Source organism: Rhinolophus sinicus, chromosome 7 (genome assembly GCF_057876585.1).
Source record: "Rhinolophus sinicus isolate RSI-liver-muscle chromosome 7, RSI-T2T, whole genome shotgun sequence".
NCBI lineage: Eukaryota > Metazoa > Chordata > Mammalia > Chiroptera > Rhinolophidae > Rhinolophus > Rhinolophus sinicus.
In genome coordinates, this window is record NC_142507.1 from 50,610,716 (window position 1) to 50,754,498 (window position 143,783).

General features: G+C 42.2%; 6 protein-coding genes and 1 long non-coding RNA gene across 8 annotated transcripts in view; 4 read left to right on the forward strand and 3 right to left on the reverse strand.

The window, feature by feature from the left end:
• Positions 1 to 8,356: 8,356 nt before the first annotated feature.
• On the reverse strand, positions 8,357 to 17,673 carry LOC148757798 (flavin-containing monooxygenase 5-like). Its single transcript, XM_088799558.1, has 4 exons — positions 17,071 to 17,673; positions 15,389 to 15,579; positions 12,855 to 13,017; positions 8,357 to 9,404 (listed from the first exon to the last, which is right to left on the reverse strand). Exons 2-4 carry the CDS (start codon positions 15,512 to 15,514, stop codon positions 9,391 to 9,393), a joined length of 303 nt encoding a protein of 100 aa, XP_088655684.1. The 5' UTR covers positions 15,515 to 15,579; positions 17,071 to 17,673; the 3' UTR covers positions 8,357 to 9,390.
• On the forward strand, positions 11,711 to 12,321 carry LOC148757799 (uncharacterized). The gene is made up of 2 exons (XR_016021768.1): positions 11,711 to 11,788; positions 11,888 to 12,321. It is a non-coding gene; the product is annotated as an uncharacterized LOC148757799 (long non-coding RNA).
• On the forward strand, positions 16,604 to 26,702 carry LOC148757800 (uncharacterized). Its single transcript, XM_088799318.1, has 4 exons — positions 16,604 to 16,625; positions 18,220 to 18,600; positions 20,793 to 20,905; positions 26,395 to 26,702. The coding sequence occupies exons 1-4, from the start codon at positions 16,604 to 16,606 to the stop codon at positions 26,608 to 26,610; spliced, it is 732 nt and encodes a 243-aa protein (XP_088655444.1). The 3' UTR covers positions 26,611 to 26,702.
• PRKAB2 (protein kinase AMP-activated non-catalytic subunit beta 2) lies at positions 24,744 to 26,356 on the reverse strand. The gene is made up of 2 exons (XM_088799548.1): positions 25,426 to 26,356; positions 24,744 to 25,137 (listed from the first exon to the last, which is right to left on the reverse strand). Exons 1-2 carry the CDS (start codon positions 25,873 to 25,875, stop codon positions 25,111 to 25,113), a joined length of 477 nt encoding a protein of 158 aa, XP_088655674.1. The 5' UTR covers positions 25,876 to 26,356; the 3' UTR covers positions 24,744 to 25,110.
• A 2,318-nt stretch (positions 26,703 to 29,020) lies between the features above and the next one.
• On the reverse strand, positions 29,021 to 49,100 carry LOC148757802 (flavin-containing monooxygenase 5-like). Of its 2 annotated transcripts, none has more exons than XM_088799546.1 (9): positions 48,951 to 49,100; positions 48,310 to 48,486; positions 44,027 to 44,215; positions 42,473 to 42,635; positions 41,579 to 41,721; positions 39,444 to 39,643; positions 36,694 to 37,046; positions 33,632 to 33,704; positions 29,021 to 31,427 (listed from the first exon to the last, which is right to left on the reverse strand). In XM_088799546.1, exons 2-9 carry the CDS (start codon positions 48,442 to 48,444, stop codon positions 31,082 to 31,084), a joined length of 1,602 nt encoding a protein of 533 aa, XP_088655672.1. In that variant the 5' UTR covers positions 48,445 to 48,486; positions 48,951 to 49,100; the 3' UTR covers positions 29,021 to 31,081. The 2 variants fall into 2 exon arrangements, with proteins under 2 accessions (XP_088655672.1, XP_088655673.1); XM_088799547.1 differs by lacking the exon at positions 48,951 to 49,100 and adding an exon at positions 48,741 to 48,887.
• Positions 49,101 to 57,921: 8,821 nt separating this feature from the next.
• Positions 57,922 to 102,943, forward strand: CHD1L (chromodomain helicase DNA binding protein 1 like). Its single transcript, XM_074319243.2, has 23 exons — positions 57,922 to 58,110; positions 60,308 to 60,420; positions 63,158 to 63,264; positions 64,760 to 64,874; positions 65,515 to 65,546; positions 68,914 to 68,995; positions 71,409 to 71,571; positions 72,842 to 72,997; positions 73,680 to 73,772; positions 75,374 to 75,470; positions 77,143 to 77,216; positions 78,412 to 78,522; positions 81,126 to 81,240; positions 81,865 to 82,018; positions 85,373 to 85,538; positions 89,431 to 89,579; positions 90,410 to 90,573; positions 91,101 to 91,306; positions 92,431 to 92,529; positions 97,370 to 97,440; positions 99,043 to 99,157; positions 99,881 to 99,989; positions 100,888 to 102,943. The coding sequence occupies exons 1-23, from the start codon at positions 58,014 to 58,016 to the stop codon at positions 100,961 to 100,963; spliced, it is 2,664 nt and encodes an 887-aa protein (XP_074175344.1). The 5' UTR covers positions 57,922 to 58,013; the 3' UTR covers positions 100,964 to 102,943.
• A 40,300-nt stretch (positions 102,944 to 143,243) lies between these two features.
• LOC109451532 (olfactory receptor 5V1-like) overlaps positions 143,244 to 143,783 on the forward strand; it is a 960-nt gene continuing 420 nt past the window's right edge. The window contains exon 1 of the mRNA XM_019739841.3: positions 143,244 to 143,783. This exon is cut by the window's right edge and continues 420 nt beyond it. Within this exon, the coding sequence (XP_019595400.3) occupies positions 143,244 to 143,783 (540 nt within the window).

A 143,783-nucleotide genomic window follows, 5' to 3' on the forward strand; every position in this document is an offset into this window, starting at 1 on the left:
TTAGGACTGATGGTCCCGGCTAGGTCTTATGTTCAGGGAAACACAGTGTCAACCTCAAAGCAAGCCTTGCGCCAAAAGTTTAAGTGGGAATCCCCCTCCACCGTTCAGGAGATCTGTTAAAACAGGTCCCGGCCCCTCGACCACCCCCACCCTAACCCCCACCTCATAGATTGGATCTTTGGTTCTACGCTACTGATAGAATTTGCTTTAAAACACCCATGCAGTGAGTGGGCGCTGCTATTTCCTACTTGGACTTAGAGTTTAATGGAGAAGACCAAAATGCAGACAATTTCAATAAAATAAAAATTCTTTTTATTTTATTTTTTAAATTTTTTATTAGTTTCAGGTGTACAAAACAATGTAATAGTTAGACATTTATCATTTACATCCCTCACACAGTGATAACCCCCCTCCCGTCATCTACTATCCCTCTGACATCGCACACAGCCATTACATTTCCAATGTCTCTATTCCTAATGCTGTACTCCGCTTCTTGTGTGTATATGTGTGTATGTGTATATATATATATAAAATTATACTTGACATTATTGTTCAGCTTCAGGTGTACAGTGCAGTGATCAGGCATCTACATCATCCCTGAGGTGGTCTCCCTAATGGGACACGTGTCCATCGGATACCCTACAAAATCTTTACAACATTATTGATTACATTCCCCAAATTGACTTTCGTATCCCCGTGGCAATCTTGTGGTTACCGATTATGCTTTCTAATCCCCTCACCCTCCCCCAACCCCCACCCTCCCTCCCATCTAGCAACCCTCAGTTTTTCCTGTATGTCTCTGAGACTGTTTCTGATTAGTTCATTCATTTATTCTTTTCTTTAGATTCCACATATAAGTGAGAACACATGGTATTTGCCTTTCTCTGTCTGACTTATTTCACTTAGCATAATGTTCTCTAGGTTCATCCATATTGTTGCAAATGGTAAGATTTCATTCTTCTTTATGGCTGCCTAATACTCCATTGTATAAATGTACCATAGTTTCTTAATGCAGTCGTCTACTGATGGACATTTCGGTTGTTTCCATGTCTTGGCTATTGTGTATAGTGCTGCAATAAACATAGTAAAAATACTTTTTAAAACTGCTTTCACACAGGTACATGTGCAATTAAAAACATAAAATATCCACTTTTGAAATGTAACTTACATTTTTCAACTATAAAATCATGCAGCAAAGGCCAATATGATGGATATAGGATTTCAGTGAGTGAGTCAGAATCAGGGCCCATCTGATCCAGGAATCCATTTTGACAGATGTCAGGGGTTGTTGGAGAGGTATATTGTGGCTGATGCCATCTGTCTTTGTTCCATCAGTCAACTTTGCTCCAGATGATTACATGCCAATCATAGCAGCCCTGAGGTTTGACTGACTGGTTTCACCCTAAAAGTATCACTCGTGGGTTAATAGTTAGTTTTCAAGGGCTTACGTTATATGTTTCAAAAGCCTTGATGGGAATGGACACACAATCCTCTAAGCGACTCTATGAGGCAGATACTTAACATCACCCCATTTTGCAAGTAAGTAGAAAGGCAGGGATGCAAACCAGGCAGTGACTTCAAGCCTGGGCTTCCAATCACTGTCCCTACTGCTCCTTTATGAGGATGTTTTTACTTCTTATTTAGCCACAAGTCCTGCCCCTGTTTTCCATCTCTGTATTGCATCCCCCTTTTTGCCTAACTCCTGCCTATACAACACTTTACTTGAACTGCTTTTAGCTGAGCTATATCTTGCCTTATTTCAGAAACTTTGAAATACGTTTAAAAATAGATCTTTGGTTTTATATCATAAAAATGGCTGTGTGAGGTAAGCCTCTTGAAATCTCCCCTGGAATTTACAACAAATTAAACAATTATAATTCTACAAAGGAATTCCTGTGCAGCAGACAGGCAAGACTAAGAGGTGAGCAACTGAAATCATCTAAAGGTGGGCAAATTGGGCGAGTGGGGGAGGAGGGAAGTGGAAAGTGCAGAGACGTGGGACCGCGCTGGCGCTGGATGTAGACTGAAGCATACCCTAAGGAGAAGAAAGGGAGAAGGGAAAGGAGAGTTATAGTCAAACAAAATAGTTGAGGAGAGCTTCCCAAACTTGTGGAAAGCACTGGATCCTCGAATACAAGAAGAAAATAGAACACGTGATTACCTCAATGCCAACAGGCCTTCTCCAAGGAACATTGTATTGAAGCTGTCTAAAATTAACGACAAAGAGTCCTCAGGGGAGCCAGGGAAAAGAAGACGGTAGCCCACAGAGGAAAGCCCATTAGATTATCATCAGGTTTTTCAGCAGAAACTCTACAAGCCAGAAGGGAGTGAAATCAAATATTCAAACTATCGAAAGAGAAATTATGAGCCCAAAATAATATATCCAGCAAAGATATCCTTTAGCTATGAAGGAGGAATAAGTCCCATACAGAAGCTGAGGGACTTTTCTAACACATGACCTGCACTACAAGAAATACTGAAGGAGGCTATTTGACCAGCATAAATAAGGATAATTTGTGACAACAAAAACATAAAAGGGCAAAGAGTAAAGGCCTGACCGGACTACAGGAATGGAGAAAGTAAGCAAGCTAAAGAAAATGGAATACTCTAAATATCAAACTTTCTTTTACATAAACTTAATGGTAACCACTCAAAAAAGAAAATCCAGAACTGAAATATATAACATAATAAAAGAAGAAACAGAAAAGAAAATCATAGAATACCACCACACTGAAATAATAGACAGCAACAAAAAGGCAAAGAAACAATGGAGACACAGTCTTACCAGAAAACCAAAGATAGAATGGTAGGAAATCCTCACTTATCAATAATCACCCTAAATGTAAATGGACAGAACTCAGCTATAAAAAGGCACAGAGTAGCAGATTAGATTAAAAAAAAACTAAACCCAACCAAATGTTGCCTCCAAGAGACACAGCTCAGCTAAAAAGACAAATATGGACTCAAAGTTAAAGGGTGGAAATGGACTCTCCAAGCAAATGGTATCCAGAGAAAACCAGGTGTAGCCATTCTGATATTAGATGACAGACTTCAGGATAAAAAACGTAACAAGAGACAAAGATGGACATTTCATATTAATAAAGGGGACTATCCAACAAGAAGACGTAACAGTCATCAATATTTATGCCCCCAATCAAGGAGCACTGAAATATAGCAAGCAACTACAACAAATCTAAAGGGAGAAATCGACCAAAACACATTTATAGCAGGAGACCTAAATACATCATTGACAGCTATGGATAGAGCATCCAAACAGAAAATAAATAAAGATCAGCCCTAAATGACTCATTAGATGAAAGGGACATAATTGACATTGATAGAGCACTTCATCCTAGAACATGAGACTATATATTCTTTTCTAGTGTACATGGAACATTCTCAATGATAAACCATATATTGGGACATAAAACTAGCCTCAGCAAATTTAAGAAGATTGAAATCATACCAAGCATATTCTCTGATCACAAAGCTTTGAAATTGGATATCAACTGCAAAAAGAAAGCAGGAAACACCACAAACATGTGGAGATTAAACAACATACTTTTAAAGAACAACTGGGTCAAACAAGAAGAGAGATCAAAAGATACATAGAAACAAATGAGAATGAAAATACAGCCTACAAAAATTTTTGGCATGCAGTGAAAGCAGTTTTAAGAGGGAAATTTATATCATTACAAGGCTATCTCAAGAAACAAGAAACATCCCAAATAAATAACTTCACGTTACACCTTAAAGAACTAGAAAAAAGAAGAACAAATGAAACTCAATGTCAGCAGAGGGAAGGAAATAATAAAAATCGGAGCAGAACTAGAAATAGAGAACAAAACGAAAATAGAACAAATTAGTGCAACAAAGAGCAGGTTCTTTGAAAAGAGTAATAAAATTGACAAACCCTTGGCTAGACTCACTAAGATAAAAAGAGAAAAGAGATAAATAAACAAAATCAGGGGCTGGCCCATTGGCTCAGGTGGTTGGAGCTCCGTGTTCCTAACACCGAAGGCTGCCGTTTCAATTCCCACATGGGCCAGTGGGCTCTCAACCACAAGATTGCCGGTTCTACTCCTCAACTCCCACAAGGCATGGTGGGCTCCGCCCCCTGCAACTAACAACTGCAACAGAACCTGAAGCTGAGCAGCACCCTCCACAACTAAGATTGAAAGGACAACAACTTCACTTGGAAAAAGTCCTGGGAGTACACACTGTTCCTCAATAAAAGTCCTGTTCCCCTTCCCCAATAAAATCTTTAAAACAACAACAACAAAAGCAAAAACAGAAATGAAAGAGGGGAAGTTATCACAGATGCCACAGAAATACAAAGGATCATCCAAGAATACTATGAAGGACTATATGTCACCAAATTCAATAACTTAGAAGAAATGGACAAGTTCTTAGAAGCATATAGCCTTCCTAAGCTGAATCATGAAGAATTGGAAAATCTAAATAGACCGATCACCAGTAAGGAAATTGAATTAGTCATTCGAAACCTTCCCAAAAGCAAAAGTCCGGGACCAGATGGCTTCACGAGTGAATTCTACCAAACATTCAAAGAGGATCTAATACCTATCCTACTCAAACTCTTCCAAAAAATTGAAGAAGAGACAATACTCCCTAACTCATTTTATATGGCGAACATTACCCTGATACCAAAACCTGGTAAGGATAACACACAAAAAGAACATTACAGACCAGTATCTCTGATGAATACAGATGCAAAAATCCTAAACAAAATTCTAGCATATCAAATGCAAGAATGCATTAAAAATGTATATATCACGAACAAGTGGGGTTCACCCCAGGGGGACAAAGATGGTTCAACATATGCAAATCCATCAATGTAATACACCATATAAACAAAATAAAGGACAAAGATCATATGATTATATCAATAGATGCAGAAAAGGCGTTTGACAAGATACGACATACATTTATGTTTAAAACACTTAATGAAATAGGTATAGAAGGAAAATACCTTAACATAATAAAGACCACATGAGAAACCCTCAGCGATATCATACTTAACAGTGAAAAACTGAAGCCCTTTGCTCTACGTTCAGAAACACAACGGGGCTGTCCCCTATCACCTCTGCTTTTCAACATAGTATTGGAAGTCCTAACCAGAGCAATCAGGCAAGAGAAAGAAATAAAAGGCATCCAAGTTGGGAATGAAGAAGTTAAATTGTCACTCTTGCAGATGACATGATGGTATATATAGAAAACCCTAACGACTCCACCAAAAAACTATTAAAAACAATAAACGAATACAGTAAAGTTGCCGGCTACAAGAACAACGTACAAAAGTCCATTGCATTCCTATATACTAACAATGAAATCTCAGAAAAATAAATAAAAAACAATTCCTTTTGCAATTGCAACAAAAAGAATAAAATACCTAGGAATAAACTTAACCGAGGATGTGAAAGACCTATATACTGACAACTATAAGGCATTTTTAAAACAAACTGAAGAAGACACAAAGAGATGGAAAGGCATTCCATGTTCATGGATTGGAAGAATCAACGTACCGTGGTTAAAATGGCCATATTACCCAAAGCAATATACAGATTTAATGCAATCCCCATCAAAATCCCAATGGTATTTTTTAATGAAATTGAACAAAAAGTCATCAGATTTGTATGGAACCACAAAAGACCCCGAAGAGCCAAAGCAATCCTAAGAAAAAAGAGCCATGCTGGAGGTATCACACTCCCTGACTTCAGCTTGTACTACAGGGCAACAATAATCAAAACAGCATGGTATTGGCAGAAAAACAGACACACAGACCAATGGAATAGAATTGAGAACCCAGAAATAAACTCACATACATGTGGACAGATAATGTTTGACAAAGACGCCAAAAACATACAATGGAGAAAAGACAACCTCTTCAATAAATTGTGCTGAGAGACTTGGAAAGCCACATGCAAAAGAATGAAACAAGACTGCTATCTGTCACCATGTACCAAAATAAATTCAAAATGGATCAAAGACCTAAACATAAGACGTGAATCAATAAACTGCATAGAAGAAAACATAGGTATTAAATGTATGAGCCTTCGGTTCAAAGAGCATTTTATGAATTTGACTCCAAAGGCAAGGGAAGTAAAAACTAAAATAAATGAATGGGACTATATCAAACTAAAAAGCTTCTGTACAGCAAAAGAAACCATTGACAAAATAAAGAGGCAACCAACCGGCTGGGAGAAGATTTTTGCAAACAACATCTCTAATAAGGGGCTAATATCCAAAATATATAAGAAACTCATAAAACTCAACAAAAACAAACAAACAATCCAATTAAAAAATGGACAGAGGACCTGAAGAGACATTTCTCCAAAGAGGACATACAGATGGCCAATAGACATATGAAAAAGTGCTCAACATCACTAGTCATCAGAGAAATGCAAATAAAAACCACAATGAGATATCACCTCACCCCAGTTAGAATGGCTATCATCAACAAGACAAATAGTAAAAAGTGTTGGAGAGACTGTGGAGAAACAGGAACCCTTATACATTGCTGGTGGGAATGCAGATTGGTGCAGCTGCTATGGAAGGCAGTGTGGAGGTTTCTCAAAAAACTAAGAATAGAATTACTATATGACCCAGCAATCGCTTTCCTGGATATCTACCCAAAAACTCTGAAAACATTTATCCATAAAGACATACGTGCTCCAATGTTATTGCAGTTTTATTTATGGTGGCCAAGACATGCAATCAACCAAAGTGTCCTTCGATAGATGAATGGATAAAGAAGTTGTGGTATATATACACAGTGGAATGCTATTCGGCCATAAGAAAACATGAAATAGTACCATTTGTGACAACATGGAGGGACCTCGAGATTATAATGCTAAGCGAAATAAGTCAGACAGAAAAAGTAGAGAACCATAAGATTTCACTGATACGTGGTATATAAAACTGAAATCGACAAAAGAGCAAGACAAACAAATGAAGAAACAAAACCTCATAGACACAGACAATAGTTTAGTGGTTACCAGAGGGTCAAGGAGGAGGATGGTTGTAGAAGAGGGTAAACAGGGTCAAATATGTGGTGATGGAAGGAGAACTGACTCTGGGTGGTGAACACACAATGTGAGATATAGATGATGTATTACAGAATTGTATACCTGAAATCTATGTAACTTTACTAGCAGCTGTCACCCCAATAAACTTTACTTTTAAAAAAAAATGGATCTTTGGTTTGGAGAATCAGTTGGCTCCATCAGGAAGATTCCTGCTCAATATAGTCTGAATTTATGAAACTATAGTAAACACACACACACACACACACACACACACACACACAGTGGGGAACACTTGACACCAACACAACCTAATGGGAGAATGAGGGGGAAGAGCCTCAAAGATGGAGTTTTACATATTTTCTTAGTAATTAAAAAACATGATTGGGGCCGGCCCAGTGGCTCAGGCAGTTGGAGCTCCATGCTTCTGACTCCAAGGGCTGCAGGTTCGATTCCCACATGGGCCAGTGGGCTCTCAACCACAAGGTTGTCAGTTCAATTCCTCGAGTCCCGCAAGGGATGGTGGGCAGTGCCCCCTGCAACTAAGATTGAACATGGTACCTTGAGCTGAGTTGCCACTGAGCTCACGATGGCTCAGTTGGTTGGAGAGCGTCCTCTCAACCACAAGGTTGCCGGTTTCGACTCCCGCAAGGGATGGTGGGCTGCGCCCCCTGCAACTAGCAACAGCAACTGGACCTGGAGCTGAGCTGCGCCCTCCACAACTAAGACTGAAAGGACAACAACTTGAAGCTGAAGGGCACCCTCCACAACTAAGATTGAAAGGACAACAACTTGACTTGGAAAAAAAAGTCCTGGAAGCACACTGTTCCCCAATAATGTCCTGTTCCCCTTCCCCAATAAAAAAACAAAACAAAACAAAACAAAACGAAAAAACATGATTTTGCTTTCTGATGTGGTTCTGTCCTTTGGATGTGGTTCCTATTTATCAAAATGTCATGAATTTTTCAGTGGTCACATCAAGATGACCTAATCTAACAGTTCTTGTTTAAAACAAAAAAAATAACCTGATGATTACTTTGTCTTTTGAGTTGAGTTGAGTTGTGTTTATTTAGTGTAGAAAACAACAAACCGCCTACAAATGATCCAATCTGAAACACATTATATAATCTTTGAAATCTGAGTTCCTGAACATAAATTCCCCAACTATGACTCCCTTTATTGAAATGAATTTTTTAAATTAAAGTTTATTGGGGTGACAATTGTTAGTAAAGTTACATAGATTTCAGGTGTACAATTCTGTAATACATCATCTATAAATCACATTGTGTGTTCACCACCCAGAGTCAGTTCTCCTTCCATCACCACATATTTGATCCTGATGTTTACTTTTGTTCTGGATTCTCTTCTCCCTTTGCTCCAGAAATCCTTTATTTAACTATTGTCTTCGCACAGGTTACCACCAAATAGAATGCCTCTTGTCCAAAAACATCTTTATTTCTATCTAATGCTACTTTCTCCCTGAAAAAAGCATTTCTTTCTTTCTTTTTTTCTCACTTACCGAAATGTATCTTCCTTGAGATTTCAGGAAAATTAGCTTCTCATTCTATTGCTCCCCAAGATTTATGGTAGTGGAAGGGCCAAGGAACATCTCGCCCAATCACTCTGTTTCTTTTAAACTGTGGTTTATTGGGTGTTGGAGAAGGCAGCTATGTTATAAATTGTACCAAAGGGCTGGGATTATTAGAGAATGATCTAAAGTGAACCAGAATTCAAAAAAAAGGAAAGAACAAGGTTAGGGAATATTGAACAGGGGGATTCCTGGAAGGAGTTGTATCAGGTAGTCTAGATCAGTTTCCTACTAACGCAGACCAGGAGCAACCACTCGAAATTTTTAAATCATTTTACATTTTCTAATGTTTCTTATTTAGTTGCCCTTCCGTACCACATTCTGGATAGCAGGAAAACTCTTTAAATGAAAACAATCTCGGTACCATTTTCCTAAACATCAGTAAAGGATAAACAAGTAACACCTATGTCCCTATTTGCAGCCAGCCCCGGTAAAGAGGAACCTGCAGAGAGGTGACAGCTGCTGAGAAGAGGTCAGCAGGCTGACTTCTAGCAGATTTAATCACTGTCAAGGCCATCATATTTCCTGACACGAGATAAAACAACTCATGCACCTGCTTGCAGTGAGGGTTCCAAGTATTAAAGAACCAGATTTCCCTGGAACCTCCAGAGCCCTCCGATGTCATCAGTCCTTTCAAAGCAGACAGGCTCCAAGCCTTCTTCCAGGCAGCACTTGATGGATACCAGCCCGCTCACGCCTCCCCCAATGATGGCAATTCTTTTCTTGGTCATTGTCTCCAGGGATCTTCACAGGGCTGGGTCAAGTAACTTGTCCTAAAGAAAGGATGACAAATGACAATTAACACCTTTCAAGGAAGACCTTGCCTGTAGCATCTGAATAAATCCTGCAACAACAGGTGCCTTTGGGGAAGCCAGATTCCGCTGTCTTCTTAGCGGGAGGGAATTGCTCAGAATTGGATAGGGGAGCCCGGGCCTGCAAGACCCAGAGGAGGGTCAGAGCTGAGAGCTCTGTGGTCAAACCGCATCTCACTGCCTTTCCTGCCTGCAGCACCGGGCGGACCCCTCATCTGCAATCCGTAGGCTGCTCTGCACTGTTGGCCATTTTCGATGAAATATAAAGCAGCAAAGTGCAAACAGCAACATCTAATGGGGAGGGGCTGTTCCCGCACCTCCTCTTTCAGCCAACATCCCGCCCACTCAGCGGCACCCATTCCCTCCCTCAGCGGGAATAAACATGGGTAGAACCTGCTTTGGGTCAAAAATATTAATCTTACAATCTCTGGGTTTTTTTCAGCTGCTGTTTTCTGTACTGTCAACTGCTCACTCTGGGGTGGGAGCTGCTGTGTATCCCCATTGCTCCCCTCCCCTTTGTTACCACTTTCAACTTTTGGGTATTTGCCTTAAAGTGACAAACTCCTGCTGAAATGAAACTGTCAACAACCTCAAAGCAAGCCTTGCGCCAAAAGTTTAAGTGGGAATTCCTACCGTTCAGGAGATAGGTTAAAACAGGTCCTGGCCCCTCAGCCACACCCACCCTAACCCCCACCTCATAGATTGGATCTTTGGTTGTTTGCTTCTGATAGAATTTGCTTTAAAACACCCGTGCACTGAGTGGGCACTGCTATTTCCTACTTAGAGGGACTTAGAGTTTAAGGCAGAAAACCAAAACGCAGACCTTTTCAATAACATAAATATACTTTTTAAAAGCGCTTTCTCTCATGCAGGTACATGTGCAATTACAAACATAAAATATCTACTTTTGAAATGTAACTTAAGTTTTTCAACTATAAAGTCACGCAGCAAAGGCCAATAGGATGGATGTAGGATTTCACTCAGTGGGTCAGAATCAGGGCCCATCCGACCCAGGAATCCGTTTTGACAGATGTCAGGGGTTTGGAGTGATAGGTATGGATGATGCCATCTGTCTTTGTTCCCTGAGTCAACTTTGCTTCAGATGGTTGCATGCCAATCACAGCAGCCCTGGGGTTTGACTTGCTGTTGTCGCCCTAAAAGTATCGCTTGTGAGTTAATAGTTATTACTCAAGGGCTTACCTAATATGGTTCAAAAGTGTGCACGGGAGTGGATACAAACAAAATTGAGACAGCAACTCTATGAGGCAAATACTTATCATCACCCCGTTTTGCAAGTAAGTAGAAAAGTTGGGGTGCAAACCAGGCAGTGCCTTCAAGCCTGGGCTTCCAATCACTGTCCCTACTGCTCCTTTATGAGAATGTTTTTACTTCTTATTTAGCCACAAGTCCTGCCCCTGTTTCTCGTCTCTGTATTGCACCCCCTTTTGCCTAATCCTGCCTTTACAACTCTACTTGAACTGCTTTTCGCTGAGCTATAGCTTGCCACATTTCAGCTACTTTGAAATATGTTTAAAAATAAATCTTTGGTTTGGGGAATCACTTGGCTCCATCAGAAAGATTCCTGCTCAATATATAGTATGAATTATATGAAAATATAGTAAACACACGCACACACACACACACACACACACACACACACACACAGGAGAACGCTTGACATCAATATAGGGTTAATAGAATGAGAGGGAAAAGCCTCAGATGGAGTTTTACATATATTCTTAGTGATTAAAAAACAATATTTCTGCTTTCTGATGTGGTTCTGTCTTTCGGATGTGGTTCTTATTTATCAAAATGTCGTGAATCTTTCAGTAGTCACATCAAGATGACCTAATCTAAAAGTTCTTATTTGAAAAATAAAAAAAAAAAAGCTGGTGTTTACTTTTGTCCTGAATTGTCTTCTCCCTTTCCTCCAGAAATCGTTTATTTCACTATTCTCTTCCCACAGATTACCAGCAAATAGAATGCCTTTTGTCCCCAAACATCTTTCCTTCTGTCTAACGCTACTTTCTCTCTGAAAGAAAAAAGCGTGTTGTTTTCTTTCTTTTTTTCTGTTACCTAAATGTATCTTCCTTGAGATTTCAGGAAAATTAGCTTCTCACCCTATTGCTCCCCAAGATTTATGGTAGTGGAAGGGCCAAGGAGCATCTCGCTCAATCACTGTTTCTATCAGACCGTGGTTTATTGGGTGTTGGAGAAGGAACGTGACTTCCGTTCAGTTAACGAGATGCTTCACCTCAGGAGCCACATCTGAATCCAAGGCAGAGGATTGCTAGTCCCCAGAGGTCCCAGCACTGGAGCTGGTGTAGTAACTGGACGGGGAGGGGGTGAGTATATCAGGAGAAGGATGAACACAGAATTTTCGTGACTAGAGGAGAGGCAGACGCTGCCAGCTGTTCATCACAATCTGTCTCCTCCTCTTCCAGACACCAGGGCTGTAGCTGGGGACGGGGCTGCCGAAATAGGAACTGCATTTCCCAGTGGCCCTTGCAGCTCTGTGCCCATGTGACTAAGTTCTCACTAAGGAATAAGAAATGGGGACATAGGCAAGTTTACAAGGCCACGGTTTACGCTCGCTGTTGTTTTCTTTGCTATAATTATAACCTATTTTTAGCAGTTCCAGTGTCGTTGCCCCGGTTTTCTTTGGGGAGCTGGATCGAGAGATGCCCCCAGGACAACTCTCAGCTTCACATTGCCCAGAAATCTGTTTTTATTTCTCTTTCCAAAGCATTAATCCTCTTTTCTCCTTTCCCTACAATGAAATCCCAGCTTTTCATTCAAAATGGATTAAAGACTTGAACCTAAGACCTGAAAGCATAAAACTCCTAGAAGAAAACATTGGGGATAAATTCCTTGACATCGGTCTTGGTGATGATTTTTTGGATTTGACACAAAAAGCAAAGGCCAACAAAAGTAAAAATAAACAAGTGGGACTACATTAAACTAAAAAGCTTCTGCACAGCAAAGGAAACCATTATACGGTATTGGTTAAGAGATCTTGCTTTTTTGCCTAGACACTCCTGTGTGTAAGGAAAAAAAACGAAAAACTCGGTAGGTAGTAAGGAGAAGCAATTAATCCTTCATACAGAATCAAATTACTTGTGTCCTATGTCTAAAACATGCAACATGCACAGTTTACTGTGGACTGACTTCCAAGTGCTATTAGAATACAACAGTGTCATCGACCATCCTATTACATTAGAAAAAGAACATTCTGAGAAGTCCTAAATTAAATTATAGCAGGCCGGAGGGCAGTAACACAGTTACCCCACCGTGTTGCTGGAGGATAAGCAGAATCAGGATAAGTAATCACTCAGATGGAAACCCCCCCATTTCTCGGGGATCAGGTCACAGGCACGGTTCAAGGGTCTCCCTGCCCGGTAGGCTACTCACCAGGGAAGCTTTCCAAGGGCAAGTGAGCATTGGTGTGGTGGCCAGTGCAAACCATGACCCCATCGAAGACAATCACCTCCTTTTTCCCTTCAGATTCCGTGACCACCTCCCATTGGCCTGAAGTGGGGAAATCAGGCTGCTGCTTCACACTGCACACAGTGGTCTGCAAAGAAAAGCGATGGCCACAGGGGCTGTACCCGTGGCCTGTACAGTGGGCATCGTCCCCGACACCAGTTTCCTTACAGAGCGTCACACAAAGGGCTGGATTCACATGATAGGGCTCACGCAGGGATATTTGATTTTCGTACTCCACAGATAAGAACTTTTTGGGGGGCTGTGCTCAGAGTGAGAAAACTTCCATGAGGCAGGCTAAATAAAACACAGTTGGCAGGCTAACGTTGCACTCTCCTCTGCTTCTAGAAACGTGCAAACTACCACTTCTCTTGGACGAGGCCCTAAGGCAATGTGACACTTCATTATAACTTGGGTTTCTGTGCTTCTGAGACACTAAGGGACTCCATGCGCTCAATGCCTTTTCCTCCCCTGACCCCCAGACATCGTGAGACCCTCTGATGTCTTCTTACTCCCAAGTCCTGTTCTCACTGTTTATCCTTAAACGTGTAGCTGAGCTGTAGGGCTCCCTTCCTAGTGGAGGAGAAAAGCATCTCAGTGGCTCATTTACGTAAAATAATATTTACGTAAATGAGCCTCTCTTTGGCTCCGATAAATGCCTATGTTGTTTGTAACTAAGAAGAAAAAGGCTGTGAGATGGATAGTCAGTGGTGTAATTTTTAACTTAAGTTAAAAAATAAATAAACCTGGGTTAGTCTGCCCAGCCCGAGGAAACATTCAGAACGGATTCCTATGTGCTTCTCTGGTCTACAACTATAATGTCTTGTGGAGAAACAGACACACCGCACCTGTGGACCCCAGCCATCCTGCGTTACTCTGAGTTCTTTTCATTCATGTTCTTGCCTTTACACAGGCTGGTGCCTCTGACTGGATCATCCCTTTATCCTCCTTTATCTGGCTGATTCCTACTGACCCTTCAACCTGTAGATAGCACATCCTCTAAGAAAACGTCCCTGGTGCCTGATGCCTCACGCCCAGATGGCGTAAGCAGCCGTCCCCTGAGCTGCAGTCTAGAAAGCTCTATAGCATATCACCCTGTAACTCTTGTAAAACAACGTTCAACAGAAACCTCCTTGAAAATGAAGTAGGGAGGGAAGAAGAGGGAGTGTGCATGTCCCATGTCAATCTCCAAGCACAGCAGGGAGAACTCTTTGGTCCCGCCCACCCACCTTCCTCTTCCCCTCCATAAAAAGAGTCCCCTCTCCTTTGTTTTAGGGGACTTGCATGTGGCCTCCATGGTCGCATGGATTGCAGTTCTTTGTTCCTGAATAAACCCATTTTGCTGGAGACTATCTGGCTGACGTTATCTAAGGTCACCACTCTTTATTTTTATCATTTATAATAAAATTTACTTCACTTTTCTATCTCCTTCCCTGGAGTATGAAATCACGGACTTATTTATATTTCGTCTTTACATTGTTATTGTTTAAACAAGCAAAGGGAAGTACCACTGGGCTGAAAGTGACCTACTTTGGAAGTTGTCACTGTATATTACCATTTCATTATTGTTGTTAAACGAAAAGGCATGATTTAGCAGAATGATGGGAAATTAGAAGGAGGCTAGGGGAGGGGAATTGAATGAAGGTGGTCAAAAGTAGAAACTTCTAGTTATGAGATAACTAATGCCTGGGTGTAGTGTACAATATGGTGATGACAGTTAACACTGCTGTGTGGCATATTTAAAAGTTATTAAGAGTGTAAATCTTAAGAGTTCTTATCACTAGGAAAGAAAACGTAGATTTGTGCTTTTTCCAGCTGTCAAAAATATATTATTTTTTCATGGCTGTGAATGAAAATGATTGACAAATCATGGAAGACTTGACAGAAGGAAGAAACGACTAAAGTGATGGAGTACAGTCATCTTATTTTACTAACAAGAAAATGAGGACACATCAAAGCTGAGGGACTTACTTGTCTAAGTCACAAGATGTTAACAGGAGAACAAAGACTACAATGCAAGATTTTCTTCCCCAATTCAGTGTTCTTCCCCTTTCATCAGTTAACTTCTTTGCTTGCTCTATAACTACTCCATTGGGAGGTTATGATCACATAAAATCATGTATTGGAGAATACTTCGGAAAGTATAAAAGGGCCAAGAAATAACGGACAAGTTGTGGAACCAGAAGTCCCCAAGCCTGTCAGTCCCCTTGTCTAACTGGGACAACAGTTCCCCTCATTTGTTTTATTGCACTTAAATAGTATCACACTAAGGGATTGGAAACATTCTGACAGGTGGTTTACTGGATCTGGGGCCAAAATATAAAAATGGGGACCTATCCATGAACATTTTTTTCTGATGGGATAGAAACAGGTGCATATCAAAGCCATCTTTACATGTAACCACATTATTCATGTAATTAACGGACAACTTGAAGCCCAAAGATACCTACAAAATCCCCTACCTTGAATCGAATATACTTTAGAAGGTCAAATTCTTTGGCGTACATCCGGAAATACTCCAGCACTTGGGAGTTGTGCATGAAGTTCGGAAAATGAGCGGGGATCGGATAGTCGCTGAAGCACATCATCTCATTTGAAGTGTTGATGATCACTGATTTTTGTAGATACTGGCCCTTCCTTCTTCAGGATTTTCCTGCAGTAAATTAGAAGCATTCATAGCAACTTGAGAATTAACTTCCTGGTTTAGAAGCAGCCAATAAACATTTCAAAAAGTTTTCTGAAAGAAATGCCATTTAAATAAAGTTATATTCACACATATATACACACACACACACACACACACTCACTCACCCTCCACATCTCCCAGTATTTGTGCCCTCCTGTATGTAGTCTCTCCACCTTGAATGAGTTGTCTTTATGACTTGCTTTTGACCAACAGCATGCAGTTGGAAGGATACTGAATGGCTTCAGTGATGTGTCGTAAGTAGTCTGGCAGCTTCTGCCTGGGGCTCTTAGAAAGCTGGCTCTGGTGGAAGTCAGCAGCCCCAGAAGAAGTCCAGATACCCTGAGGCCACCGTACTGCGAGGAAGCCCAAGGGAGCCCCCTGAAGAGACTGTCTGGGATGGAGAGATGTGCAGCCTGCCCCAGAAATTCTAGTTGTCCCAGCTGCAGTTCTAAGCACGTGAGCAAAGAGACCATAGCAGATGTCCAGTTTCAGCTGTAACTGGATTGCAGCAACATGAGATTCCAAGTGAGAACTGCCCATCTAAGTAATAGTCTTAAATATTTTATATATTTCAAAGCCTAGGTAAGTTCAAAGGTTTACATATAGTTGTAAGATTGCTCTCTAGGAATCAATGTACTAACTTAGATTCTGTCTAGTAGGTGTTCCCATTTTACCTCATTTTTACTAAATTCAAAGACTGTTATTCAGTGTTAGAAAATATGGGGTGAAATGGGAACTTATGCTGGAGAGAGTGTAAGTTAGTACAATGTACTTTGCATACTTTCGAACATCAGTATGTGGTCCGCTAAGGGGTATCCACTCTAGATCTGAATAAGGACTCGTATCACACAGAGTTAGTCCCCAAAGACAGAGCCAGGATGCCAAAGGACTGTACTGCTGTGTAAATAAGGGATGTTGTGAAGCCACTTCTAAGTAGCTGGTCAACACTGTGTTAGTTTTGATGAAATAGGAAACACATCTGGACACCGCAATGCCATTCCCTGGTTTGGAAAGTGAGCTTGTTTAAAAGCAAACACAATGCATGTCCCTTTGGAGATCAGGAAAGGAGGCTGATATGCTATGGCACTAATAAGCGTAACTTTCATTTAAGTGGATGATTCCTTGACTGTTAGTAAGAAGTTATAGGGCTGCATGTGCACATTAAAGCAACTGGACTTTAAACTGAATATACGCAAGGAGAAGAAAACCGCGTCACACGTGCCCTCTGCCTACTTCTGAAGACGGACTTTAAACTGCTGTTTTGATTTCTCAAGTGAAGTAAAAGTTCAAAGCAACAAAGGCAGCCGTGGTACATATTGTACCAAAGGGCTGGGATTATTAGAGAATTATCTATAAGGTGAACCAGAATTCAGAAGATAAAGGGAAAGAAGAAAGTCAGAGAAGATTGAACAGGGGGAGTCCTGGAAGGAGTTGTATCAGGTAGTCTAGATCACTTACCTACTAATGCAGACCAGGAGCAACCACTCGAAAACAGAGACCAGGATGCAAAATCTATTCTGGAGCAGGCACACTGGACAGAAGCCCCTCCAGAGTAGCCAGCAAAGGATACAAATGTATCTTAAGGTTTTGCAAAAACACCCAGGTAGGAAATCATTGAAGCCCCATTACCTGATTCTGTCTCTCTTTCATCTTAACATTGATCACTACTTGGTATTATTTGCTTTTTGCCTATCTCCTCATATTAAAAATATAAGCCTAATTTAAAAATATAAGCTTAATTTAATTTACGTAAGTATTCTACAGGTGTGAGTACCAGCCTCCGTCTCTATGCCAAAAGAATGTTTGGCACATAGTAGGTGCTCAATCAGTATTTACAGAATGACTCAAGACTTCAAATTAGCTTCACAAAATAGTGCTTTGTTTTGTGGTTCTTATAAATAAATCAACCTAAGTCATCTCTTTTGTAGCTCACAACTAGTTTCTCTCTTGTATTTTAAGGTTAGGAGAGGATGGGGCAAAGTGCAACTTCAATCTGAGTTTGCTGAAGATGGCAGCGCCAAGATTAACCTCAATGAGACTAATATTCTGATGACATTACCCAGAGAGTAAGTAACACTGTGCCTGTTCCAGCTCTGCCAATTACCATTCTAAATCACAGCTTCCTCACCTGTAACTGGGGACAATTATAGTACCTATTTATAGGGCTGCTGTGAAGGTTAAGCGAGAAAGTAATGTCCATGTAAACCCCTCAGGACAGCGCCTTTGGCTGCACCAATAAATGCAGCTATTTGGTTATTATCACATCTGTATTGGTGATGTCGAGTCAAGGTGACCCATATTCTAACACATTGCTTCACTTTGCTCCCCATAATTCACTTGAGAAATCCATTGTGGCAATGACCGCTTTCCTCACTTTACTACCATCCACAGGTTCTTAACTACGGCCTAAGGCCAATAGGGAGTAAGTTAGAGAGAGGATCAGGGCCCGAACCAATTAATTGCTATTGTAAAGTGAAGGGAGCACGCCCGCCTTTACAACCTTGCTGTGAATCGCTGGAGCGCAGGGACGACGGGTAACAGAATTCTATGCCCCCAGAGTTTAGCAGGGTACCCGGCACGTGACAGCCAATTTGATTCAATAACAAGTGAAGGACCAGCACAGGGCGAGCGCTGCAGGCCGTCCGTCGCCTAGAGCGCGCAGAAGCACAGCCAGCAGCGCGGGAGCGCGACCCCAGCGGCCCCGCGAGCGCCCCGCTGCGGGGAAACCCGGGGAGCCTGAGGGTGACTCAGCACCAGCTCCATCCGGAGCTCGGCGCACGACTCAGCCCCTGGCGGCCGCGCGCGTCGCGAAGGAAGCGCACGGGGCGGCGCGGGGCGGAGCCTCTCCCGGCCGGAAGGAGCGCGCGGACACCGGGACCCTCGGGGGCAACATGCCCAACTTCTTACTGGCCCTTCAGACCCAGAGCGGCGCCGCGGAGGCGCGGGCGCGGGTGCAGGAGCAGGACTTAAGGCAGTGGGGCCTGACAGGTCAGTGGCCCCGGGCGGAGGTTTCCCGGGGACCCAGCGCCACGGACGGTGCTGCGGCGCCGCCAGAGGACCGTCCTGTGAGCTCGGTACCTGCGGACCTCCCGGCCTGTGCTTCCCGCCACTGCGGAGGGGCCGAGCGGAGAGGAGGCCGCCTGGCGCCAGGTGGCCCTTGCCCTCCTGCGCAGCGCGCGGCATTGGCGGGCGCGGGATGAGTGGCATTGCGGGCACTTGGCATGTGGCCCGGGGGAGGGGAGTTTGGTGAGACCCTGTCCCAAAGAAAGATCTTTCTCTGATGAAGCAGAGGACGACCTGGTGCCTCGAGGGCGTGGGTTTGCAGACCTCGCTTGAGGGGCGCGGGGGGCGGGGCAGTGGTTGGTTAGTTCTGTAAAACTATTAGCGTTGGGCTCCCAGCTGTAGGTGTCTTCGTTTACCGCGCACGCGCAGTTCTCTGAGCGTTACCTTCCTGGTTGGTTCTCCCTCGGTGCTATATTTATGCTGTGCAGCTAAGCAAGGTCTGTCAGTTCATCAGCGCACGTAACTGCCCATCTTATTTACATGGTATCCCTTCCCTAAAGTCTTTAAAGCGCGAACCCCCATTTCCCCGAGTCTGCAGGCAGCGAGGCCGACCGTATCTCCTGCAGATGGAGCCATCCAGGCCTTATGTCCTGGCCTGCGCTTGATCTAAACTCTTCCATCATCCTCTCTTTTCTTTCTTCACAAAATGGGGACATGCAATGCGTGCCTTAACTATGTAACAGAACCTTAGATCAATAATAAAGGGTGTATTGGCTAATTCATTATTAATACTGCTCTGCCCTCCTAGAATTTGTGACTAGGTTCTGTGAGTGCTTTCAGAAGTATAAAGCAGCATTTATTGAACTCGTGCATGTCCTGAATGTCAAGGGAGTGGGAGGTGGTGTTATTCTTGGAATGAAACAAAAAGTGCAGTTCTGTGTCCAGCTCAGGAGAGGATGGAGGAAGGATGAAGATGAATGGACAGGAGACAGACGTGAAAGAGAAAGACCCCTCCCTTCTTGAGTCTCTGAGTGTGTAAGAATGTGTTTCTCTGTGGCTGTAAGGAGTGCGCATGCAACTTAAATATGAATTAACAGACTGAGGTTTATATATATTTTGTGAATCGTGACTAAAGTTTATATGTTTGTGTGTTGCCTATTTCCTTGCATGTGTTTCTAGTTATGATACTTGGAGAATATGCGTGAGAGAGGCCTAATAATACAACCCGAGAAATGGATACGTGCTGATTTAGTGAAAATGAGACGGATAAAGAAGAGGTTGCAAGTTTGCACAGATGAGTTAAACTGAGTGAATGAAAAAGTAAATACGTAGACAAATGTGGAACTTGTGGTATGAATGGATAATTTGGTAGTGGAGGGAAAGAAAAATAGAAAGCACGTTTACTCAAAGGAATAACCATTGAATATTATACCTTGAAATTTCTATTTCTATTTGCTAGAATAAATTAATCTGAGAAACTATTTTTTGTGAATGGGTTAAAAATGCTTACTGATTTTTTTCCTTCTGATTACAGAAGTAAAACATGTTCTCTTTAAAACATTTAGGGTAATTTTCTGTGCATAAATGAAAAAAATGTAATCTCTATAATGCACTTACTGTTAACATGTTATTAGCTATCCTGCCAGTCCTTGTTCTGCACATGTATATACGTGTGTATATAATTTCCGTTTTTTCTTCTTTTCCAAGACAGGGAAGGAAGCAAAGGAGAGATGCAAAAATTGGGTTTTATGTACATACTTTTTTTGGAAACCATAATTTAAAATACCGTTTAGTTTTCTCCAATATCACTTTAGTGTGTGTAGAGTGTTTCAATGTAACGATGTGCCATAGTTTAGCTAGCCTCTCTCCTTAAGTATTTATGTTCTTACATTTTTTTCTATTATAAATAATACTAAAATATTATTGTAACCAAATATTTATTATACCTTTGAAATTTTAATTCCTCAGGGCTTTGGACAACATGGTGACTAAGTCTGCTCAAAAAGTAGTTTGGAAGTCAGCAACTGTTTACCTTTCCAGAACTTCCCAGCAGAGGACAGGGCTAGGAAGGTTGGGAGTTGGGGGATTGAGGCCAATTCTTCAGTCGAAGTCTTACGTCATGGCTTGTGTGTGCTGAAATGTCTGCTCTTTGGACTTGACATTTTGTCGATTTCTAGGGGTTCATCTCCGCCCTTATCAACTGGAGGGAGTCAATTGGCTGGCCCAGCGCTTCCATGGTCAGAATGGCTGCATCCTGGGAGACGAGATGGGCCTGGGGAAGACCTGCCAGGTATGTTAGGTGGAGTGGCCGCTGCTCACCTCCACTGAAACGCCTTGTTACTCCGCATTACTGTCTTTAGCTGCTAGCTACTGGTACGTATTTTATACTAAGAGGTGAAATGCCTGAACCTTCGTTTAGAGATCATGACCTTGGAGTTGACTTTCCTAGTCATGGGGATAGTTATGAAGTGTGTTACTACCCTTATCTTATGATTGACATGTAGAATTGCAGTTAACACACAGTGTTTTTCTTGGAAAGCAAATACAGCTGTCAGGGATCAAATTGACTCTGTTCTCATTACTTTATCTAGTTGACTGGCTCACTTGTAATATTAATCTCCCTTCCTCAGTGAGTATGGGGCAATTGCCATTTCTCTGGCGTGCTGGATAAGTGCAGAGGGAGAACCTTCTGTTTTCCAAGATGCCTTGGCCATGTAATGGTAGGACACAATCTGGAGACCTGGAGAGTCAGACGTGTCCTCCTTGGGCACTGAGAAGCCGGTGGGGTGTTGAGATGGATGCTTCCAGTAGGATGATTGCCAGTATAGCCCTATGTTGGCATATGTCAATGGTCGGCTTGGACTGATGGAAAGTCCAGACACAGGACACCCTTGGGTTAGTCACACAATTACTCATCTATGGGATGACAAGCAAAGCCAGGGCCGTCAGGGTACACAGCAGAGGCAACCTGATCAGAAAGTATGGAAGTATATGTTTCTCGACACGAAAGAGGTTTCACCAGTCTTAATAGAATTTTAATATAACATAAGACCGAGTCATATGTTAATTTTTGCTCCAAAAGACGCATTAGAGCTGATAGTCCATCTAGATCTTATTTTCAGGAAAACACGGTAGTAGGTGGTCATAGATGCTTTCCTTTTTCTTTCTGTCTCTGGCTCCTTCCTTCCTGCATCAATGCATAGGTCTTTTCCCATCTTGGATAAAAAAATTCCCTTCGTTGTATTATCTTATCTAGATAATGTCTTATATACATGGTAGACTCTTAGATAAGAAGGCAATTTGGGCGTGTTTCTAATACAGTGGACTTACTATTAGTCTTCCCAACAACAGTCAAAGTTTTGTATAAGACTTCCGGTTGTGAGATCTGTGTTTGAGTTACGCAAAACTGAAAGCTTGGATTTTTCTCTCACAGCTTCTCTTGGAGTGTGCTTGTTGTGGATGAAGCTCACAGGCTGAAAAACCAAAGCTCTTTGCTGCATAAGACACTTTCAGAGGTAAACTGACATGACAATCTTAGTTTTTGTGTAACTCCCTTTTAAAAAATATTAGTTGAGGGCTACATGGACCCGATTAAGTTGAAACATTTTTTTTTCAGTCACATTTCTGCAGGGTTAAATGGACATTTCGTGAGTGACGGAAGTAGTACTTAATATGGCCTAACTCCTTCCTCTTGTCTTTTATACAGGACATAATGTTTTTACTGAAAACTGGTTATCAAGTGCATAGTATTCTACCCCAGTAAAATACATTGTGTTTTTGGAAATGCTCAAGTCTTTTTGATATTCTTCAAAGGAGCAATTAATATAAAAAAAGTCTTATTAGAATTCCCTCTGCAATAGCAGATATACCCGATATTAATGTGTCATACCCCCCGCCCCCCATTTTCCTGTTTAAAAAATTTGGCCGTTCACATAGAGTCAGGAAGAGACTGATTTCATGCCATTGACTGTCACCTCTAATCTCTGTTGTCTTTGTCATACTTTTGAGTATGACACCCTTGACGTCATTCCCTTCTCTTTACCTCTGGCATCATTCTGGCAAAATAGATGAGAAATGTCATTGTAGCCCTAGATTAGCCCTCTTTTCTGAGGAGCCAGTGGCCCTCCTTGTGTGTATGAAGTCCCTTCTCTTTGACCAAGTAAAGCCTTGTTCATTCCTAAGACTACATGTGCGAATTTCTGACCATCATGGAAGTTTGGTCCCTGTCCTATAATAAATCAAATAATAAATTTAGAGGTCATTTGGAGGAAAGTCTTAGAGCTGGATTGTATATTTACTGGCTAAAAGTTGCAGTTTTTAGCATTTTAATGCAGATATGACCCCCGTCTGTTACTACCCCAGTCTTAGAAATTGCTAGCCATTGGTGGGGCCCCGTCTGCTCTGTGGTGTCCTTTGTCATGTTTTTAGGAACTCTTAGCATTATTTCTTTCCCAAGAGTTGTCCTATCTTGGTCCCTAACTTACAAGAGACTGCTGCACAATCTACCAAGCCAGGTGACTTATCTACAGTGGGAGAAGAGAAGCAGGTGTCGTAAAAGGACGTAAAAGGACGCGGGGTTTAGAGCAGGGACACTAAGTTCTGTGGCTGCCAGAGCCTTTCCTTGTTCATAGGAAACTAAGGCTCAGAGAGATTAAGGGAGCAAATTGTTCTGCATCACCTAAGCATCCTTTTTAGGTGAGGTTTGAATTGCAGACAACTAGTTGGTTGGAAAGAAAGGTATGTATTGATTGTGCTGAGATGTGGGGAGACGGGTAGTGCCCTTTTCCCCCTTCCTAATATTGTTTTGAGCTTGTTCGTAAAAGTTGGAAGAAACCTAAATGTGAAACATAGGGAATTGGTTATACAATTTATGCTACACTGATACAATACATTTACAAAGTAAGACTGCCATGAAAAATTATGTAGAAGAACATTTAATAACATGAGAAATATTTGCAAAATATTTTATACACACAAAGGAGTTCACAAAATACTATATACACACAGAGATCATCTCCAGATTTTTTTCACCTCATTATAAGTTTTGATGCCAAAATGGAGTCTACTTTGAATAAAAATACTAGCTCCTTTGGTAGTGGAGTTGGTTATAGTGCCACCGGCTTTGATTATCTGGGGGGGCCTCATATTCCTTGGTTACCCCAGCTCTTTGCTTGCTGAGCACATATTATAAAAACATGAGTTGGTTATTGGAAACATTTCTTTTTAACCAATTCCCATACTTGAAATACTGTGAAAACATTGCTGCACAAGGAGAGCAGACATGAAAGGGTAGACACGGATTAGATGATTTAAAAAGAAACAAACAAAAAAAGGGAGATTGCAAATAAAAATAATGCTAACATTTTAAAATCATTTTTAGTTGATTGTGTCATTTCATGTATCACCTTGTCTTATTACAAAAGCAGTATTTTCTTATGACCTCCCCACACCAAAATAAAAATATAGAAACACAAGAGGAAACGTAAATACCACCAATAGTCCTGCCCCTCTGCATACGTAAACATTTGGTGTGTGTGCTGCTATGTCCTTTGTTGTTCCTGTATACACCCAAATATAGATATGCATATGTATTATTTAAAAAATAGGAATACATTATTTTAGATATCAAAATACAGAATATGTGTATGCATTGTATGTTATATATGAGTACCTACACATACGTATTATATTCCAATATTTCAAATAATATACATACACAGGATGTGGTTTTCCCTTTTTGCTAAATTATTTAAATCAAATGGTGTCACTTCCTGTTAATGTCAGTTCAGAGGTTGTCTTTTGCTTGGTCTAATATCTGTGTTACTTGGTACCAACATGGCAAATCATGCTCCATTTACTTTGTGGGAAGGGATAAGATACATCAAAGACACTTGTCTCCTCAATCCCTCCATTTTTCTAATTCATCCCAGTCGGCCTTAACTGTACTTAATGCTGTAGCTCTAAAAGTGATAAGAAGCATCTGGATGGTAATCACAGTGCTGTCAGCTCAGTCTGCCCTGTCTGCAGAGTGCCCCCAAGTTGCCACTCCGCTCAGAGTACTTGGACGCCAGCACAAGGTCTTCGGGGCAGCGTGGGTTGTCCAGCTTTCAGCCGTGGTGACATAATGAGGTGCTACAGGCTACTGGAGAAATCCTGGAATGATGTGCTCTGCCACTTGAGCAGCTGGGCACGAAAGAAGCACAACCTCAGCACCACAACTATAAAGTATGGGACAAACATTGAGCAGCGATGTCCCTATGGATGTACAAGACTAGGAGGAGGTATTCAAATACGCAAGTGGTGGCTCCCTCACAGTCAAGCCCAAGGGGAAGACCATCAGAAGTGCTGAGCTCCTACAAGGACAAAAATGATACTGACACAGAGAAAAAGAACCTCATTTACCCACCTCAGGGCAAATGTGAGAAACCGCGGACTATGGGCGGCCACTCAGCAACCTGTGAAGTTTTCCAGCAGCGCTGACAACCTACAAATTCATCAGTACTGTAGAGGAGGGCAGCGTGCCTGTCAGGAGAACCAAAGATTGGGAGGCGAGGTGGGGGGCTGGCATCCTGCTGTCCTCTTAAAAATGTGGCCAACAGATTAGTCGGCAAACAAGAACCCCGCTTCTGCCCTATTTTGAGGCAGTACCGCGAGAGGAATTACCATCCAACATCTCCGTCCCCCCCCAAATCCCTTTAATTCAAAAAGTCATAACCCAGATCAGTGTGATAAGAATTAAGGAAAGAGGAGGCGCCCTGACACCCAGCCCACTACAGCATCGCCACCGACCGCGGGCGAAGGGACGCTCACCTTGGAGTCCTGCAGACTGAAGACACTGGGGTCATCCGTGCTGCCCACCATGATCTTATGCTCCTTGCCCGGCCCATGGCCGCCGGTGCCCTCAGCGCGTGCTGCCTTGGCGCCGTGGCGCTCCCCGGCCACCCGGTCGCTGGTGGTGTTTCCCATGGCTGCAGCTTGTGTCGGGGGCCACCTGCCGTGGGGAAAAGCACCGTGCGAGGAACACCCCTGCGGCCACGTCAGGGGCGCCCGCAGCCCCACCCCTGCGCCTGGGGACACGGGCAGCGGAATCCCCGCCTCAGGGAAGCCGTGCCCGGTCTGCAAGAGCTCTTGCCGGGCTGTCGGGGTCAGGCTGAACCCGGACAGCCCCCCTGTGAGACAGCACCAGGCAACGTTGGTGCGGTGAGCTCTGGGTCTGACCAGTAGTCCATACGGTCCCCGAATGACATTGGGGACCGCCATCCTGGATCCGGTGCTCCATACCCCGAGGAGCGGCGTTTTCTTCTCGGGCCCCCTCCCTTGGGCTCAGCTTTGCCAAAATGTTTTCTGGACAGAGTCTTTGTGATAGGCGACCTGGAGAGGTGTTGTCCAGGGGGAATAGGAAAACGGACTTTCCACTGACGCAGAAGGATTGGTCCAGGCTAAAACTAAGTGGTGTATGGAGCTGTCAACCCCGACTGAGACGCCAAGGAAGGAGTGATTATGAAATAAACCTAAAGGGGAGAAAGCTATTGTAACCTAAGAAATAGCATATGAACAACACTGAACGAAGTGAAATTCAGAAAATGTGCGCAAGAGCAAAAGCAACAGAAGGAACTCTGAGAGCAGAAAAGGGCAAAGACAGTCCTGGGTTTGGGACAAACCCAGTCTTTTACTGATAATTAATGGAACTTTACATAGTATTTACTAGTTCTTACTTTGTGTTATGATTCTATGTCTCATTCCCTCCAAGAAACCCTTGGCACTCAACGTGTGTTTCAGGGACTGGCACCATGGGCGTCACCTGGGAACTTGTTAGAAGTGCAGAACCTGGCCCCATCCTACAGAATCAGCGTCTGCATTTTAACAAGGTCCCCAGAGGAAGGTATGTACATGTTAAAGTATAAGAAGCACTGCTTTGACACTGGCAGAGAGAATTCCTTTTTTCCTTTTTTTCTTTTTACAGTTTGTTATATTTCTTTTTTATTTTTTAATTAAAGTTTATCGGGGTGACAGTTATTAGTAAAGTTACATAATTTTCAGGTGTACAATTCCCTACTACATCATCAATAAATCACATTGTGTGTTCACCACCCAGAGTCACCTCTTCCATCACCGTATATTTGGTCCCCTTTACCCTCATCTACCACCGCCCACCCCCCTTACCCTCTGGTAACCACTAAACTATTGTCTGTGTCTGAGTTTTTGTTTCTCATTTGTTTGTCTTGTTCTTTTGTTGTTTTTGGTTCATATACCACATATCAGTGAAATCATATGGTTCTCAACTTTTTCTGTCTGACTTATTTCGCTTAGCATTATAGTCTCAAGATCCATCCATGTTGTCACAAATGGTCCTATTTCATCTTACCGCCGAATAGTATTCCATTGTGTATATATACCACAGCTTCTTTATCCATTCACGTATCGAAGCACATTTTGGTTGTTTCCATGTCTTGGCTACCGTAAACAAAGCTGCAGTGAACATTGGAGCACACGTGTCTTTATGTATAAATGTTTTCAGAGTTTTTGGGTAGATACCCAGAAGAGGGATTCCTGGCTCATATGGTAATTCTATTTGTAATTTTTTGAGGAACCTCCACACTGCCTTCCATAGCGGCTGCACCCGTCTGCATTCCCACCAACAGTGTATGAGGGTTCCTTTTTCTCCACAGCCTCTCCAACACTTACATGATTATATCAATTGATGCAGAAAAAGCATTTGACAAGATACAACATCGATTTATGATTTAAACACTTAGTAAAATACGTATAGAAGGAAAATACCTTTACATCATAAAGGCCATATATGACAAACCCTCGGCTAATCTCATAATTAACGGTGAAAAACTGAAGCCCTTTGCTCTACGTTCAGGAACATGACAAGGCTGTCCCCTATCACCTCTGTTGGAAGTCCTCACCAGAGCAATCAGCAAGAGAAAGAAGTACAAGGCATCCAAATTGGGAATGAAGAAGTTTAATCGTCACTCTTTGCGGATGGCATGATGCTATAGATATAGAAAACCCTAAAGACTCCACCAAAAAGCTATTAGAAACAATCAGCGAATACAGTAAAGATTCCAGCTACAAAATCAACGTACAAAAGTCCATTGCATTCTTATATACTAACAAAATCTCAGAAAAAGAAATAAAAAAAAAAACTTTCCTTTTACAATTGCAGCAAAAAGAATAAAATACCTAGGAATTAGCTTAACCAAGGATTTGAAAGACTTAAACATGCATAAACCTACAAGACATTTTTAAAAGAAATTGAAGAAGACGCAAAGAAATGGAAAGGCATTCCATGCTCATGGATTGGAAGAATCAACATAGTTAAAATGGCCATATTACCCAAAGCAATATACAGATTTAATGCAATCCTCCTCAAAATCCCAATGGCATTTTTTAAAGAAATAGAACAAAAAATCATCAGGTTTGTTTGGAACCACAAAAAGACCCCGAATAGCCAAAGCAATCTTAAGAAAAAAGAACAATGCTGGAGGTATCACACTCCCTGACTTTAGCTTGTACTACAGGGCAACAGTAATCAAAACAGCATGATATTGGCAGAAAAACACATACATAGACCAATGGAATAGATTTCGGAACCCAGAAATAAAACCACTTAAACATGGACAGATAATTTTTGAAAAAGAAGCAAAAACATACAATGGAGAAAAGACAGCCTCTTCAATAAATAGTGCTGGCAGAATTGGAAAGCCACGTGCAAAAGAATGAAACTGGACTGCTGTCTGTCACCATGTACCAAAATTAATTCAAAATGGATCAAAGACTTAAGCATAAGACCTGAAACAATAAACTGCATAGAAGAAAACATAGGTACTAAACTTACGGACCTTGGGTTCAAAGAGCGTTTCATGAATTTGACTCCAAAGGTAAGGGAAGTAAAAGCTAAAATAAATGAATGGGACTATATCAAACTTAAAAGCTTCTGCGCAACAAAAGAAACCATCGACAAAATAAAGAGGCAACCAACTGAATGGGAGAAGATTTTTGCAAACAGTGCCTCCGATAAGGGGCTAATATCCAAAATATCCAAGGAACTCATGCAACTCAACAACAAAAAAACAAACAACCCAATTGAAAAATGGGCAGAGGACCTGAAGAGACGTTTCTCCAAAGAGGACATACAAATGGCAAATAGACATGAAAAAATGCTCAACATCACTAATCATCAGAGAAACGCAAATCAAAACCACAATGAGATACCACCTCACCCCAGTGAGAATGGCTATCATCAAAAAGAGAACTCCATTTGCGTATTCTGTTACACACCTTGTATAGAGTCAGCTTTAATACACATTTGCAGACTGAATACTGTTTATTACATTTCTCACAAGATAATGCCATTTAGGCTTAAAGGCAGCCAGTGATGGCGAACTCCAAGTCATTAAAGCCACCCTTTCGGAATGAGCCACTCTATTTATTCAAAAGTTCTTTTTTTTTCTCCTTTCTTCCGCATCCCTCCTGAACTCAGGTTCAAGCTGTTGTTTCTCAGTCTAGTTGTGTAGCACACCGCTCCTTGGCCCGTGCTTGTATTATGAGCTTTGCGCTCCCCCATGCTTAATCAGTCAGTCACCAGTCTTGGTCAGCAGCTCACGGCAACTCACCGTAGCCCAAGACAGTAGTCAGCTGTCAGCAGCCCATGCCAACCTGCAGTTGCTCCCCACAGCCCAGCTCAAGGGACAGCTATTCATAATCTTAACTATAGAGAGTGCACCTCACTGGCCCATGTGGGAATCAGACCAACAATCTTGGAATTAGGAGCTCCAACCACCTGAGTATTAGTGCTCCAACCAGCTGAGCCACCCAGCCAGCCCCGAAAAGTTCATTTTTATATTAAGCTGAAAACCCACCCACTTAGGTGCAGCAAATCCACTGCTCTCCTTTTGATCTGTGATCAGCCTCATATGAACTCTGTTGTTTTCTGGCTCTTAACCAAAGACACTTTGCAGAAAGAAAGGTACATTTTTACTGCAACCTTTTGTTTACCCATCCAGAATCCTGTCTGGTTACTTCTTTTTGCTTACCTCCCTGCCCTCCCCAATTCCTGTCATTCTTTCCATAGGACTCTGAACCAAGGCCCTTGAGGGAATAGCACATTAAACCTTACCTACTGTACTATTCAGCTTTCTAACTCCAGGTTGGTCTCTCTGGGCCAAATAACATATTTCCTTACAGTAGTCAAATCACCAGAGGAGAAGCACACCCACTATATATCAGCCAATGGAAAACTTGTTAGGAAGAGAAACTGTCTTTGTAAAGCTAAATATATATGATTCTTGGATTATCTGCTTTGGGGGTGTGAAACAAAAACGTTCATGGCCAAAAGCTTTTCTGATAGAGTTTATTGAGCCAGCTGCCAGTCAGAAAAGGACGGGGTCCTGGGGCGCACCGACTGCACCAGCAGCGGCAGGGCTATGCACTCCTGGCATCGACAGGCTCCTTCGTATCTCAGGTTCGAGAAGGAAGATGAAAGTTGTTTTGAAAGAATTTGCACTGGCTATGGGTAAAGGGTGTGGGAAAAAGTGAAGAGGGGCTAGTTCTGGGACAGGTGCAAAGTCTGTAAGGAAGAAGCGTTTGTTCTTGAGGACGGGTTGTGGGCAACAGTCCGGGAAGGTCATGCGTAGCAAGGTAATGGAGGCACTGGTGGTCACTTGTGCTGGTGGCGGGCTGCTGGCTCTTCTCTTTAGATAATTGTGCAACAGCTACCTGGAAGTTAACTCCGAGTTGTAAACATTCATTCAGGAATGTGAGCAAGTCTTTCGATGATTTTGCCACGCAGCTGTTAACTGAATAACCTCTCTTGTCTCTTTCTTCTACCCTCCGGCCTGCTATAATTTAATTTAGAACTTCTCAGAGTGGTCTTTTTCTAATATAATGGGATGGTCGATGACACTGTTGTATTCTGATAGCACTTGTAAGTCAGTCCACAGTAAACTCTGCATGTTGCATGTTTCAGACATAGGACACAAGTAATTTGATTCTGTAGGAAGGATTAATTGCTTCTCCTTACTACCTACCAAGTTTCTGGGTTTTTCCCTTAAACACAGGAGTAATTAGGCAAAGAAGCAAGATCTCTTAACCAATGATGTATAACGGTTTCCTTTGCTGTGCAGAAGCTTTTTAGTTTGATATAGTCCCACTTGTTTATTTTTGCTTTTCTTGGCCTTTGCTTTTGGTGTCAAATCCAAAAAATCATCACCAAGACCATGTCAAGGAATTTATCCCCAATGTTTTCTTCTAGGAGTTTTATGCTTTCAGGTCTTAGATTCAAGTCTTTAATCCATTTTGAATGAAAAGCTGGGATTTCATTGTAGGGAAAAGAGGATTAATGCTTTGGAAAGAGAAATAAAAGTAGATTTCTGGGCAATGTGAAGCTGAGAGTTCTCCTGAAGGCATCTCTCGATCCAGCTCTCCAAAGAAAACCGGGGCAACGACACTGGAACTGCTAAAAATAGGTTATAATTATGGCAAAGGAAACAACAGCGAGCATGACCCAGACCATCATTAATGTTGACGTCATGGAACCACTGCTTTCAACTTGTCTGGTCATCATAGGCTTCCTGATACGCTCGTCCATGGTGAGGATGGCTTTTCGGGCTCCATCCCACTTTCCCGGGCCCTGCAGACGATACTGGATTGGAGTGTAGGGTCCCAATAATAACTGCAATGCCAGCTTGGGGTCAGTGAAGCCCAGAGACAGCAGGTTGGGCCTGACACCCACCATGTGAGCAAGCTCATCCGTGTAATCTATAAAGTCTGCCTGAATGGTGTGGCGTTGGCTCTCCACATACCTGAAACACACAAGACAGAAGCCGGGGTTGTCAACAGTCAGTGAATAAATCAAGAAATCAAGCAGTGCTTTCTGAGAACCTGTTATTGGATCAATATTGGGCTAGGAGCCCTGTAAAATAGATAAGAAAGGTAAAACTTTGTCTTTGTCCTTAAGGACTTTATAATCTACTGAGGAGATATGATAGACACACATGAAACAGAAGAATATACGACTTTTGGCAAATCGTGGTTTCAGACTGCTAAATAGCAATGTAGAAGAGGGTAGTTAAAACTAAGTCCTTGAAGGATATGGCAGATACAGATAAGCTGAGAACAAAGAAGAAAGTGTTACAAGTCAGGGGAACATCAGAGTGAAGGAATAAAGTAGGAATGAGTGTAGAACGTGCGTATAGAATATCTGTAGGCACCACCTACAGTAGCGGAGGCGTGTGTGGAAAACAAGGACACATACAGGTACGCAATGATGGCAGATTCTGATCCAGGGGACACGGATGTCATCAGAAAGAGAGAACCCACCACGAAAATTCTCAAGTTTGGGACCCTCAATTGTTTTATGAGGGCAGTGGTGGTGGGGTCCACAGTGCAGGACTTCCCAATGTTAATTCAGAATCTGGAAGGGAGGGGGGAGAATGACTTACCCCCCTCCCAATGGAGCCAAATGGAATGACTGATTACACTAAGTATAGATCTAAAGAGCTAACAGGGCTTTTTAGAGGGAAAGTGTGGTAATAGCAATACCTGTGCGGAAGGAGTGGGATTTGGAAAGCTAACTGATAGCTTCCTCTTTTTCCTTTCTATTCTGAAAATGAAAGAAAGAACAGTGGACAGAAGGTAGTAAGAGAAAAGCCAGGTGAAGCTAATTGAGATTAGAAGGGCTCCTAGGATTAGGAGAATCCAAAACAAGGAGAGGAAAACTGAGTGACTGTAAATTTGAGGTAGAACAGGTGAAATGGAACTGAAAGATGGTCAGATAGGAATGTACTGAAATGTACTAAACTAAAGTTTAGAAGAAAGAAGATAGGACAGAATTTGAGGGCTCTCCCTTGTGGATATGATGCCGGCCCAAAGGTTGGTAGGCGTGCAGTTACCCTGCAATACTGGGTGAAACGCTGTCCTCGTCATGAAGGTTTCACAAAGGGAGTCAATAAACTCACACGTACCAAACATTATGTGTAGGTAGTTAACCCTCCATAAAGGTTAAGTTATACCCTTAGGGACAGCTCAGTGTGAAGGTGGCTAGACAAACGTCTAAAGAGAGGGAAAGTTGAAATAGGGTATTTCAGTGCCAGTAAAGCAAAGAAAGAAAGCACTCCGGAAGAGAGTGGTTGCAGAAGCAACGACGGAAGTCACAGTGCAGGGAGCTTAGGAGGGACAAAAGGCTGAGAATTTAGAGCCTATCACATAGAATATCGATGCAGAAGTTCGGCAGTGGAATAAGGAAAAACTAGGAGAGCACGTGGCAAGGGTATCAGGGTGGAATAAAAACGCTCTCCTCCTCCGAGGCAGGGGACAGTAACGCCAGTACAATCAATTGAAGAAAACCACCTCTCTGGACCTGCAATGATCCTGCCTCTGACTTTCCCCCTAAGGTTTAGGCATCTGCCACTAGCTCCCACTTTGTCTAATAAAAGTCACCCAGTGAATAAGCTCAGTTCTGAAGTTCAGATGCTAAATGACTGTGTCACACAAGCACTAAGCAATTGGTGACGTACCACCTTCCCGTATCACAGGCTGTCACACCATGAGCCACTGTGACCCGAGCATGCTGTCCCCTGGCGACGGCCTGCCCGGTGGCCTCTGCAGACTTGTAAATCTACTTGCGGTTTGGAATTCGACCATGTCTGCGCTCAGTAGTTCATTGCCGCTCTTCCGTCTTGTGGCAGCTCTACTAGCACTTGAAGCAGTCCTTGCAAAAACAATATACCTGATTTTCTCCCCATGTGCGTTTTCCTACTTGACTCTTCTTTCAGGCCCTAAACATAGGATTTTCAACACTTTTCCTCAGCTTGTCTCTTCTCACCCATAACAAACCTCTCGGTGCTATTTCTGCATTCTCTTGTCACAAACGATTATTTGTTTTTCCTTCAGAATGTAACCTAAATCCTGAAAACTAACATGAGAAAGATACAGTAAACTATTGCTTTTATTAAGAACTGAGTGAGTAGAGAAACTAAGCACCTACTTTCCTGGGAGAGTTTCTTACCTTTTGTCAATTTTCTCTTGAGCCTTAGTTATATCTCTTATCATTTCACTCTGTGAGGGTAATGTCTTCAGCCCTAAGGAGAAAAGCCGAACATTTAAGTGTGAAGTTACCTCCATAGGAACTAGAATCCTATTAACAAGTACTGCGTTCTGGAGAATTCAAAGAATTCCTTAAAGTCAGTAAGTGTGAGCTGCAGGCTGTTGTTGAACAAGGAAGAGGTGAAGGTCAGAGGTTTCCCAAGGGTTTAACCAGGTGGGAAAGGTGAGCCTGACTTATAATTCCTTGGAAGTGGTTCCCAGTAGGTGTGTCGGTTTGCTCTCAGGCGTTAGGCAGGGTGTACTTAGGTAATCCTGACATTCTTGACTCCTGACATGTCCCACCACCTTTTGTGTAAAGATAATCTTCCAAGAGAAATGAGACGTGGCTGCCAATCTGCTGTTCAAGTCCAGTCCAGCCTTTTCACATACCTGGAAGTTGGCTAACGTAGTTCAGAAGGTCAGATCCTCAGACAAGTGTCTGCTACAGAGTTTCTATCTTCATTTACCTCTAAAGCTAAACTGGCATTCGTTTGAATAGATATTTATTAGAATCCTCCCATGTGCTAGGCACGGGGCTGGGCTTGGACTACAAAGGCTAATAAACGCAATTCTTTATATAAGAGCTTTCGATACAGTACTAAGGGAGGGAGCAAATACCATTTTTTCTTGTAGAAATAAGGACTAATGGGGGGGAGCATATGAAGCAGAGAGAGCAGCAGAAGTACAGTACCAGATACCCGCTGTGTTTGTTGCTCAGTGGGGCTGTCATGAGGGCATCTAGAAGAACGTAGGACGTATGGTCAAGACTCGCGAATGATGGGCCTGCCAGGGCAGGCTGCGTCCAGTTCGCCAGGAACCTGAATGCCATGCTAAGACATAATGCTTTCTTATCATCCAGGGAGCTGATACAATTTCATATGCTTTTCAAGGAAGGAAAGTTGGTGAATGAAAGTACAACACTCACAAGAGCTTTCGAGAGGGCTACAAAAGAGGGAAAGAAGAAAACTCGATTTCAGTCAAGGCAAGGAAGTGGGTTCGGTGTCTAGAAAAGGGTGCAATATCTCCTTGACAAGAACACAGTAATTCCAGAGAGCAGAGGGGGAAGTTTAATGGGGAAAGGACAGGCTGGGCAAGGGGACAGGCTGAGGTGGGCAGCCATGAAAGAACAGGAGAAACTGATCCCGAGAGTTTCAGATGGGTACAGTGAAGGCAGAATTCAGGGATGAGAATGGCAGGAATTTGGTAGGTAGACAGGAGGGCTGTGGGAGAACTGAAAACTCAGGGCTCCTGTCAGAAGTTTGATAAAGTTCTAGGGATTCCTCCCTTCCAGGTCTTAGAAGAAAGCTGGAGGAATTAGCACCAGGCGTCTGTGAGCATAGGAAGCTGGGCTTTTGGTGCATTTCCCCCAAGACCCCCTCATCCCATAGCTGTAATAGAGAATCTTCGCATTTTTCCTCTTCAGCTTAACACTTCACTTGGTCCTGGAAGAGTCGTAGTTATTTAACGTGAGCTGAGACGCTCTGGCTGATTTAATGTGACTTTTACTTCTTACTCAATTGACTGAATTAAAAGATCCATTTAACATGACTGGAATTAAGCCAACTTCATGGGTTCCTTGCATTTGATTCCTGGTCCAGTGCTCTCAAGTAGTATATGATCTACTGTCTAGAACTGAAAAGAATTAAAAAATGATAGGATTTTGGGGTAATTTGGAAATGTTTTTGATTTATCAATGCTAACTCCATTGCTTGTTTTTTACTCTGCTACCATTGAAGATCTTCTCTAGGGAGGAGGAAGCTGTAATTCCAACCAGAAATTGGAATAGTTTTAATTAAACATTACTAATGGTCGCAAATTCTCTTATAACAACCATAGAATCAAATAATTTCTTTGTTAGAAGGAACCTTAAAGCTCATCTGATTTCTCCGTCCTCAGCTTTGAATCTGCTCCATGTTGGTTCAGTCAAATGGCCATTCAGCCATTTTCATTGTCTTCCTATTCTGTTTGGATTCCTCACAATTTCATAGACAGCCCATTCCATCTTAAAATGGCACCGGCTGATAAGAAAAAAAAAATTGTTCGTTTCTTTTTAATGATATTGTGCAATCCTCAACATTTCACTCCTTGGTCCTGGTTCCACCCTTTGAAGAGACACTGAGCAAATAGAATCCTTTGGTACCAGACACCTCTTCAGATATTTGAACCCTCGTATCGCCCCTGAATCTTATCTTCTCCATGCTAATCCTCTCCAGCTTCTTCAGTTATGTTTAAAATGGCACATTTTCAAATCCCTTAACCGTCCTTGCTCTCCTTTCACTGCACTCCACTTTCACTTTTAAAACATGTCTTTGAGTGTGCTCTGACCTGTTTAGAGAACAGTTTTACATTGTAGGACATTATAATTTTTTAATGACGCTAGGTACAATTCAGCCCTTTGCAAACCATATAATTCTGCTGACTCACATTGAGCCCTCTGTTCCAAACCCCAGAGTTTTTTCTTGTGTTCTAGCCAAAACTGAAAGAGGAGACATAAAGTGGGGAAAGTGAGAATTGGACAGGTTGAATCTTCTACATTGTGGACCAGTCTTTAACCAGGTCTTAATTTTTGGGCTGAAACCAAATCACACCATTTTTATATTTCATTTTACCAGTAATGAAAGAAAATAAACTTCTTTTATCTCATAAATATATCGCAGGTGTCTAAAATCTAGGTGAGGGGATTCTGATCTAGAGTGTACATTGGCATGACCTGGGAAACATTTTCTCAAAGATCTTATATCTGCCCCACCCCAGACTTAAGAAATAAACACCATGAGGCAAAGCATGTCTATTTTGGGAAAATTCCCAGGAGACTATATGTCCATGGTTATAAACTAGCAGTTTATATTCACTCAATAATTAATTTTTGAGCACTAATTTTGTGTCAGGCACTGTTACAACCATACATACTGTCTCAGCTATTTAAAGGCAAGAACTTAAACATACTTCCAAGTTATTAAGTATTCAACTTGCATGATCACTTACCTTTGAATACTTGAGTGACCCAGCGTCCTTGGATCTCTGAAATGGGCATGATGGCACCCAAGGGCTGGACTAAGCCTATGATTGCAAGAGTTGGCTTTTCCAGATTAGGAGGGAAGACCGTTTTATACAGGGATACCTTATTTTTGACTACTTTGACAGAATCTTCAAGAAATGGAAAGGCAAAGGTATAGCCTGTTGCAAAGATTACAGCATCAATGTTATCCTCTCTGGAGCCATCTTCGAATATGGCGGCGTTCTCTGTGAATTCCTTCACATTTCCTTTCACCTTCACCATACCAGAAATTATACGATTTGGCAGCTCATCATTGACTGTTGGATGCTGACTCAGGGCTCTGTGAATGGTGATAAAGACCAAAAGAAGGAGAAATGAGAGAGAACATTAGGGAGGCAGGGAGAGGGAGCAAGGAAGGAGAGAGAAATCAGTAACACACAGGTAAAATTCTACTTTGATGGAAGTGGTTATACAATATGCCAATCGTGTCTCTCTTGGCTATCCCTGAAATTTGGGAAAGGTCTAATGTATATTGGCACAGATCAGGATCTCAGAGCAGAAGTTCGGCCATACATGACATTGAGATGGAAGATGGAGAACTGACGCAAGAGTGGTCTGTTTGGAGAGTGCACGTGTGGTTTCTCAAGGAATAAGAACGTGCCCAAGTCATAAAACTGTGAGTCTTGCATCTAGCCACCAAGCCTTTTTCCTTTCTCCTCTTTACATCCCAGAATAGTGTTATGTAGTCTCTATCTCACTTTTACAGTTGTCTTTAGGGCCTCGTGCTCCATCCCCCTTCAATCTATCTTCTTCATCATTTTTGGAGTGGTTATTCCAAAATGTGTTTATTATTATGTCACTCACTTGCTTAAAATCTTCCAATGGCTCGGAACTGTCTTTGTTCCAGACTTTTCATTAAGCAGAGCATACACAGGTTTTCACGTACCTGCCCAGTGAGCCTGGGGATGAACTTAGTTACCTTCTGTCTTTGCCATATAGTCCAACCAAACCAGACGACCACAGGTCCCACAGCGTATTTTTTGCTACCCCAAGATCTTGTACTTATAATTAGAACGCTACTTCCTTAACCTATTTGTTTGACTATCTCTTGTTATTCCATAAAGCCTCAATTTATTTTGTAATGACCAAAATTGTAGCTACTACAGTTCCTCAATTGGGTGAAATAAATGGTTCAAAACTTGTTGGGCCATCAACCTCAAAGTATCACCCCACTGACTAATTTCAAAGGAATAAAATATCTTTACCAAGGAGAAGCCTGGTGGATACCACCTTTTCTAAGTGATCAAATCTAACCTCATTCATGTGGGATAATTGCTAGCACGTGGCTCCTGATGTGAGCTACCGAGAAGACACACCTATGAGTATTTGTGCTAGAAATTTTCATCTGAACATAATAAAGGAAGAATAACTATGCAAGTACAAATGGAGAGAATTTCCGTAAAACAATCAGCTTGGATTTTTTATAAGTGAAGAATTATTTCAGATTAAGAGAAAGACACATGACAACTAAATACTGTGGTGAAATACCTGAGAGGATCCTGGATTAAAAAAATAAAAAAGGTATAAAGATACATTACAGGGGCAATTTGGGGAATTTGGATATGTGATATATTAGATAATGATATTTTATCAAATATGCTAAATATCCCTAGTGTGGTAATTGTGTTACATTTATATAGGAGAGTACCCTTTTTCTTAGGCAATATATGCTGAATAATTTAGGGTAAAATGACTTAATGATTGCAACTTCGTCTTAAACGGTTCAGAGAAAAAAAATGTATATGTATATATGCATGGATGCATGTAGTATGTATGCTATCTTGTACGGAGCAATTTTTAGAGAGAGGGGGGAAAGAAGAAGCAGATAAGGCAAACTGTTAATAGGTGGCTCTAAATGAAGCATATATGGGTGCTCATTGTACGTACTATTTTGTATTAAGTAAATCTGAACATTTTTTAAAATTGGAGGGAAACCAGCACTTAAAATTAGCTCTAGAAATGCTTTCACAGTCTCCTTCCTTGGCTGTGTGAGGACTCCCACCCTTCATACCGCAGAACATGCCATGCATTTCTCTGTCTTATTCCATTGTCTCTCTTCTATTAGAGTATTTAAGGTAAAATCCATTTCTCGGGTCTGCCATTGATTTCTTATGTGCTCTCGGGCAAATGAGTTTCCCTAAGTGTCAATTTTTAGATCTGTAAAATGAGCTGAAACACCAAGCTATAGGGAGGGCTGTAGTGAGCATTACATGAGATGATGCCTGTAACCATTTAACACCATTAACTTCGTGCTTGTCTTGCACGAAGTCCTCAGATAGGTGAGGTGTTACTATTTGTATGAATACTCCTAGTAGGTCTTTAATCTCTATATTCTCATGCCCAGTATAATGCTTGGCTCATAGGAGGTGCTCAGTGTTGATGGATGAATGATTGATGCACTGCCCTCTGCTACGTTTTTATTGTCGTCACTGAGTGTCATGGAAAAGAACTGGTACCTGGGGAAATGCTCAAATGGTTGATGCCAAGGTGAGTTCTAGACCGAAGATTACAGACCAGTAGATCTTGGGCTTCTGTGGGGACAAGGTAGAAATCTGATCTCACATTCTGTGGCTTTTCTTAATGTATGTGTAGAGGTAGCTCCACTATTAGCCTATGTGAACAGTCCTTCTTTTTGTGTCCTGGCCATTACTGCCCCACTGCCGTCCTGGAAACATACCTGTGTTTAGGCTTCAGGCCGTACATTTCGTGGTTAAACCTTTGGTTCATCTGTCTTTCCAAATATGTGTTTAATAATGATTGAGAAAGAATCTTTGTCAGATAATTTTTAAGTCGAGAAAAGAACAACAAATCAAAAGGATATCCGTGGTCTCCCACACGATTCATGATCCAAGCCCCTCTCCTGGTGCTGAGGAAAACCTGGGACATTAGAAAAAATGGTTTGCTTTTACCATTCTCTGGCTCGTCATCCTGTAAAAGTACCTCATTAGTCTGGCTTTTGAGATCTTGCAATGTTTTTTTGTTTCCTGCTATTTTCCTTCTCAAACAGTAAGTTTACAATTAAATTGGTGTGTTCACTAACCAAAAATATGTCTTAGTTTGAACCACCACTGCCTTTCTCTTTAATATCATTATACCTCCTTGAAAACGCCTATCCCCTTAATTCTCCAAAGCCTATTCAGTTTTAAGATCCAGATCAAGTTTGGCTCTTCCATGAAGACACCACTCACTGTTCTGGCTGACAGTTTTTCTCTCCTTCTTCTGAAATTCTCTGATATTTACCCCTGTCCAACTCATTGAAAATCGTGAAACAACAGAGCTAAAAGCAACTGAATATCATTTAATTCAAAACCCTCAAAGTCCTTTTTGCATTTGACATTGTTTGAATTACTTCCCCCAAAAAATTGTGATTGATTAATTTTATTGATGATAAACTCTTTATTTCCTATAACTGTAATATGTAAGTGTGCTTAATTATGGTAGCACCTAAGGTCACCATCGGTGAGAATATAAGCCTGAAGTTAAACACTCTTGTTTTGTGTCCCTCCAGATATGCTCGCTCTGGTGTGGAAGGAGGGCACACACAGCTTTCAGTCTCCCCGACACATCATCATCACACGTCCATTTATTGAGAATCGTGACCTGTACATCACTACGCCAGGTTCTTTATCTGCATCTTATTTAATCACCACAACAACCTCTTGTGGTCGGTATTGTGATCCCCATTTTATGAGCGAGAGGCATGAAGACGATGCATAAGTGGCCTCAGGTCATACATGTAAAAGTGGCAGAGCGGAATTTCCAACCCAGGTCTGACTGGCTCCATAGCCTGTATTTAAGAAATGTCTCATTGATTATTTAATGGAAAAACTGAAGATTGCTGGTAGAATAACAGGAAACTGGACAGTCTTTTGATGTCCTCTGCTGCCTGAAGTGCATGTTCAGAGCTGATCAAAGTTTGACCTTGAATTACCTGGCAGAGCCTACTTTCTCTACATTATAAAACTCTCTAGAGATAGATGTGAGCTGTAAGGTATATATACATATACACATTGCCTTATGGCCATTTGTCTCAGCTGTAAGAAAACGGTAATCTGCCCACAGAGGGATAATCATGACCTTCACACATATTCTCATGGATGGTGACCTTAACGCTCTCATAATTATGCACTTTTAGGTGTCACAGTTGAAAGAGCGTGCATGGTCTTAGGAATGAAATGGTTTTGTGTGCAATCACTATCACTTTTGTTTTATACGTATATGAGGAATGTCAATGCTCGGAGCCTCAATACAGGTTTCCTACCGTGTTTCCCCAAAATTAAGAACTATCCTGACCATCACCTCTAATGCGTTTTTTGGAGCAAAAATTAATACAAGACCCGGTCTTACTTTAATGTAATATAATACTGATCTTATATGATATAATAATAATATAATATAATACCAGGTTGTGAAGAAGAAAATTCCCCACCATCCTGAGTGCCAACCTCAGTGACCCTGGGTGTTTCTGTGAGAGCCTGGCACACCTGCTGGCCAGCAGAATACCACACTTCTGAACGCTGCATTCCAAGAAGCTCTCCCAGCAATTACTGGTCTCCTTCAACGCCGAGGCCCACTCTGAAGGGAAGGCCAATGGACTATGAACACCCTCTGTGGTCATGACCTCATTCCTTAGGGTGAGGCCAACTGGGTGATGGGAATCTAACTGGCAACTTTGGCTGCCAGTGAGGCAACGCAAGCAAGCCCTGCATTTGTCATCCGCACTGACCAGCTACGTGCAGGTCTCCATAGTCCCCCTTGGGTCCACCTTCAACTTCCACAGTGAAACAAAGTAAATAATTTGCTGATTCAAACCTGCTTGGCTGTGTGGCTAATCTCCACGGCCAGATCCCCTCCAGAGTTCCCAATGCCAATCACAATGACTCTCTTTCCAGTGAAACTCACTGGATTCTTATAGTCTCGACTATGGAAGTACTGTCCTTTGAACTTCTCAATTCCTGCAAGAGAAGGGAAAACAATCAGACGCCTGACCTGATGGTGTTTGACAAATCATTTTCCTTGGCAGTGTGTAGACTTTAAGCCTACACTCTCCGCACGTTCTCACTTTACTCAGCTGCACTCTTGCCTCTGGACATTTTTGCCTGTTTTCTTTTCCCATGGCCTCCGAGCAGAATGTTGTGGTTTGCTTCCCGTAAGAGTCTCCTTCATTCAGGACCTGTTTGTTTCTGGACTTGTAGACCCAGAAATCCAAACTACTCTGGAAAGCTTCCATTCTCTTTTGTCTGTTCATCCTCCTTAAATACCTACTCACATTCAATTGGAGCATATGTTTCTATAAAGTCTGGAGTGTATGCAGAATGCTTCTTTTTTTTCCAAATGAGTCTGTAATAAATTCTTTCCTCAAGCTTTAATTTCTTCCTATACACTCAGTATTTCTGTTTGTTTCCTCGATTTCTGAAATACGTCCTCATCCAACCTAATACAGATCAACTCCATGTTCTTTCTTGTCATTCTTAGAAAAACTACAGTCATTGTGAAAGTAGATATAGAGCCGTCTCAACTTTCCTCTACTCTCCCAAACCCCCATTGTCTCCAGGTCCCAAAGGGCAGTAACACAGTTACCCCACCGTGTTGCTGGAGGATATGCAGAATCAGGATAAGTAATCACTCAGATGGAAACCCCCCCATTTCTCGGGGATCAGGTCACAGGCACGGTTCAAGGGTCTCCCTGCCCGGTAGGCTACTCACCAGGGAAGCTTTCCAAGGGCAAGTGAGCATTGGTGTGGTGGCCAGTGCAAACCATGACCCCATCGAAGACAGTCACCTCCTTTTTCCCTTCAGATTCCGTGACCACCTCCCATTGGCCTGAAGTGGGGAAATCAGGCTGCTTCTTCACACTGCACACAGTGGTCTGCAAAGAAAAGCGATGGCCGCAGGGGCTGTACCGTGGCCTGTACAGTGGGCATCGTCCCCGACACCACTCTCCTTACAGAGCGTCACACAAAGGGCTGGTATATCATGGTAGGGCTCACGCAGGGATATTTGATTTTCATGTTCCACAGATAACTTTTTGGGGGTTTATGGTCAGAGTGAGAAAACTTCCATGAGGCAGGCTACATAAAACACAGTTGTCAGGCTAACTTTGCACTCTCCTCTGCTTCTAGAAACATGCAAACTACCACTTCTCCTGGACAAGGCCCTAAGGCAATGTGACACTTCATTAAAATTTGTGTTTCTGTGCTTCTGAGACACTAAGACACTCCATGCGCTTAATGCCTTTTCCTCCCCTGACCCCCAGACATCGTGAGACCCTCTGATGTCTTCTTACTCCCAAGTCCTGTTCTCGCTGTGTAGCCTTAAACGTGTAGCTGAGCTGTAGGGCTCCCTTTCCTAGTGGAGCAGAAAAACATCTCAGTGGGTCATTTACGCAAAATAATATTTACGTAATATTTACGTAAAAGGTAGAAACTTCTAGTTATAAAATAACTAATGCCTGGGTGTAGTGTACAATATGGTGACTATAGTTAACACTGCTGTGTGGCATATTTGAAAGCTGATACGAGAGTCAATCTTAAGAGTTCTTATCACCAGGAAATAAAAGGTAGAAGATTTGGGCTTGTTGCCAGCTGTCAGAAATATATGTTCTTATATGGCTGCGGCTGAAAATGATAGAAAAATCGTGGAAGACTTTACAGCAGGAAGAAACCACTGAAGTGATGGAGTACAGTCATAGTTTTACAAAAAGAAAATGAGGACACATCAAAGCTGAGGAACTTACTTGTCTAAGTCACAAGATGTTAACAGGAGAACAAAGACTAGAATGCAAGTTTTTCTTCCCCAATTCAGTGTTCTTCCCCTTTCACCAGTTAACTTCTTTGCTTGCTCTATAACTACTCCATTGGGAGGTTATGATCACATAAAATCACGTATTGGAGAATACTTTGGAAAGTATAAAAGGGCCAAGAAATAGCGGACAAGTTGTGGAAAAAGAAGTCCCCATGCCTGTCAGTCCCCTTGTCTAACTGGGACAACAGTTCCCCTCATTTGTTTTATTGCACTTAAATAGTATCACATGAAGGCACTGGAAACATTCTGGCAGGTGATTTACTGGATCTGGGGCCAAAATATAAAAATGGGGACCTTTCCATGAATATTCTTCTGGCACAGAGGAGACAAAGTGTGGAGTCTTTGTCTGGATGGGACACAAACATGTGCATATCAAAGCCATCTTTACATGTAACCACATTATTCATGTAATTAACGGACAACTTGAAGCCCAAAGACACCTACAAAATCCCCTACCTTGAATCGAATATACTTTACAAGGTCAAATTCTTTGGCGTACATCCGGAAATACTCCAGCACTTGGGAGTTGTGCATGAAGTTCGGAAAATGAGCGGGGATCGGATAGTCGCTGAAGCACATAATCTCCTTTGAAGTGTTGATGATCACTGATTTGTAGATACTGGCCCTTCCTTCTTCAGGATTTTCCTGCAGTAAATCAGAAGCATTCATAGCAACTTGAGAATTAACTTCCTGGTTTACAAGCAGCCAATAAACATTTCAGAAAGTTTTCTGAAAGTAATGCCATTTAAAAAAAGTTATCCACACACACACCCTGCATATCTCCCAGTATTTGTGCCCTCCTGTATGTAGTCTCTCCACCTTGAATCTGAGTTGTCTTTATGACTTGCTTTTGACCAACAGCATGCAGTTGGAAGGATACTGAATGGCTTCAGAGATGTGTCGTAAATAATCTGGCAGCCTCTGCCTGGGGCTCTTAGAAAGCTGGCTCTGGTGGAAGTCAGCAGCCCCAGAAGAAGTCCAGATACCCTGAGGCCACCAAACTGCGAGGAAGCCCAAGGGAGCCCCCTGAAGAGACTGTCTGGGATGGAGAGATGTGCAGACAGCCCCAGAAATTCTAGTTGTCCCAGCTGCAGTTCTAAGCACGTGAGCAAACAGACCATAGCAGATGTCCAGTTTCAGCTGTCACCGGATTGCAGCAACATGAGATTCCAAGTGAGAACTGCCCATCTAAGTAATAGTCTTAAATATTTTATATATTTCAAAGCCTAGGTAAGTTGCAAGGGTTTATATATACTTGTGAGATTGCTCTCTAGGAATCAATGCACTAACTTAGATTCTGTCTTGTAGGTGTTCCCATTTTACCTCGGTTTTACTAAACAAAGACTGTTACTCAGTGTTAGCAAAAATGGGGTGAAATGGGAACTCAGATTCAAGCTGGAGAGAGTATAACTTAGTACAATGTGCTTTGCACACTTTCTAACATCAGTCTGACCGAACATTACTGATGAAACCAAGAATTGATGGAAATTAATATCATGAGAACTTATATATACTGTAGTACCCCCTTATTTGCTCTCCAAGGTTTCCGTTACCCACAGTCAACTTCGGTCTGAAAATATTAAATGGAAAATTCCAGAAATAAACAATTTGTAAATTTTAAATTGCGAGCTATTCTGAGTAGCTGATGAAATCTGGTGCCCTCCCTCTCTGACCCGCCCATGATGTGAACCATCTTTTTGTCTAGTGTCTCCACGCTGTGTGCGCCACCTGCCCCTTAGTCACTTAGTAGCCATCTCAGTTATCAGATGGACTGTCATGGTATCACGGTCCTTGTGTTCAACTGACCCTCACTTTACTTCCTAATGGCCCCAAAGCGCAGGCGTAGTGATACTGACAATATGGGTGTGCCAAAGAGAAGCTGTGACGAGCTTCTATTCAGTGAAAAGTGAGTCCTGTACGAAAAGATTGTGAGAGAGAAACCACATTCGTATAACTTTTCTTACAGTCTATTATAATTGCTCTACTTTATTATTAGTTATTGTTCTTAATCACTTACTATGCCTAATTCATAAATTAAACTTTATCATAGGTATGCATGTATAGAACATAAATAGTACATATAGGGTTCGGTAGTATCCATGGTTTCAGGCATCCACTGGGGGTCCTGGGACATCTCCCCCCTTGATAAGAGGGCATAATTATTACTGGAAAGTACTCAGCAATAACAAAAAGGAGACAAGTGGTGAATCCTACTCCTGTTTGGCAGGTGGAATAGAGAAAGAGGAATAGAGATAAGAAAATGCAAGTGATGATATTTGAGAAGAAAAAGATACGTACTGAACCCCTGGGACCTGTCCCCAGAAAGAGAAAATGGAAGCCCTGAATCCCTTGTGTCTTACTGGACACCTGGTAGCAATAGTGGAATTCCAAGGGGCTTTGGACGGTCCTATGTCTGAAATCCCCAATAAATTACAGACAAGTTAGGGGGTAGGATTGCGGAGAGCGAGTCTCCAAATAACAAGCGAGGCTGTGGTAGAGAAGCCGATCTCAGATACAGGAAGTCTTTAGGAAACCAGCTTCGGCATGGAAAATGTGTTTAATCTGCTACTGATGGGTGTTTCTAGGACTCAGGCTGCAGAAATGTGTGACTGTGGACTACGTGAGAATGAAGGTCTCTAGTTCCCACTCAAGGCATTTTGCATCTCAAGGATTCATTTACGAAAAATAAATATTTTTGGTACCTAATATGTGCCAGGTATCACACTTGGCTCTACAAATATAGAGGTGTGTGTGTGTGTGTGTGTGTGTGTGTGTGTGTGTGTGTGTACGTAAAATATATAACATATATATATTAAAATATATGTAAAATATGTATATACATATACATATATATATATTAGACACAGATGTGATCTGTCTTAACATAAGTCAGAGAGTTACAATAGTACCTCGGTTTTCAAACATCTCTGTTGACGAACTTTTCGGTTTACGAACGCCGCAAACCCGGAAGTTTTCGAACACGCCTCAGAAGTTGAACATGTCATGCGGCTTCCACTGAGTGCAAGATCCTGACGCCTAGCTCTCAGCTTTTTTCGAATGTTTCAGAACTCGAACGGTCTTCCGGAAAATATTATGTTCAAAAACTGAGGTACCACTGTATTATGAAATTCAGCTTATTTATTTTCAAGGAAGCAGTTTACAGGGTGTTGAAATGCTTCCAAGAGGAAAACCAGAAAAAACTCTTAAGTCTTTAACAGAGAACAATTGTAAGCCGCTTTGGAGATAAAAGCACAATCTGATAATCAGGTAGGACGGTGGACCCTTGACTGATTTTGTGCTGAGTCAGCAGTTGCCAAACCTGGCTGAGATGCTTACCAGGGACACTAGGTTGGGGGGCCCCACCCCGGGCCTACTGAGCGATAACTGACATGTAGCCCTTATTGTGCACCTGGCAGTGTCTTAATGATTGACACAATTATTCCTTCACTTAGTCCCCACAGAAACTATATGCGGGTACTGTTATTATCTCCTAATGGAAGATGAAGAAACAGGTGCAGAGAGGGTGACTGATTTTCCCCATTATCACACTGCGAGGAGGGTGCAGACACAGGATCTCACCCCAGATTATGCTCTTAACCTCTGCACTCTGTGGTGGCTGGAGCTCCAAAGCATAATTTTCTATTGATTATGAAGCACTAACAGCCTTTTCAGCCCGTGCCCGAGACTGATTATGACAGAGCCATTGGCGGTGTGGTCCGCTAAGGGGTGTCCACCCTAGATCTGAGTAAGGACTCGTATCACACAGAGTTAGTCCCCAAAGACAGAGCCAGGATGCCAAAGGACTGTACTGCTGTGTAAATAAGGGATGTTGTGAAAACACTTCTAAGTAGCTGGTCAACGCTGTGTTAGTTTTTATGAAATAGGAAACATATCTGGACACCTCAATGCCATTTCCTGGTTTGGAAAGTGAGCTTGTTTAAAAGCAAACACAATGCATGTCACTTTGGAGATCAGGAAAGGAGGCTGATATTCTATGGCACTAATAAGCGTAACTTTCATTTAAGTGGATGATTTCTGACTGTTAGTAAGAAGTTATAGGGCTGCATGTGCACATTAAAGCAACTAGACTTTAAAACTGAATATACGCAAGAAGAAAACCGCGTCACAGGTGCCCTCTGCCTACTTCTGAAGACGGACTCTAAACTGCTGTTTTGATTTCTCAAGTGAAGTAAAAGTTCAAATCAACAAAGGCAGCTGTGTTACATATTGTACCAAAGGACTATGATTATTAGAGAATGATCTAAAGTGAACCAGAATTCAAAAAAAGGAAAGAAGGTCAGAGAAGATTGAACAGGGGGAGTCCTGGAAGGAGTTGTATCAGGTAGTCTAGATCACTTACCTACTAACGCAGACCAGGAGCATCCCTTGAAATTTTAAAATCACTTTACATTTTCTAATGATTTTTTATTTTGTTGCCCTCCCCCCCATCGTTACCACATTCTGGATAGCAGCAAAAATCTTTAAATGTAAACAATCTCTGTGCCATTTTCCTAAACATCAGTAGAGCAAAAACAAATGACACCTGTGTCCCATCTTGTTGCCAGCCCAGGGTAAGAGGAACCTGCAGAGAGGTGACAGCTGCTGAGAAGAGGTCAGCAGGCTGACTTCTAACAGACTTAGTCACTGTCAAGGCCATCATATTTCCTGACATGAGATAAAACAACTCATGCACCTGCTTGCAGCGAGGGTCCCAAGTGTTAAAGAACCAGGAGATTTACCTGGAACCTCCAGAGCCCTCCGAAGTCATCAGTCCTTTCAAAGCAGACAGGCTCCAAGCCTTCTTCCAGGCAGCACTTGATGGATACCAGCCCGCTCACGCCCCCCCCAATGATGGCAATTCTTTTCTTGGTCATTGTCTCCAGGGATCTTCACAGGGCTGGGTCAAGTAGCTTGTCCTAAAGAAAGGATGACAAACGACAGTTAACACCTTTCAAGGAAGACCTTGGACATAGAATCCGAATAAATCCTGCAACAACAGGTGCCTTTGGGGAAGCCAGATTCCGCTGTCTCCTTAGCCTCAGGGAATTGCTAAGCATGGGATAGGGGAGCCCGGGCCTGCAAGACCCAGAGGCGCGCCCAGAGCTGAGAGCTCTGTGGTCAAACCGGATCTCACTGCCTTTCCTGCCTGCAGCACCCGCGGACCCCTCACCTGCGATCCACAGGCTGCTCTGCACTGTTGGCCGTTTTCGATGAAATATAAAGCAGCAAAGTGCAAACAGCAACAGCTAATGGGGAGGGGCTGTTCCCGCACCTCCTCTTTCAGCCAACATCCCGCCCACTCAGCGGCACCCATTCCCTCCCTCAGCGGGAATAAACATGGGTAGAACCTTCTTTGGGCTGAAAAAGTTAATCTTACAACCTCTGGTTTTCAGCTGCAGTTTTCCGCACTCTCAACTGCTCACTCTGGGGTGGGAGCTGCAGTGTATCCCCATTGCTCCCCTCCCCTTTGTTACCACTTTCAACTTCCTGGTGTTTGCCTTAAAGTGACAAACTCCTGCTGAAATGAAACTGTCAACAACCTCAAACCAAGCCTTGCGCCAAAAGTTTAAGTGGGAATTCCTACCGTTCAGGAGATCTGTTAAAACAGGTCCCGGCCCCTCGGCCACCCCCACCCTAACCCCCACCTCATAGATTGGATATTTGGTTGTTTGCTTCTGATAGAATTTACTTTAAAACACCCGTGTACTGAGTGGGCGCTGGTGTTTCCTACTTAGAGGGACTTAGAGTTAGTTTAACGCAGAAAACCAAAACGCAGACAATTTCAATAACATAAACATACTTTTTTAAAGCGCACTCTCTCATGCAGGTTCATGTGTAATTAAAAACATAAAATATCCACTTTTGAAATGTAACTTAATTTTTTCAACTATAAAGTCACGCAGTAAAGGCCAATAGGATGGATGTAGGATTTCACTCAGTGGGTCAGAATCAGGGCCCATCCAACCCAGGAATCCGTTTTGACAGATGTCAGGGGATTTAGAGAGATAGGTTGTGGCTGATGCCATCTGTCTTTGTTCCCTGAATCAACTTTGCTTCAGATGGTTGCATGCCAACCATAGCAGCGCTGGTGTTTCACTTGCTGGTTTCGCCTGAAAAGTATCGCTTGTGAATTAATAGTTATTACTCAAGGGCTTACATAATATGGTTCAAAAGCGTTCACGGGAATGGATACAAAATCGAGACAGCAGCTCTATGAGGCAAATAATTATCATCACCCCTTTTTCCAAGTAAGTAGAAAGGCAGGGATGCAAACCAGGCAGTGACTTCAAGCCTGGGCTTCCAATCACTGTCCCTACTGCTCCTTTATGAGGATGTTTTTACTTATTTAGCCACAAGTCCTGCCCCTCTTTCCCGTCTCTGTATTGCACCCCCTTTTGCCTAACTCCTGCCTTGACAACTCTTTACTTGAACTGCTTTTCGCAGAGCTGTAACTTGCCACATTTCAGCTACTTTGAAATATGTTTAAAAATAAATCTTTGGTTTGGGGAATCACTTGGCTCCGTCAGAAAGATTCCTGCTCAATATATAGTATGAATTATATGAAAATATAGTAAACACACACACACACACACACACACACACACACACACACACACAGTGGAGGACACTTGATATCAACACAGCCTAATAGGAGAATGAGGGGGAAGAGCCTCAAAGATGGAGTTTTACCCATTTTCTTAGTAATTAAAAAACATGATTTTGCTTTCTGATGTGGTTCTGTCTTTCGGATGTGGTTCTTATTTATCAAAATGTCATGACTGTTTCAGTAGTCACATCAAGATGACCTAATGTAAAAGTTCTTATTTAAGGAAAAAAAAGGCTGGTGTTTACTTTTGTTCTGAATTGTCTTTTCCCTTTTCTCCAGAAATCCTTTATTTAACTGTTGTCTTCACACAGATTACCAGCAAATAGAATGCTTTTTGTCCCCAAACATCTTTCCTTCTGTCTAACGCTACTTTCTCCCTGAAAGAAAAAAAGCGTGTTTTTTTTTTTTCTTTTTTTCTGTTACTTAAATGTATCTTCCTTGAGATTTCAGGAAAATTAGCTTCTCGTTCTATTGCTCTCCAAGATTTATGGTAGTGGAAGGGCCAAGGAGCATCTCGCTCAATCACTCTGTTTCTTTTTAGACTGTGGTTTATTGGGTGTTTGAGAAGGAACGTGACTTCCGTTCAGTTAACGAGATGCTTCACCTCAGGAGCCACATCTGAATCCAAGGAAGAGGATTGCTAGTCCCCAGAGGTCCCAGCACTGGAGCTGGTGTAGTAACTGGACGGGGAGGGGGTGAGTATATCAGGAGAAGGATGAACACAGAATTTTCGTGACTAGAGGAGAGGCAGACGCTGCCAGCTGTTCATCACAATCTGTCTCCTCCTCTTCCAGACATCAGGGCTGTAGCTGGGGACGGGGCTGCCGAAATAGGAGCTGCATTCCCCGTGGCCCTTGCAGCTCTGTGCCCAGGTGACTAAGTTCTCACTAAGGAATAAGAAATGGGGACATAGGCAAGTTTACAAGGCCACGGTTTACCCTGGACGTCTACTCTTTCGCCTTTCCTGGAGCTAGAACCCTTTGGGAATCGCATATGGAAGAGGGTAGGTCCACCATCAGGTTGGGTCCCTAAATGACTCCATCTTCTAATCTGGACCTACTGATCTTGAACTGTTACATGAGAGATAAGTAAACTGCCATTTTGTTTATGGTATTGAGTTTTTAATTTTGCTTTTTGTAGCAGTTTTGATGGAAAAGGTCTTTGGACCTGTAACTTTTTAAAGACTGATATATTTCATAGAAGCTTTCAGTTATAAATGTGAAATTATAATAGTATCTTTTAAAATAAAATTGTGAAGAGAGTTTTTACACAGCCATTTTACATATTGGAAGTTTAACTTATAAATGAGTTACTTATAAATTAGATAATTTGAATGTACTAGACATTTGTACTTATAGGAAAACTAGTGAATACTTTTATAAACTGAATGTTAATCTTTCCCTACTGAATCAGTTTTACAATTTCAGAGTTTACAAGAATTACTTTTAAAACTTAATATTTTAAGTTTTAAATGTAATTTTATTTTAATGCTCAACTGGTTTAATTGTGTTTTCTAATTAATTACTCCTGAAATTAGGAAATATATTTTTTAATTACTTGTACAAGGTTTTAAACTTGGACTCAAATTGTCTCTCTGTTTGGGCTAACTGCTAATTTGCAAGTGAGTCAGTTTCTTCATTGCACTGTAACAATACATGCCAATTAATCTACAGACTCAACTAGGTTACACATCCTCCTACCAGTTCCTCAGGTAGAGTCCTCCTGGCATCCCATCAGGTACAATCGAGACTTGGACTGTGGTAGGGACGGTGGAGGTCATGAGAAGTGGATCATTCGGGATCTGGTTCGAGAGTAGAATGACTGTCAGGCTGGGAGTGGAGCGGAGGTGTCACACTCAGGCTTTCCCAGCCAATACCAGCCTCCAGGTGTAAGTGTTTTTCTTATTTCTACCGCCATAGATTAGTTTTATGTGTTCCTTTTTTATTATGAGGTATAGCTGACATGTAACATAGTAGTTTGAGGTATACACCTGTCGTGCGGGGCGGCCTGCGGGGTCTCTGGTCCCGCTCCCCACATAAGAACGCAGGATACGGTGAAGCCAACAAGGAACACCCACGGAGCCATAGGTAGGGGAGCCATACCACCACGGTCTCACTGGAGGCTGGGCCCACCAGACGCCGACCTGCCGTCCGCTTTTCCACCAACCGACCGACCCACGACTCTTCTCCCCTCTCTCCTCTGTTCCTCTCTCTCGGCTCTCCTCTTCCACTTTCCTCGGCTCTCCTCTTCCGCTCTCTTCGGCTCTCCTCTTCCGCTCTCTTTGGCTCTGCTCTGCTCGGCTCCTCGGCAATCCTGGGCAGTCCTCCGTAGTGGCAGCAGTTATACCAGCGGCCAATTGGCTAACCGGCCACAGCCGACAGCCAATCAGCCACAGCCGATGGCCATTCACACCCGAGCCAGTACCCCTTCACGTGAGGCCGAGAGCCTGTAAACTACTTTCTGGGGCTCTGTCCCCACACACCATAATCTCTATCTTGGAATCATTATGCAACTTAATGTTTTTAAGATTTATCCAAGTATTTCCATGTATCAGTAGTTTGCAGTTTTATTGTTTATCCATTCTTATATTAATGAACATTTGGGTTATATCCACTTTTTGGTATTACGAAGACTTTTTATTCTTTACAAGTCAACTGTAATTGAAAAATAATAATCGAAAGAACAGAAAGTAAAATTGCATGTGACTAACTTGATGGCAAGGCATGGTAGTCAAAAGGCATTCAGTTAAAAGGGAAAAAAACTCGGCACTGTGGGCATATGTTGGTGCACAGCTGCTAGGTTACTATCTCTGTATTTTGTCCAAAAGATGTACTTGATAATATTCCAGTGTTCTGCCCGTACTTTTCGCACAAAGGGGAGCAGCTATTTTGTGAAGTGATTGGGCAAAAGTCCTTTAGAACAGACTTACTTTGTTGATATATTTATGGGCCCAGCACGCTTCCACTGCACGAACTCTGCCGTCTAACTTTGTTGATATATTTAAATGTGCACGCACTTTAGTGAATTTCCCCTGGCTTTCTGCATTTTCAATTTATCATGTGTTATTTGACAATGTATAATTACATCCAAAGTCAAAACATAGTTTTTCCTGTCTTGGGAGAAAGAAAACCTAAGGCTTTTTCATCCCAATACAATGATTTGTCCACTCCAGGACACTGACCTGACCTTAACCTGAGCCCAGAGGTCTAACTTCACGTACTCATGAACTTAGGAAGAGGTTTGTACAGATTTTCACCCATGGGCACAGCTTTCACTCACGCCGCACATCTAATCTACCAGATGCTGCCAAATGGCTTCCTGCTTTTACCCAGAACTCAAGGACGTAATGGAGAGCAAACACAACTTGTTTGCCCTCCTCTACTTCATCATGCTTGACTTGGGCGGGTTGGCAGCTGCGAAGGCCCATCTCTAGCACGATTTGGTTGTCATTAATCTCACTGGGTTGCTGCTGCCAGAGGGTGCACCCTCTCTGTGGAGTTAAAAAACAGGCAAAAATACGAACACCACCATTATATTACCTGAGCGAGGATTGAAAAGGTGTTGTTTTCACCAGAAACATTGGTCAAGTACCCTGAACTTGCTGTTCCTTAGTTTGCCCATCTGTGAAATGTCCTCTCTCTTCCTCAACATTGTAACGACCAGGTCCTGGATTTTTAGAATTGTTCCACAGGCACTTCATGCAAACATTCAACGATACTTACTGAGTGCATACCACGTGCCAGGCACTGTTCTAGGTACGAATTCAACACATCCTAAAAGTGACATCGTTATCTTCCCTTCCTCAAGCTAGCTCTGATGTCCTGTCTCCTCTGTCTCAGTGGTGGCATTAACATCCCACCAGTTATCCAGGGCAGAGGCCCCTGAGAGTGCATCTCCATGTGTCTCCCCCTCAGCCCTGTATCCAATCATTGACCACGTCCCCTCCCCTCGAGTGCACCGTTACCAGCTGGAGAAACCTAGCACTCCCTTGCCAACCCCCCTTGTGGTCTTCCTGCCTCGAACACTCTTCTGACTTCACGTAGCTGGCCTGTCATCATTCGGATCTTAGATCAAATTCGTCTTAGTGACATGCTCTTCAACCCGTCTTACCAAGAGCCGCCCCTCAGCCCTATTCTTAATCTCATTACCCTGTTTTACTATCTTATTAGCACTAATACTATCCGGTAACTTATTTTAGCCCCAGTCCCTCTTTAGTCTGTCTCCAGCACTAGAATCTAAGCTCCGTAAGTGCAGGGACCTTACCTGCCTCGTTCACCTCTATACCAGACACCCAGGCTACGGCCAGTAAATCATGCCCTACTGTACTCATCTCTTCTCCACCATGCTGACTGGTGTCATGACCATGAACCTCAAGTGTCCCTCGCTGCTCTTTGGCATTGCTCCCATATTTCTCTAGTCAAGTCACTCTCCAGCTTCCCCCGACAACTGTTTCACACAGTTCCCACCTCCAAAAGTCCCTTCCTCCTCCTCAAGCTCATCTGATGACCTTGTTTCTTACTTCACTCAGACAACAGAAACAATCGAAGAGAACTTGCACGTACTCTCACCTCCCCGTCTGTCCATATACTGCACCTGTCGTCGTCCAGGGCTCCCATCTGGGCTGAGCCCTCCACTCGGGCATTCGTCCCACCTCCTCCCACTCACGGACATCACTCCTGACGCATCCGTTTTTCTCTCTATGCATTGCTCACATCACCATTCAACATGCTCTAATATCCCCATGTGAAAAAAGCGGGGAAAAAAAACCCCTCTTCTGTTATTATGTGCATCCCGGAGACATTCCTGAGATTGAAAAATCTACCTCCATAGGCAGAGGGCAGGGAAAGAATGAAGGAAGACGCTGGTCACTCTAGTATGATAATTAGTAGAGTTTATTACGGGAAACTTACAAATGAGGCATGTCTTTAGCGGGTACAAGACGAAATGGATCCCCGCGCCACTTGACAGCTGCCAAGGGATTATATATAGCAAAGGGGAATAGTCACAGGTACTGGTATGTGAATGTACCAGATATGGGGAATGACTTTACATCCTTGATCAGGTCTGGACAAGTCCAGGAACCAGCATGTGATGGGAGGCAGGGGAGGGGTGCTGATTTCTGTTCAAATGAACGTTGATGATGATGACACAGCCACTAAGGGAGGGTTATAGAAAGCAATCTCCATTAAAGTCTGGGTCCAGCTCACGTGTCCAGCAGCTGTCACATCATGGGACAGTCTCTTCTCCACACCTCCCATTGACCCTGTATCCCCTTTCAGTTCCTGCACCCAGTATTTTGCTCCCTTTTACAGCAAAACTCTTTGAAAGAGCTGTGAGACATTCTGTCTCCACTTTCTTTCCTCCTATTCCCTTTTCCAAACCCACTCCGATTGCGCTGTTGATTCCACAATATACAGAAATTGTTCTTGTCGAGGTCTTCCCTGACCACCATATTGCTCCATCCAGTGGTGATTTCACTAGCCAATCTTTACTCTCAGCTGCATTTCTCACAGACAATCCACTCCCTTCTTCTTGAAACTCCTCTTCTTTGGCTTCAGGGACACCACACTCTTAGTCTCATACTGTCTCACAGTCTGCTTTTTAATCTCTTCTGCTGGTTTCTCCTCATCTTCTTGACTTCTAAATATTAGTTCAAGGTTTCGTCTCTTCTATAGTTCCAATCATCCCCTAGGGGTCCCATCTAGTACCAAGGCTTAAGGTTCATCCTAAAATTATGACTTCCAAATTTATATATTCAGTTCTAGCCGTGCCCCTGAACTTGAGATGAATCTATCTGATTATCCATTCAACATCTCTACTATGATATCTAGTAACAGTTTTATACTACTCTGTCCAAAAATGAAATGTTGATGTTCTTCAAACCTCCTCATTCTCAGTCTCACCCCACTCCATATATGGGAAACTCAATTCTACCATTTGCTCAGGCCAAATTCCTGAAATCATTCTTTATTTCCCTGCTTCTCTCAGATGCTCATACAGTGTATCTTATAGGCTCTCCCTTTTCCATATATCTAGTATCTGACCACTACTCGCCACTCCACTGCCACCATGCCAGCCCAACAACTATTATCCTCTACCACCCAGACACCCACAATAGTCTCCTAAACGGGTACGTTCCACCCTGCTCCTTAAAACAGACTCTTGTTCAGACAGCATCCAGAGTAAAACTTTTATAGGTGTCATCTTACTAGCTGACTTGGAATCTCTTAGCTAACTTTCTTAGTTCTATTCTAGATGCTAGACTCAATATACCAACAGAACACTTAGCTAATGGCTGGGACCCCTTCTCTGGTATTATGTGAAAACAATTATACTTTAAGTTGACAATAATGATAAACACCCTTTGATTTGATTGCCAGATGGTAGACATTGGTGCTTTATTGGGTAAGTCTACCCTCAGGGCCTGGAGGGGAGAAAATAGGTCAAACACAGAGACCAGGATGCAAAAACTATTCTGGAGCAGGCACACTGGACAGAAGCCCCTCCAGAGTAGCCAGCAAAGGATACTTAAGGTTTTGCAAAAACACCCAGGTAGGAAATCATTGAAGCCCCATTACCTGATTCTGTCTCTCTTTCATCTTAACATTGATCACTACTTGGTATTATTTGCTTTTTGCCTATCTCCTCATATTAAAAATATAAGCCTAATTTAAAAATATAAGCTTAATTTAATTTACGTAAGTATTCTACAGGTGAGAGTACCAGCCTCCGTCTCTATGCCAAAAGAATGTTCGGCACATAGTAGGTGCTCAATCAGTATTTACAGAATGACTCAAGACTTCAAATTAGCTTCACAAAACAGTGCTTTGTTTTGTGGTTCTTATAAATAAATCAACCTAAGTCATCTCTTTTGTAGCTCACAACTAGTTTCTCTCTTGTATTTTAAGGTTAGGAGAGGATGGGGCAAAGTGCAACTTCAATCTGAGTTTGCTGAAGATGGCAGCGCCAAGATTAACCTCAATGAGACTAATATTCTGATGACATTACCCCGAGAGTAAGTAACACTGTGCCTCTTGCAGCTCTGCCAATTACCATTCTAAATCACAGCTTCCTCACCTGTAACTGGGGACAATTATAGTACCTATTTATAGGGCTGCTGTGAAGGTTAAGCGAGAAAGTAATGTCCATGTAAACCCCTTAGGACAGCGCCTTTGGCTGCATCAATAAATGCAGCTATTTGGTTATTATCACATCTGTATTGGTGATGTCGAGTCAAGGTGACCCATATTCTAACACATTGCTTCACTTTGCTCCCCATAATTCACTTGAGAAACCCACTGTGGCAATGACAGCTTTCGTCACTTTACTACCATCCACAGGTTCTTAACTACGGCCTAAGGGCAATAGGGAGTAAGTTAGAGGATCAGGGCCCGAACCAATTAATTGCTATTGTAAAGTGAAGGGAGCACGCCCGCCTTTACAACCTTGCTGTGACTCGCTGGAGCGCAGGGACGACGGGTAACAGAATTCTATGCCCCCAGAGTTTAGCAGGGTACCCGGCACGTGACAGCCAATCTGATTCAATAACAAGTGAATGGCGAGCACAGGGCGAGCGCTGCAGGCCGTCCGTCGCCTAGAGCGCGCAGAAGCACAGCCAGCAGCGCGGGAGCGCGACCCCGGCGGCCCTGCGAGCGCCCCGCTGCGGGGAAACCCGGGGAGCCTGAGGGTGACTCAGCACCAGCTCCATCCGGAGCTCGGCGCCCGACTCAGCCCCTGGCGGCCGCGCGCGTCGCGAAGGAAGCGCACGGGGCGGCGCGGGGCGGAGCCTCTCCCGGCCGGAAGGAGCGCGCGGACACCGGGACCCTCGGGGGCAACATGCCCAACTTCTTACTGGCCCTTCAGACCCAGAGCGGCGCCGCGGAGGCGCGGGCGCGGGTGCAGGAGCAGGACTTAAGGCAGTGGGGCCTGACAGGTCAGTGGCCCCGGGCGGAGGTTTCCCGGGGACCCAGCGCCACGGACGGTGCTGCGGCGCCGCCAGGGGACCGTCCTGTGAGCTCGGTACCTGCGGACCTCCCGGCCTGTGCTTCCCGCCACTGCGGAGGGGCCGAGCGGAGAGGAGCCCGCCTGGCGCCGGGTGGCCATGGCCCTCCTCCTGCGCAGCGCGCGGCATTGGCGGGCGCGGGATGAGTGGCATTGCGGGCACCTGGCGTGTGGCCCGGGGGAGGGGAGTTTGGTGAGACCCTGTCCCAAAGAAAGATCTTTCTCTGATGAAGCAGAGGACGACCTGGTGCCTCGAGGGCGTGGGTTTGCAGACCTCGCTTGAGGGGCGCGGGGGGCGGGGCAGTGGTTGGTTAGTTCTGTAAAACTATTAGCGTTGGGCTCCCAGCTGTAGGTGTCTTCGTTTACCGCGCACGCGCAGTTCTCTGAGCGTTACCTTCCTGGTTGGTTCTCCCTCGGTGCTATATTTATGCTGTGCAGCTAAGCAAGGTCTGTCAGTTCATCAGCGCACGTAACTGCCCATCTTATTTACATGGTATCCCTTCCCTAAAGTCTTTAAAGCGCGAACCCCCATTTCCCCGAGTCTGCAGGCAGCGAGGCCGACCGTATCTCCTGCAGATGGAGCGATCCAGGCCTTATGTCCTGGCCTGCGCTTGATCTAAACTCTTCCATCATCCTCTCTTTTCTTTCTTCACAAAATGGGGACATGCAATGCGTGCCTTAACTATGTAACAGAACCTTAGATCAATAATAAAGGGTGTATTGGCTAATTCATTATTAATACTGCTCTGCCCTCCTAGAATTTGTGACTAGGTTCTGTGAGTGCTTTCAGAAGTATAAAGCAGCATTTATTGAACTCGTGCATGTCCTGAATGTCAAGGGAGTGGGAGGTGGTGTTATTCTTGGAATGAAACAAAAGGTGCAGTTCTGTGTCCAGCTCAGGAGAGGATGGAGGAAGGATGAAGATGAATGGACAGGAGACAGACGTGAAAGAGAAAGACCTCTCTCTTCTTGAGTCTCTGAGTGTGTAAGAATGTGTTTCTCTGTGGCTGTAAGGAGTGCGCATGCAACTTAAATATGAATTAACAGACTGAGGTTTATATATATTTTGTGAATCGTGACTAAAGTTTATATGTTTGTGTGTTGCCTATTTCCTTGCATGTGTTTTTAGTTATGATTCTTGGAGAATATGTGTGAGAGAGGCCTAATAATACAACCCGAGAAATGGATACGTGCTGATTTAGTGAAAATGAGACGGATAAAGAAGAGGTTGCAAGTTTGCACAGATGAGTTAAACTGAGTGAATGAAAAAGTAAATACGTAGACAAATGTGGAACTTGTATTATGAATGGATAATTTGGTAGTGGAGGAAAAGAAAAAATAGAAAGCACGTTTACTCAAAGGAATAACCATTGAATATTATACCTTGAAATTTCTATTTCTATTTGCTAGAATAAATTAATCTGAGAAACTATTTTTTGTGAATGGGTTAAAAATGCTTACTGATTTTTTTCCTGCTGATTACAGAAGTAAAACATGTTCTCTTTAAAACATTTAGGGTAATTTTCTGTGCATAAATGAAAAAAAATGTAATCTCTATAATGCACTTACTGTTAACATGTTATTAGCTATCCTGCCAGTCCTTGTTCTGCACATGTATATACGTGTGTATATAATTTCCGTTTTTTCTTCTTTTCCAAGACAGGGAAGGAAGCAAAGGAGAGATGCAAAAATTGGGTTTTATGTACATACTTTTTTTGGAAACCATAATTTAAAATACCATTTAGTTTTCTCCAATATCACTTTAGTGTGTGTAGAGTGTTTCAATGTAACGATGTGCCATAGTTTAGCTAGCCTCTCTCCTTAAGTATTTATGTTCTTACATTTTTTTCTATTATAAATAATACTAAAATATTATTGTAACCAAATATTTATTATACCTTTGAAATTTTAATTCCTCAGGGCTTTGGACAACATGGTGACTAAGTCTGCTCAAAAAGTAGTTTGGAAGTCAGCAACTGTTTACCTTTCCAGAACTTCCCAGCAGAGGACAGGGCTAGGAAGGTTGGGAGTTGGGGGATTGAGGCCAATTCTTCAGTCGAAGTCTTACGTCATGGCTTGTGTGTGCTGAAATGTCTGCTCTTTGGACTTGACATTTTGTCGATTTCTAGGGGTTCATCTCCGCCCTTATCAACTGGAGGGAGTCAATTGGCTGGCCCAGCGCTTCCATGGTCAGAATGGCTGCATCCTGGGAGACGAGATGGGCCTGGGGAAGACCTGCCAGGTATGTTAGGTGGAGTGGCCGCTGCTCACCTCCACTGAAACGCCTTGTTACTCCGCATTACTGTCTTTAGCCGCTAGCTACTGGTACGTATTTTATACTAAGAGGTGAAATGCCTGAACCTTCGTTTAGAGATCATGACCTTGGAGTTGACTTTCCTAGTCATGGGGATAGTTATGAAGTGTGTCACTACCCTTATCTTACCCTTGACATGTAGAATTGCAGTTAACACACAGTGTTTTTCTTGGAAAGCAAATACAGCTGTCAGGGATCAAATTGACTCTGTCCTCATTACTTTATCTAGTTGACTGGCTCACTTGTAATATTAATCTCCCTTCCTCAGTGAGTATGGGGCAATTGCCATTTCTCTGGCGTGCTGGATAAGTGCAGAGGGAGTACCTTCTGTTTTCCAAGATGCCTTGGCCATGTAATGGTAGGACACAATCTGGAGACCTGGAGAGTCAGACGTGTCCTCCTTGGGCACTGAGAAGCCGGTGGGGTGTTGAGATGGATGCTTCCAGTAGGATGATTGCCAGTATAGCCCTATGTTGGCATATGACAGTGGTAGGCTTGGACTGATGGAAAGTCCAGACACAGGACACCCTTGGGTTAGTCACACAATTACTCATCTATGGGATGACAAGCAAAGCCAGGGCCGTCAGGGTACACAGCAGAGGCAACCTGATCAGAAAGCATGGAAGTATATGTTTCTCGACACGAAAAAGGTTTCACCAGTGAACACACATAATGAGCGAAAGACTCTTTGTCCTTGTAGAAACTCAAGTGCCTTTCCAAGTCTCACCTGACATACGTAAGCATCCAGCTGGAGCAGTTCTGCCATAGGCTAGTGTGATTGTGTGTTGGGGACTGTCTAAGGCAGGTACACCTTGATCTTGGGGTTATTCAGAATACAGTAGGTCCTCTGTATATGGCACCCCCAGGTTTCTCAGGCAAATAAACCTGGCTCTCGTACATTCCTGAACTAACAGCTGTGGAGCCAGAGCAAAGGTAATATCCCAGATGCCTCTGGGAGCCCGACTGTTGGACTCTTGGACCAAGTGCCTTCCCTGCAGCCTCCTGTGCCTTGTACATTGGAATTGTGACTTCATTCACAGCCACCAAAGTCCACTTGTCCTTGAGTTTCCCCGGGACACTTGTGCAGCTCTGCTGTAAGTGCCCTAAAAATACTATCCTTGCCACTTCATCTGGCTGCAGTTTTGTTTAGAATTTCTGCTTCTGCGTTCATGAAGGATAGTGGTCTGTAGTTTCCTTTTCTTATAATGGCTTTATCTGGTTTTGGTATTGCGGTAAAGCTGGACTTGTAGAATGAGTTGAGAAGTATTCTCTCCTCTTCAGTTTTCTAGAAAATTTTGTGTAGAATTGCTGCTGCTGCTTCTCTAAATGTTTGGTAGAATTCACTAGTGAATCCAAATTAATTTTGTTGCTATATCTGGTTTATAGTAATCATGGATAAATTTTCTGTAAATGGTATCCCCAGCAAAAGCTAAACAGAATGGTTTGAATCCAGTAAGTACTTACTTATTCGGAGATTTTTCTGGGCACAGTCCAAGCTGGGAAGCGATAGACAGAAGAAAATTATTTCCATTATGAAATTAATATAATCTCAGTTTAAAAAAAAATAACTACCAGCCCATAACCACAGCACTCTAACCATAACCTGAGTAGTGATATACGTTTACGTGGTTGAAATTATAGTGCACATATTGTTTCTATTTCATTAACCTAACACTGCCATTGTGATTTCCTATTCTATTTGTCACAGCATTTTGTATTGGCTGCATAATATTCCACCCAGAGAATTGATCATAATTTACTTAAATGTTCTACAGACGGGGAATGGCGAGTTCCCCTCTTTGTGTGCTGCTTACATTAACCTCGATTAGAACACCTTTGGACATTCGCTTTCTCACGGTTTTGGATTATATCCGTAGGGTAGATTATCTCAGAAACAGTTCCACATTGCGGAGGGGGGCTCCTCAAACATTTTGTTTTATGAAAGGGCTATTTTCTCCGTCACAGCAAACTTCTAAAGACACTTTTCTAGTCAAAGGTGTGTGCAGCCATATCCTAGCGTTAGACCTGTCAGGCTTTACAAAGGTTTTCATTTTATACGCCTCCTGAAGCTTATGAGGAATTATTTATTGTTTATTTTGCTCACTGGAATGTATGCTCCAGGAGAGCTAGGAGTCTTACGTGTTTTGCTTACTGTTATATATCAGAGCTCAGACCAGTGCCTTGCAAATGGAAGATGCTCTATAAATGCAAATGAGAAGGGGAGGAAATAAGAATGGAAGGTAAACATCCTCCCACAGCAGAGCCTGGCAGGAGGCTGAGGCCATGTGACTGGTCATTTTCAGTCACATCTTGACACTTGCTGTATGTTTTCAGAGTATTCCTGATCTTGTGCACCATTTGCATTGTTTTCATGGCTTTCTATTGACTTTCCTGGTTTTTTTTTCTTTGCAGCAGAGGTTCAATTACATAACTATTGAACACCATTGCCTGTTAACTATTCATACAATTGAGTGGCACAAATTTCTTTGGCAATTATGTTGACGCTTACCTGATTTCACCCTAGGAATGAATGACTCTCCTAATGTGTGGAAGATTGTACATTGCTGCTTTGTAAACCAAGTCTTCTGTAAGAGTTTGTGGGTACTTTGTGGTTGTTTCGCATGTGGAAATGTGATCAAAATGGCCTTCCTTTTCTGTGTTCCAGACTATTGCTCTCCTCATTTACTTGTCTGGAAGATTGAATGATGACGGGCCATTCCTCATTGTGAGTCCCTTGTCTGTTCTGAGCAACTGGAAAGAAGAGATGGAGAGGTACAGAGGAGACGTAACTGAAATTTTGTTTTTCACATTGGTTAGGTTTGGTGTTTTTTTGGCTTGGGTGATATGTAAACTACGATAAAACAACATATTGTCCTAAGCAGTGAGTTTATTTCTTCCAGAAAGCTCTCACCTGAGGCAATGTAGATAGACTGAGGCTCTGCTGGTGGGGAGGGTCCAGTGGATGTTATTGTCACTATTTGGCAATTTGAAGGTCGGTTCTTATTGTTAGTAAACTTTTCTGAGCTAAAAGAGAAACCTTTTTTTTTTTTTAATTTTAATACTTAATTTTTTTATATTGGGGGACAGTGTGTTTCTCCAGGGCCCATCAGCTCCAAGTCATTGTCCTTCAATCTAGTTGCGGAGGGCGCAGCTCAGCTCCAAGTCCAGTTGCCGTTTTCAATCTTTAGTTGTAGGGGGCGCAGCCCACCAGCCCATGTGGGAACTGGAACCTTGTTGAGAGCTCGCGCTCTAACCACCTGAGCCATCCGGCCGCCCCGCCTGCAGCTCAGCAGCAGCTCGTTGTCTTCAGTCTAGTTGTGGAGGGCGCAGCTCACTGGCCCACATGGGAATTGAACTGGCAACCCTGTTGTTCAGAGCTCGTGCTCTAACCAACTGAACCACCCAGCCGACCCAAAACCATCTTTTCCATACTGATATAGGAAGTAACCAACATGGAAAGCATAGTTCTGTTTTTAGCATTAGCACAAGGCCCTTGTCATGTCAATGTCCGAGTGGGTGGTGTCCCTGGGGTAAGTTGTCTGTGACTCTGGGAGCTGGAAGAAGATACGTGAAGCCGGAGGCAGAGCAGACGTGCTTTATTTACAGGCCTCCTGGGGCACAGCCCGGGGTTTCTCAGTGCTGCACACAGTTGGACATTCTCACGTTACAACCTGCAGCCAGCAGCAGCCTCGTAACTCAGCAGCCTGTTTCTCAGCAGCCCATAGCAGCCCCCCAGCTCTTGGGCAGAGCCCCGACAGGCCCATGTCAGCAGCCCTCACACTGTGGGCACGGCCCACATAGCCAGTCTCGTACCATACAGCTCCATCTCTGCCCCGGTCCCCTAAAATGGCCAGACCCCTTTATACCACACAGAGACAAATGAGGCACCCAGCCAAGGTGCTAACGTAAGCGTATACACAAACAACATCTTTAGGATGGACGGCGCTTGCACAACCTTCTATCTTATTGGACCGGTGGGCTGGTCAGGGTCAGCACTGGCCAGAGGTGGGGAGCCTGACTAATCCCATTGTCCCACAGCCCTTTTAGATGTTCATTGGGCCCTCGCACCTGTTCACACGGGGACTTACCCTTGGGTTTACTCATTACTCCAGGGAGGGTTCCAGAGTCCCAGGACTCTTTCTGGTTGCAGGGCATCCCGAGCCTGCACGTCCGCAGTCCTTGCATGAAATGTAGTCTTCCAGATGTGCCCACCATTCCCCATGGCTCTGTGTCCATTGTGTTCATCTACCTCTTTTCTTGTATTCAGATTTGCTCCAGATCTTTGCTGTGTGGCATATACAGGTGACAAAGAGGAGAGAGCCCACGTACAGCAAGACCTGACCCAGGCATCGCGTTTTCATGTGTTGCTGGCTACCTATGAGGTAGCCACTTATTTCTCTACAGGAAGAACTCTCAGCCTGAGACCTTGGAAGTTGTAGAATCCACTGGAATTAGATTTAATGCTTTTTGAGAGCACACATTTTTCTGAGAAGAAAGTCTACTTTCATTGGATTCTCCGAACAGGGCTGTGACCAAAGGGAGTGAAGGGCTGTGGTGCTCCACACTAGTTACATCTCTCTCCCTGTCTTTCCTGGTGGATTGGGGATCGAGGGGGTGGGGAAGCTGGGGGAGAGGCTTCCCAGAGAGGTGGTCCTTGAGCTGCCTCTTGGTCGATGCCTAGAAGGAGGCAGGCAGGCAGGGGAAAGGGTTTTGTGGGCCGAGGCAGCGTCTCTGTTACTGGAGGGCGGGAATGGAGGATGCTTAGTTCCCGTCTTTTGTGAGTCCTGTTCTTGAAGCCCAGACTGTCTGGGTCACTGTCAGCAACACCTTCTACTTATTTGTGCCCCCTCTTGTTTGTAAGATAGGTGTGCTTAGAAATTACGCTCATAACTTTTTTAACTTAGTGAACGTCTAAGACTTCACTAAATCCTGTAGTTTAGGAGAGTTAACTGGAAACCAGCTTAGTAATATCAGAGTTATATCAGTACTAGTCTTTATAATGTGCTTTCCTTAATTTTTCAGGTTTGTTTGAAAGATGCATCATTTCTAAAATCGTGAGTAGCTCGCACTTCTACAGAAATTGTATTGACTGTATTGTGAACACACGTCTTTCCTTCACGTTGTAGTGCTTTTGCTTCTTTCCTGCTATGTCTTCTATGAGTCTTATTTACAGATGGGTGGCATGGCAGGAGTGCTACAATCTGGTCCCCTTCTCATTAGCTTCGTGTCCCGGGGTTAGTTACTTACCCTCCATGAAACTCAGCTTCTTCCTCTGTAAAATGGGGCTAATTAATGAAATCTTGGATGGCTGTCAGGACGACTGAACGAGATAAGGTGTACATGGTGGATGGTTAACAGATATTAGATCCTACACAATGCAGCTTGCATCAATACCTTTCGGGGCTGCGGTTTGGAGATTTTACTATAACATAGTAGGTGACTCGTTTGAGCCTTTTCCTGGAACCCTAAAGTAGTAATTGATGTTCTAAAATTCACTTTTTAGAAAGGGAGTTTTAAGTAGACTTCTAATTAATTAGCTTTCAGGCCTCAGATAACCTCATGAAGTACAGGAGACTTAGATTCAGCGCTCAGTACCACCTAAGAATACTGATATGGTCAAGATAACAGTTCCAGTGTAAATTAAACAAGAGCTAGACTTTAGGTAAAGAGGAAAAGAAGACATGTTGACAGAATTTCCACCTGCATTGCCATGTGTAGCTATGACATGGTTAGGAGGGAATCCGCATCTTTAATAGTCAGAAACTTTTGTTTTCAGAGTGCTTATCAATATTTTAAATATTTCTCATCCAGGTCCTTCTGAGTTGGGTTTCTTTTTTCATCTTACTTTGAAATACTACAGGCTCAGTCATAGATTTCATGACTTCCATCCACTGTTTTGTTTGGCTTTTCATTTAAGTGAGCATATGATCTTTTCTTAAGGAGAGGATATATGTTCCCTCTTTCTCTTTTTTGTTATTAATATCCAACTTAATATTTGTTAAAGATCTCTCGTCTGGAAAGACACTGTCCTGGGAGTTGGCAGCAACCCCAGGAAGGTAAACCACAGACAGTGCTTCCCTAAGAGGACGTCAACTCCCGGAGCTGGGTCAGAAGTGTACGGATGGATACCCATAATGCAAGGCATTCTGGGAAATTGGAAAAGACGAGAAGATTGGGGACGTAAATGTTATTACTAGGTGCTTCATATAAATTATCCCATTTAGTCTTCATGAAAATGCCAGCAGGCAGGTATTATCATCCATTTCATAGTTGAGGAAAGTAAGACATTAGGTAAACCAGCCCAGTAGTAAATGGCAGACCCAACGCGATGGAGCCTCTGTTTCAGAGAACTTCTCAGGGGGCTCGGGATGCACTGGAGTTTCACACTGTTCAGCAGAAACGTAGTCTTCCTATGTCGGATCACCTGTCTTGAATCCATTCCAGGTGAATTTAAGAACCTAAGTAAAGAAGGGACGTTTATAATGTTGACTAATAATGTGAATCACCCAAACACAGGTATATTCTTTTGATATATTTAGCAAGGTTATATATACTGTGTGTTACCACACTACATGCTCTGAGGACAGCCGGGAAGTGTCATGTAACCTCTGCCCTGAGGAAGTTTATTATGGCGAGTTAAGACTGTGTGTGGAACAATATGAAAAATAGGGGTTTCTTTTTTTATTTTTATAATAGACTTACAAAATGTTTGGATCAAGAGGATTAGATGTTACCTCGCCCTACTCTCCACTCAGTGCTAGAATTCCCTCCACCTCTTCCTTTCCAGGGAGCGTCCTTTAGTGTGTCCTTTGATGAGTGGATTGACTTACTTCCTGTCACTGAGTCAGAACCCACCTCCCTGTAGCCTGTCTCATTCAAGAGGCTTTTCTTGGATGCTTGCTGTATGTAAAAACCCAAATGTCTAGTACTTCATAAATAAATAAGGCCTAACCTGTTTTGGATGCTAATTCAGTCAGGGGCCAGGCATTGTACTACGGCCACTGTCACACCTTATCTCATGACCAGTGTCCAACTCCAGCCGGACCCTTATTTCTTGTGACCATTAAATGCTTCCCTTGCTCATGCCACCCAGAAGGAATGATCCCAACTCCTGCAGTGTCTTTGCGCTCGCAATCCTCCCGCCACCTGCACCACTTTCTATAGGTGAATGGTACCTGGTAGCTGTGTCTGCACCCATCTTCTGGATTCTCTCTGTAGGCTCTAAGGAAGGGGGCGTCCTCCGTATAAGGCCAATCTCTGCTAAAGATCTTTCTAATTTTTCAGGGATTTTTATTTCCATACCCACTGTCTTTGCAATATTCTGTTTTACTTGAATATTCATTTTTTTTTTCAGTATAAAATAATGTCATGGGATTACACAATATTTATAAACAAAGCAAAAAATTGAAAGTTTTATAACTTCTACTTTATTGTCTTATGCGTGTTTTTCACATTTGTGAAATAGGATATATAATATCTTTTAGTTACCATGCAGGCCTATTTTATTGCAACATAATCAGATTTTCATTGTAAATGGTATATAATATTTCATCACTTATAATTGGACCTGTTATTATTTCAGTTGTTTGCTATTTTAAATAACGCAGCTGGGAACATACACATAGATATATAGATAGATAGATAGATAGATAGATAGATAGATAGATAGATAGATAGATAGATTTTTTTTTTTTAATTGTGTTGGGGGAACAGCTTCCCAGGAGCACTTGTTAATGATACACTTTTATGACTGAAACCTCTTGAGAAACGGTTGTTGTAACCTACTATGTTACAAAACGTGCTCAGGCACCAGCCACCAATGACGTCCATTTTCACGAATCCAATGGCTGTCACTTCCTGGACATCGATAACATTTGGTCCTAGTCACCACTTCCCCATTTTAAAATTAATACTTTTTTTTAGCTACTGTGACGTCACTGTCTCTTGATTTTTCTTCTGGGTCTGAACCTCAGCTCTGCCTCATACTAGCTTTATGACCTTGACCAAGTCACCTAATCTCTCAGAGCTTTCGCCTCCTTGTTGGTAAAATGAGCGCAGTAACGTCTACTCACCATTTGGATTAAGTAATAGACATAAATCCCCAAGCTCAGTGTCTGGCGCATAGTAGGTGGTCATATGCTTTCCTCTTGCTTTCTGTCTCTGGCTCCTTCCTTCCTGCGTCAATGCATAGGTCTTTTCCCATCTTGGATAAAAAAATTCCCTTCGTTTTATTATCTTATCTAGATAATGTCTTATGTACATGGTAGGCTCTCAGGTAAGAAGGCAGTTTGGGTGTGTTTCTAATGCAGTGGACTTACTATTAGTCTTCCCAACAACAGTCAAAGTTTTGTATAAGACTTCCGGTTGTGAGATCTGTGTTTGAGTTACGCAAAACTGAAAGCTTGGATTTTTCTCTCACAGCTTCTCTTGGAGTGTGCTTGTTGTGGATGAAGCTCACAGGCTGAAAAACCAAAGCTCTTTGCTGCATAAGACACTTTCAGAGGTAAACTGACATGACAATCTTAGTTTTTGTATATGCACAGATAAGAAATGTCATTGTAGCCCGAGGTCTGCCCTCTGTTCTGAGGAGCCAGTGGCACTGCTTGTGTGTATGACGTCCCTTCTCTTTGACCAAGTAAAGCCTTGTTCATTCCTAAGACCACACGTGGAAATTTCTGACCATCATGGAAGTTTGGTCCCTGTCCTATAATAAATCAAATAATAAATTTAGAGGTCATTTGAAGGAAAGTCTTAGAGCTGGATTGTATATTGACTGGCTAAAAGTTGCAGTTTTTAGCATTTTAATGCAGATATGGCCCCCGTCTGTTACTACCCCAGTCTCAGAGATTGCTGGCTGTTGGTGGGGCCCCGTCTGCTCTGTGGTGTCCTTTGTCATGTTTTTAGGAACTCTTAATATTATTTCTTTCCCAAGAGTTGTCCTATCGTGGTCCCTAACTTACAAGAGACTGCTGCACAATCTACCAAGCCAGGGGACTTATCTACAGTGGGAGAAGAGAAGCAGGTGTCGTAAAAGGACGTAAAAGGACGCGGGGTTTAGAGCAGGGACACTAAGTTCTGTGGCTGCCAGAGCCTTTCCTTGTTCATAGGAAACTAGGCTCAGAGGGATTAAGTGAGCAAATTGTTCTGCATCACCTAAGCATCCTTTTTAGGTGAGGTTTGAATTGCAGACAACTAGTTGGTTGGAAAGAAAGATATGTATTGATTCTGCTGAGATGTGGGGAGACAGGTAGTGCCCTTTTCCCCCCTTCCTAATATTGTTTTCAGCTTGTTTGTAAAAGTTGGAAGAAACCTAAATGTGAAACATAGGGAATTGGTTATACAATTTATGGTACACCGATACAATACATTTACAAAGTAAGACTGCCATGAAAAATTATGTAGAAGAACATTTAATAACATGAGAAATGTTTGCAAAATATTTTACACACATCTAAGAGTTTACAAAATACTATATAGAAACAGAGATCATCTCTGGATTTTTTTCACCTGATTATAAGGTTTGATACCAAAATGGAGTCTACTTTGAATAAAAATACTAGCTCCTTTGATAGTGGAGTTGGTTTTAGTGCTACCAGCTTTGATTATCTCTGGGGCCTCATATTCCTTGGTTACCCCAGCTCTTTGCTTGCTGAGCACATATTATAAAAACGTGAGTTGGTTATTGGAAACATTTCTTTTTAACCAATTCCCATACTTGAAATACTGTGAAAACATTGCCGCACAAGGAGAGCAGGCATGAAAGGGTAGACACGGATTAGATGATTTAAAAAGAAACAAACAAAAAAAGGGAGATTGCAAAGAAAAAATGATAACACTTAAAAATCATTTTTAGTTGATTGTGTCATTTCATGTATCACCTTGTCTTATTACAAAAGCAGTATTTTCTTATGACCCCCCACCCCAAAATCAAAATATAGAAACACAAGAGGAAAAGTAGAAACCACCAATAATCCTGCTCCTCTGCATACGTAAACATTTGGTGTGTGTGCTGCCATATCCTTTGCTGTGCATGTATACACCCAAATACAAATATGCATATGTATTATTTAAATAGGAATATATTATTTTAAATATCAAAATACAGTATGTATGTATATGTATTGTATGTTGTATATGCATATCTATGCATAGTATTATATTTCAATATTTAAAATAATACACATACACAGGATGTGGTTTTCTCTTTTTGCTAAATTATTTAACTCAAATGGTGTCACCTCCTGTTAAGGTCAGTTCAGAGGTTGTCCTTTGCTTGGCCTAATATCTGTGTTACTGATTTCCTAATATTTTACTTCCGTAGTCTCTTATCCTTGGTGCTCTCATCTGTTGCTTAAAATTTAAAGAATTTCCCTTTGGGCTGTATATGGCCTAGAAACATCCATAAGTCTCGATGTCTTGCATGGGACGAATCGTAAAGTTTTACGCAAGGACATTCTGTTTGTATAGATCTTGCTTGTGCTTGTAGTGGTGGGGTCTGCTGCTATAACTCTGGGCGTCTCAACTGCATGAGTATATGCTACATGCTTTTGACACCTCAGTTGACTCCCCCACGTAATAATAACACGTAGCTTGAATCCCCACATAGTCTGCATAATAATAACCACATTGGATACTCATGTAGTACTTCAGAGTTCCCAAAGCGATTTTACTTACATCCTTATAACGGTATCTCCTTCACAGGGTTATTATCCCTCCCCGTATGTAGTTGAAGCTGAAGAGCAGTTATTTTTTCCATCAGACAGATGGTATCTGACTTGAACCTGAGCTTCTGATTTCATGTCCCCATGGTCATTCCATTAAATACCCTCTCTTTGTATAGGTAGAGGTTGTGGTGGGTAACTCAGTCTGCTTTCCAGTGTCATGAACTTTTTACTTTATTTCTTTCTGTATTTCAGTTCTCAGTTGTCTTCCGTCTCCTGCTGACCGGAACTCCCATCCAGAACAAGCTCCAAGAGCTCTACGCCCTCCTCAGTTTTGTGGAGCCTGACATCTTTCCCAGGGAGCAGGTAGAAGATTTTGTTCAGCGTTACCAGGACATTGAGAAAGAGTCTGAGTCAGGCAAGTGCCCTCCTGTTCCCAAGAAGCCTGGGCTCAGAAACTGCCTTCGTGACAGGTGGTGGTTGTAGCTCGAAAAGAAAGAGACCTGACAGCCAGAGCCCACCTGCAGGGAGATAAGGAGCCAGAAGAACAAGGAGATGGTACCCTCTTCGTGTTATCCCCAGTTGTCGGCTACTTAGGACTCTTGTTTGCTACATGACCCGACAATAGGGCTTATTTGGGTCATTTTGATAAGAAATAGGAAGTGTCTGCTGATTTGCAGACTTTATTTTTTTTCCAATGTGTGATTTCTATAAGGCCTTTGTTAACTCCCTGCTACTTCCTGAGGCAGAACAGTATGTGGGTGTTTGTCCTGCGTTCCACAGCACTGACGTTTCTCTTGACAATACACCAAAACCAAAGGCCTGGGGTAGGTAGGTGGGTGGGTAGTGGGAGGGAGGGAGGGAGGGAAGCCGTTCTCATTCTTGCAGCTGCCGGTTGTAGGCTTCTTCCTCTTGTCTCTTTGCCCCTCTGCCTCGTACAATCGCCCACCCCCATGATTGTATCCCAAGACAATGCTTTGGGACCAATGGTGGGCATCCTACTAGTACAGCCTGTCTGTACTCGGTGAGGCTGAGTTAGAAGCAAAAAACCCCACACCGAGGGCTGAAGATTTCCCGGGGGATCTGCTCTCATTGCTCCCACATTTAGGGTCACCAGATAAAAAAGGTGACACCAAGTCAGGTAGTACGTGGGACATACTTGTTTTTCAAAATTATTTGTTGTTTATCTGAAATACAAGTTTAACTGGCTGCTTATATTTTTATGTCCTGAGTCTGACAAGCCTACATGCAGGGTCATTCTAGTATAGGCTAGTTTTTGAAGTTGACAACACTTGGGGAAGGAACAAGGGAGCTAAGTCAAAAGAACTTAAGTTTGAGCTAGCAATAGCAACACTAGCATCCAGCTTTGTGACTTTGGATAAGATGCTTACATTTTCTGAGTCTCACTTAACTGAGCTATAAAAATGGGGACAATATTACTTGCCCCACATTTCTGAGATATTATGCTGATCAATGAGATTATCCGTAAGAATCAAGTTCTTTGAGTTCCTAGTTCTTGAATTAAAGCCAGTAATGATTTCAGAAGGAGCTGGAAAGAAGAAACAGTATGAAAAATTACCATACTGGCCTAGAACGCAGAATTGGCTTGAAGGTGAGAAACAAAAATAAACTGCTGCATGTTCTCTAGTAGTGGGTTCCATACTTCTTGTGTTTTTTTTCTTATATAGCAAGTGAACTACACAAACTCTTGCAACCATTTCTGCTGAGGCGAGTGAAAGCTGAGGTGGCCCCGGAGCTTCCCAAGAAGACAGAAGTAGTGATATACCATGGCCTGTCAGCACTGCAGAAAAAGTACTACAAGGCCATTTTGATGAAAGACCTAGGTAATCAGAGGGCACTTGTCTGTTTGGAAACTAAATGTGGATGTGATTTTCATGCAGGGAAATATTTTATATTCACACTCACTTTGTCTAGCAACAAAATGGAGTGTATTCTGCTTAATATTCAGGTCAGCTCTAGTGAAACTGCCAGAGCATCTTCAATATAACTCAGACTTTGCTCGTAGTTGCAGTTCTGAAATTTCCTTTTCCCTCCCACCCAGTTTTCCTTATTGCCTGTACTTAAGCAAACACTTCTAAGTGTCCCACCCTTTTATTCTCCCACCCTGTCAGGTATCAAACACATTGCAAAAACTTTTTTGTTGACTCAGAATCACTGGGAGGGAGAGAGAGGAGTGGGACAGTCTCTCAATTTGCACTTTTTTGTCCCTCGGCTCTACAACAACAGTTAAAGAAGGAAATTTAGAATTTACAAAAGAGTAACATAGCAGAGTACTCCTGAGTTCAATTTATGCTTAACTTCCTTCTTACCACAAAGTGATGGGTAAGAAAACTTCACATGGATGTGCTGTTAACTCTTAATGCAACTCAATGAAATGTGGGAAGTTAATATAGGTTTGAAAGATGTATTATTAAAATGAGAATGGTTATTTATGGAAAGTTGGAGGGGTTTTTTGTTGTTATTGTTCAGTAGTCTCCCTCTTTCTCTCTCTCTTTAAAATTTTAGATGCATTTGAAAATGAGATGGCAAAGAAAGTTAAACTACAGAATGTCTTGTCTCAGCTGCGGAAGTGCGTGGATCACCCATATTTGTTTCATGGTGAGACACTGCCCTTTCTTCTCACATTACTTTTTGTTAAAATTTTGGCCAGCATCATAGTAAAATTCTTCAAAAGAATTGCCTATGTTTACTGTCGATTTTTCCCCCCATTTTCTCTTGTCAGTTTTTTATGTTGATGTTATCTAATATATTGTTCATATTCAAGTTTCTTCAATTGTCACCTCAATGTCCCTTGTGGCATTGTTTTTTTTTCATTCAAACTCCAGTCATTGAATTACACTTATCATGCCTCTTTATTCTCCTATAATCTAGAAACATTTCTCAGCCTTTTTTTTTGTGCCTTTTTTTAGTCTTTCATGAAACTTACAGTTTTGAAGAATCAAGGCCGGTTGTTTTATGGGTTGTCTTATAATCTGTCTCATTTATCTGACCATATCTTCATGATTAGCTGTCCCTTTATGTTGAACCTACTGAGTCAGCCTTTTGTCACTACCATTCCTGGTTCACTTTTGATCTCCTTGTGCAACCAATGGTTGTCAGTTGCCATTTTAATTAACCTCAAAACCTTTGACACAGTTGATTGCTTCTTTCTTGTTCTCCGCTTGGCTTCTGGGGCAATGCTTTTCCTGTTTCTTCTTCTTTTTACTTCTTTAACTTTTTATTTCAATTTTTTTCTTTAAAAATATATATATATATATTTTTTAAGGAGGGCGCAGCTTACAGTGGCCCATGCGGGGATCTAACTGGCAACCTTGGTGTTATTAGCACCATGCTCTAAGCAACTGAGCTAACTGGCCACCGTTTTTTTGTTTTGTTTTGTTTTTAAAATGAAGGTAGTTTTTTGAGAGGTAGTCTACTCCATAGCCAAAGTACAGGCTGCACTTGCACAAGAGACAGCCAGTGCTTTCTCTTCTCCACTGGCCTCATGTCTACTCCTTCTCAGCCTCCTTTATTGCGTCCCCTTCGTCTTGTGGATGTCTATAAATTGCCCTCTGAGTGCAGCTTTAGCTGCATTCTACACATTGTGATATGTAACGTTTTCATTTTTATTTGTTGATTGGTAGCCTTTGGGACAATTCAGCACTTCTGTGGCTGCAGCGGCCCTAGTAGGGATAGGATCCATGCAGTAGGTTTGCCGCAGTCATTTTAAGAGAGTCTTTGCCAGGTGGAAACACAGTGACTTGTTTTAAAATGTCACAGAATCTTAATTAGGTGCATATCAGGGAGGGGGCTACTGGGAACAGGTAGATTTTGAAAGAAGCCCACCAGATGATTTTGACTTTCAGCCCCCACCTGGAAACTTAATTAGTTTATACATCTAAGCCTATTTCTCAGTTTGTTTTCTAGAGTGAGCACCTCAAGATTTTAATTTGGGGTCTCTTTGGCCTTAAGCATCTCCCTGTGCCTCTGTTTTATAGTGAGTGGGCTTGTTCCTTGTTTGAACACTAATTAGGCATGGTGGGTGTGCCTGGCTTGGTGATTAACGTTAAGCAGAACTGAGGTCGTCATGCACACAAACAATTACAAAATGCCTCAAAGAGAGATGAGATTGGTGCCCATTGTCAGTTAGAAGGAGCTGGGCCTCTGGCTGCAGCCTGACCTTTGGCTTCTCCAGTCAGGGAGTCTGCTTTTCTTCCCAGGTGTGGAACCAGAGCCTTTTGAAATCGGAGACCACCTGATTGAGGCCAGTGGGAAACTTTACCTGCTGGATAAGCTGCTGGCGTTCCTGTATTCCAGGTAGGTGGTCGTCTCCCATTTTCTGCTCTGAGCAGGTGACTGTTAAAACCAGAAGAATGAGCAACTCCCTGATTTCTTGAGACCAGTTCCAGTTTTCCTTTTTTCAAGACGCTGGTTCAGGTTCCCCCTTTTGTGCAACTCTGCCTCCCCCCCCCCCCCCCGCCTCCCCCCACAGTCATCCATTCCTTTCCTGAACTTCTCCGGCGCTCAAGCCTAATCCCGCACTTGGCCATCCTCAACCTGCCCTCGGGGCTGACTGCTGCACATAAGGGCACTCCAGCTGTATTGTTCTCTTCCACAGGGACAGAGAGAACCTCAAGCCTTTCTTTTCTAATTGCCTGCTGGCACCTTGCATTGAATTGGCACATCCAAGGGTTTAGCAAAGACTCACTTTTGTTAACCTGTGACGTTTCGGTTTTAACTCAGGGAGAACTTGGGAGGTCTCTTTCCCAGAGAGATGAGTCAGGCCTCGGAAGGCCCAGTCACTTCTGGAGCCTCTAAAGTGTCAGCGTTGTGTTCAGTGGCCAGGTGTCCAGCCTATACGAGTCTCCAGAGGGAGAGATGAGTCTAGAAAAATCCTGGCTTCCCAAGGATTTCACAGTTGTCCCTTGGAACGACTGCCTTAAGTGGGCGTTAACCAACCTAAAATCTCGGATTTGGCAAAACCACCCAGCTTTAGGAATGTGCAAATCAAGTAATTACATGTCTTGCTATATTTTATTGGCTCTAATATATCTGCTGTAAGTGTGTTAGAGTTGGAGAAAGACCCATGGACATCTTCTGTCCAGCCTTCTCATTTCACAGGTGTTGAGTCCCAGAGAGGTCGTGTGACTGGTCTGAAGTCACCCAGCAAGCAAATGACGAAGATGGGATTAGAATTGAGGTCCTCAACTTCAGGCTCAGTGCCATTTGGGGCTAGAGTCTTGAAGGAGGCCTCCATCATTGTTCTTCTTACACCCATTGCAAGCTCAAATTAAATTAGATTTCCTAATGAGAATATTGTTTGGACAGTGCCGTACATCTTTGTTTATGCAAACTTAAAATAACGGCTGACAAACTAAGCCTTCACTTCATTCTTGATTTAACCCTTTTTGCCTCCTCCGCTCCTCTCTCCTCTTCCTTTCCCTCCGATTGCTCATGTATACGAGATGCTCCCTGCCCCTTGCTTCTTCACAGACTTTTCAGCCAGGATAGCTGTGGGTGAGAGGACAGGCACTTCACACCTCCAAGTAGAGAATCGCTATAGATGGCCGGGTTTTGTTTTGTTTTTTATGCATTTGAATTTCGCATTTGACTCTTCACCTGTCTTCATTTTGCTGTTAAGACAAAAGTGTGTATTTCTTTCCATTTTGTAAATTGACATTCTGGAAAGAGGCACCTTGGTTATTGTAGGGCTTCTTATGGCCCAAGGGCGTTGACACACAGCCCTGGGAACATCCCTGCTCTGGATGAGAGCTACTGGTCTGAAGGGTACGCTCCCTGTGGATCTCTGTCCTTACGTAAAGCGTTTGGCGTTTCTGAGGACATCGCTGTAAATGGTTCTTACATTTACATCTCTGCTTCAGTATTTCATTTATTTGTAAACTTGCATTGTCGGGTGAGTTTCACCTGAGGCAAGCTCACCTTACATACAGTTGGAATTGTCAATTTTTCCTTTTCTTTTTCTTGCCAGGGGCCATCGAGTTTTACTTTTCTCCCAAATGACCCAGATGTTGGATATTCTCCAAGACTACTTGGATTACAGAGGTGACACCCCTTGGCCACTACATTACACAAGCCTTTTTTAGACTTACCAGTCCAGACAGGTCCACGAAGTAATCTGGGGGTGCGAGGGTGGGAGGGTGGTGCTGTCACAGAGGAAAGCAGAAAAAGAACATTATTCAGAACCAAAAGAAGATCGAACATAACGAGAGAGGGCTGTGATGCCAGGGCAGAGACACGCGGGCAGAAACACACATTCCCATTGGTGGGGTGAGTTTAAATTTTTGAGTACTGGAGAAAACATGTGTTGCAGAAGTAAGTGTTTTTGCAAACATCTGATACACAGTTTCAGTGACAAGATCGTTCAGTGTCCTGTGACATTCAACTCAACAGTTGAGTACTTGTTCCAGATCAGTAGAAAGTTGAATCCTGAAATTAAATAGATACCACATATGAACCAAGAGAAAGCCAAAGGAAACTCTTTTCTGTATAGACCATAGAGTATGTAAGTTATTACCCCGGGACTCTGTTTAACATGTAATAAAATTTACGTGGGGTGATAGGAAGAGGCTGTGACATCTTGAGATGGGTGGAGACGAAGCAGCAGCTCCAGAGCTTCCTGTCTAAGAAATGAATTCAGAGTCGGTCTCTCAGAGCCACTTGGTGTCCCCAGGCACGGTAGGATGCCTGGTCTAGTGGCCACTTGCAGGAAATGCCACTGGCACATTGCGGGAGCCCAAGTGTCACAAACACGGCTTGAGCGGATCATTCTCCTTCCCAGCGTGGGCCTGTGGTAAAGCCCGCAGCTTCCCTGAAAGGCAGGCTCCCTCACTGGCTCCCAGGTGCTTGTCTTGCTGCTTTTGCATCTTTGAGAATCGTGTCTTAGCAAAGTTGGAAACTGCCACACAGTGCGGGCCACAGAGTGCGTCAAAGTTGCGCGGGATAGCCAGAATTGAACATGAACTCCAGGAAGGCCACGTACATCAACTGTGTTTATGTAGAAAACCCAGAGGAGAACTTTGTGATGAGTTCTTCCGTGAAACAATAAAATGATCCCTCGGTTTAGATTTTTCCAATGGGACGTTTACAGGAGGGGCATGCCTCTATGTGGAAAGGGACAAAAGTAGCATTTGGTTTTGAGCTGACAACGTTTTGTTCCCCACAGAGTGTTTGAAAGAGTTAATGTTTCTGTTTTCTTCCCGTGCGTGTTAATGTTTCTGTTTTCTTCCCGTGCGTGAAGGCTACAGCTACGAGCGTGTAGATGGTTCCGTGAGAGGAGAAGAGAGATACTTGGCCATTAAGAACTTCGGACAGCAGCCCATTTTTGTTTTCCTCCTGAGTACTCGGGCAGGTAAGCCACATAGGCGCTGATGAAAGCAGACACATTGGAGTGGGACAGGACTGTCACTCCCCAACCCTTGGTATGTCTGTCCTTAATTCTCGGACAGGAGAGGTCGTTACCAAGGAGTAGAAACAAAGCGGAATTGAAGTAGTTGCCCTAAGCTTATGAAGGTACTGGACTTCTGCCATGTGTTCTTTTCTGTCCAACCTATGTGAGCTGTCATCCCAACAAAGAAGAAAGGCTGAAACTCGGGGTTCTTGGGGAGTCATTCTCATCCGCTTTGACCATTGACTTGGGATTGTCCTGTAAGATTCCTATAATTTTTGTGGAAAGTTTTATTCCTAATTCTGTAGAAGGAGCTCTTTCCAGCCATGAAGCGGGAAATGAGATAGCAGCCTGTCCCCCACTTAGCCCTCCTCCATAAGGAGCTCGGGAATAGTGTTGTAAAAGCTTACTAAAAATCTAGTATTAAAAAAATTGTGATTGTAATGAAATTGCCAACTCTTTGGAATTATTTCTAGCATTATCTTTCTGACTGAAGTCATAAATGTTACATGTGACATTTGTAGTGCTTTACCAGTTACAGAGTATCTTCATTATACTCTCAAATCATTTGAAATCAGTTCCTGGAGAGGAAATTATTCTATGTCATGGAGCAGGCAGAGCAACTCAAATTAGTTTTGAACTCACAGAATCTTAGTTTCATTATCTCTTGCTTTTGTAGACCTAAATCTTGGTGGAAAAGATGCAGGAACACTAAATAAAAGGATGTGTGTCCTCTACTACAGAGATTGATATCATAAAAAGGGAGTTCAGCCTTACTTAGCATTTAATAAGCTCTTAGGGCTATAAGGGTATATAAAAGTGTTAGATATACTCCTTGACCATAAGGAGCTTGTTTCACCTGTGTGTCTTATCTCTGTATCACAAAGATATAATCAGATTCATTTGGCCTCACTCGCTTCCAAGATCATGGACTGTGCCCTGAATCTCAGCCACTTACGTCATCAGTTGTCTCGGGCCGTCTAGGAGAGCGCTGCTTCTCAGCTAATCTCCACAGTGTACTCAGAATCAGTCAAAACAGAGTAATCTTTTAGGAGCCAAAGCAGTCCTGGACGTGAGCTTCTGCTTATACGGTCATGTTTGCCATCACTTTTTAGCTGTAGGTTTATAGTGTTGTTATTTATTTGCTTAACGGGGTTCCTTCCAACGTTCAAATATTTTTGTGATGGAGTCATGTTGCCACCAGGTGGCAGCAGTAGCACACGAATGCGGCCCAAGCAAGTGTGGCTGTAGCTTATGTATAAAAAAGAAAAACCTCTTAACGAAGACGAGGCTGCACTTAGACAACAGTCACCCCCAGAAAAAGGTTATTTTTATGGAGCACACTTTAACGAACCCAGTGCCTGGGGGGTGGTGTGGTGTCGTGGGTGAGAGTGTAGGCTTGGGGGCCAGACCTGGTTATACTGAATCCTGGCTTCCACTTTCAAGCTGAGCAATTTCTGATAAGCCCCTTCCCACATTTGAACATCTGTACAACAAGGACGATGCTGGGAACTGCTCATAGGGTTGATGTGAGGATTGAAGGAGGTAATACATATAAAGTGCTCAGAACAGTGTCTCGGAACAGTAGTTAAGCAGGGCTCCAGGGTAACTGGCCTTGTGATAAGGTACATTTCAGCATCTCTCAGTAATCAGTCTTCGTTATGTCTTTATCCCAACTTTCATTTTATTCAAAGGCTTTAATTAGAATGTTGCTGCCTGATTTGTCTTGAGCTCCAGCTCCGTAGCCCATCTCAAAAGTTCGTCTTTCATTCAGGCTCTTGGAACAAGCCCTTTCAGGCTTGCTTGTTTCAGCAACGAGCTGGAACGACCCTGGTGAGAGGGAGTCGCTTTTCTACTTGTTTTCACATTAATCAAAGAGAAGGCTGTGATTTGCCTTCACGGTTCTCTCAATTACTTCTCGCAGCCGAGGAGCCTCCCCGGCTTTTTCTAGCAGCGCTGAAGGAAGGCCAGAAAGTTGTCCCATGGCACCTTTTTGTCCTGTGGTTGGTTTTGTTAGCTTCTCTTTGATGAAGGTGGAAACAAGTACAGAAACGGCGAAAGTTTCTCCGGTCAGAGAGGGAGGTATTTCCCCCTCTGCTTGGGAGTATAATAAATGTCATTTCCTTTTCTCATTACCTTGTATCAGGGCTCTTGCTACTTACTGCTAACTTGCAGTGGATGTTAAGAGCTCTTCTCTTAACAGTGCCCACAGCAGACCTCTCTCATATTTAAAGCTCTTTTCCAAAAGAGCATGTGTCCCTTTCCACAGACTATTCTAAATAAACCAACCAAGATTTTTAAACGGAAGAAATCTGAACTGGCTTCGTGGCACTAACTTAAGTATCCATTTTTGCCGCTTACCCCTACTCCTTTTATTTAGTTACTTTCTGTAGTTAAATGTTCCCAAGTCAGGCAGCACTTTTCACGGGGGCCTGAGTTTGAAGGAAGAAGCCAGCTCTTTTGACTGACCCACCAGCTTAAAAGTCTGACCACCGTAGCCTGCGTCTCTTTTCTAGTCCCGAGCCCACGTGTAGCCGCTGCTCACATGTTTTGTGCATTGTTTTCAGGTGGAGTTGGCATGAACTTAACGGCAGCGGATACAGTTATTTTTGTTGACAGTGATTTCAATCCTCAGAATGACTTGCAAGCAGCGGCCCGGGCTCACCGAATTGGCCAGAACAAGTAAGAGATTTAAGCATCAACACTTTTCCACTTCCTTGCTTCTCAGCAGTTGTGGGTTGGGGAGGAAAGCAAAGACCACGGTCCTGGTGACAGTCCCAGACCTGAGGACGAGAGACCACTGGGGGTTAGCCCAGCTTTGCTGCTGACTCCTGCAGTAGCGCCGGGCAGAGCACACCCTCACTCTCGACTTGCTTTGTGAAACAGAGCAAAATCAAAGTGTGAAAGGACTAGAAGGAACCATTAGAAGGTATATAACTTACCCCTCCTGAGTCAAGGTCTAATTCAGTTAAACAGTGAAGTTATGGAGCTAATCTGAAAGAAAGGTCTGACTTTTGGCCTCAGGATAATTAGATCTACCAGAAGTTTCGCTCTGCCACCGATAAGCAATCCCAGCTATGGCCACCTCAGCGTCCCTTCCTTGACTCTTTTTGGAAGGGTCAGTGAGAACCTTTGTGAGGCCAGATCTCTCTGATAAATGCTTAGTCCACAGGCAATAGTCTCCCTCTGGTTGGACCCCACACGTGGTGTTGGGTTTGTTTCCTATTAGGTGTCCCAGCCTCGCAGGCTCGCCCCCCATCTTTGCGGACCCCGCTAGCACACTCCTCTCCTTTGACTTGTGCACAGGTCTGTTAAAGTGATTCGGCTGGTTGGCAGAGATACTGTGGAAGAAATCGTCTGTAGGAGAGCTGCCTCCAAGCTGCAGCTCACCAACACGATCATTGAGGGGGGCCGTTTCACCCTGGGAGCCCAGAAGCCCGCGGGCGATGCTGACCTCCAGGTACGATCGTGTTCTTCACGTCACGTCAGGATTTATAGTCAGTGGATGAGAAAGTCAGTGAAAAGATCTAGCAATAACCACACACCCCCCTCCCCAACTTCACGTTTGTTCCCTGGCAAAGCTCTACCTGCCGTAGTACTTACTGCAGGCAAACTGCTGTAGGAGCTAAAAATAAACGTAATAGAAAAGGGCGACGGAATATAGAATAAGGAGGATGGGCTTTGGATCCATCTGACTTGAATGCAAATCCAAGCCTTGTCACTTCTGACTGTGTGGCTTGGAGCAGGTGTCTTAATGCTTCTGGTCTACTCTCTGTTTGCTTTTCTGAAAATGAGGATACTGTACGTTACCGCAGAGAGCCTTTTAAGAGAATTAGATAAAATCAAGAAGCCAGCATAATAAATAGTGACTAACCCCATGCCTCCATCTTAACCCCAGACCCTTTGATCAGAGATTTATATTACTTTCATCATACTCAGAGGAGGGTAAGCAAAGTTGGGAATTCAACATTGTGCTGTAGGAAAAATGCATGAAAGAATCAGAGTAAATTGCTTGAAGAAGGGGACGCTGGATAGGAAACAAATGGGCTTGGAAGTCTTTAGAGAAAGCTCTCTTCTGGAGGAAGTTATTCTATTGCAGCCCTTGGGTTAAAATTAGAACCCATATTATGATATGTCTCAGGCTGTTCCATTTTAACTCAGGGATGAGGGCCTGGAAGCAGAGAGACCAACTCCTCAGCTATTGGAAGGATCCAGGCTTGAAGCGAGCAGTCAACCTCTGACGGGCAGTAGCTGGGGCTGGGGCTGGGTGAAAACATTGCAAAAGAAAAACTGACAGGCGCTCACTGGTGAGAGGCGGGTAGCCAGGGAGATAGAAATGAAGAGACCAGGTGTAAGGTTTTACACCTGGGTGATGAGGATAAAAATTAGGGTGATAGAAGGTAGGGCAGTTTTCAGAAGATGAAGATAATTTAGGCTTCAGTCAACAGAGTCTGCAGTAAAAAAATGTAAACAAAACTATTGTTAGAGGAAAAACTCAGAGACAAGAATTTCATTTGCAAAACTTTATAAGAGCAGGCTATCAGAGAACTAGTTTATCAAACAGAGTAAACAATAAGTATTTATAAGAAAAATTACACAGTAGTATAGCAGTTACCAAGTTTACAGTTAGTCTGAGCATGGGTTAAAAAAAAGCCAGTTTTCTCACATGGTTATTATATTCCTAAAGGCCAGTGCATATCTTTACACATCGAGTTTGCAAAGGACGCAACTCACGCTGGTTCCTGTAAAGGAAAGGCTCAAGGTTTCATTTATTCTGGAACCAGAACTGGGAAGAGTAACTGTGGATTTTGTGTTTGCTTTGTTGGTTTTTGTTCATCTCCGGGTGTGAAGTGTGTTTTTCCCTTTTTGTTTTGTCCCTGACTGATGTGTGCATGCTTATCCATGATGGTGGCTGGGCAGACTATACATTTTGTTTTCACATGATCTAAGAGGCCATGACAAATGTCAGAGGAAAGCTTGAGAGAGGTCACAGTAGACTGTAGAGACACTTAAATGCACTTCTCCATATACCAGTTCTCCACAGGAGCTTGACAGGGACAAGTTCACTGTCGCGTAGGGTCTGGTGAAGGGTAAATGACAGAGCCTGGGAGTGCCCACCTTCTGGGTATTGGAGGAGGAAGAGGTGTCAGTAAGATGTTTGAACTCTCTCCCAGTGGGGGAGGAGCTGGGGGTTCAGTCAGGGCACATCCGTGTGAATTGTGTAGACATCCCTCCCTGCGGTGGGCCCAGTCCTGGTGGGAACATAGCCCACTGGCTGAGAGGGGCCCAGTGGGAATCCTGCCCAGCTCACGGTTAACGGAAGGTTACATCTAGCTCTGATGTCTGATTTGTCTCTTCCCCACCCGGACTCTACCAGTTATCCCTTCGGTTACCAGAAACAAAGGTAATAATAACCCAGAGCCCTAGTCTCAGAGGAAAGCAGGTTTTTCTGTTCTTAAATGAAAAGAATCCAACAATAAAAGGTGTAACCATCGTTTCATAAATCGAAGGGGTATGGGATTCTGAAGTGCTCAGAGAGCCAGAGTAGAAACAGAGGCAGCCATGAACATTTACTGAATGCCTACTGTGTGCTAAGGATTAGAGGACCCGCTTCTTTCTAATGGCTTCTGAATATGAGTAACAACAGAAAGGGGAAGGACTAATCTTTATTTCCCCTTTAAGTCATTTGCCCCGAGGACATTCAGATTTAAGACTCCAGGTCCTCTCTAACCTGCAAGCCCATGGCCATAAGGGTTGTAATATTAATAGATTGCTTCTCCGCAAATGCATGGAGTCCCTTAATGAGGGAGACACGTCATAAGTGAAAGTGTAATACAAGGTGCCCTGTCACGGTATGGACCCATCCTTCTCATCCATAGTTGGCTTTCTTCTCCTTTGGGCGCCAGCTGCCAAAGCCAGTCGCCTTGTTATGAATACCGAGGTTAATTATCAGTATATCCAGGTGTGTTTATACTGAGAGCTGAGTTTTTTTTAAGCTATTACTGAATACCTTCAGATTTCCGGGTTACTCACAAAATAGGCCATCTAGAGGTAATCGACCCATGAAGGGACAGGATGCGACGAGGAGCCAAGATGTGAGTCCAGCTCGGTTTAGAATCTCAGAGTCAGTGCTTTGAGAGGTGCACAGTTGGAAGTCGGACGCTAAAGCCAGGAAAATACTCTGAATTCTCTGGGTGGTTCCTGCAGCCCTGGAGAATGGGCTGAGGGGATGTTAGAGAGAAGGGAAGAGGCACTGAGGACTATCCAGGAGATGAGAATTGAGAAATGGCCTTCAGGTCTAGCGATCAAGAGTTGTGACTGGTCTTTGTGAAGGTGTTTCCCAGAGAGCACTGCGGCAGGAAACCAAAGTGCCAAAGGAAAGAAGTCAGTGAATGGTAGAGGTAAGGCACCCTGCATAGCCTTTTCCTTCCAAGAAATTTGGTGGTGGCAAAGGTGGGAGAGTAGCCAGCTGGGTCTCTGACTTCTCTTGTGGCTGCTGGGGACGCCTGTGAGAAGTGCTAAGGTAATGCAGGAAATTACTGCTGCTCTTCAAAAAAAAATGGAGGCTCATAAATTGTTTTTGTTGTCGGGAATTGTCCAAGTCAGCATCTCTGACACGGTGTTTTCACCTGTCTGCTTACCCATCATCCAACCACTAAATGGCCCTGTTGGTTTCTTCTCACAGGGAGAAAAGAAAGGCTGACCTGCAGGGAAGGAATGAGCCTGGTGTCCGTAAGCTGCTTAGCAAATCCCTGATGTCCCAGTGTTTGTTTTCATGGGAACTGACCGGACTGTTTTGTTTTCTCCATTCCAGTTGACTGAGATCCTCAAGTTCGGTTTGGATAAACTGCTGTCCTCTGAGGGGAGCACTGTGGAGGACATAGAGCTGGAGTCTATCCTGGGAGAAACAGAAGATGGTCGGTGGGTCTCTGATGCCTTGCCTACAGCGGAAGAAGGAAGCAGAGAGCAAGAGGAAGGAAGTGAGTAGGGGTGACAGCAGGTCAGATGTACAGCTCCCCTAAGCTAGAACATGAGTGCGGTGCGTCCCCAGGGGAAATCCTGGAGACTGTTCCCAAGGACATCTTGGTCCCCACCCAGCCCTAGTCTCATCTTGGGCACACTGTGTAAGACTTACTCCCTAGACTGACTGGAGGTCGTCTGCCTATTCCCTTATAACTGAACTTGAACTTGGCTGATCATTAATGCTCATGGTAGTATCAGTCTCAAGGATTCAATTTGTACTTTTCCTCCCTTGGTTGCAAATATCTCCTGTGTTTATTATTAGTAAAGCCAACTGTCCTTAGTATGATCTTCTTTACATACTGGTTCCTTTTCTGAATAGGACAGTGATTTGTTTTTTAAATTATAAACACTGATTGAGTCTATTCCGTGCCCAATCCAAAGGGTGTACAGTGTGATGTGCTTTATACCTAATTTTTCATGTAATCTTCACAAGACCCCACGAGGTGTAGGGACCATTAATTTTCATTCTTTAGTGAAGCAGTACATGTCAATCATGAGATAATGTTTGTCTTTCTCTTAAATTTTTCTTTGTGCGTTTGGTCAACATTTGTCTTTTTCGTCCACTTCTGTTCTGAATATTTGAATTTCTGATTCAAAGTGTTTTTTCACATAGTAGCTTTGTAAGGATATTCCCTGATGTCCTATGGTTGTTTGAAAGGACTATTTTTCGGTACCAGGGACTCAGGAGAGAGGTTTCAGTCTTACTAGGCTTCTTAATTCAAGGGAACCTTATTCCATGGAGACGCAGAAGTGCAGTTGCTTCGCTAGATGGTGCCTCTTTAGTTTGGTGGGCGTGGGGTTGGCATGAGTTCTCGCTTTGTGATTGATTCTCTTTTGTTTCTGTAGGACCCTGAGTTTCCATCACTTGCTTCCTTCTCTGCCAGGAAGCTGCAAAGGCACGCCTCCCACCTGTGGGTCTCTCTCTCTCCCCCCAGAAGCAGTGCCTTCCCAAAGTGCTGGCTGCACGTACTTTTCTAGTCCTTTCCTTTCAATTCCTTAGTAGCCACTGCTCTTGATCTGCCAGGTCTCAGACCTGTCCTCACTATTTTTGCATTTGAGGTGCGACCCTCTTTTGGGGGGATGGATTTCACCTGTGCTGGGCACTGCTGGGACTCCACTGCCCTCTCCTCTTTCTGTGCCATCGATCCTGACTTCTGCTCTAGCGTGGGTTTGGGGGCTGGCTCGGCTGGTTTTGCGTGTTCATTTCTCTGTTTAGCTGCAAATTGAAGTCTGTGGTGGTCTTGACTCCTCGTTTTGCAGTTGGCATGGATTTGGGTGGTTATCTTGTTCACCTGGATGGTTGTTATAGGACGTGGGGACATCGGAGGCAGCTGGCACTGCTGTGTCGGACAGCCCTCTGACTTTTATCGTAGTATCTCTTTTACATGTTTCAATATTAGCATCCCCTTTTTAGTCTTCAAGTACTCTTCTTACTCTCTGCTTGTTGTTTTAATTGTATCCTGTTGTCATTTCAGGGAGATAATATCCTCTCTGAGGACACTGATTACAGCTTCTAAAATGTATTCCAGGGAGGATATTTATTACAACTTTTAAAAATGTATTCCTCTGCCCCCTGCATTGTCACTCTGTCTTCCAGTTGCTGCAGCTGCTTTTTTTAAAATTTGTTTTGGAATCTCGTGTCCTCATTGATAGTTTTCCTGGGCTGTCTGGTGTCCTCTGGCTGTCTGATCGCATGTCCCTGTGACGTGCCATCGCTGGTGGGCAGCTCTGGTCTGAGCAAGTATATGGGCTCTTGGTCCTTATGCCAGCATTGCTGGTTGGTGGGCCAGCTTTCGCATTGTGGGGTCTTCCCAGATGTATGTATGTGAAGTCTTTTCACTGGGCAACTCAGTTTCTCCAGAGACGAAGCCTTTAATATCTTTCTTGGAAGAGGTGGGGTAGGGGTTAGAATAAACCCATTTACTCAAAGTGAAGAGACGGAGTGCATCGGGCTCACGGCCCTCCCGTTATTTGGGGTGCAGAAGTTCTCTCGGGTCCCCGCCCTGTGGTACCTTGTCCCTGTAAGTCCTGAGCTTTTGGAGGATTGGAAGGGTCTCTGTCCCTGTGATCACCGCTTCAGGAGGCATCTGCGTTTTGCTTCTGTTCTCCTAATCTGTTACCACCCCTCCAGCCACCTCCCAGGTTCCACTAAGTTATTGAACTTTTCCTTCACTGATGCCTCATGTTTTGAAAAACCCTTTACTGCCAGTTAGTAGTTTTAGGGAGAAGAGCTAGATGCACATGGTCTGCTGTTACAGTTCTATTTTGAATACATTCAAAGCGTTTGTGAGGCTTGGACCCATTTCTGCACTCATCTAGGTTAATTTCAGCTTATTTTTCTAACATTTACTAGAACAAAATAAAATTTCACTGTTTTCCAGGAAGATAATTATATTTCTCAGTCAGTCCAACTGCCAAAAAACAATTATTTTTTTTCAGGCAGTCCGGCTGCCAGAAAAGATTTCCCAGTTGTATTAAAATTGGGAATTTTGTCTTTGATCAGTGAGCATAGGTTCACTCTGTGGTAGATGGTTCCACTGGCAAGACGTAGATGAGGGACCAGACCTGTGGTCCTCAGCCTCCTCTTGGCTGCAGAGTGAAGACAGGGAACACAATTAAAAATACTAGAAATTAAAGTGAAAGACTGGTAATTAAGGCAGCCTCAAGCAGAACTAAATAAAAAACAGGCTTGCTTTCTCTTGAATGCCAGGGTTTTTTAAAAAAGCATGTTTGTAAGTTGAGACTTGTGTTTAATAGGAAGCTACATATGTTGATCATACTTGACACTTCTCAGCTCTTTTATCTTTTCCTACTTGTTGTTAGAGCACCTCATTGAAAGCCCCCCTGCTGACTTAATTAGCAAATGCCAATTAGAATTACAGCTGCTTGGATTTGGGTACGAGTGTGAAGCAATTGATCTCTTGAGAATGAAAATGTTTTGCTCTCCTACTCTCTAGAGAAAACATACTTACAGCTCATTTCATAATGCTGTGAAAATAATTCTTTGGTAACATGTGCTATGAACGACGCTTCACTTTAGAATCATTATTTCACGTTTCTGTGGTTGCCAGTCTTGTGTTGGCATTCCTTTCCTCTATCACTGATTCACCATCTTAGCAGATCACCCAACCTCTTTGAGCCTTTGTGTCCTGTCTGTGAAGGGGTGCTGTTAACGTCTGCTTTATCCTTTTATCAAACAGCTGTGAAAATGTGAGGATGGATGTGGGTGCTCTGAGAGCATAAAATGCTATTCAAGATTAATACTGCTGTCATTATTGTTATTACTGTAGTTATGGATTGCTGGCCTGTTCTCTCCCCACTGGCCTTAGAGTCAGAAAGTCCTGCCTCCTTTTCAATGAGCAGTAAGAATTGGAGAGCGTCTTACTCGCTGCCTGACCTCAGTTTTCCCTTTCGTAAGTGGGGTTAGTTGTACCAGGATTGTGGAGAGGCTTGTGAAGATGCTTCATGAGATCTGGAAAGAACATTGTCAATCGAATGGGGTTATATTTATGGTTCCCTTAGTGTCAGGAGATGTATGCTGAGGAATAGTGTGGAGTGAGTGATGAGTGACCCAAGACTCCACAGGACGGGGGTATCTAACAGACTCGGGGACCATATAGTGATGGACCAAAGGGCTTTGACCATGCCCTCTCTTTGAAAAGGAATGTGTGAGGGCCCCAGGTGGATCCCCCGCTCATCAGTGGGATCAGAAATGTGGTACCTTTGTGACAAACCGGTCATCAGCCCACTTAGAATACGGGCTATTGGCACCCTGGTTATTGCTTTGACGGAACTAATCCATTTTTCTTTAGTATCTAACATTCCTCTTTTTGTGTTTTATGTTCCTAGAAAACCATATGTACTTATTTGAAGGGAAAGACTATTCTAAGGAGCCTAGTAAAGAAGACAGGAAATCATTCGAGCAACTGGTGAATCTGCAGAAAACCCTTTTGGAGAAAACTAGTGAAGAGGGCCCGTTACTCAGAAATAAAGGCCGTGTAAGAACCATTAATTTACGTAAAAGAATAATTTCTCCCAGACCCTCATCCTAAGAGAACAAAAAAATGATGCTGGGAGTGATGTATTAAGAAATAAGTATGTAAGTATTTGTTGAAATCTGTATGTATTTGTTGAAATGTAAGTATAATTAATTCACCGTACCCTAGTATGAAAACTCTATGAAAAGTTGGCATGAAAAACATTAACCAGAAGAGGATATCTTACCCCTCTGTCCATCTAGGCCGCCCAGAAGGGTCACTGTTAACCAGAATACCGCCCTCTGCTGTTGACCGTCGTGACCCCGTGTCATTAGCAGTGTTGCTTATGATCGTGGTCCTCTCTTAATGACACACGTAGTATGTGCTGATTGAAAGCTAGCGAGCATTAAGATAGTCATGATGTTGAAATATTCTGCTCAAAAAAAAAAAAAATACAATACGTAATAGGAAGAGTTCCATTAAAAATGGTTAAGCCTAAAATGGCATCCTACAAGGTATGCTTTCAATTTTTTTAAAAAAGTGACACTTCTGAAGTACCTCGTTCCTAATAAAATTAACCAAAATGAGGTATTGCTGTACCAAGCATGGCAGTGCTTTGGTTGAGTTTAGAGCACAATGTCCTGGTCACCAAGCCGGGAAGATGTGTGATGGGAGTACAAGTGGCAGTGTTGTCACCACGTCCCACCACGCAAGGGGGTGTGGAGATGCCGTGTTTTGTGAAATACTAAGCATGTTGCTTCCGTACAGAGTGTGTCTTAGGAATGAATGAAACTCCTGCAGGAACAGGCACCCCCCAAACTTCCTAGTTAGGGATCCTGTCCTCCCTTCAGGTTCTCATCCCAGGCCTGCTGGAGGGGTCGACCAAAAGGAAGCGAATTCTAAGCCCAGAAGAGCTGGAGGACAGACGAAAGAAAAGACAGGAAGCCGCCGCCAAGCGAAGGAAACTACTAGAAGAGAAAAAGAAGAAGAAGGAGGAAGCGGAACATCAGAAAAAGTACGTGTGTGTTATTTGTCTGGTCACAAAGCTGAGGGTCACAGTTGGCAAAGGAATCACCGTTGCATAGTGAATCTGCAGTGGAACATCACGTAAAAATTGCAGAAAACTAGTGTAAAGCTGGTAGCTCCTGATGGAGGGAGACTCCTTTTTTAAAGACTAAAGTTGAACAGTAGTCTACGTCAGTGGAAAGTCCTGAGGCAGAGAAGCACGCCCAGTGGAGGCAAGATGATATTAAGATCTTATTATAGCTGACTTAAAGAAAGTGCTTTCCTCCAGCATTCCCTTTCAGTCATGTGCTTGAAAACAGGGACATCTGGTGGCCGCTCATTACTGAAGTATATATAGTCAGGAGGCCGATCAGTAGCCGCCTTGTTTATGTGCAAATAGGCAAAAAACTCCATCAGGGTGAGTTTCGAGTTGGTTTCCGCGGGCCACTTACCGTTTGTGAACCGCAGTACAGAGTGCGCTCCAAGGGGACTCGAGCTGCATCCCGTTCGTGTCCTTTTCTCTCTGTCCTGTTGAAGGATGGCTTGGTGGGAGTCCAACCATTACCAGTCGTTCTGCCTGCCCTCCGAGGAGAGCGAGCCAGAGGACCTGGAGCAGCAGGAGGACGAGAGCTCTGCACAGCTGGACCACGAAGAGTCAGACTCGCCGTCCATCATGTACGTCAGCGGGGATGTCACCCACCCACAGGCCGGCGCGGAGGACGCCATCATCGTACACTGCATCGGTAGGAGAGGGTGGGGACCCAGCTTTCTCATGCCAAGAACTGGGGAGGCTGAGGCAGAACCTACACCTGGGGTGATTGATGGGCTCTGTGCGGCCTTGTGTGGTCGAAACAGAAGTGTAAATTTTAGGATCAGGAGACGTGGGTTTGACTCTTGTCTCGTGTGTACCTGGCTGAGTAACGCAGCCTTCCCGGGCCTCAACTGCCTTGTTCGTATGATGGGGAAATACCTGCGCTATTCTCTGCACAAGGTTTTTAAGAGGGTGAACGGAGGCAACGTCTGTAAGACGAATGAGTCCTTGGAGAAAAAGCAAAACCCCAAGCATATTTCCCCCTCACTACCTTGGCACTTTTTACTTCTTCTGCCTGGAACCGTCTGTCCCCAGGGAGCCACCATCAAGCATTGTTCACACGTCCGTGTCTCAGAGAGGTCCCCCCCGATCACCTCGTATAGAACGGACCCCCAGTATTTTTCTCTGTCCGCTTTCCTACCTTGGTTGACTTGTTGACACATATCACCAGCTGGCATATGACATGTGTATTTGCTTATTTGACTGTTTCATCGCACGAGAAAATAAGCTTTGTGGGAGCAGCGGTTGTTGTTTTTGTCCAGTGTTGCAACCTTCATGCCCAGAACAGTGCCCCACACGTACACTTATTAACAATTATTTGTAGTGGGCTTATGACTAAATACAGGCTACTAACCAGCGATGCTAGCACCAGCCTGAGTAAGTCATTTAGCCTTCCCGCCTCCTTACCTGTAAAATGGGAGTCGGGACCAGTGACGCAACTGTTTGTTGTTACCGCTCTCCATCCTTCTCTCTCCTCCCAGGAATTACAGAAGTACGTAGATTTTGCTCTTTCAGGACACTAAGTTTTTCACTGTGAATGATGGCCAGGTATATTCCAGAAAACCTAAACATATTTGAGAAGTGCAACCTTTGATATTTCTAGGAGATTAGATTGATTTTTCAAAGGGAAGGAGAACTTTCTCCTACAAGTCTATTTGCAGTACCTTTGTTTTGTTTTGTTTTGTTTTGTTTTGTTTTGTTTTGTTTTGTTTTGTTTTGTTTGTAATGGGGGACTGGACTTTGCCTCCTATAGAAGAAAATGTTCTCTTCTATCAGATGACTCAGGCCGCTGGGGCAGAGGTGGTTTATTCACAGCTCTGGAAAAACGATCTGCTGAGCCAAGAAAAGTATATGAGCTGGCTGGGAAAATGAAAGGTAAGGAGCCCAGCAGAGAGAAGGGTTCGGGACGGAATGAGAGGGGCGAGGTGGCATGTGGGTTGCAAAGCACTCAATAAGGAGTCGGACGAGCTGGTTGGAGTCTGATTTCTGACATCAATTGGCTTCTTGTTAACGTGACTTTGAGGCAGTCCCTTACCTTCCTGTGCTTGTTTTCTCATTTGTAATTTGAGAATAATTCTTACTCCACCTACCTCATGGGACTGTAACGAGGATAAAGAATGTGCAGGTATTTTGATAAGTATCGATCCCTGCATGCCTGTTGACGTTTAGCATTTTATTGTGTACCCAACTCAGCCCATCTTCGTAAGGGAATGACTCTCTCATGAAGAGGGCAGAGACCTGAGGGAGAGAAAGCAGACACACCAATAAGTGCGAGAGGGTAGGAGGTTGTACTGCGAAGTTAGCACGGGCTGGGGTGTCACACTCCCGGGAGATGGCAGTAAAACTGTTTGGTGCCAGGGGAACGTGGCAGGCAGGCAGAAGGTGGGGTAAGGGCACCTCCTTGTATGTGCAGAAATCACAAAGTGGCAAGAGGAGTAAAACTATTGTTGTGATATTTCCTGGGGAACTGAAGAGGCTAAAGGGCTGTTGTGTCCACTAGAGAAGGGCCCTTCAGGTTTCTTAGAGATGAGATGGATTTTTCTCGATTCTTCTGCCCCCTTCTCTAGGGTGGAAAGGAATGTAAGGACTTAGAGTCAATACTTTTTCTACTACAACAGATAACTAGGAGAAGGGGTGAATGTGTATTGAAATAATTACCCCAGACCTAGATATTGAATGGGCAGCTGGAAAAACAGGAAATCCAGAAGTCAGAGCTAGAGAAGCAGACCAAGGAGTCCCTCTTTGGATCCTTGTTTGAAACCATGAGGGAGGCAGGATGGAGACCTGGGAGGGCAGGGAACAAAACATGGGAAATACCTCCATTCAGCAGCAGAGGCAAGGAGGGGAGACAGAAGGAGTTGTTGGAAAAATAAGAGAACCTGGAACCTGGAGAATGTTGTATTTTGAGATAAGGAGGAAGGAGAAGGTGTCAGGAAGTGGTCTGCATTGTCAGACACTGGGAAAAGACTGTTGCATTGGCCCCAAGGGCAGGCACCTGACCTGGGAGCATTGTGAGGAGGGTGCAAAGGTGAAAACATGGTTTCACAGAGTTAAGGCATAAGTGGTCTGTAAGAAAACAGGTGAGAGTATGCACTGTTCTCTGAAGAAGGATTGAAATAGGGTAGAGGAAAGTGGGTGTGAGAATTCCCAGGGAGGCCTTCACGGAAGTGGGGAAGATTATCTTGGGACGAGGGAGATGGGTAGAATTGAAAGAGATGGAGGGAAATGGCATGAGAGTCCCTAACTATGTCCCGTTGTTTTCGGTATCCCCGCAACTCCTGCTGTTCCCAGGACAAGGTATGGAATGACCCAGACGGTCACACAGCGGGTGCGTTTGGGGGATGGGGCCTAAGCCAGGCAGGCGGGAGGGGAGGAGAGTTAAGATTTTAGAGAGAGGTTTGAGTCACCTCACAAAAGATGGTAGGTGGCTGTCCAGAGAGATGCCACTCTAACTAAGGCTCCAGTAGGTAGTGACTTGTCACGGGAGAGCTGAGTGGAAGAGTGGCATCGCAGAGCCAGTATGTTAGAATGACTTAAAAGATTGGGGTACACAGAACGGTTTGAGAGCTTGGAAAGGTTCAAACTGGAGTATGTAAAGCCATAGAATTAACAGCACATTTTTCTGGCATCAGTTTGATTTGATTTGGATGAGGTAGGAAAATGTGCAAGTAGATATAGTCGAATGCAGTATTTGAATGGTTGGAGACAAACACAAGACTCTAAAGGAGTTTGAAGTTCATAGCGTCTCCCCTCCCAGCCGCCCACCCGCCTCTGGGTTTACGTTTACTCTCCGATGCCTGCAGGAGTATTTTGCAGGTAACGTTTGAAGGCATTAAATTAGGAGATCATTGTCATCTAGGAGTGAAGGGGGGTGATGGCAGCAAAGTGGTGGCATAACACATTCCCCCCTTTTAATCAACAAATGAGACCTCCATGCACAAGTAGAAGTTCCTTGGTGGGCCTTTTGGGACCGAGGAGATGTCTGACCCACCAGTGCAACTGCTAAGCGACAGAGAAACCTCACAGGGGCTGAGGAACCAGGGCGCCAGCAAAACTGCCTAGCCGCCTCTCACCACTGCAGCAGAAACATCGGCTGAGGGGTGCCCTGGGCAGGTACTCACACACAGGAGAGAATGTGAAGAAGTCCAGCCTTTGCAAAGGGAGACTCCAGCACAGCACTGAAGAAAAGTCAAAGAAAACTAGGAATTTGCTTGCAGTAGAGGTGGTATGAAAAACCTTCCCAGTACCAGCTCTCCCCCAAGGAAACACTGCTAGGGGCTGATTTATCCAGCCGAGGCGACCTTTCCCACAGGGAAAAGGAAAGTGGTGAGTGAGTGCCCACCTACCGGAGCCCGGCAGAGGGCAGCTGGAGAAACCCATTTCTCTCCACCAGCATCTGTGGGAGCTGTGTGACTGGAGGGGAGGAAGGGCATGAGGAAAGAGGCAGCCAAGAAATGTAAGTGGCCTCAAAGGGATTGTCAGCAGGAAGTGCATGCAAGACCCTGTGGAGGGCCACCCCTGGGGCTCTCCCTGCCGGTGCGTGGGCATCCGCACTGCACTGAGTGCTGAACCCACACATCCCCCACGCTGCTGGCTCCCAGGTGTATCCACGTGTGCGCTCAGAAAACAGGCCCCCATGGTGGCTGTCTTCCTACACCATACACAAAAAGAAACTCAAATGGAAGACATGAAGCCATAAAAGTCCGAGAAGAAAACAGGCAGTAAACTCTTTGACGTCGTTCTTTCACATGTGTCTCCTCGGGCAAGGGAAACAAAAAATAAATAAGCAGATGGGACTACATCGAACAAAAAAGTTTTTGCACAGCAAAGGAAACCATCAACAAAACGAAAAGACAGACTACTGAGTGGGAGAAGATATTCGCCAATGATATATCCGATAAGGGGTTAGTATCCAACATTTATAAGGAACTCATACAAACTTAACGCCAAAAACAAACAATCCAATTGAAAAATGGGCAGAGGAGCTCAATAGAGATTTCTCCAGAGAGGACATGCAGATGGCCAGTACACATGAAAAGATGCTCAACGTTCACTAATCATCAGGGAAACGCAAATTAAAACCACAATGAGATATCACCAGAATGGCCATCACCAATAAATCAACAAACAGCAGTGCTGGCGAGGATGTGGAGAAAAGGGAACCCTCATGCACTGTTGGGGGGATTGCAAATTAATGCAGCCGCTATGGAAAACAGTAAGGAGGTTCCTCAAAAAATTAAAAATAGATCTACCTTACGACCCAGTAATCCCACTTCTGGGTATTTGTCTGAAGAAAACAGATAAAAACACTAATTCGAAAAGATATTTGCATCCTTTTTTCAGTGTAGCATCACTAGTAATAGCCAAGGTAGAAGCAATCTAGGAGTCCATCAACAGACGATTGGATAAAGAAGGTATGGTACGTATAGATGTACAGTGGAACATTACTCAGCAGTAAAAAAGAATGAAATCTTACAATTTTCGACAACATGGATGGACCTAGAGGGCATTATGCTAAGGGAAATGAGTAAGACACAGAAAGACCAATGCCATATGAATTCGCTCATATGTAGAATCTAAAAAAACCAAATGAATAAACAGAAACAGACATAGACCAATAGATACAAAGAACATGCTGATAGTTGCCAAAGGGAAAGGATGTGGGATGGGAATAAAAAAAAACAAAATAAAAACTTAAACTGTCCCTAACAATATTCTTCAACATTCTGGCCACAGAGTAGGGGAAAAACGTGTAAAAATACCTTTATAACCTAATGGTTAGCGTGAGTTCCAGAATCTGGTCAGGCCCATGGCAGCCAAGCATCAGTATTGACTCTTTGCCCAAGAAACGGGATCTGTTCTGAATCTTAGAAGAAAATACAGCTTTTTAATTGCTTGCAGAGAATTTTAAAAGGTGACAGTCTCACTTCCCCTTGGTTTTATTTCCTGTAGACAAACAGTAAACAATTGAATCGCCGATTTGGGCGAATTACCCCAATTGTGGGTTTTACCTTCAGAGCTCAAACTTATCAGATATCATTTGAACAGATTTAACAAGACGTTTTTCTTTCAAGCCTTATTGATTCTATTTGTATTTCTAAATAAAGAAGAACATTTGGTTATGCTATAAAACCTTGTACGCATGTGAGGCAGGAAAGAAGTATGTTCATCTACCTTAGCCAAGTAATTGCTATTCAAAAAGTGTATTTTCTATGTGTGAGGTACTGTGCCAGGCTCTGGAGCAAGGATATTTTTGTAAAAATTGCTCTGTTTGGAGAAATAAGCCCTACCTCATGACAGTAGTAAATATGTGATCAGGCGTCAGCGTCCAAACGGCCCAGATGACAGTGAATTGAGAGCGGGAAGCTTCTCCCAGGCCTGAACTCTCCAAAGACACAGAAGTGAGGGCACTGATAGAGAACGCTGTCTTGTTCATCTTTGAATCCCCGCGCTTAGAGCACAATACCTGGGAAAGTAGGGTGCTCCGTAAGTGTAGATAGTAAACTATTGTACGAGAAGCATGACGTAGAAAAAAAATGTTTCCGAGGAGAGAAAAAATTCTGTGAAGCGAGTACCAGGCTTCGATAGCGACTGAGGCCAGGAGAGTGAGAAAAAAATGGCTGTGAAACCTGGTTAGATTTGGATTCAAAATAGTTCCCTCTCCAGGGGTTCAATCCCTAATGAACTTATTCTGTCACTTCTTATTTAACCTCAGACTTGAATTTGGGAGGCGTCCTTTTATTTCCTATCGATGATAAAGAATCAAGAAACAAAGGGCAAGATTTGGTAAGTTAAAAAAAAAAAAAGAACACCACACCTCTGACCAGAGCTAAAATTTGGCTCCCATCACCCCCTCTTGAGATTCCCTCCCGCTCCCACTGGCCTCTCCAGCAGTGTGTTAGTTTGCTCTGGTGGCTGTAAAATAGCGCAGACTGGGGGGCCTGAAAGACAGGACCCTGTTTTCTCACAGTTCTGGAGGCCCCAGGTCCAAGGTTAAGGTGCTGGCAAGGTTGGTTTCCTGTGAGGCCTCTCTCCTTGGCTTGCAGCTGGTCGCCTTCATGCTGTGTCCTCACACGGCCTTTCCCGTGTGCGTGTGCGTCCCTGCTGTCTCTGTGTCCAGTTTCTTCTTCCTAGAAGGACATCAGTCAGATGGGATTAGCCCCACCCTGAAGGCCTCATTTGAACGTCATTGCCGAAATTTTTAAAGGCCTGATCTCCAGATAGTCACATTCTGAAGTACCAAGGGTTAGGGCTTCAACGTGAATTCTGGGGGACACCATTCAGCCCCTCACAAGCAGGTTGGGCCTCACCTTGCACTGTGCCCCCCAGCCCCCCACGCTTCCATCACCACAGTCCCTGGAGCACTCTCCTCTGCTTTTTCTGTCCCTCTACTTACCTTGGTGGCAGCCCCTCCTACGTGCAGGGAGTTTAGTTTCATCTTTTATCCTCAATTCCACTGGCAGTGTTTACTCACAGGAAATGCTCCATGAACATTTACTGAATGAATAAGAAATCATGACTAACAACTCTGAGGGTTTCATCATTTGTTACATAGAAGGTTCTGCAATAGATTGTGTTTTCTAGCCAGCCATAAACAGACCAATCCACATCTCCTCTGCCTGCTTTAACGTTCTTCTTTTGCATCGTAAGTGTCTCCCCCCCTTGCCTGTCATTTGGAATTCCCGTAAGGTGTTTTATTCACTACACGTGCCTCAGGGCACATTTTTCTCGAGGTTAGTGGCCTGTGTGCCTCATGACAAAGTGCTTCCTGCTTGTTCAGTCATCTCATAAAAACTGAGAATGACGCAGTGGTTGTGTGTAAGGAGCTCAGACTCTGGTGACTCAGGAAATGTCTTTACGGTGGTAGCCCTGCATTGTGGCTGTAGGCATGTCAGCCCCACACGCTCCCTGGACGCTCTCCAGCTTTGCCCTGCTTAGGATGGACAGGGTGGCAGTAGCTGGCATTTGGAACAGAGATCCGATGGCCGCTTGTCCTGCGGGTTGCAAGCTGACTCGAGCATTCGCCGCGTGGGCTGGAGTTCACGGACCTCTAGAGGCTTTTCTAAGATTCTGAAAAATTCCTTCTTTACCCTTGAGAGCATTTAGAAAGGCCAGCACGTCTTGGACTCTGGTTTTATATATCTTAAAAGGAAGAAAAGCTTACATAAAGTTACCAGGAAATAAAACAGTTACTAGGGGGCGTGAGGTCATAGATTTGTTAGGATATGGCTATTCGGGCAGGGCATTCAAAAGAGCCGGAACCGAAACCTGAGTGACCCATGAAGGGCCTGTCGGGGGGCTGCTCACACCCCTGCCGTGGGCAGGTCACGTAGTTGACAGTGTGGCCATCGCGTGCCGTGTCAGCCATTAATGATGGTTTGTTCCTAGTTGGCCTTGATTGTGGCTCAACACCGTGACCCCTCCAATGCCCTGTCTGGCATTAAGATGGCAGCCCTGGAAGAAGGCCTGAAGAAGATATCTTTAGCAGCAAAGAAAAAGAAAGGTAAGCTCTTCCGTTTGTGCTCAGGAGTTAGATGGAGTTCTGTTTGCAGGCATGTGATGCGGTTTTTCAGGGGCGGTGAGAAATGTCAAGACCGACTGTCAGTTCGGTCTATGTGGTAATGGTAAGCCCCAGTGTGAGAGGCGACAGAAGTAACCACCTCCTCATGTGGTATTTGTAAAGCCCTTTCTCCTTTCCAGATCCTTTCCATATCCATGTGTGTGCATCCACTGGGGTGCACGCCCGTGATTTTACAGGGCGCCAGAGATGAGGTCCAGTGGTCATGGCAGCTGGGAAACGCTGTTGAGCATGTCCCGTCCTGGAGAGTCACCGCCCACATCAGCTGACAGTTCTCTGCCAAAAACCACCGTGTAGCGTTCCACACCCGGTGTGTCTGTCTGTGGAACTCACTGGCTTGTTAAAGACTGCTTATTTTAATTACATCTCCACCATCGGTCCACTCTGTATCCGTCGTACCTATTATTTCCAGATACTTCGTGTTCAGAAGGAGTCTTTCATTTTTCCCTATCACAGTCCATTCCCAGAGTATTTTTGACATCACAGTTGTATGCTTTGAGTGGAACACTCCATCCTCACACGTTTTGTCCACCGGAAACCACAAAGTGACTTACAGGAAAGATCCTTTTCTCCTATATGTGTATTACGCCCATCAGTCAGTCTTGGATGAAGACATCACGATCTATTCTTTTTTTTCCTTTATCACAGCGAGTGTCCATCTCCCACGCATTGGACACGCCACGAAAGGTTTTAACTGGTATGGTACTGAGCGACTTATCCGGAAACACTTGGCCGCAAAAGGCATCCCGACCTCCATGTATCCTTTTGTTACCCTGATACTGTGCTTACCCAGCTCAAAAAGGAAAATGTCTTACGTTTTCTGGTATCACTGTTTCATCCAAGGCCCTGTCCACCTCCGTTCTGCCACGTTTTTCACTCTGCCCCTCTTTAATGGGAGAAAATCTAAGAAGCATGTTCTAACTTGTATATACAGCCAAGGAGACAGAAGCATGCAAGCATTTCTGGGTGCCAACAGCTAGATTAAAAGATGCACGAAGGGGGACTCAATTGAACAATTGCCGTTTGGTAACGCAGTCAGTCTTTCTCACCTCAGTTCTCTAGAGATCCTTCAGACCTGTCGACCAAGGCCCGCTTCACTTCACTCTGTTCACTAAAAATAACTCCTTGATTTCTGAACCTACTCAATGGATTCTTAAGGAGCAGTGTGCAATTCGTTTGACCATTGGGATATAATGTGGTTTTGTTAGACCAGTATTTTCTTCGATGAACCCCTTGCTGTGTAAAGTTAGCATTGTTAGAACTCTTACCCTGAGCCCAGCAGCACTAGAAGAAGCTGAATTGACCCCCAAATTCTACCATCAGACAGCAACGCTATCTTTTTATTTAGAGACTACTGAAATTAATTCACTCAGCAGTGGTCTTTAAGGTACTTAAGTCACTATAAAAACTTAGCAGAGAAGTCATGTTTTGTATGCCTGCACAATTTAAGCTGTATCAGAAGACTTGCAGTGCATCAGATACCAGTGGTAGCAAGTACTAACCACACGGGAAGGATTTATGATACGGTGAGAAGGAATTAAGGTGCGTTATTCTGGAGTGGTTATTTCAGCACTTACTAATCTAGACAACTGGTAGTTTTAGCAAAGTTGGTTTTAAAGCGATGTAGTGTTACCTTCCTTGACCATCCTTATCAGTTACTACTTTCCTAGAAACAAGGCTGCCGCCCTTCCTGCCCAGCACCCCTCTGCCTCAGGACAGCTGCTGCCTTAACCGGCCCAGCCTCAGACCCGCCTTCAGCAGCCCCTGAGAAGAGACCTGCTCAGAGCTACTGCAACAGTGTTTCAGAAGGAATCAGGACCCAGTGGACCTCGGCTCTACTCCTTTTCTGAATTCTAACTTGGTTCTCCCGGTTGTGGTTTCTCTGGTCTGGTACCTGTAACAGGGGTGTGGCCCTCACTCAGGAGAGGCCTTTGGCAGGTTGTCAGGGCCCCAGGTTGCATAGCTGTTTGAATAATGATTTCATTGCTTTCTTTCCCCTCAGTCTAGTTTTCTTCTTTTCCGTCTGACTGATTTCATTATAAAGGGAAAGGCTGTATGGATTAAGGAGAAATGCAAGGTAACAGAAGAGGGTGGCTCTGGGAGAAGGAAGCACCTTCGGCCAGTTCATGCCATGTTAAGACTCTGAGGGACAGAGGCTGAGAAGTGAGGCTCCTGATCCAGAAACGTGGAGCCCTCCTGCCCTTCTTTTCACACTGCTCGGCGTCGAGACCTAGAATACATGTTGGCCTAAAAGCCTGTCAGATGTGACTGGGCAGCCAGAGGCTCTTCTTTCCCTTTCCCACCAAACTCCGTTTAGCCTCGAGAAAAAAGGGAATCGTGGGAATGGCACAGAGCTGCCACAGAATGCCAGAATGGGGAAGGCAGGGAGCTGAAACCATCGGAGAAGGTGTCTTGGGGGTGGACACCATATAAACTGGCTTTTCCCACTTTTGTACGGGAGGTCTGAGTCTTTGCCGACTCTTCAGCCAGCCTGATTCTGCTGCGCTGGGGCCCTCCACACCCACAACTGTGGGGGGCTCTTCAGAAGCCTCAGCCCTGGGCCCTCGATTCAGGGACCCCTGGCTAATGGGAGACTCAGCCAGGACCATGACCTTCTAAGGAAGGTGGTACCTTCAGCATCTGGGTTGTACTGTCTATAGGACACGTGCCTCAACAATTCAGCGCGTGTTAGCCCCTAAATTCATGATTCCTTCCTATTTTTCTCCTAAAACTTACTCCTTTCCTTTTCACTGCCTCCTGTCTAATACTCTCACCACTAGCCCTTGGCACATGGGTTATTAGAAGAACTCACATCCTCTTGCCTGGCATCTTAAGTCTGTCCTGCAACTGGAAGCAGAGTTGGATTCCACCAGGGAGAAGGCAGTGAGTCCTCACCTCGGGCACGTGCCTTCAAAAGCAGCCGAAGTCCACACCGGTGGGGTGTGAGCAGATGCAGAGAAAGCTCGATCATCCAGAAACTGCACTCGCTTCTTAGAGCAGGATGCATAGGGCTGCCTGTGATGGTTCTGCACACGAGAGAAGCATTAGAGCAGGAAACACTCCCCACGGGAGCAGAGCCGACCTTTTCAGGGGCACAGTGATGGTTTTGAGGAGAGGGAGGATTCCTTTTCACTGCACTCTGTCCCCCGTGCTCCAGCCGCACGGCCTTTTCTCTGGTTGGGGGCCCTGGGCCCTGGGCCTCTGTCTCCTGGCAAGCTGGGCAAAACAACACAGAAGGAGATCAGAAAACTCACGTAGCACATTCACCCTTAAATGTGTCATGTTTTAGCGGCAACTCCCTGCTTTCCTCGCCTGCCTCTGAGCTCTTCAGAGTAAAAAACACTGCCTTGCTGTACTTCCGTAAGTCTTGCCCATCTTTTATAATCCCTTCACTCTTCCCATCAAAGGGGTGTCACTGTCTGGGAAGGAAGAATGAGAGAAGCTACCTACTCTATTTATCCCAAGGGTTTTGTTCTGTTTCTTCCACAGCATAACTTTGATGCCATCTAGCCTCCCCTCTGAGGAGGCTAAGATGAGGCCAGCAGGACAGACAAGATTTTGTTCACTAATGAGCTTTTGTACAGAGGTTTGTGCCCTCAACATCAGATGGTTAATCTGATACTATCTGATCAGAATAGTAAATCTTTTGAAATTTTTCTATATGTACACTCTTAAATTTTTTTTTTTAATAAACTTCATGGTAACTGCCTATAACTTGTTTAATTATTTTGTCCCATCCATCTAAACGACATTCTGTTAAGTTAATTAAGCTTGAATCAGCCATTTTTTAGCCCCAAACCATCTCTAGGTTAATGTGTTTTCTCTGTTTTCCTGTCTACTAAGTGAAGTATAAACTGACTCTAGCATTAGTTACCTTCCACTGGAATCTACCTTCTTTAACAGGCATCTGTTTCTCACTGGAGCCTGTGCCCATTGCTGGGACCTCTCCCTGGAGTGCCTTTCTCCTCTAAACCCCTTCCCTACCCTCTGTCGTCCCCTATCGAATCTGGTCTTCTTTAAGAATCCAGAACATTAATCTCTCTGTGCTTGAACTACTAATGATAATTGGGTTTATGGCACTTAATTTGTTAACACCTTATAGTGTACTCATGATATATTTACTTAACCCTTGCCTAAATACTAAGGTCTTTGAGAAAGATGATTTCTAATTTATTTTTCATATCACACAGAGCAATTAGTAGGTAGTGAAATATTGAATTGAAATGGTATGAGACTAGCTGGCTAGCAATTTGGGGAAAGTGTTAGACTTCCCGCATATATCATAAACTCCAGATGGCTTAAGTACTTAAATATAAAACTTGAGCATATAGAAACGTCATTTTTATGGTGTCTGACTAGCAGAACTGCCCTTTGATGCTTCTCCCAGCTTCTCACTAAAATACCAGTGGCATTAAGGTGAACACACAACCACACTGGAAATAGACAACCCACCAACCAAAGGCCAGAATGTGAGAGGAAACGACCCTAATTATAAGGCAAAGTTGAACTGAGATTTCATTTTGGGAAGGGAAGATTGCTTAAAAACCTTGGACCTTCACCAGCCAGAAAATGAGCAACCATTCCTCTATGCTTTCCTTCCCTACGTTAGCAAAAAGGTTCGTCCCAACCCCGCAATCTCTGCTGTGAGCTGTCTTCTGTAGCCTTCTCAAGAATGTTATTCTACCAATTATTCCTACTCTTACTATTCAATATCTTCCTTTAAATGAGAACATTTTGATTGACTTAACAGACAAGGTCAAGTTTCTCCCATTATCAGTAACTTCCTTCATTCCTATTTCCTCCCCCGTCACAGCCAAACCTCGAGAGTTGTCCGTAGTCGCTGTTTTCATTCCTGTACCTCCCACTTGCCCTTGAACCCACACCGTTCTGACTTCCTGCACCATGAGCTCCACCAGGAGTCTGTGAAGAATACCAATGACCTCCAAGTCACCAAAATCCAGAGAACATTTTTCAGTTCTCATCTTGACCTCTGAGCAGAGTCCAACACTTGATTGCTTTCTGTTTCTTGAAACACTCTCACCTTGGCTTCTGTGACAAGCTACTCTTCCATGACAACACAATCTTCAGGAGCTTATCTTCTATCATCTTTGCACAATTTTTTCCCATCATCTTTTTACCCAGTATATTAGTTTGCTAGGGCTGCCATAACAAAATACCACAGACTGTGTGGCTTAAAAAACAAACTCATTTTCTCACAGTGCTGGAGGCTTGAAGTTCAAAATCGAGATACCAGCAAGTTTGATGTCTCCTGAGGCCTCTCTCTCTGGCTTTCAGGTGGCTGCCTTCACCCTATATCCTCACATTGCCTTATCTCTGGACGCATACCTGTAGTATCTCTGTGTGCCCAAATTTCCTCTCAAATTGGGTTAGGCCCCACCTAATAGCCTCCCTTTAATTTAATGCCTCTTCAAAGGCACTATCTATAAATATAGACACATTACTGGGACTTAAGGTTTCAACATAAATGTTGGAAGACACAATTCAGCCTTTAATACCCAGCCGTTAAATGCTGGAGTTCCTCCAAACTCATTCCTGGGTCCCTCTCCCATTCTGAACTCTCTCAAGGCTATTTCATCCATTTATAAGTGTGTTAAGTCATTTCCTTATATCTCTAGCTGAACTGTTTCTTTGGAACTCCAAGCCTATATATTCAGCTTCCTACTAGATAATCTCTTTTAAATACTTCAATGGCACCACAAATTTACATGCCCAAAATTGAGTTAATGTCAACTCCTCCCCATTCTCCCAAACAAAAGAAATATATTCATTCGGTTATGCAAGCCTACAGCTTAAGACTTTGATATTACTCCCATCCCCCATAAATTCAATTTATCATTAGGATCCAGCAATTTAACTTTGTACCTCTTGAGTTCATCTACTTTTTCTCCCTCTCCACCATCACCTTGGTGGAGACCACTATGTTTCACCTGGACGACTGTAAGAGCCTTCTAACTGTATCCTTATATTGACTCTAGTTCCCCTCCAATCTGATTGTCAAATTGCCGCCAGAGTAGTCTTCTCAAAATAAAATCTATCCTGTCATCACACATCTTGGAACCTTCAATGGCTTCTCATGGTTCTTAGGGTAAAAATCAAAATCGTTAATATAACTTATTTTCTGCATCCATCAACCACATGTTCCAATTCAGGCCAAAACAGGATGTTCTAGTTCCTGCCAAGATGTCAAATGAATAAGGGTTTCTTCCTCCAAAATCAACCCCAAAGGAACTAAAAATGGAAACATGGAATCTAAGAAATAACAGAAACGTGAAAAATCCAGGGGGAGGTTGTTCAAGAAGAGCTGTTCCAATCATGCCACACCTTCCTCCACCCCACCCCGCCCCCCGACCTTCCCTTGGCTCCATTATTCCCTGCCATCTCCCTGCAGAAAGCCAAGACAAGCCCCCAAATACCCCCACCAGTGAAATCTGGACCAAAGCTCTTGGGGCCAACAGAGTGGGAATGAAGCCTCAGGCATCTACTCTTCTACCTTCCACGTCAAATCCCCAGAGAAGGTAGATGACAATTAGGGAGTCCGCCTGGTAATACTGTTTTTATTTCTCATTTGAGCGTTCAAAGGTGAAGCTCAGCTCTAAGGAATGTCTAGGTAGGGTAATAAAATAAAGCGGCAGAAGACGGGAGTGGATCCGTGATGTCTAAGGCGCTCTTGCCCGAGGGCTCATCCCCTCCTGTGTGAAGCTGACCAGAGCTGAGAATCTGAAGGTGTGGACTGGGACCTGGGGAGCCACCCTTTTCTAACGACAGACGAGGCCGTCAACCATCCACTGGGATGTTTCTAATAGGACACCCGAGGACTGAAACTTCCTGAGCAGAAAAAGTTAACACCTTAAAAGAAAGACATATTACCAGAGAAAAACTAAGAATTTACAATAAGTAAATATACTAAAAGACCAAAGGGAAGATAGCAATATGAAATTAAAATTATTAAAATAACCAAATAGTAATATTAAGTATGAAAAACAGATGAAAAAAAAAACCCTCAAATGATGGGCTACATCGTGGAATAGATATAGAAAAAGAATGAAAAAGATAAAAAAAAGCAAAAATACTATGGAAGAATATGTGTACACAAATGTATGCACAGCTAATTTTCATCACTGAACACCAGCATAACCATACCATTTGTGTACATGCGGCATCTGTTCTATTTGAGCTAGCAAAACTTTTGGCTGGTTGGGTTCCATGACATACTGATTGTTATTATTTCTAATATCACTCCAGTATATAATAAATACATCTGTGTATGTACATATGTATGTGTATATATACACACACAAACACTGCTAGCAGTAGACATTATCAATTTAATTTCTGGCAGTATATTGAATGAGAAGTAATATTGTTAACTTTAATTTGCCTTCTTAACCACTAGTGAAGTACAGCGACTTTTTATATATTTCCTAACCATCTGGACTTGCTCTTTTTTTGATTTATTCCTTTTTCTTTTGGTCTATTCTTGTGTATTCTAGCTTTCTATGTCTTTTTTTTAGGTCAAGATTTTGGTAATATTTAATGAACATTTGGTAATATTTTAATGAGAATCACCCATTTCTTTTTTTGCTATTAATCTAGATACATATATATATATATATATATATGTATATATATGTACATGTATATATAGTCTCTCATATATAGATATGAGAGAATGTATATATATGTAGGCTTGTAGTGGCAATAAAAAAAGAAAAAGCTGCAGACAAGTTAAATGTCCATTAACAGGAGGAATGGTTAAATAAATGATATCTCCATATTGTAAAACATCTTGTAGCCATTTAAAAGTTTTATACAGTTGATAAAAACAAGATAAAGGGATGTAGTGGAAACTGCCACTTGCCAACCTGATCCTCTTCCTTCCCTTCCTCCACTCCCTCTATGTAACAGAGCACTGTTTTATTGAGCTGTGTGTGCTTGTCATGTATCCAGTTAAACAATTACACATTCCAGCTGCCTTTGCAGTCGGAAGTGGTCATGTCACTAAGTCCTGGCTAATGATATTGTAGTGGAAGTTGTCAGATGGGTTTTACGAGAAATAGCTCCCAAAATTATGAGGCATCTTCTGCTTCTGGCCATGAGTGAGTAACTGCATCCAGAATTATGTTCCCACCATAGACAATTTGAAAACTGGACAAAGTATAGTAGGAAAAAAAGGTTTTCAGACATTGGACAATAGGAAGTTCTGAACTGTGATCCCTGGGAGAAAAGAAACAGACCTAAACTTTCTTCTTGGAGACAATTGCTGGACCATGGCTCAGGGAGGGGATCCAAACAAAGCATGAAAAATTGTTAAAGAAAAAAGACCACAGTTTAAGGAGTCTTGAATTTTTGCATAGAGTACCTGTAGGAGGGAGAAGCAGAAGAGTTACAGAAATATGCATCGTGGGCCCTATGAATCAGTAACTGACCAGAAATCTGTGTATTGTAGGGTAAACCTCCATGAGGCGGCGAAAGAACAGGTTTCAGGCAAATAACAGTGGCTGGGAGGAAGACAAACAATTCCTAGAGATGGCACTGGGGCTGAAGAACATTACAGGCAGAATGAAAAGATGCAGAAACCTCACTGAGTACACAGGGCATTCAGTAAGCCTCAAAAAAGCCGTGCCTTAGAAGTGGGGCCAAGTTAGCACTAGAGCAAAGACTACTACAGATTTGTCCTGAAAGAACTCAAAAATAAGCCCCAAAAGAATCAAACTGAACACAAGTACCAACTGCTGGTGAGGACAAAGTTCAACAACCTTTAAAAACAAAGTCCAGCACTCAACAATGTATAATTCACAATGTCCAGCTTCCAATAAAAAGTACTATACATAAGGCAGGAAAATATGGCCCATAACCAGGAGAAAAATCAGACAATAGAAACAAACTCAGAAATTAAAAAGATGGTGGAATTAACAGGCAAAGATGCTAAAACAAATATTATAAATATGCTCGTGTGTTCAAAAAGGGTAAAAGAAACATAAGCATGATGAGTAGAAATAGTAGACATAGATATGAATAGAACTCTTAGAAACGACAAACTGTCAGAAATGGAAAGTTTCCTGGGTATGGTTATCTATTAGCAGGTCAGAGACAGCAAAAGAAAATATCATTAAACTTGAAAACAGAAATAGAATTTATTCAAAATGACTTAAAGAGAAAAAATGGAAAAGTCTCTGATTTGTGGAACAACGTTAAAGAATTATAATATATACAAAATGGTTATCTTGTAAAGAGATAAGAGAGCGACTGGGGCAGAAAAATATTTGAAGAAATAATGGCTTAACAGTTTTTAACTTTCTGGAGAGCTAAAACACATGGAATGAAAAATCTCAATGAACTCTTAAAATACACACACAGCCCAAATCACCCCAAGGCATACCACAATCAAATTATTGAAAACTAGAAAACTGACCAACTAGAAAAAGACACCACACACATATATATATATAGGAAAAACTAGAAAAAGATCAGAAATACCGGGGATGCCAAAAAAATGTATACACATTGTAAGAGATGTTAACACTTCGGTCAACGTTGCTCAAACAGTAGTTTGAGCAACTAGGCTGTAATCAGAAGTGTCTGGACGCTGATGGTAACCACTTTGAGCACCTCTTCTACTTGCAGAAGTCAAACGTGACTTGTATTCCTCTTTTGGTATCGGTATATATTAATGCAATTTTTTCCTTTCTTAAAATATGTATACATTTTTTGGCACCCTCTGTATAGACAAAAAAGATAAGTTTACAGACTTCTCATTAGAAACTATGTAAGTCCAAAGACAATGGAAAGCAACTTCAAGTGCTGAAAGGGAAAAAAACAAAACAATAAAAACCTTTCTACCTAGAATTCTCTATCCAGTGACGTTATCTTTCAAAAATGAAGACAAAAACCTTTCTTTTCAGATAAACAAAAGCTGAGAGAATTCAGCAGCAGCAGCAGCAGCAGCAGATCTACACTACCAGAAAGATTAAAGAGTGTTCTCCAGACAGAAAGAAAGGAATGTTACTTGTAAACCTGTATCTACACAGAAATGAAGAGTGCTGGAAATCGTAGATATGTGGGTCTATAACGACTCTCCCTTCGTGTCTTTAATAGGTAATTAACTACTATAATAAGAGCAAAACAACTTAGTCTGTGGTTCATAACATGTAGAAGTAAAATGTATGACAGCGAGTAATACAAGGGACAGGAGAGGAAAACAGATACATACTTTAAGGGTTTCAAATTATATGTGCAGTGTTATGATTTAAAGGTAGACTATAATAATTTAAAGGTAGACTATAATTTTAAATAGTAGACTGTAATATTTAAACTATAGATCAGTGCTGGAAAATGGAAGTATGTGAGCCACACAGGTAAGTTGAAATTTCCTAGTAGCCACCTTAAAAATGTAAAAATAAACAGATAAAATGAATTTTAATGATATATTTTATTTGACCCAATGTAGTGAAACCAATGTATTGAAAATATTATTCAATATGTAATCAACACAAGGAATTATTAATGGGATATTTTACATTCTTTTTTCATACTGAGACTGAATTCTGGTGTATATTTTATACTCCCAGCACATCTCAATTTGATGGTAAATGTCCATTGGAAACATATGTTCTGCATTTGGATATGATAAAATTTACAGTTAAAAAACTAGATTCCCATACCCAAATTTTTCCAAACATACTTAAACTTTTCCAGTAACTGAATTAAGTAGCAGTTTTTAAACTTAATTTAAATTTAATACATTGGACTGCAGTTTCAGCTCAAAAAAAAAAAAAAAGAGACAGAGAAAAGATTTAGAGCTCAGAAATTATCAATCCCACTTATAATAAACTATAAACAAATCAGTGACTTATCTTGAATGCATCAGAGTTGAGGTTGCAGGGCAAACTGCCACACTGAAATCCGGAGTGACGGGCAAATATTAATACAACAAATCACAGCCAAGATCTGCTAACTAGAGCACAAGCCTCTGCAGCCATAAACTGGCAGAAATAATTAAATGGGAATTTTGATGAATTGATGGAGGCTGAATGTGATCTACAGTGAGAAATAGAAGTTTTTCCTGGGGGAAAACCAACTTAAAAGTGCCTCCATATTTCCATGGGTTTTGTCTCCAGAAACCCCACCAGATCTTCATGATTAAAAGGTAAAAAAATTTCCTCAAGGCTCTGGCAGAGGGAGGGGAAAAGTAACCATTTTTGAACATGCCCCAAGCATTCTCCGTAATAATGGCCTACTCTCCAAGGATAAAGACTGTCAGAGCCTTATCCCAGCTAGAAGAAAGGACATTTACCCAGCTTCAGCCACCTCTAGGCTTTCTGTAGCACCTAAAGGGAAGGTGAAAACACTTGTGGAGGTCACAGTCTAGAAACTCTGGCCCACTAAAAGTCTGTGGTTTAACCACAAGATTATAAAATGCTTCTCCTCTCCCATACCTTCCCCCCACATCAACAGGGCTTCAGAATAATAACAGCAGATTACAATTGAAAGAGCTGCAAGGTACAGTCAATATTTAAGGCGGAGACGCCAACAAGGACAAAGGAATTTGAAGCCTTTGGCACCTGCAACTATAGTAAATACCAAGCAACCCAACTCCCAGCTAGATTAACGTAAAACCTTACACTAAAGCCCTTTACCTCAGTTCCTATGACCCAATACGTATGTCTGGCTTTCCACAAAAGTTACAAGGCACACTGAAAGACAAAACAATAAAAAAAGTCTGAAGAGACAAAAGCACGCATCCTAACCAGACTCAGCTATGACACAGATTTTGGCATTATCGAAGAGGAAATTTAAAATAATTATAATTAATAGGTTATGAATGTTAGTGGAAAACGTAGAAAGCATGCAAGAACAGATGGGTAATGTCAGCAGGGAGAAAGAAACTCAAAGAAAGAATCAAAAGGAAATGCTAGAAATAAAAACACTAACAGAAATGAAGAATGCTTTTGTTGGGTGCAACAGTAAATTGGACATTGCTGAAAAAAGAATGAGCTGGAAAAGAAGTCAGTGTTACCTACATAGTTCTGCCAGTTAAGAAAGTTATAGCATATACTCAATGTAAGTATAGTATAATTTCTAGGTGATTTTGAAATCTCGAGGGCCCTTGATTTATGAGCATATTCTATACTTAGTCAAGGAAATATTATAATAACTGATTCATAAAAGCAACTAGCAAAACATTTACAGTGGCATGTATATCTTACTCATTTTAAATCTGTTATCACCAAGTTCTTCCTTCAGAAAATGGATGGATGAGGTATCACACATTTTGCCCATTGAAGTGATTCCCAAACAAAAAGTTTTAAATGCTGTTGATATAAAGGGGTCGGGAAATAGGTTATTTTAGATCAGAACTGTGCCATCTTCTAGAAATTTCTCATCTGCTTTTGCTTATCTCATTAGCACTCTGAGCCCTTCCAGTTTCTTTTGTGCATATCAACTAAAGAGCAATGCAAAGGGTTAAACAAAAAGCAACATATGTTACTTTTAGTAAGTAAAGAAAATAAAGAAAAGCACAAAGAAAAATGTCATAAGAGGTGGGAGGGAGGAACTAGAAATACTCTCTTATACGGTACCTGCACGACACATGAAGAAGTAGACATATTAATTATAAATGTGTATTGCAAACTATACAGCAACCGCTTAAAAAATTAACAAAGGAAGTGTAATTGATATGCTAACAGAAGCGATAAAAGAGAATCATATAAAATGCTCAACTGAATCCGAAAAAGGCAGAAAAAGTAGGGAAGCTAAACAAGTGCAATGAATAAGAAAAAAATTAATAAGAAATAAACATATTAATCCAATGATATCGATAATCATTTTAAATATGAATGGCCTAAATGCCTCCATTAAAAGACATAGATTGTCAGAGGCGATAAAATACAAGATTCAACTGCCATATTTGAATATAGATGTTATTCCCTGACTGCCTTAAGACAACTAGTTACTGCTCTTTGTCATTTGGTTACTTGTTACCAAAAAAAAAAAAAAAAAAAAGGCTGCTTAACTTCCCTTCTCACTGGTATATCCAGAAGGTATGAGCTTAAAGGAGAGCAGCTTTTAGCAGAATGATGGCCGACTGAGTGAAAGGCAGCAACAGTGGTGAACCAGAGACACGGTGTGAAACTGCGGTAAGGTGACCTCACTTTCTGAATCCAAGTATCTTTAGGGGACTGAATGCATTTATTCTCTGTCATCCTTGGGAAGAGGCATTATCACTTCTATTTTACATTTTGGGAAAACTGTCCAGAAAGGGGCCTCCAGTGCACTCTAGACAGGAAATCCAGCCCTCGCCCACCGGGCCCCCACACTTACTACACCGATCGCCTCCACTCTCTGCCTCCATGTTACCACCCACTCCCTGGTCCTCTGCTGATCCCACTGTGGTTTTGTGGGGAGATGGAGCATCGTTCCCTAAAGCTTTAAAATATCAGGCATGTAATAATGAAGATACAGCAAGTCACTGAAAGGAAATGGCACCTATGGAAACCTCTGGTGACGCTGTCTTTTCCTCTTCTTTTCTTGGTCCTACTCAGACTTGTCTCGTTGGCAGGCAGCCGCCTATGAAATGTGCACATTTCAAAGCAAATGGCTCCAGGAGCTCATAATTGCTGCCAAACGCGTGTGGATTTTAATAGCCCATTTTCATTAGCCTTGTGTGAAATCACCTGTCTCTGTGTTGTTACCCAACTTGATTGTCAATTATGGTGATTAAGCTTGGCTTTCAGTACCATGGCTGGCAGTCATTAGTATTATCTCTGAGGCTGAATGAAGGAAAAATTTCAGCCAGAAAGAAAGTCATTTTGTAGGTGAACACGAATATTTGGGCATCAATGAATGAGGTGGCGGCAATTTTCTTTATTCAGACAGAACCAAACTTGAGTCGAGCTGTCATTTCCAATCTGCCTTTGGATGTCTTGGGACAAATCACCTCCCTTTTGTCACTTGGTTTCCTGTCATCAGAGGGGTGTTCCTGAAACCCGTCCCCTTCCAATTCTCCAAAGATGTGCTCCATCGCTAATAAGGAAAGTGGGTAAGATAATTAATACCTTTGAAGTGATTTCAGCGATGTTGATGATTTGAAGTGTAATAAGTGGAGCCCTAGAAACATTTTGGGGGTCACACAGAACGTGCTGCCACTGGGAAACTTGAGATTTTGATTGCTGGTTTTTTTTCTTTCACCAGCCCTATTAAATTTTGGACGCTTTGCCTTAGCTTCCAATATAGAATCATCTAATGGTGAGTTTTGACTAATAGTTTGCTTTTTCCTGAAATTTGGAATGAACAATTATGAAAATCAAGGAAACCGTCATTTCTTTTTTTTCTTCTTTACAAATTTTAATTTAGTAAAATTCCCAAGCCCATTTCTGTTATGCTTTTTTGGGATTTCAGGACATGGCAAAATAATGAAAGACATTTTAAAAAATGCTATCATTAAACATCATCTTTAGGTATTTGAATGTCATGTGTGTCCCCAAGGTTTCCAACACTCTTAAGATTTGATGGTTTCCTTGATCTTTCCAAAACACATTGAGGAAACTAATAAGAGATTTTTTATTCTAATGTAATGGGAGAGAAGAAATTAAGTGCTGTAAGCTTAAGGGATATGGAGAGTGAATCAGGAATTGCTGCCTTCTGGGGCAGAGAGAAAGTAAGACTCTATCCCACACAGTCTAATAAAAACACCTGTATCTGTAACCCAGCCAAGATCCTCTGGCAAGTCTAGACGGAGGCTGGGGAGAATTGTACAGGAATTGGCTTTCTGGATAATTTCCCATCCCTATTTAGTATTGTTTTGAGGTTGGTTGTTGTTGTTTTTTTCAGTTCTGATTATAACATTTATCTTTATTACTTGGCTTCTAAATCCTCTGTACTCAAAATTACTAACGGAGTGTCTTCTTAAGCTTCACGGTCTCCTATCCATATATGGTGGAGGACTGGTATCTAAACTGTTAGTGGTTTTTCTGATTTCTATGAATATATGTACCTCTTTTAATAGGAAATGCTATTTTTAATTTCCCAAAAAGGAGAATATGGTTTAAAATATCGCCTAGGCATGAAAGAGGAGGGCCAAGTACAACTCATATATATTTTCTTCTGTGAAGCTTTTGCCAGCCCTTCCTCTCCCAAGTCCCCAGGACAAAAGAAATTGCCCCCTTTCCTGTGTTCTCACTGCACTTTGTCCTTGCGTAGGTTACGTGTGACTGTGTTTTATGATAGTTTCTTTGGTATGTAAACCTAAATTTGCTGTTTTCAAATTTTGGTCAAGAGAGAGTTTCTTTTTCAGCTGCTTTACAAGTAAGGGTGAGGGTGGAGAAGAAATAAGAAGATTCAAACACCCAAGGACTGTGAAGGCTAAGTCCCTTATAGGGGAACTTATAGGGGAACTACTGCCTCCTGGTGAACTGATTCAAAAGAATGAACTGCTTTGGGCACTTGGATGTGTTATGAAGATCAAGTAGTTTCTTTATTGGACAGATCCCCACACTCATGGAGACTCCATGTAGGCTTGTAAGTGCTTGTGCTTTGTGATAGAAATCCCTCTGCAAGAGCTGACTTAAGTCTAATTCGAAACTTTTTTTGTTTTCCCGGAGTGTGTATGTATCGTCTATTAGAATTGTGTACAAGATTCTACATTGTAGGTCTTCTTTTCCATCCCCTAGCACCGTGTCTGACATGAAGGAGACAGCCACAAATGTTTGTTAAATAGGCTTAAACTATCACACTCCAGTCCCCAGAACTCCATAAATCAGTTCTGAAATTATAGTTAAGGGAGAAACCATGTCAGATATTTTCTTCCTTTAAGGGTTGCACTCGTCATGTGTATTCAAAGCAATGAATGAAGCAAGGCAGGATAATGCCTTTCGATATCAGGATCTCAAATTCCAGCTGACCTCTGCCTCTCTTGTTTCATAGAACCTAGAGCTTTCCTTAAGAAGTTGGCAGGGCAAGAGATTGCTGCTTCTAGACATCCTTTGCTTCTCTTTTGTGCTTATGAATCTGGTTCTTTCTGCTTATTAAATTTGGAGCTGCCTTTGAGATTTCAGCCCCCAGGACCACCATGCGCTCCCAGCGTTTTCCTGTAAAAGTTCCCTGATTCAGCCATCTCTGCCAGTTGGGGTTTCTGAGTAAATGGACCAAAGCAGGCAGTGGTTGCCATGGTGATCGAGTCTCTATGGAGTGAAGTCGGGGGAGCATCCATTTGAAGGAATGGGGGAGCCATATTCTGGTAGAATGGCCATCTGCTAAGAATGAAGTGGTCCTGAAGAAAGAGTGGGGAGGGAGGAGGTCTTAAGAGTACGGAAAAAGAGGAGAATAGATACTAGGAGGGATGTGTCCAGGATACAAGTGATGCGTAAAGGAACTACCTGAACAGCAGTGAGAGTCCAGCCCAAGAAAGATTGCATGTGTCAGAGTGGACCTGGGAGTAGGGCTTTGGGTTTACAGAAATTCTCAGCAGACAGAATGACAGCAGAGAAAACAGACATAAGAATTACCCACGCCTGGGTGTTGGCAAAGAAAATACATGAAATGTGTGTAGATCCAACACACCTGCGAAACAAACACATCTCAGATTGCTAAGAACTACACTCAGAAGTTTTTGCTTAAATAAACAGTTTGCCACAGAATGGACAGATGTATGTTTGTGTGAAACTAAAGTATGATAAAAAGCAAAACTTTGTTATTCTAGTAATAATCCTTAAATCACAGGGTTATTACAAGAAGGAATTTTGATTTATTAGGTGCCGACCGAGTGCCTGTTCCATAGTTTATGTTCAGTAAATTCTTGTCTAGATCTTCTAAACAATTATTCTCTCAGATTCCAACTACTGTTCAGGCTTAAGCCGTAGCACAGCTAACATTGCTTCAAAGAGCTCATAGCCCCTAAAAGGATGTGACGAACACACAAGAGTCCTAGAAGGACTTCATTAGCGTCACGACATAAAATGTCATGGAAATGTCTAGAAGAAGAAAGTCAAAGCCCCTCTTGGCCTCTCTCTCGTCCAGCATTTCTCTGCCTCCCACTGTCTCACCAATGATTTGGGGTCCAGAAGAAGCATCTCCTCTAAGAGGGAGTCCAGCTTGGGATTGTCCAGTTACCAGCAGGTGAAGCTCTCAAGAAAATAGCCTCAGCGTGCACAAATGTGGCGTTTCCTCTTCTTTCCGTTTGCATCCTTCCAGCCTCGGCCAGCTTTCTTTCTCTTCTCCCACATGATGGCAACATCTAGTGGTCAGGACCGAGAAGACCCATGGCAGGCAGCAGAGGCCAAGTCCATGGGGGAACTGTGCCAGAGACTTGTCTTTCCCTTGTTGCTCGTTATAGTTGCAGGATCTGGGACGAGGGTTCGGGTTTGTGGAAGGTGCAAAGAGTGGGCCTCACAGCCTGCTTTGTTTCCAGACCATTCCAGCCAACCTAATTTAGAGAAAGAATTTATCTTAGGGGTATAGCCTAAGGCCACTGGAATGTGGGGCCTGAACTACAGATTTTGCACAGTGTTACTTTACCTTTCTTTGGCTTACTTTGTCCTTTGTCTATAACTGTCAGAATCTTGTAAATGAGGGCGGTAGGGGTATTATGGGGCAGGAGCAAGGCTTGAACCTCCCTGAAACTCCTGAATAAAATGCCACTTTAATACAATATCGATGTCACCCCTTTAGAGTACCTCCATTCTGTCTTGTGCAACACGTCCCATACTCCAACACTCATCCTATCGCTTTGATCTCTATTCTTTCACCGATAAATGAAACATAAAGATGTTCATTGACTTTCAGTTATAAAAGGGGAGTTTGAGCTATGCATTATGATACTTATTTTTAAACCTGTTTTTTTATCCGCTGGTTGGTTAGGAATTTGAAGGCAAGGGTCATGCCTTGTTTATTTTTGTGGGGCCAATTGGGCAGTGCTCTGCTGTGGTCTGAAGCCAACCTCCAAGTGTGTTGGTTCTGAGGCCTCTTGGGAGGGGCTTTGGTGTTGTCCCAGGTCACCCACTGCTTGTGACCAGTCAGGGCTACATGGTAGGAGCTACAAAGTGATCCACAGTTGTTTGCTGCCTGTGCTGGACCTAGATACACGTGGGAGAGGCCACGTTGTGAACTGAGGACATCTACCACCAGCACCGGGTCTGATGTAGGACACCCCGAGGCCTGCTGCCACCTGCCAGCTCTCTTAAGGTTTAGCCACTGACAATGCCTCATGCGGAATGCATGTTGGCTGAGGCAGGTGTCAAGGAGTCATTAGAGTGGGAAGAATTATGGTCACCGGGTTAATGTAAATTCTGGTTTGGTACCAGTGCTGAGCCTGGAGCTACTCAGCAAAAGTCTCAGAGCACAATGAGGCCAGTTGCCGCCCACCTGGGGCCTGCGGACTCTGATAGTTTTCCAAGAAAGAATGCAACGCAGACTGGCCGGCTGCCCCCATGGAGAAAGTGCCTCCAGCTGTGTGAGAGTTGGGTGAGATCAGGGTGGAGCAGCAGAGCTCACCAGGCCAATCAGATTCAGATTTGGCTGGAGGGGGTGGGATCAACACAGGAAAGATGGCGCCTGAGCCTGCTGGCTGCACGAAGGTGGACCCCTCACTGGGAAAATGCCGACTGCCCTCCAGTCCTCCCCACAAAGCCACACACTTCAGTCTGCCTCCCCGTATACCTCCGAGGCTCCCCGACTCACCATCCCTCCGCTGGAGCCCAAGGTGAGTGCCTGCGAGCGAGTGAGTCTGTGCACGGGCCATTTAAGAGGACGTCTGGGTTTCCCGCAGCCTTCTGTCCCACCCGAACAGTCAGAATTCCCGCTGTTTTTCACAGCCAGATGTTATGGGGGCTCCTCTTCTCAGCACCAGTAGTGCAGGCTGGGGAGACTTGTGGCATGGAGCGTTCCCTCACTCCTCCAGGAGGGAGCCAAGCAGCTGAGATACCTTCCTGATATCAATAATAGCTAATATTTACTGAGTACTTTATGTCCAAAGCTCCCTGCATTTTCTCACTTACTCCCCTTAACACTCCTGAAGATTAAACACTATTATTATCTCGATTGTATAGATGAGGAAGCTGAGGCTTAACAGGTCAGTAACCTGCCTGAGGTCAGATGGTTATTAGAATTGGGATATAGGCCTGGGATAAGACCCTTATCCCCATCAGCTATCTCACAGCTCCTGGCTGGCATAACCCAAGGCGATACGGCAAAGGCAGGGTCGGGGCCTTGGTTCTGTCCCACAATAGTCAGGCTCTGCTGAACAGGGAGGAGGCCTCTTTAGCCACTACCATAGGAGAAGCTGCGAGTTCTGCCCTTTTATTTAAGGGTCAGTAAGGCAAGCAAAAGAAACCAGGAAACTCGATAGGAGGGGCTCCTTACCTGCTTACCCAATGCCAGCAATTTCTGTCATACTTCTCCACCCACTCCTCGGGGGGAGAGGGTGCATAAAAAGTAATTATTAGTTTTGTGGTTTTGGTTTTTGGTTTTTGCAGAGACTTTATGCATGACCTACTCTTGACTCCCCCTTTCGGCTAAGGGGTTCAAAGGTGGATGATGATTGTTTTATGTGCATAAAATATATTAGTGAAAGGAGCAACATGACAATTGCCCAATCCTAAATCTGGGAATATTTTCTCGGACTTTTTTCGGTTGGGGTTAGCTAATGTAACATGAAAGGCAAGGTAGAAAAGTGTGTCTCAATTCTACCCTGAAACAGAAAAACAAACACCTCACCTGATGCTGATTCACTGCCAGGTTGTACAATTCTGAAAGGAATCAATTGAGTTATCCTGGGTACAATCTTTAACGAGCCCCCCCCACCCCTTTTTATGCATACATATTCATCACTTTTATCAGAAGACAATCCATTCTGGAAAGGCAGCTGCTTTCTAAATAAATTGCTGTTCCTGAGCAGCTGAATCCAACAGGCTGTTTTTCTCACTTCGGTGAATTTGTTCTGACAACAGTGTACGCCAGTCGTTTGCTCTTTTTCTTCCATGATTTGGTCTTATTATTAATCTATTCATTATGTTTATTGGCTCTGTCCATTATTTGAGAGCCTGAGTGCATCTTTACAAGTGCAATAAGAAGAGATGGCCTCGACCATTATAGCTTCAAGTCTAATAGGCGGTCAAGATACAAAATGATCCTTCTCTCTTCTATCTCTGACTAAAACTACATGTGGCTCTTGGATTAACTATTTGACCAAACTGACTATTAATACAGTATGATGCAGTCAAACTAGATACCAAGGAAGTGGTTTGCTTGATTTTCCTCCCCTCCTAATTCAAATTCAAGGGTTGTTGATCTTTTTTTTTTTTTTTAGTTATTGAGATATAATTTATATACCATAAAATTCACCCCTTTAAAGTGTACGATCTAGTGGGTTTTAGTATATCCACAAAATCATGTAGCCATCACACAATCGAATTCCAGAACCTTCTCTTCATTTCAATAAGAAACCCTTACCCATAGCAGTCTCTCCCCACCCCTGCAGCTCCTGGCAATCACGAATTTTTTCTCTATGTCTATGAATTTGCTTATTCCAGGTATTTTACATGAGGGAATAGTACAATACGTGGCCTGTGTGTCTGGCTTCTTTCTATGAGCCTTATGTTTTCTAGGTTCATCCAAGTGTAGTATGTGTTGGTGCTCCGATCCTTTATTGCTATTATTGTTATTGTTATTATTAAAGACTTTACTTTTTAGAGCAGTTTAGTTGCACAGCAGAATTTAAGAAGAATGTACAGAGATTTCCCATATACTCTGTCCCCACAAGCACACCCTCCCCCTTTATCAACATCCCCACCAGAGTGGTACATTTGGTAAAATCGAGGAAGCTAGATTGACACATCACTGTCACCCAAAGTCCGTAGTTTACATTATAGTTCACGCTTGGTGTTGTACATTCTATGGGTTTGGACAAATGTGCAATGACATGTATCCACCATTATAGCATCATGTAGTATTTTCACTGCCCCCCATCCCCAGGCCGCAACTCCTGGCAACCACTAATCTTTTTACTGTCTTCATAGTTTTGCTTTTTCCAGAATGTTATATAGTTGGAATCATACAGTATGTAGCCTTTTCAGATTGGCTTCTTTCACTAATACACATTTGAGGTTCCTCCATGTCTTTTCATGGCTTGATAGCTCATTTATTTTGAGCTTTGAATAATATTTCATTGTCTGGGTACCACTGTTTGTTTATCCATTCACCTACTGAAGGACACCTTGGTTGCTTCCCAGTTTTGCTATTATGAATAAAGCTGCTATAAACATCCATGTAAGCGTTTTTGTGTGGATGTAGTTTTCATCTTCCTTGGGTAATACCAAGGAGCCTAAATGCTGGATCATCATTAATTAGTGTTGGATTTTGTCAAATGCTTTTTTTTTTGCATTTATTGATATGATCAGGAGATTTTTCTTTTTAAATCTCTTGCTGTGATGGGTTACATTAATTGCTTTTCAAATGTTGAACCAACCTTGCATACATACCTGGGTTAAATCCCACTTGGTCATGCTGTATAATTCTATTTATACATTGTTGAATTTCATTTGCTAATATTGTATTGAGGATTTTTGCATTTATGTTCATGAGAGATAATGGTCTAAAGTTTTCTTGTAATGTCTTTGTCTGGTTTTGGTATTAGGGTAACACTGGCTTCAAAGAATGAGCTAGCAAGCTCATTCTACTTTTATTCTCTGAAAAAGATGGTAGAGAATTGGTATAATTTTTTTCCTTAAATATTTGGTGTTATTCACCAGTGAACCCATGTGGTCTGGTGCTTTCTGTTTTAGAAAATTATTGATTATTATTATTTAAAGATTTTATTGGGAAAAGGGAACAGGACTTTATTGGGGAATAGTGTGTATTTCCAGGACATTTCCAAGTAAAGTTGTTGTCCTTTCAATCTTAGTTGTGGAGGGAGCAGCTCAGCTCCAGGTCCAGTTGCCCCACCATCCCTTGCGAGACTTGAGGAATTGAACTGGCAAACTTATGGTTGAGAGCCCACACTCCAACCAACTGAGCCATCTGGGAGCTCAGCGGCAGCTCAGCGGCAGCTCAGCTCAAGGTGCCGTGTTCAATCTTAGTTGCAGGGGGCAGAGCCCACCATCCCTTGCTGGAACGAGGAGTTGAACTGGCAACCTTGTGGTTGAGAGCCCGCACTCCAACCATCTGGCCACCAGGGAGCTGAGTGGCAGCTCACTGACTTCATTCTAGTTGCCGAGGGTGCAGCTCGCTGACCCATGTGGGAATCGAACCAGCAGCCCCATTGCCCAGAGCTTGCACTCTAACCAACTGAGCCCCCTGTCCGTTCCCAAAAAATGATTAATTATTGATTCAATTTCTTTACTAGATATAAGCCTATTCAGATTGTCTATTTTTTCTCGTGTGACTTTTGGCAGCTTGTGTCTTTCAAGGAATTGGTTTGTTTCATCTAGATTCCCAAATAAGTGGGCATAGAGTTATTCATTGTATTTCTCTATTATCCTTTTAATGTCAATAGGGTCTGTAGTGAGGCTCCTTTCATTTCTGATGTTAGTAATTTATGTTCCCTTTCTCTCTTTTACTTAGCCTGGCTAGAGAATTATTGATTTTATTAAACTTTTCAAAGAACCAGATTGCATTTTTTTTTTATTTTCTCTATTGTTTCCCATTTTCAATTTCATTGATTTCTGCTGTAATTGGTATGATTTTCCTTTGCTTACTTTAGATTTAATTTTCTCTTCTTTTTCTGATTTACTGAGGTGGAAACTTAGATTATTGATTTTATCTTTATCCTTTTCTAATATACATTCAATGCTATAAATTTACCTCAAAGAACCATTTTTATTGCATTCCACAAATTTTGATAAATTAGTTTTATTTTCATTTCAGTCAAAATATTTTAAAATTTCTCTTGAGACTCTTTCCATGTGTTATTTAAGTGTATTGTTTAATCTGCACATATTTGGGGATTTTTCCAGTTATCTTCTGTTATTAACAGTTAATTCCATCGTGGTCGAAGAGCAGACATTGTATGATTTCTAGTCTTTTAAATTTGTTAAGTTATGTTTTGTGGCCCAGAATGTGGTCTATCTTGATGGGTGTTTTCACCAAGAATGTGTCTTCTATTGTTATTGGATGATATAAGCTCTCTCCTGGACCCCAACCCCTTTGGCCAGAGACCTTTAACAGAGTCTTCTGTAGTCTTCCAGGAATCTTTTTGGCACTTACAATTATCGCTCTCTCTATAGCTTGCAGTATTCGTGTTGAGGAACTTGCTTTATTTTCTCTATCAATGCATAAGCTCGCGAAGTCAGGTTTTGCAAGTGACTCAACACTGTGTTCCCCTCAGTACTTATCCCAGGGCTCTTTGCCCAATAGGAGCTCAGTACATATTTATAAAGGGAATGAGTCCCCTCATTCTGCTTCCACTCAAACTGAAGACTTTGTCAAGATTGTATAGAACTTAGCATCTTTATCAGAGGCCCATCCCAACCGAGATGACACCTTGATGCAAAAGACCATCACCAGTGGTCGAGTGGACATATTACCTTCCTTTGAAGAATGGCTAGAAGATGACCTATTGCCCTATTCCTTCTGTGCTCTTTCTTTCCAAACCAACCTCCAAAGAAATTTAGATATAATTTCTTTGAAAAAAAATCTATCCAATGCAAACTGTATAGATCTCTGGCTATCTGATATTTTTGGTATGAGGCTCATCTTAACTTGAATGTGTTTAATGTCACTGAGAATCCCCAGGTAAAAGGGCTAAAGAGTAGTAAGTCTCATTATGTTAGTTTTACCATAAAACTGTTATTGAGGAGGAGATGGAAATAATAGGAGACTTTATGAGAGCTCTGGGCTTCTTGCGCTCTCTCATGGCTCCTAATGAGAGCATAATCACAAAATTATTATAAGGGTTTTTTTTTCTCTTCCACCAATAAAAATGACATTTTTCTGAGTCTGAACTAGAAAACAACTTTTTGCATGTCCCTGCTGTCATTTACCTGCACATGGTGCAGGCACTTATTTTTGGTTCTTAATGAAAGCACGGAGCGTCTAATTATTTAGGGATGTGATTAAATGAGTTTCCCAGTTACTTGGTGTCACAGGAGAAATCTTTAATTTGCACACTCCTACCACTGATGGATCTTGCAAACAGCGGCCATTTAACAATCCCCATTGCCACTCATTTGCCACTGCTACTCCGACTCATTGACTTTGAAAGTTTTAATAGTGCCCAATGAAACTTTTAATTGCCACTGATTAGCATTTAGGCTTCCTGAGGCAGGCTGTTAGGGGATTCAGCCAGGCTCTGCGAAGAATTGACTATAGAGGTCTTGGGTGAAGAGCACACGAAGAACAAAGAACAAAGAGTTCCCTCATTTCTGTCTCACCACACTCCTCCCCGCCCCCCCCCCTTTTTTTTTTTGTCATAAAGGGCTCAGTATCTGTATTTGAAGATCAACGTGACTTATTTTTGTTTTTTATTTGTTTTCATCTCACATGCCTATTAGAGATCCATTAACCAAAGCAGAAAAGCAAAGAACATAATAATTCCAACCTAAATTCTGACACTACCGGTATATTTATAGTTGAAATACTTTAACCTTTACTTGTTTGTGCCCACGTTTCACCAGCCCTGATTTACCTCTCCTCTATTTAAGAGCCAGACCTTCAATGGGTTCAGCGGCTAATATCAGAATATGAAAATCAGTCCATCCCCCCATTTCAAAAGCTTGTTATGTAATCTATATTTGATTTGGCATAATTGTGGTTAATGAGACGAATAATCGGAACAGATTTTAGAAAAATTACAGGCAATGTTAATGAAGCAGGAAATAAATGGGAAAAGGGGCAGGGTCTGTAGTTTCCTTAATGAACCTCTGGTGAAGCCCCAGATTCAGCAAATTTTCTTGGTATCAAGGAAAGAAGATTGGAGAAACTAGAAAGATGAGCATGTCAAAAAGAAATTTAGGCAGCATCTGTGGATACAAGGAAGTGGAAAAAAGAGTTAAGTTCTTGTGGTTTACAGAGAGCTTGACTGATTATAGATATGACTACTGAACTGATAACTTTCGGGGTTCTTTCACCTTTTTTATGGTAATGTAGTTTCTATCATGCTTTTCTGAATTATTGATTAGTTTCGCTCTGCATGTTTTCTCATTTGTCCTTTAAAAGAGCTGGAAATGACTTAATTAACACATTTTGGGGGAAGTCCAGTATGTTCCTGTGAAATTCTGAATCAAAATCCATCAATTATTTTTTCATTTGTCTTTTAATTGCTTCATTAGTTAATAACAATAGAAGATTTGATAAGTTAATTATAATTATGCCATTTAAATTATGGTGTTGAAGAATTTATTTAAATGAGGAAATGTTTACAATACATTAATGGAGAAAGTCAGATTATAAAATTATATAAACATGTGTGAAATATGTATATATAATACATATATATATATATATATATATATATATATATATAATATTATATTAGGAGAGCATTTGAGATCTTTCTCCTCAGCATATGTTGTCAGTTTTGGCTCAGATAAACATAATAATTCTCTACAGGTTTGGGTATACTTTTTTTTAAAAAAAGATTTTATTGGGGAAGGGGAACAGGACTTTATTGGGGAACAGTGTGTACTTTCAGGATTTTTTCCAAGTCAAGTTGTTATCCCTTCAATTGTAGTTGTGGAGGGCGCAGCTCAGCTCCAGGTCTACTTGCCATTGTTAGTTGCAACCGGCAACCTTGTGGTTGAGAGGATGGTCTCCAACCAACTGAGCCATCCAGGAGCTCAGCAGCAGCTCAGCTCAAGGTGCCGTGTTCAATCTTAGTTTCAGGGGGCGATGCCCACCATCCCTTGCAGTACTCAAGGAGTTGAACCGGCAACCTTGTGGTTGAGAGCCCACTGGCCCATGTGGGAATCGAACCGGCAGACTTTGGCTTTAGGAGCACGGAGCTCCAACTGCCTGAGCCACTGGGCCGGCCCCCCTGGATATTCTTATGTCGACAGGAATTAGGTCAGAGACTTTGGCAACGCCCAGCTTCATGCCTACTCAATCACATGCACCTCTGATCTTCCAATTTCTGTATTAGTTATCTATTGCCTCAATAATGGTGTGTAACAAACCAAACCCAAAACTCAGGGCTAAAACAATAAGCACATATTTAGCTCATGAGTTTGCAGGTCAACTGGGTACTTCAGGTCTTTGCCAGGCTCTCTTAAGATTTTGTGATCAAATGTGTGTTAGATAACTAGCTCTGCTGCCCTTGACTGGGCTCTCTCTCAAGTCTGGGAGTAGGCTGGCTGGTCTCGGATGCCTTGGCTGGGATACTGTGATGACTTGGCTGGGATGTATTTTTGTCTTATTCTCCAGCAGCAGCAACTAATTTGCATGTCATTTTAATATTATTCTCCAGGTGCCTGAGGTGAGTATCACTACCCAGGAAGGTGTCACAGGCAAGACAGGAACCTAGCTGTTCCCTACTGATAAGGACAAAACCACAGGCCCAAAATGGCATCATTTGTGCTAAAAGTCTGTGATACCAAACCTAGATTTAATACCTGATCTAACTGCAGTTTCTACCTCTCCCAGAAACATAACCTTAGCCAGTTTGGAATTTTCTGGTCAAGAACCAGTAAGGTAATCTGTCACATGGGCCCCTTCTATCCCCATAAGAAAAAAAAGATTATTAGAAAGGTGTATCTTCCAGTGCTTACCCCTCTGGGTGTGGAATAAGATGGTTTTTCTCTTTGTGTTTTACTATATTTTCTTTATTTACTATAATAAATATATATTGCTTTTTGTTTGACCCTTTACTTTATTTCTCTCTAACTGACATGCACAAAAGGAAAGAAACTGGAAAAGCCCAGCATAGTGATAAAGTAGGCATTAGCAGATAAGAAATTTCAACAAATTTCTAGAAATGAGAGAGCAGGATTCTGATCTAGAATAACATATTTCCTGATTTCTTTATATCAATGGCATTTTTTTTAATTTATTTTTTTTTTTTTGTGGACTACTTAAATAGGACAAACTGTGGCTTCATCCATCCCGCTTTCTGAAGGACAAAGGACTTGGTGATAACAAATTTGGAAGGAATAAAATAAACATTCTGCTGTGAGCATTTTGTTAGCAGCATTACACATCAATTAGTAGTTACTTAATAAGTATAGCGTATGCTTATAAAACAAGGACCTAGAGACTTAAAATCACCTAAAAATTATATTATGCTTACATTGAATGGAGTAAAAAAAGACATATAGTTTTGACTTGCATTTCCCTAATGACTAATGATGTTGACCTTTTCATGTGCTTATTGGTCATTTGTATATCATTAGTCATTAGGGAAATGCAAATCAAAACTATAATATATTACTACTTTGTAACCATTAGGATGGCTATTCTATAAAAGACCAAAAACAGACAAACAAACAAACAAAAAAACCCAGAAAATAATAAGTATCCACAGGGATGTAGAGGAATTTGAACTCTCATTAAGTTGCTTACACCAAGAAGTTGGGTTAACATGAAGTTTTTCCCAACTCAAGACCAGTGAATTTTGAGAGACTTACTTCCAGATAATTTACTGCCAAGGTAACACAGACCAGTTAATCACTTTTATTGTCTCTTTTTATATGTCTGTTTCCATCAAGCAGGTCCTTTTTGTTTAACTACTCTGACCAAAATCTTTAGAATGCATGTTGCTGCCATCACAGATGTCCTCTAGGGAAGAAGTACGATGAGGGTGAAATCTCCACATTAAAAATACCATGAAGGGGGCCAGCCCAGTGGCTCAGGCAGTTGGAGCTCTGTGCTCCTAACTCCAAAGGCTGATGGTTTGATTCCCACATGGGCCAATGTTTGGCTCTCAACCACAACATTGCCAGTTCAATTCCTCAAGTCCTGCAAGGGATGGTGGGCAGTGCCCCCTGCAACTGGCAACTGGACCTGAAGCTGAGCTGCGCCCTCCACAGCTAAGACTGAAAAGAACAACAACTTGAAGCTGAACAGCACCCTCCACAGCTAAGATTGAAAGGACAACAACTTGACTTGGAAAAAAAGTCCTGGAAGTACACACTGTTCCTCAATAAAGTCCTGTTCCCCTCCCCCAATAAAATCTTAAAATAAATAAATAAATAAATAACATGAAGAAGTAAATAAAGGGAAAATATATAAGTAAATTGACATAATGGCCTCTATTTCACTTGGGAAAAATCACTCAGGTGATTTGTATACATGTTACCAGAACTCTAAAAAATATTTTCTGCGACTCTGCATCAAAACAGCCAGCACTGCTTGCTTACACAATAGCACAATTAGAACAACACATACTTTATTTCTTTGCTATTGTACAACACTGTAAACATCACATGTTGATCAGAAACATAACTCCAGAGCATTTCTTAGAAGAGACAGCTCGAGAAGGCTCTCCGACCACACTTTCTCCTCAGATCTAGTGATGCCCCAGGGAAAAACAGACAAGAGACTGCTGCTTTCTTCCAAAGTCACCAGCTTTTGACATTTTTCCGTAAACTGATTCAAATTTTCTGATCCAATCACACTCTCTTCTACACCTAACCAGTTTTCTTATTTATTTATTTATTTATTTATTTATTTATTTATTTATTTTAACTTGACACGATTGAACTAAGAACTTGGGTCTAGAAGACAGGAACAACTAAGTTTGAATGGCAGCTCCACCTGCTCACATGTCAATTACTTTTCCAGATTAATCACTAAATTCTGGATGCTGAGATCATGTGATAAGTACTTGAAAAGGGTATTCTGTGTCCTGATTTGTCAAACTTACATGTAGTTGTTCCTAATGTCAGCCTCAGAGAATAGTCCACTCATTAAAGAGCTGAAACAAGCTGGTGTTCAAGAAAGTGCACTGAGGGGCAGCCGGATGGCAAAGTTGGTTAGAGTGTGAGCACTGAAAACAGGGTTGCCGGTTCGATTCCCACATGGGCCAGTGAGCTGCATCCTCCACAACTAGATTGAAGACAACAAGCTGCCACTGAGCTTCCGGAGGGGCGGCCGGATGGCTCAGTTGGTTAGGGCACGAGCTCTTAACAACAAGGTTGCCAGTTCAATTCCCACATAGGATGGTGGGCTATGCCCCCTGCAACTAAAGATTGAAAATGGCGACTGGACTTGGAGCTGAGCTGCGCCCTCCACAACTAGATTGAAGGACAACGACTTGGAGCTGATGGGCCCTGGAGAAACACACTGTTCCCCAATACTCCCCAATAAAATAAAATAAAAATAATTTTTAAAAAAGCGCACTGAATTTGCAAGTTTCTTCTACATCACAGAAGAGGTTGATGAAAATGTAAAGTGAGAAACAGGACATTTTTGGATTCAGGAGAGCAAGTTTGTTTGGTATAGAGTTGTTAGTAATTATCTCTAAAACCTAATGTGATCAAAACCTATGGCTTAAGAAACTCTAAGAAACAGAAAGGCTCCGATAAAGTGGGACAATTGGCTACACTGTCTTTCTACGTTGCCTCTAGGTTGTCTCCCTCCCTTTACCCACTGGCCACTTTTCCAAGTTCTGTGGGCCCCTTTCTCCATTATTATTAATTCTATCATCACACTTTCTCCTCAGGAGAGAATGTGGTTATTTCTGTGTCCAGCATGTTAGATGCTCAATAAAATGAGTATCAGTAAGTTCTGAAAGTGGACCAACAAAAAACACTCCTTTCGCCTCTAAAATCCACAGGAATCTAAAAAGCTCTCTCTTTCTCTCTTTTTGAGTGTCAAGAGATAAGAAAGGTAGAAAAGAGTGGGTTAAGCTGTCTGGAGGAATACGAAGGCAAGATGTTCTAAATACGTTCAGCTTGGACTTATTCATAGTCACCGAGGCAAAGTAGTGAAGATGGTTCTCTAAGGCTGGCTGACCCCCAGTGTGCATCTGTCTGACCCACAGGTCTCCAAGGATGGAAGTGAGTCACGATGGCCTATTCCTGGGCCACGAGATCAGAGAATTACAGATTGACCTTCACTTATAGGAAGGACTCTGTTGATAGAACAACAACCAAACCTGTTGAAAGTTTTTATAAAGATTTATTTGAGCCAGAGGATATCCCTGGAAGAAAGATCCCAACAGGCTGAGATAAATGCTTCTAAGAAAATGACAGTTTTCAGCTTCTTTTATACATTTGGAGTTAAGGAGGGAACATGAGGAAGATGACATGAAGGTGGGAGAAAGCAAGGTGGGGGCTGGATTACGTGATCATGAAGGTGATATGCTCTCTTAAGTGTGGTCAAGTTTTAGAAGGAGGGGTCTGAAAAAGAGGCATTTCAAAGGTGTGTTAACCTAGATGCACAGAAACAATGGACAGGGCTTGCTTAAGGCAAAGATGTGCCTTTTACTAAAGAAGTTTGATGCCTGGGGCAGGACGACCCACCATGACCTGCCCAGTTAGGCATTTATGATCAGATCACCCTGTGAGGTGACTTTTCATAGAAACCTTTGTTTCAGTCCCCAACTCCAATGCGAAACAATTGGTGAAATCCCTCCTCCATTATGGGCACGTCAAGTCAAATTAGATACTTCAAGGTTAAAACCAAAATAAACTATTTAACTATGGCAACATAATTTCTGAATTCTTCAAGTGAACAAATAAGTAGATAAGGAAATAAAATCCAGTGGGTTTATTTTTATTTCTTCTTGGATTTTCAACCTAGAGAGACAGTGCAGGTGATTATCTTATTCCATTGGAGACTTCCTGTTGCTCTCTTAGAGTTTCTCAAACCATAGCTTTGTCTACATTAGATTTTAGACATTATTAGATAACTCCCCACACCCACCAACCTTGCTTTCCTAAAACCAGTATCTTTGGATACTTGTTAAATATCCTAAGATGATTCAGAGCAGAATCACTGAAGGCTGGTGATGGAGGATTATTTTTTTCATCATCAAGATTCCAGCTCAGGAATTAAAGAATAAAGGTAGGCGTGTCACTGGATGAAGAAGATTAAGACACAGAATTGCTCAAGAAGTCATACTAGGACAGAGACTGTAAAACAGGTTTATAAATGATGATGAGAAAGGAGTCCACAGTGAACTATCAGATTCCAAGATACACAAATCTCTCCAGAGAGTGGACAGTCAACCCAGAGGAGAGAGAGAACAGAGAATAATATTATGAGTCTGTCAGTGGGCAGATCCTTAAAAGATTTTATAATGGGTGTGAGGGGAAAAGTAATGAATTTAGAAATAAATGATCTAAAATACACCTATAAAATGAAAGACAGTCCCTCATCAGATTCTATCAAGAAAAAGACCCAGGGTCATTACAGATTGACCCTAGAATATGGACCCAATAGTCTGCAGCAATCAAACAGACCTAGAAAATGAAGAAAGCCATTAAAAACTACACTGGAAACAAAGTTTATCCTAGTATATCTCTGCTTACGGGATTTAATAGTTCTTGCTGCTGTGCCTCAAGAACAAGTTTTCCATAACTTGAAAAGGTCCAGGCAAGAGTCCAAAATAATTGGAAATATAAGGAATAAAAAAGGATGCTTTTGTTTAAGGTTCAATTTGGACTTTGGAAATAATAAATCTAATTATTTGGAAGCAATTAAATCTACATAATTAAGAGCTTACTTATACAGTCCTGGAACAAGGAGATGGCATTTTTTGAAATTCATAAAATAAATTTCTTAGCTCAAGTGGTAGGTCTGATAGGAAATATAAATATATTGCAAAGCATTTGGGTAAATTATGACTAACGCAATTATCAATGACTTTGAGATATATTCAGCTCCTGGAATTAAGATGGCTTCAGATTTTCTTGACATCTCTGTGACCAAGAGAACTCAGATGTGGATTGACCATATGCTCAAAGGTTCCCAAACAGCTCAGTTAGGAAAGTTTGATCACATTGATATAATAACAAAATGACCTCTAATCTATTCAGCATACCACTTTGTATCCCTCTTCCCTCCTACTTCAGATCCGACTAGAATGAAGACAGACTTTCAGTGGTAGATGCTCCCCTTTGATTGATGGCCAGAGGTCAGGACTCTCCCGCAATTCTGATAAATATATGTAACTTCTTGGTTCATCTCTATTGTTGCATCTTCAGTTTTGCAAATGAGACGATGCAGATGAGCAGCGCTGCAGTTCCTTCTCATTTGCATTTTATTAGCTTTATGACAGTTTCCTTCTTGCATGATATTACCTAATTACATCCTTCAAAGAAGCACTAACACATCACTCTCCACTTTCAATTATTCACTCCAACGAAGGGAATCATGAAACATCCACTCTCTCCCAGAAAATCCATCCAGCAATTGGGTTGCTGTGGGAAGGAGATGACTGGAGGGGACCACAGCCCCAGTCAGGGCGTCTTGAACAGAAACCTAGCTCTGGCTCTGTTCCTTTCAAGCCAGCTTTCTAGCCACACGAGAACCTAAGTCTCCGAACCATAAAATCTCTTTGAAGTGTTGCTTTAGCTGTGTCTCATAAATTTTGATGTTGTGTTTTCATGTTTACTCAGTTTTAAATACTTTCTCATTTCTTTTGCAATTTCTTCTCTGATCCATGAATTATTTAGAAATATGTTGCTTCATTTCCAAATATTTGTGGACTATTTCCAAATATTTTATTGTGTTGTGGATTTCTAATTTAATTCCATTTTGGTTAGGGAACATATTTGAATGGTTTCATTGCTTTTAAATGTATTGTTGTGTTATGGCCTTGTACGTGGCATATCTTGGGCTTTATTCCATGTACATTGAAAAGAGTGTGTATTCTGCTGTTGGTGGTGGGAGAGCTGTAAAAACGTCTGATAAGTGAAGTTGGTTGAAAGTGTCATTGGTCTCCTGTATCCTTGCTGGTTTTCTGTCTAGTTCTATGCATTCCTGAGAGTGTGATATGAAAGTTTCCAATTATTATTGTATTGTCTATTTCTCCCTTCAATTCTGTCAGTTTTTGTCTCATATATTTTGGGACTCTGTTGTTAAATACATATATGTTTATAATTATTATAGCTTCCCTCTGAATTGACCTTTATATTATAAAATGTCCCACTTTGACTCAAGTAAGCGTTTTGTCTTCAAGTTTACTTTTCTTGATATTAATATAGTCATTCCAGCTCTTTTGTTTGCTGTTTGCGTGGTGTTTTAGTTGCTGTGTGCATGGATTTTCTTTATCCATTTACATTAATCTATTTGTGTCTTTTAATCTAAAGTGTGTCTCTTATAGAAACATACTTCCTGTATAATTGTATATATAAAATCGGATCCTGCTTTTCAATCCAGTCTGACAACCCCTGACTTTTATTGTAGTATTTAATGCACTTACATTTAATGTAATAATTTAAACGGTAGGATTTATACCTGCCATTTTGCAATTTGTTTTCTATGTGCTTTATGTATTTGTTGTTCCTCTACTATTGTCGTCTTTTGTGTTAAGTAGATATTTTTAAATGCACCATTTAAATTTCCTTTATTGATTTTGGTTTGTTTTGGTGATTTGTTCTTTTATTCCTTTTTTTTTTTAATAGATTTTATTTTTTAGAGAAAGTTTAGGTTCACAACAAAACTGAGTGGAAGGTGCAGAGATATTCCATATGACTGGCTTTTTTACTACATATTTTTAAGTTATTTTCTTAGTGTTTACTATGAGGATTGCAATATGTATCTTATTGAAATCAAGCTAGTTCAGATTAATACTAACTTATTTTTAGTAGTATACAGAAACTTTGCTCCAATGTAACTCCCTACCTCTCCTTAGTGTCAGCCAGTTTTCAGCAGGCAAATCTAGTACACCAGTTTATTTTTATAAAGTTTCATTGGCACACAGCCACACCCATTCATTTATGTATGGTTTACGGCTGCTTTCTGTTATAAAGGCAGAATTAAGTAGTTGAGAAAGAGACCACATGATTGATAAAACCTAAACTATTTTTCAGACCCTTTACAGGAAAAGTTTGCCAACCCGCAGTGTAAGCAATTGAGTTTGGAAGTTTGATGGACTTGGGTTGACATCGTGGCTTCATCACTTGTGGACCTTGAACAACTTACTTAGCTTCTCTAAGCCTCAATTCATTCATGTTGAAGATGGGATGATGTCTGGATTGCAGAGTTTTTGTTAGGATGAAATTAAGTAATGAATAACAGAAGCGTGAACATAACGTGCAACACATTAGGTCTCCCCATCATGTCACTGCCCCCCATTTCAAGTTCCCTTTTAAAAATATTATTTCCCCTCCGTATTTTTCCAGGTTGACTCAAATGATTCACTAGTTGTGATAAGAATAAACTACTCTTTTCTATTTCTTGACTTTCTTTCTCTAATTTTTTTAATTTGACCATCTTTACCAACTCCATTGCACCAAAAAACAGAGCTTTGATATGTATTAAATGAAAACTGATAGAATTAAAAGGAAAAGTAGACAAATCCACAATTACAGGTCTTTCATAAGCACCATTACTGCCCTTCTTCACATACAGAAAAATCCGTGTTGCTAAGGGGATTTTTGAACTTTAGAGACTTAACTCTTCACCTTCTCTAACATTTTAAATTCTAATTTTGGTAAAGGAAAAATACTGCAAGATTTTCAAATTTATAGTCATCTCCCCATCTGGGCCACACAGAGCTGTCTGATGGCTCTGTCTTTCTTCTCTCTGTGAGAACCCCACAGCAACTGTGTCATCACCAGGCCACAAACAGTGGCAGGACCACACAGCAGGGGACATGAAAACGTAATGATGCTGATGGGGAAGCAGGAAAGCACCACATCCAGGTGAACAAACCTAACTAGGAGAGCCTTGGTGCCAAGACAGCAGGTAGGCTGTTAGTGCTGGAGCTATAGATACATGTCCACCTGGAAGAGCATGCTTCAGAAGGAGTCTAGTTCCAAGGTCCAAGGGCAAGGCTCCCAGAACAAATGGAGGAAATTCCCTTGCACTTTGTAGAATCCAACCACATAAGCTCAGTTCATACATCTTGCTTCTCTCCCGAATGGGGAGCAAGAGAATGCAGTCTTTCCGGCCTTAGCCACCCACAATTGCTAACCAAAAAATCTAGTACTGAAATTTACCCACAAACTTCCTGAAAGAGGTAAGATGCTGATCTCCTCATTGTAGGCCGGCAAAAGATAATTGCCACCAGTTTAATGAATCCATGAGAGAATTAATTGCTCTTCATTTCTACGGTTTCTATTCAGGCTTTGCCCTTGAGTTGTGTTTGCACTCTGAGCAGTCCCAGAACAGCTGCTTAGAGAGAGATTACACAATTACTCCCCAAAGGTCAGTCCACAAGTATTTTTAAATGTCTAGTCTAGCAAAATGAATTCATGGAGACATCAAAGAAGGATTTTCCACTCTTGCATTAGGCAACGAGTATGCTCAAGGTAGCGCCTGGGATGGTAGGTCCCCCTCATGGTACATGGCAGGGCAACAGCCTGTTTTACCAGAGTGTCCTTTCCAGTCCAGGAAAAGGAGTGGAGAGCAGCAAGTTTCATGACCAAAAGCAGAAATCCAAGGCTTTTGGCGAGAGTCAGGTGGTAAGTAGTTGATTTACCATCACAATTGAGAAAAACTCTGCCGAGTGTCAGGATACACCTACCTCTTAAGAGCATATTATAAAATACTGTGCATATTTTCATTACCAATTTCATGATATTTATATAATGACATAGATTTAATATCATTTTTGTATCAATGTCTACAATAGTAATAACAAAATCAGAGTCGAAATGACCTTAGAGATTATCTACTTGAAAGACTGAGGGGTACCTGAGTTTCTTAAGTAAGATAATACGAAGGAGAAATTTAATCTTGGTAACTAATATATAGTGCATAGTATTATTCCTACTCTAATTTTGACAAGCAAGACAGAAAGAGATAATTTTCTAGGAGAAAGCATATCTCCTATGCTACATTATAGTATGACATTAAGGGCACACAAAAATACTCGTTTAAATAAAATATAATTAAATTTTAATAACACATATTTAAACTTTGTTTTTCCACTAAGCTAGAAATTCTCATATTTACATTGATATTTGGGAGGTGTGTTACAAGCAATTTATTAACTATGATAGAGCTGTAAAGTTTGTGAGTCATTTACTTGCCCCAGTCTTTCCTATCGCATAGATTCAGGGTTATTCCTATATAATTTCATCCTCACTCGTTTGCTTTGAGATGATTACTGACTAGGAAAGACACAAGTAGAGCTGCTGCTCTCTGGCTGGGAACTGAACCAATGCCGCCATGCGGTCTCCACTGGAACCACAGCTCTTATAGGAAAGGATAACGTCAAGACCACCAAGGGGCCATGGTGCCACATTTATGTCCCCATAGGCTGTCATTTTTCTCAGGTCAGGAGGCTGCTTGCACCAGAACTGCTAGACAGAAATGTCCTCCCAAGTTCAGATGAGATGTCCCTTCTCAATCTCTTCTTTCTCTGTGGGCCTGATTCAAGTCTGGAGTTTATTATTTTCCTTTTCCACTGACTTCAAGCTGGGTGGTTAGTGAGTAGTCTTTGCACCCCAAGGTTTGGATCCCCATTCCGCAAGGGGATCAGATGCCATTGGGAGTATCAAGCTCCATGATGGTGGGGTCAAGGACCTGAGGTGCCCTCTTCTGGAGAGGTCATTAGTGGAGGCCAGCCCTTCACTCATAACAAGGAACTCAAATTTTAACAGTGGCTCTATGCTGTCCATGGGATACGGTAGGGGACAGGTACAATTTCCTTGGGACCCCTGTAGAGCCACCCTCTTCTCCAACCAAAGACTAACTACACTGGTTAAGTAATGGCCATCTATATCAAGTTTGAGGCAGAGATGGATGCTGAGAAATCCTAGCCTAATACACACTACATGCTCTCATGCTGAGGCTACCCATTGGTAGGGACAATGGTAGAAAAGTAAAAGAGCCAATCATTCAACTTTTTTTATAATTATAAATTTAAAAATTGGATTGGCCGGTAACTTTTTTTTATTTTGATTTTTGATTTTTTTTTTTGGGGGGGGAGGTGTACTGATTTGATTGAATTGTCAAGAAATTTAAAAGGTGTAGATATTTTCCCTATTTGGTCCTCTTTTTCCATGGAATGTTCTAGCAGCATAAAGAACTGGAAAGATTATGGCACTCAAAGTCAGAGAGATGGGATTAAATTTCAAGTTATGGTCATCGTAGCGGTGTAACCGTAGCTTCAGTTTCCTTGCTTGCAAACCCCAATAAAATATTTAAGGTTGTTGTGATAAATACATGAGATTATGTACAAAGCACCCAGCACAGTGCCTGGTACATCATAAGTGGTCCATAAGCAGTAGCTAAAAATACTATTGTATTGGGAGCTACTGTCATTGACCACTGTAGGACTTTCATACAGGACTGCGCAGGATGGAAAGAAAGCTGGGATTGTTTGTAGCTGTTTTCTTTTTTTAATATGGTCAATTATATACGTATATAAACAAAAGACTAGAAGGACACACACTGAACTGGTAATTGTGCTGGGCATACTGTGGTGTGAAGGTGAAGATATTTCCTTTTCATTTGATATGCCTTTGACTCAGGTAAACTTTTGGTTAGCATGTGCTATTTTTGAAATTTAAAATTCAATACAATTTTTAATTTGAAAAATATGAGGAGACCTCTCTGTATATTTCTTTGTAACTTCCTGTGAATCTATAAGTATTTCAAAATAAAAAGTTTTCTACAATGTAAAAGGTAAATTTTAAATAAAATACAGTCTCTCTCTCTCTCTCTCTCTCTCTCTCTCTCTCTCTCTCTCTCTCTCTCTCTCTCTCTCCCCCCCCCCCCCCTTTCTGACATAACATTAGACCAGGGAGGTTTTCAGTGATGTGGAATGTTGCCATCCCAGAAAATATTCATAAATATGAAACAGGGATTCTCTCAAGGTAAGTGAATGCTAAGGAGTACGGATGTATTAAGTCTGATCTAATCATAAGAATATGAAATTTTCATGGTCTTAATAATGCCATGTTTCAGATGTATAATGACATTGGTAGAACAATGGAATCTCAGGGCTGAAAGGAACTGTAGAAGAAACTCAGATGACCTTCACCTGAGACTTCAGTCAGTTGTCTTTGCAGGAGCTGTAGCAATCTAACCTTTGCTTGAACACCTCCAGTGATGGGATCTCATTACTCTCTATTATAAAATGCTTGGCTAATCTGGTCTAAAATCAATCAGTGAAACAAGAAGTGGCAAGGCTAAAAAGGACAAAGGAAGGATGGATACTGGACAAATTAAACACAAGGGTGAGGAGATTTCAGTTCAACCCAAATTTGACAATTTGGTCAAGTGGATTACCAAGAAATAATTGAAATGAAGCTGACAAATAGAGTTGTGAGTGGGCATCTCATCCTTCATCCATGAGCTTGGGAAAGGAGTATTGCTCAGTGATCCTAACTGAGGCTCTGAATTCAGACTAGAAGGTGTGACCCTGTTTTCTTACTGCAAACAGAGCTAATAACAGCATTTGCACTTGCAAGTTGCTTTGAGAATTCCTGGAGTAAATCATGAAGCGTGCCTGTTACATACTGTGTTTCCCCGAAAATAAGACCTAGCCGGACCATCCGTTCTAATGCGTCTTTTGGAGCAAAAATTAGTATTTTACTATATTTTACTATATTATAAGACCAGCTCTATAGTATAATGTAATGTAATATAATATAATATAATACAATATAATATAATACCAGGTCTTATGTTAATTTTTGGTCCAAAAGACACATTAGAGCTGATGGTTCGGCTAGGTCTTATTTTGGGGGAACACAATAGAACCTGTGCAACAGGAGGCATAGTGATGGTGTTGGCAATGTGTACAAGAGGATAGGACAACACAGTGCCCACTTTATGGTGGTCTTGACTGGCTAATCACAAATGTGGTAGGATGGTTTCCAAAGCTGAACAGATGAGAACAAAGTCATGTTTCCATAGCACCACAGGCTGAGATGAAAGGGACTTCCATCCAGCTCACCTGATGGAAACACAAGTGATTTACATGCATATAAAGTTTAAGAAACACTTGCCTATTTGATGGCTTCTGAATATTTCATCTGGTCCTACGTGCCCATATGACAGGGAAGGATACAATAGAAATCTGGGGCAAAGCGAAAATAACTTATAGTCCACAGCCATAAACTAATTTTGCCACAGACACCTCAAATCTTCTGGACTGTCTTCTAGAAAAATTATCTTGAATGCTTTTCTTAATCATTGTGTGTATGTGTGTGTGTGTGGCAATTTACTAGGCAACATGAAAATTATATTTAAAATTTAATCATTACTTTGCATTACTGGAATTAAATATGAATAGATGGTTTCCTTATGTGCTCTAAGGGTTTCCGCAATCGCACCAATTACCCTGGTTTAGATTATGCCTATTTTGTTTCCTTGAAGGACATAAACCCCTAAGGTTAGTCAACAAAACATTTATAAGTGTTAGCTATTATTATCTAATGTGTATCTCTACTCATTACTTTGTTTGGGAAATCCTGGTTGAATTCAGGTATCTAAAACTGTTGCTTCTTTTCAAAATAACTCATTGAGATTTGTTCTGTTTTTTGATTGGATGAGTTATACTGAATTTATTTTAACCTTTAAAAAATATGATTGTTTTAAACTAAATTCATCAAGATTTCTTTCAATCTAGACATTTTTATATGTAGAGCCATCATAACAGACCTCACCCTCAATCTATTTATTCTATAAAATCTATCCTCACTAAATAGTGGAGAGAAAGGTCATTACCATTGAAGCAGGGGGTTTGAGATTGAGGTTGCCTATTTATATGCTATAGTCTGTAAATTCCAAGAGGAAAGGGTCCAGAGTCCAAAGGGTCCAAAACCTTCTAAATAAAAGTGTTTTAACCAAAGGCACATAGATTATAAAGGATTCTGGGGATGGGTTTCACAATTACATGAATCCACTGGAATCGCTCGGAAGATCCTGTGCCTGGATCTATAGATTTTTATCAGTCGCCCAAAAGTGACAATTTTCTAAAATTGTCCAGAAGTCCCCTGCTTCTAGTCTGCTATAACCTAGAATGTAGTCTATGGGTCATTGTTGAAATTCTGCAATTATTCCTGCCCGTTCTCACACCAAAGCCTGGCTTCCAGGCAGACATTTGAACTCTCTGCTGGCCCATAAGGGGAGGGAGGATATTTTTTGAGACCCCTGTTAGAGGGCTACTCAGTTGTTTTTGTTTTTTTGTTTTTTCCCTCAAGAGGTTACTCAGAGGGCAGGTCTGACACAATTTCCACATGTCAGTCCTATTCCCCAAAGGCAGCTGCTTCCCCAACACCTCCTCTGGGGCAGTTAATGAGATTGTGCTTTAAGTGAAAATCACTAGGCTTCTCAGAATAACTGATGGAGTTTGGTACCAACCAGCCAGCGTCGACCTATCCGCTCTCTGTAACTAACAGGAATGTCCAGGGATTGGGGATGCAACTGTAGGCAAGAGAGGTGCCAGCAGAGCTCAGGACCCTGCAGCCTTCCTTCTCTTGGTAGTAACACAGCTCTCAGAGAAGTTCACTTCTGTCCCAGACAGAGACCACTGGGTCCTTTATCCTATAACCATAAGGACAACACCAGTCCCCTGAGTTTGTTGCCCTTGGCTGGACAGACCCAGATTGTGTATTTTATTGAGATTTCTGCTACCAAGATTGCCTGGAATGCCAACCTGCCATCTTTTTGTTCATGGGACAGTGTTCTCACTCATGTCACCTCCCCCAATAAAACACACACACATGCATGTACACACACACACACACATTGTGAGCATGACTTTTCATCTGTGGTCCAGGGCCCGTGTGACTACCAACCAAGTTTACTCCTCCAAATTAATCATCGTGAGGAAAGTGACTTAATCCTCATGAATCATTCATCATGTTTGTATATGCCTGACGGGGAAAGACTGTAGGCAGGGAAACAATTTGAAGGCAGTTACAGTAGTCCAGATAAACAGTGATAAGATACTAAACTGTAATTGTGGTAGAGAAGAAGAAGAAAGATGAGAACTGTTGTTCGAAATGTACTTTTGCCACTATGAAAAACAGTATGGAGGATCCTCAAAAAAATAAAAAATAAAACTACCATACGATTCAGCAATTCTGCTTCTGGATATTTATCCAAAGGAAATTAAAACACTAACTTGAGAAGATGTATGCACCCCATGTTCACTGCAGCATTATTTACAATAGCCAATAGATAGCTCACAGTACACAAGGTTTCCCTATTCTCCACATTCTTACCAACTCTTCTTATCGCTTGTCTTTTTAAAAACAGCCATTCTGACAGGTGTGAGGTGGTATCTCCTTGTGGTTTTGATTTACATTATCCTGAAGATTAATGATGTTGAACACCTTTTCATTTACTTACCCATTTTTTAATTGGATTGGTCTTTTATTGAGTAATATCAGTTCTTTACATATTTTGGATATTAACCCCTTATCAGACATATGATTTACAAATGTTTTTTTCCCATTCGTAGGTTGCCTTTACTGTACAGAAGCCTTTTAGTTTGATGTAGCGCCACTTGTTTATTTTTGCTTTTGTTGCCTTTCGTTGTCAAATCAAAAAAAAAAAAAAATCATTGCCAAGAACAATGTCAAGGAGCTTACCGCCTATGTTTTCTTCTAGGAGTTTTACAGTTTCTGGTCTTACATCCAAGTCTTTAATCCTTTTTGAATTAATTTTTGTGTATGGTGTAAGATAGGGGTCCAGTTTTATTCTTTTGCATGTGGCTGTTCAGTTTTCTCAGCACCATTTATTGAAGAGACTGTCCCTTTCCCATTGTATATTCTTGGCTCTTTTGTCATAAATTAATTGACCATATATGCATGGGCTTATTTCTAGGCTCTCTATTGTGTTCCATTGATGATGTGTGTGTCTGTTTTAACGCCAATACTATACTGTTTTTATTACTATAGCTTTATAATATAGTTTGAAATCAATGAGTGTGATTAAGTTTTGTTCTTCTTTCTCCAAATTTGTTTGGTTATTTGACATTTTTTGTAGTCCTATACAAATTTTAGGATTGTTCCATTTCTGTGAAAAATGTCATTAGAATTTTGATAGGGATTACATTAAATCTGTAGATTCCTTTGGGTATTATGGACATTTTAACAGTATTAATTCTTCCAATCCATGAGTATGGAATATCTTCCCATTTGTTTGTGGCTTCTTCAATTTCTTTCATCAATGTTTTATAGTTTTCAGTGTACATGTCTTTCACCTCCTTAGTTAAATTTATTCCTAGGTATTTTTTATGCAAATTTAAATGGGATTTTTTTTTCCATTTCTCTTTCTGATAGTTTGTTGTTAGTGCATAGAAATGCAATAGATTATTGTACTGATTTTGCATCCTGAAACTTTACTGAATTACTTTATTTTTTGTTGTTGAGTTATAGGAGTTCTTTATATATTCTGGAGATTAACTCCTTATCAGATATATGACTTGCACATATTTTCTCCTATTCTATATATTGTCTTTTGCTTTCTTGATAGTGTCCTTTGATGACACTTTCCTAATTTTGAGGAAGTAAAATTTATCTATTTTTTCTTTTGTTTCCTGTACTTTTGGTGTTATATCCATGAAATGTTGCCAAATCTAATGATATGATTATTTTCCCCAATGTTTTCTTCTAAGAGTTTTATAAATTTAGCTCTTAAGTTTAGGTCTTTGTACATTTGGAGTTAATTTTGTGTATTGTATAAGATAAGGGACCACTTCATTCTTTTGCCTGTAGATACCCATTTTCTCAGAACTACTTTTTAAAAAGACTGTCTTTGCCCCATTGAATGGTTTTGGCCCCTTGCTGAAAATCAATTAACCATATGTGTGAGAGTTTATTTCTGCTTATTTCTGCTCTCTATTCTAGTCTATTTGTCTATATATCTGTTCTTATGACAGTACCAAACTCTTTTAATTACTATTGCTTTATAGTTAGTTTCAAAGTCAGTAAGTGTGAGTCCTTCAACTTTATTCTTCTTTATCAAATTGGTATTGACTCTCAGGGCCCTTGACAATTCCCTATGAATTTGAGGATTGGCTTTTTCATTTCTGTGGAAAAACGCTACTGGAATTTTGATACGGATTGTGTTGAATCTGTAGATCATTTTGGGTAGTCCTGACATCTTAACAATGTTAAGTCTTCTGATTCATGAACATGGGATGTCTTTCCATTTATTTATGTCTTATTTAATTTCTTTGAGCAATATTTCAGTTTTCAGTGTACAAGTCTTTCTCCTCTTTTGTAAGATTTATTCTAAGTACTTAATTCTTCTAGATGTTATTGTAAATGGAGTTGATTTCTTAGCTTCCTTTTTGGATTGTTTATTGCTACTGTATAGAAACACAACTATGATTATATGATTTGTGTGTGTGCAACTTTGTTTAATTTGTTTATGAGCTCTGGTAGCTTTCTTGTGGATTCCTTGGTATTTTTTTATATATAGGATCATGTCATCTGTGAATAGAGATACTTTTACCTCCTTCCTTTCCAATCTGGGAACGTGTGCTCCTAATATTTTAAAGCTATAAATAGAACTCAAGATTTACATAACTGAAAAAAACCATAATGAAGTACACTGAAGGGCAGCACTAATTCTGATTTTGAAGGAGATTAAATTCTTTGTATCTTACTACATTTTGTTAAATTCTCACAATAAAATTTCATTTCTTAAAAAAATATAAGATACTTAACAAAAAGGGCAATGATGGGAGGTAGAAATGAATTCGCACTAAGGGAAGGGTTAGTGACTTGTTGGTTTTAACCAAGTCTCCATTTATTTTTACCCGCGAACAGCTGTGTAAATTTGTGGGCGGTCCCTGGGCCTGAGCTGGTTGCATCTGCTGGATGAGAAGTTCTGGTGTCGCTGAAGACACTCCTGCACACCTCCCTCCGCAGTTCAGACTGTTCTGTATCCGACAGTATTCGACATAGCCCTGTACATTTACATACCTGCTTGGGGTGCTCTGTGTACATTCTCACTGTAGCTTCTTTATTCTCATTGTCTTATAGCTATGATAGCATCTGAAATGAACAATCAAACAGATGTCACTGAATTCATCTTCTTGGGATTTTCCAACCACCCCAACCTACAGGGGATGTTCTTCCTGATCTTCTTGGTCATTTACCTGACAACCCTCCTGGGGAACATACTCATAATAGCAGCCACCAGGGTCAATCCTGTCCTCCACACTCCAATGTATTATTTCCTCAGCAACCTGAGTTTCTTGGACGTCTGCTATTCATCCACCACCCTCCCAGTCATGCTGGTGAACTTCTTCCAGGAGAAGAAGACCATGTCCTACGAGGGTTGCCTATCCCAGATTTTCTTCCTCGTGACATGTACTGGCACAGAGAGTGTCTTATTGGCTGCTATGGCGTATGATCGCTATGTCGCCATTTGCAAGCCTCTTCAATATCCAGTCCTCATGAGTGTGAAAGTCTGTGTTTGTTTGGTGACTGGGTCCTGGCTGTGTGGGCTGGTGAATTCTATGGCACACACAGTGCTGGCCGCCACACTCACTCTGTGTGGGCCCAACCGTATCAGCCACTTT

Bases quoted from the DNA above. Each gene is read 5' to 3' on its own strand.
- CHD1L (XM_074319243.2), top strand. From the start codon at position 58,014: ATGCCCAACTTCTTACTGGCCCTTCAGACCCAGAGCGGCGCCGCGGAG. The intron at 81,241-81,864 runs GTAAGAGATTTA...ACTTGTGCACAG, and splicing joins CACCGAATTGGCCAGAACAA to GTCTGTTAAAGTGATTCGGC. The intron at 99,158-99,880 runs GTAAGCTCTTCC...CCTTTATCACAG, and splicing joins AGCAGCAAAGAAAAAGAAAG to CGAGTGTCCATCTCCCACGC.
- LOC148757800 (XM_088799318.1), top strand. From the start codon at position 16,604: ATGCCATTCCCTGGTTTGGAAA. The intron at 18,601-20,792 runs GTCAGTGGCCCC...GTCGATTTCTAG, and splicing joins AAGGCAGTGGGGCCTGACAG to GGGTTCATCTCCGCCCTTAT. The intron at 20,906-26,394 runs GTATGTTAGGTG...CGTGTGTTTCAG, and splicing joins GCCTGGGGAAGACCTGCCAG to GGACTGGCACCATGGGCGTC.
- LOC148757798 (XM_088799558.1), bottom strand. From the start codon at position 15,514: ATGATGTGCTTCAGCGACTATCCGATCCCCGCTCATTTTCCGAACTTC. The intron at 13,018-15,388 runs GTAGGGGATTTT...TTTTCTTTGCAG, and splicing joins TAAAGTATATTCGATTCAAG to ACCACTGTGTGCAGTGTGAA.
- LOC148757802 (XM_088799546.1), bottom strand. From the start codon at position 48,444: ATGACCAAGAAAAGAATTGCCATCATTGGGGGGGGCGTGAGCGGGCTG. The intron at 42,636-44,026 runs GTAGGGGATTTT...TTTTCTTTGCAG, and splicing joins TAAAGTATATTCGATTCAAG to ACCACTGTGTGCAGTGTGAA. The intron at 33,705-36,693 runs GTAAGTGATCAT...TTTTCTCCTTAG, and splicing joins GGTCACTCAAGTATTCAAAG to GGCTGAAGACATTACCCTCA.
- PRKAB2 (XM_088799548.1), bottom strand. From the start codon at position 25,875: ATGGCGGTCCCCAATGTCATTCGGGGACCGTATGGACTACTGGTCAGA. The intron at 25,138-25,425 runs GTGAGCGTCCCT...TTCTCCTGACAG, and splicing joins TCAGTCTGCAGGACTCCAAG to GCACGCTGCCCTCCTCTACA.